Source organism: Aquarana catesbeiana, linkage group LG08 (genome assembly GCF_042186555.1).
Source record: "Aquarana catesbeiana isolate 2022-GZ linkage group LG08, ASM4218655v1, whole genome shotgun sequence".
Classification (NCBI taxonomy): Eukaryota; Metazoa; Chordata; class Amphibia; order Anura; family Ranidae; genus Aquarana; species Aquarana catesbeiana.
Window position 1 is genome coordinate 49,241,872 of NC_133331.1, and position 121,580 is coordinate 49,363,451.

Genomic DNA, 121,580 nt, shown 5'->3' on the forward strand with positions numbered 1-121,580 from the left:
TTACCGAATGACACACTAGCTCCCCCCACGTGGCGCCGACTGTTCCCTGGTGGTCCCGGCCTTCAGGCTCCCCCGGACCTTTCACGTTCTCCTCCTTGGTGCTGTGTAAACAGGAGGAGGCAAACTTCTTCCTCCTCCGAGTGAGAGTCCTGGCACTGACACAGCAGCAGTCAGCGTGACACAGCGGTGCGCACCTCCTCCCCCATCCATGTGCTCCGACTGCGAAGTAGCCACGCCCCTGCTTGCCATACTTGGCAAATCAAGGCAGGCAGAAGGAGCAGGTGTCCTTGTCCAATAGAGGACAAAAATGAGCTAGGGGGGGAGGATACCGAAGCTGCGGCGATAGTACTAATTAACTCAATAATGCCAAAAAAAAAAAAAAAAAAAAAAAAAAAAAAAAAAAAAAAAAAAGGGGGGGGGGTTTACGATCTCGGGACAAGCAAGGAAATTCGGACAAATCCCAGGAAATAAAAAAAATTGGGTCGAGGCTCCCGAATTCGTGCATGTCCCGGGAAATTCGGGACTATTGGCAAGTATGCCATACCTGTACACAGGCTGGTGACCTCTGCAGCACAAGTTCACATTGCTATGGGAGGCAGACGGCTCACAAAAAGAGTACTGAAAACACTCCTGCTAGAGACCATCCCACTCGCCCCAGGCACACGCTCAGGCTACCTAGGGTAACAGGAGTTCACCAAGAAACCACTAGCATTTTCACACTGAACAACTCTTGTTATGAGGTCTTCATACGCCAAAGTACCTCAGTGACCTGGACTGTAGAAATGTGCCAGTTACTTGGATCAAACCCCTTTAGCAATTTCAGACAAGGTGGGAACAAGGTTTCAAAGCTTATTCGAAAAGTGCAACCTCGGTCTGGACTGTTGACTAAAGCTTTTGCATAATCATTCTGTACCTTGTCTTCATGTTGCCAACCTCTGACCTTGATCCTGCTTGTTGTGGCTTGGTGCCTTCCTGCCCTACTTACCAAGCACTGCTTGTAAGTTAGCTCTCTCCTGGTCTGGACAGAGTTGGGGCACCATCATTTTACTTCTGCTTACCCGACACCAGAACCCCCCAAGTTGCAAACCCTGGCACAACTTCCAGGGATACTTGGGAGGGGAACGGTGCAAAAGGCTACCTTCATAAAGTTACAAGATACCACGTATGGCCATCCCCATTTGACAGAAGTCAAACCTAAGATCAATTTATGTTGAACAGGAATGTTGGAAAACTTGTCCAAAATACTCACCGTCACAATACAATGGGCAGATCAACAAACCGGAGTGACAAAGTGTGGAAGCTGACCGTTTTTGCACAAAGCCTAAAGTACATATATACACACACTTTTCTGAAGCTGATCTAGTTCAGTCTCCAGCAGCAGAGGTTGTGTGCAGGAGAAAACAGACAATGGCTGAAAAATGCCTGCAAAAGGGATGTCACCCATAGGGTTACTATGGGGATTCCATTGATGGCCGTTTCCCCTGCACACATTGAAGCCACCAATGCCAGCTCAGCGTGGAACCGGAGCAGCAGAACAGTCAAGTATAGCACTTTCTTCTTTACAGGGTTAGATAGATGTGGCCGAGAGTAGGTTTAGCTGAACTCCCACTTTTAATTGAACAAGCTCAAGTTAGAAGCCAGTTAGATTCCATCCACAGCTACATCAGATTCTGAGCGCTCCAGTTTTAGTACATCAACCCCAATGTCTGTTGGGCAGGGTTTGAATTCCTCCATCTACCTTGCTTGGGTAGATGGGAGAATTAGGTTTGTCAGCCAGTGGGCTGAATGGAAAAACTGAACATATTTTATGGCCAGCTTAAAGGATCACTAAAGATTTTTTATTAACAAACTAACATGTTATACTTACCTCCACTGTGCAGCTCGTTTTGCACAGAGTGGCCCCGAACCTGGTCTTCTGAAGTCTCTCGGCGGCTGTCTCGGCCCCCCCACCCGCAAGGACTCAACACCTTCATGCGAGCTCCCTCACATGGTGTTGAGTGCTTGCAGGCGTGCTCCCGTGATACAGCCGGCGGCCATAGCCGCTCACTGTATCGATTGGCCCCGCACGCCACGTCATTGGATGTGTTGGACAGCAGCGCAAGCCAATCGCTGCTTTCAATCCATCCACTGTAACCAATAAACAGCCAGACTGAGCGGAAAAGGGGATGTCGGGGGCAAGCACGGGACTTACGAGGGGTCAGGTAAGTAAAACGGGGGGGCCGGTATTGTCTTTTTTTACCTTAATGCATCAAGGTGAAAACTTTTACAACCCCCTTTAAATTGTATCAGTACAGTGAGCTTTCATGGTCAAAATACAAAACCCAATACCTCATGGCTGTGGGTTTTAGTCTTCTTGGGAATGTTAAAGCAGCAATTATGTTACATACCGAAGTGTTAGAGACATTACAATGTTTGCAGCAAGCATTTTAGCATCTCTCAGACTAAAAAGAGTGTCAAGTTTTAATATAGTGACACTAGCAAGCAAAGGCATACCATTATGGTCATACCCATGTAAATGGAGTATTACAACCAACCGTTTTGTAGAGCTTGGATGGAATTATTTGGCAGGTTTTATCTGTGACCCCATTGGAGAGGCGATGTCCCCCAGAAACCCTTGTCATTGTCACAAGACAGCAACATTTCTGGGGGTTCTCTGCATATCTGTATACAGATGCCTCCAGCTTGTGATAATGCATAAAGAAATATAAATACACAAGGGGAATACAAAGACACTGAATTTCAAAAGCCAACTTCCCTAAACTGCGAACCTTGCTAGAAGATATAAAATCGTAATAAAATCTTGGGAACAAAGAACATGGAGGAGAGATGGCTTTGCTTTAAGAGCATTAGCCAGTGCATCCTATTGGGAAATAAATTTAAAAGAGCAAACAAAAAAGTCCTGGGTGGCTTAACTCAAATGTAAAAAATGTATATATATTATATTCTTTAGGAGTATATAAACAGTAGGGAGTACAGACCATATTAGGGGAAGGGAATCTGGTTACAAAGGATAGGGAGATGGCAGAGGTATGGAATTTATTCTTAGTCTTTGAGGGAATCGGGGGGGGGTGTTCACAATACATCTCTGGGAATTACAGACCAGTTAGCCTAACATCAATAGTATGCAAGCTCTTGGAGGGGATAAGGACACACAAAGATTTTAGTAATGAAAACAGTATCATTAGCAGTAATCAGCATGGATTCATGAAGAATCGTTCTTGCCAAACCAATCTATTAACCTATGAGGAGGTGGGCTGCCATCTAGATAAAGGAAGGCCCGTAGACGTGGTGTATCTGGATTTTGCAAAAGCGTTTGACACAGTTCCCCATAATCATTTACTGTACAAAGTAAGGTCCGTTGACATGGACTGTAAGGCGAGTACATGGATTGAAAACTGGCTACAAGGGCGAGTTCAGAGGGTAGCGATAAATGGGGAGTACTTGGAATGGTTAGGCAGTGGAAAGTGCAGTCCACCAGGGTTCTGTCCTGGGACCAATCCCATTTAATTTGTTCATAAATGAGCTGGAGGATGGGATAAACAGCTCAATCTCCATTTGCAGACAATACCAAGCTAAGCAGGGCAAAACTTCTCCGCAGGATGTGGAACTACATGGCAAATTAGGTTTAATGTGCAAAAATATGAATGCAGTCTACTCACTGGGGTGGGGTGGGGTTCTGGGAACCAGTCCTCAGGAAGGATGTGCTGGAAATGGAGAGTCTGGTAACCCCACAATAGGGATAAAACTTCCATGGAAGGGAGTTTAATAAAACATGTGGCCACTCATTAAAAGAGGTTTAACCCTAAACTGCATAGATGGTTCTTTACTGTAAGAACGACAAGGATGTGGAATTCCCTTCCACAAGTGGTGGTTTCAGCAGGGAGCACCAATGGTTACAAAAAAACGATTAGACAAGCACCTGAATGACTACAACACACAGGATTATACAAAGTAATAATGACAAAAAATAAATAAATCACAAAGGTTGGACTTGAGTCTTTCAACCTCACCTACTATGCAACTTGTGTGGCAATGGTATATTCTATATTAATTTGCTTCTACCCCATGAAAATGGAGTTACCCTTTAAGCTACTGCCCTGATACTCAGACAGCAACTCCCCAGTATTGACACAGATGGCAATAAAACCCAAACAGAATAATCCTTTCCTGCTCTGTCCAAAAGGAGAGGTTTGGCTGGCATTAAGCGTATGGCAATTAAAAGTACCAAAACCTAAATTAATGTGTTCCTTCCCCAAATCTGACCATAGCCCTTTTCAGATAATACAGAATCTCTATAGAATGAGTAATAACACATACCTTCAATAGCAGCTGCTATGGACAGCACCAGGACCAGTTTGATAAACATCTGGAAAAACAAAAAACCCTACACATTAAAGAGGAGATCTCTGCAAACATAAATGCTAATCGCCTGGCTGTCACACCGATGCCCCAATATCACTGAGCTGAAATATCAGCTAGGGACGCACCCACACACTTGTAGTTAAGCAACTACTGAACATCTAGCATTTCAGACATGTGCAATTTGTTTCAGTCCGAATACAAATTTTTGATGTATCCGAATGAAATAGTAAATGAATAACGGCATTTGTTCATTTATTCATTGTCTAACAAATTCCAACTTTTCAGAACCTGGATCGGTGGAAAAATTATCGACCAATTCAAAGTCTCGGTGACCCCACCTAGGCTCAGGGGGAAGGAGAGCTTCTATCCAGCCTCCTCCGGTGGAGGAAACAAAGACTGCAGGAAGAGGGACAGAAGCCACCCTTTATGGATTTGAATTTTGTGTTTCTGGAGGTGGAGCTCATCTCTCTAGTGCTGTCCTGGACAGACCCAAAGGGCCTGGTATGGACCCTACACCTTTATTTTTTTTTGCTTGAATGCTTTTTCTTTACATTCATCTGTCAGTGGGGGAAGCTCGCTGACAGATGACCCATGGTTGTTAAGGACGCAAATGGCCGCTGCTTAATTTCACATGCTCCAGGGGAGATCGGGCTCCACACTTCAATCACATCTTGGAGCCAACTGCTCGTCACCATCCAAGTGACACACACGCTTTAATAAAAGATCATTATTTTGCATCTCAGTGTGCAGCATTCCTGTTGCTAGTATAGCTAATTGAAGCCAGTGGACTAGAATGATAATAGAGCAAATAGCAAGTGCAGATGTCCCTACTGAGGAATGACGCTTACCAGCTCTCAGATTAGTGCAACTTAGGCCCCTTTCACACTGGGGCAGGTTCAGCAGTAAAGCTCCCCTATTTTTAGCAGTGCTTTACGCCATATTTGCAGGGGTATTCCGCTGCAAGCAGGGCGCTTTTAACCCCCACTAGCTAAAAAAAAAAAAAAAAAAAAAAAAAAAAAAAAATAAAAAAAAAAAAGGGGGGTTAAAACCACCCACAAAATGCTGGTGCAGCACTATGCCGGCGGTATAGCCGCGCTGCCCATTGATTTCAATGGGCAGGAGCAGTATACACAGCTTCAAAGATGCTGCTAGCAGGACATTTTTTACCATCCTGCCAGCTCACCGCTCCAGTGTAAAAGCCTTCAGGGCTTTCACACTGAAGAGACAGGAGCAGCTCTTTCAGGGTGCTTTGCAGGCGCCTTTTTTAGCGCTGTTGCACCTGCAAAGCACCCCAGTGTGAAAGGGGTCTTACAGTTGCAGCAATGTTAAGAAGGTGCCTGCCATGCTTAGACACAACAGTGCCAGAAAGTATAGATCAAAGTCTCATGCCAAAGTCACACAAGTGTGAATGGAGCCTAACAGATGCAGGACTGTGCCAACACTCTCAGGGTATACCATGTCCAACAGATCAGGCTCCAGAAGAGCCCCCACATAGGGCACTATTCATACCAGGCACCCATCAATGCCATTTGTCCCACCAACATCCTATAGAAACACTACACCCAATAACAGCAGGCTTATTGGAGTGGATTTATACAATTTACACACTGATGGTTACCTCAACAAGATTGACAGTGATATCAGGATCATGAAGTACTCATAGCTCAAACATACTCTAGAGACCTAAAAGCTGGGTCAGGGGAAAGACAATTCAACATTTACTCAGCACATTGACCTTATAGCATATAGACTATGGAGATTTCAGATCAGTGCAATTACTAATAAGGACCAATCAATATGACCCCATACCCAACACAGCAGATATCACTAAGCTGGACTCATACAAAATTACTAAAGAAAATAATAATAATATACAACACAGGACTCCATACATTATTACCACCCCCACCAGCGGCACACTCACCTTACACCCTCTCCAAGGTGCACATGAAGAACATTACACCACCTGGGGAAGTTGTATTTAAAGCACCAACAGCTGAGACTGATTAGCCCTGTTAGGTGACCAGCTAAGATATTCACCATCCTGTTTTCACTTCTTATAATTTACCAGTTCTTTGCCCCAACTCAAGCTATTTTCAAAGTGGAACTGTTGTTTTTAGGGCCAGTTCCAGTGTGTTTTTGATGCGTTTTTCATGCAGTCCAGTGCCCCCCCCCTCTTTTTTCTTAATCTTAAATAAGGATAAGCGTGTTGCAGTGCATTTTTGGTGCATTTAGGTGCGTTCCGATGCATTCCAGTGTGTTTTTGATGCGTTTTACAGCGTTCCAGTACAGTCCAGTGCAGAAAAAATGCAGCATGTTCTACTTTTTTTTCTGCAACTGGAACGCACTGGAACTGCAAGCAATGGTGTGAACTATGCCATTGAAAACCATATAACCTACATTCCATGCGTTTTTGATGCAGAAAAAAAATGCACTGGACTGCATGTGGTGTGAACTGGCCCTAACTTTAAATAAGAACATGGGTGTTCCAGTGCATTTTTGGTACGTTTATGTGCATTCCGGGGCGTTCCCGTGAGTTTTTGATGCTTTTTACAGCGTTCCAGTACAGACCAGTGAAGGAAAAATGCAGCATGTTCTACTGGAACTGGAACGCACTGGAACTGGAACCCACTGGAACTGCAAGCACTGGTGTGAATTATGCCATTGAAAACCATATAACCTACTTTCTATGCGTTTTTGATGCAGAAAAAAAACGCACTGGACTTCATGTGGTGTGAACTGGCCCATAAGGCTACTTTCGCACTGAGGCCTGTAAAGAGCCTCTCCTGTCTCTCCAGTGTGAAAGCCCTCTCACACTGGAATGGTGCGCTTGCAGGACGGTAAAAAAAGTCCTGCAAGCAGTATCTTTGGAGCACTGTAGGAGTCGGCCTTTCGTCTGTTGCCGGTTCATCCGGATAGCGTGCGTTTATTGGGCTGTTGTTGGGAGGGGGAGTTTTTCGTGGATAGATGCCTCCCTATGGGTTGTGCCATCTCCTGTTCTTGCTTTGAAGTGTTCAGTTCCTTTCTGGAATGGGTAGTCAAGGATTTTTCGGGCCTTCATTCGATTTTGCACTATTTAGATGATTTTGTTGGTGATAGGCCCTCCAGACAATCGTTCCTGTCTGATTTTGCTGGCCACCATCCAGCACGTTTTTCAGGTTTTTGGGGTACCGTTGGCTCAGGACAAGACAGAAGGTCCTGTACCAGTGTTGAAGTTCTTGGGTATCATGATCGATATCGAGCGTATGGAGTGCCGGCTTCCAGGAGATAAGCTGGAGGATCTTAAACAGTCAGTGGCGGCGGTGGCAATGGGGAGGGTGTCCTGCCAGCGGCTGGCAGCTGCTACGGCTGGGGTCAAGGCCCTGCATCATTTTGTTCCTTTGGGTCGGGACCATAGGGACGATTTAAAGGTTTGGGGGGAATTTTCGGAGCAGTATAATGGTAGGTCTTTTTGGCTTGAGCCTGCGGTGCAGGCGCAGGAACTGGAGTTGTTCACGGACGCAGCAGGGTCTGGGGGTTTTGCAGCTTACTTTCAGGGGCGGTGGTGTGTGCGGAGCGGTGGCCGGAGGCATTGGTCCTCGTTGATAAGGAATTTGATGTTGTTGGAATTGTCCCCTATTGTGTTGGCAGTGGAGCTTTGGGGGGCGGAGTTTAGGGACCGGAGGGTCCGTTTTCATTGTGATAACCTGAGGGTGGTTCATGCAATCAATTCACTGTCGACATCATCTTTGCCGGTGGTGCATTTGTTGCGTCATTTGGTGTTACATTGTCTTATTTTGAACATTGTTGTATGTGCTGTGCATATCCCAGGAGTCGAGAATGAAGTGGCTGATGCACTTTCTCGTTTACAGTGGGACAGGTTCCGGCAGTTGGCACTGGAGGCGGAGTGGCTCGGGGTCTCGTGTCCCAGTTGTTTATGGGATCTTGTGCTGGTACCATGATGGCGTTGGTTCGGTAGTCGGTCGCGGAATCCACTTGGAGGTCGTACGAGCGGGTTTGGTGGGAGTGGTACGAGTTAGCATTGGTGGTTGTCCTGGCACTGAGGACAGGCTCCATGCGTTGCTTTATTTTCTTGGTCGGAATTGCGAGGAGGGAGTGTCGGTAGCTTCTTTGAATTGTAAGATGGCTGGTTTGACTTTCTTGTTTAAATTGGGAGGTGTAGAAGATGTTACTAAGACTTTCATTGTAAGGCGTTTCGGGGTTACAGGAAGGGGCGGGCGAGGCCTGATTTGAGGCAACCAGTGTCATTGGGGATGTTCCTTTGAAGTTCAGCTGTTTAAAACGGCTTTTGTGGAATAGATATGTGGTTCCTGGGGCTCCAGGAAGGTCTCCAACAGGCCTTACGGCTGGGGCGGATCGCCCACACGTAAGGAGTCACTGGTGGGCGTCTGTGGCAGGGGTCTCTGGTTCCTGAAGGTCGGAATGGTGGTGGTATATATATATATATATATATATATATATATATATATATAATCTATATCTATAGATAGATATATATATATAATATATTGGCACCTATCTTGGTATGGGTACCTTCCCTATATGGTAATATGGACTATCGGTCATCGAGCTGAAGGTGCAAGAAGGTGGTAAGCATTTGTCACTGAGCCGTATCTTTCGCGGCTAGGGGCCAGGATGCTGTGGTGGTCAGCCGATGAGATAGTGGTACCTTCTTTCAGGAACCTCAGACATAGCAGTAACATGTTTTTGGTTAAAATATGTTTTTATATATATATATAATATATATATATATATATATATATATATATATATTCAAATAAAAAAGTTATTTTTATATAATGTTTTTGTTTAGAATTAATAAAGGGGCTTTTGTTGGCCATTTAATCCAGACAGTGTTTCGTGTTTCATTGGTAAAATAAGAGTAATTAAGGAGGTTGGTAAGTGGGGGGTTAAGGGTCAGGGCAACTAACTTATCAGCCTTACACCAGTCATGTGTGGTCACCAGAAAAGAGAGAGAAAACATCTTGGAGACACAGGCAGCAACATGTTTTTCTGGCTTTAACATCTTTTGAGTCCTTCAGTTGGGATTAAGAATGCAGATTATATGAATACTGTTTCCAGGTGTCCTAGATTTAGGGCTCTTTCATAATATTCTGTTCCTTTGCTGTGCATTATAGGATTTTAGTAAATTATTTTAAATAGCTGCCAATGTACTGCAATTGATGAAAATTGCTTGTGATTTGTGTTGCACCTCAAGCTACTGTGCTTGTGCATTGAAGTGCAATTCCCAATGATTAGCAGGGCAACAGACTAGACAATGGGGGAGATTTACTAAAACTGGTGTGTAAGCGGGGGGAATTAGTGTGGCTGTAATATAAGGGGAAACACACTGTGTGGTATTGTAAATGAAGTAACTTTAATTGCCAGATAAGCAACAGTGGAAAATTATATTTACAAAAGTGGAGTAAACAGTTCTCTTGTTAGCATATAAGGCACAGATTCATAGTCTATTCACCAAAGACATAGAATGCAGCTCAGTAAACTGGCACTGTAGTTATTATTCCACTTTTCCGGCACATCAGTAGTATGGCATATTTTGATTACTTGCCATAGGCTGCTGTCCATAAGCAGGTTCCACCAATGCAGCAGAGATGATTTAACAGGAAAATACACTGTCTTAGATAAGCTTCTATCACAAGCACAGCAGCAGCACTGATAGGCAGGACCCCTGAGGATCCCTGTTCTGTCACTACAGGCTGGAACACTCTCTCTGAACACTCTCCTCTCTCTGAACACTCTCCCTGAGTGAGGTCAAGCTTTCCCTCACAGACAGTATACCTTCTCCTCACTCATTCCACACACGTCTCCTCAAAATGGTAGCTGGGCCCTCTTTTTATATGGAAGCTAACAGAAAACAATGGACAAAATCTCGAGATAACTTGGTACCAATCAGAACATGAGGCTTCTCCAAGATGGCTGCTGGAGACAAATTCAGAGACTTTACAGCCTCAACAGGATTTCACAAAACAGCAGGAAAACACAAACACATTCTGAATATAATATGACATTTCTGCATGAGGAAGTAAGTATGATACAATTGTAGTCCCACTTCTCCTCTCAGCCAGCAAGACTGTCCTGTCACAGTTAACTGTATGTAAAGGAGGCTACCTACAAGTGCACACAGAATCTGGTGCAGCTGTACATAGTAACCACAAACAAAAAAAAAAGCATCAAAGAGATGCTGGAACGTTGATAAGTTTATACAAAGTAATGAAAGTGCAAAAACATTTGAAGAGCCCACTGACTCAGGTTAGGCTGCTCACAACAGACATGGCTACCCTCCAATGGGTATCCCAGCAGGTTACCAGAAAAAAATGTGCATATATAAAATGAGCACCAGAACAAAATATAAAACAGTCCTAATTAATTTATTTATATTGTGCTAAAAGACTACCAATGTGGTTACTTCTGTAGCGCAGGGGTTTTGCTACCCAAGTTATCATGCTAAATAATGTATTGTTCCTTAAGTAAGAGTTTGGCTCCCTCTAGTGTCCCTTTAATGCTATTATGACTTTTGTTTAGTTTCTATGAAGCAGCGTTACAAAGCATTGTGGGAGATGTAGTTTAATGAGGAAATGACTCATGTGTTAACTTTGTTTTAAAACTACTAAACCCACAAAGCAAAGTTACTGCACTGCATGCTGGGAGCAGAAATAAAAAGGACAGAGCGGCCATCTTTCAGTCTCTTGAGATGCCATTCAATACTTGCCTGGAGTGAGGTCTGTGTGTGTGACCGGGAGACTGTGGTCTATAAGGCGTGGAGCGGAATCGATTGGCCTGTGAGGAGTTCCAGAGCACAGCCAGCTGGACCAGTGTGCGGATGGACATGAGGACCCAAGATTTCTGAAGGTTCCCTGCATTTCAGTCATCAGCCATCCTTAGGAGTGGTGCAGTGTGACAACGCCAGCTTTTGATCAGACTGAGATATCAGGAAAGAAGTTCAGAGGAAGTTCTACGGTACCTGGACCTATTGTGGTGAGCGGGCACTTGCCCAGATCAATAGAGTGTACTGTTTGCTGAGCGAGCTGGTTGCAAATTGTTGGTGAGGCTTGTAGTTCCACGGAGTTATTAGTGCATTACCCTTACAGTTAAGAAGGAAGAGTTACAGGAGTGCTGTTTCTTCATTACAACTAAAGAAATAGTCATCAGCACAACCATCACTCTACAGTTTGTTTCTTTATATTCCCCACTTGGATTACAAATAACTGCAGTTCAAATCAACAGGCTAGCTGAAGAAAAGAACTGAAGATAAGGAACTTTTGTCACCCTTCGCAAAGCATCAGGGTTTCACTTTACAACCTGAACATTGAATTGCAGATTAGGGGGAGCTCTTGAGCATAAGATACACGAGTGATGAGAGAATCCCGGACACCGAGTAGAGAACCGACCGAGACATGAGCCGCCCGCCCACTTCTCCTGTGTATGAGGGTGCATCCCTTCCATTGGTTTCACTGGTGTGGCTGACGGTGAGATGACCCCTGGTGGATATCGATAGAAGCTCCCAATCTCTGTGTTTAAGATTGCCTGCTTGCTGTGACCCTCTGTAGTGGGGGGTCGTGGCCATCTGGTAAGGAGCAACCCCCTCTATCCCTGGTGGTGGACTCTCCTTTGCTGTCACTGATTGAATCACCATTTGGATTTTTTGTACCTTTCTGGGCGAATTGAACTTTTTAATCATATTGATTTTTCACTTATTGGATATTAAGGTGGATTATTATCAATTGTTATTCACATACATTTTTATTTTTTATTTACACTCAATATCATAAACAAAAAAGTTTTTTTCACTGAGGACTTTTACGGTAATTTGTACATGTATTAGCGCAATTCTTTTTATTTTTCATATTTACTCCACAATTGATGTTTATTGTTGGGATTGCAGCTTTTCAACGATTTATTGTTTACTTTGGTTTATAGCGCGTTTTTTTTCTTCTTTTTTTCATGCTACTGTAATGCCCCGTACATACGGTCGGACTTTGTTCGGACATTCCGACAACAAAATCCTAGGATTTTTTCCAACGGATGTTGGCTCAAACTTGTCTTGCATACACACGGTCACACAAAGTTGTCGGAAAATCCGATCATTCTGAGCGCGGTGACGTAAAACACGTACGTCGGGACTATAAACGGGGCAGTCTTTATTTATTCTGAACATGCGTGGCACTTTGTCCGTTGGATTTGCGTACACACGATCGGAATTTCAGACAACGGATTTTGTTGTCGGAAAATTTTATAGCCTGCTCTCAAACTTTGTGTGTCGGAAAATCCGATGGAAAATGTGTGACGGAGCCTACACACGGTCGGAAATTTCCGACAACAAGGTCCTATCACACATTTTTTGTCGGAAAATCCGACCGTGTGTACAGGGCATATGTGTTTTGACAGTGTATGACAGCTTGTGGGGTAGTATCCCCTTTGTAGTCCGAGTGGATCTTCTGACTACAGGCAGCTCAACAGGATCTGGTGGGGAACTTGATTTGGGCATTATGAGTTCCACCTCTTGTTCTGACACCTGCACAGGTTTGCTTTGGTCGACGTTTTCTTCTGGTTTGTTGTGCATATTCACTTCACAGCTTTCAGAGATTGGTGTTTCTGATGATGGGCTCTCATCAAAATAAACACTATGGCTTATTGTCACTTTGTCAGTCTTTGGGTGTAGGATTCTGTAACCCTTAGTTTTCTTGGATTTCAATTTCACTCTTCACTGAGGACACACACAGCTGTGGAGGTTGCCTGCTGTGATTCATTACTCTTATGCCCCGTACACACGGTCGGACATTGATCGGACATTCCGACAGCAAAATCCATGGATTTTTTCCGACTGATGTTGGCTCAAACTTGTCTTGCATACACACGGTCACACAAAGTTGTCGGAAAATCCGATCGTTCTAAACGCGGTGACGTAAAACACGTATGTCGGGACTATAAACGGGGCAGTAGCCAATAGCTTTCGTCTCTTAATTTATTCTGAGTATGCGTGGCACTTTGTGCGTTGGATTTTGTTGTCGGAAAATTTTATAGCAAGCTCTCAAACTTTGTGTGTTGGAAATTCCGATGAAAAATGTGTGATGGAGCCCACACACAGTCGGAATTTCCGACAACAAGGTCCTATAACACATTTTCCGTCGGAAAATCCGACTGTGTGTACAGGGCGTTATACTTAAGATATTCAACATACTCAGGTACTTACTATAGCCACCTTTTGATACTTACTATATTTAGGCATACTTACATAACTCATACACAGTTCATTTTTTGAGCACTTATTTTAATTTATTTTTGTTTTCTGATATCACAGATTCCACCACACAATCACAGTCCACCTCTCTCTCTTTCTCATCTTGTCACTTGCTAGTATCCCTCTGCTATCCTATGTTTTCCACCATCTTCATGTCCCTACCATCCTTGGCCCAGGCCTTTTACTTATGTATACATATCTTTATGCCAATACTCATTGATTTTACTTTACTACTTTAGATGCCTAACAAACATACTCATGTTTATAGCCTATACTCTACTAACGAGGTTTCTAGGGATATATCACTACACTACTATTACACAATCACAGTCCACCTCTCTCTTCTCTCTCTCCTTTCCTATCTTGTCACCTGTTAGTATCCCTCTGCTATCCTATGTTTCTAGCCATCTCCATGTCACTACCATCTTTGGCCCAGGCCTTTCATTCTCAAATCTACCGCTTATAGGTAAATTTAGTGGTTCATCTGTGCTGTACATTGTTTAGATTAAATCTAGTGTTAATTTGGCCTCTGTTCCAGCTTGGCTGTGTTGCGTGCAGTTCCACACTGTGCCTGTGGGTGTCGTTGTCATCATGGGTCAGTGTTGGAAAGCAACAAGCTGAAGTGTATGGGTGCTCTTCTGTCCCGCAGATAACTCGGCGGAGGTGGTCCTCCGAGTTGCATTTATGGGACAGACGCCATATTTCGGAGAGCTTTTTGCCTCGTGGCCCTCCTGGTCCAGAGGTATCTGTCAGTGAGTGCTATCTTGCGGCCCTCCGGCTTGGAGGGTTGCGTTGCTGCAGCCGGGCGGGTAGACCCAGAAGCCTGTCTGGGGCCTGCTAAGGCTGGGATGGTCCTGTGCTGTCTGTCCTGCGGGAAGAAGCCGGACAATCGGGAAGATCCAGGGGAGGACCCATCTTGGAAGAGATCATGCAAGGCTGGTCTTAAGAAGGGCCTGGTGACTCGATTGGAGGACATATCCTAAACTACACTACCGCACAATTACTGCCGGGTTGGCTTAAAGGTTCTGGTACTGTGTGTGTGCTATTCATCGAAAACTACTACATCCTGTGGCAGAGGATCGTATGAGTTTGTTCCACCCAAGTCTGTGGCAGAGACTTTTTCTTCGTGCTGCGTTCCGGCTGCTAGGTTAGTGAGAGAAACCTATCCAGGCGGGCAAAGATTTAATCCTAAGCTGAGGATACATCCATCCTCAAGATTTAAATTCCTTGACGCTACGCCAAGAAAAGGTATTTGAACATCCCTGCAACTTTCCTTCTACCTCTTTCCTGCTACTTCTTACAGTTATCCCCATTAAAGCATTGGAAAAGTACTTAAGTGACTGGTGCCTACATTGCTTCAAAGTAAACTCAACGGGAACCCCTAGACCCGGTATTGGTGAAAGAACAGGTAACAAGGTGACGGTAACAGCCCGCTTTAAATAAGCAGCTCCACTGTGAGTAAGTGCTACACTACTTTAGATGCCTGACAAACATAATTATGTTCACAGCCTATACTCTTTATGGACTAACAAGGTCTCTAGGGATACATCATTACACCCATGCCATGCCTGCTCTCCGTTTGGCCCCTGGCGGGTCCCATCTGACTCTACCCCCTCAACTCCCTGGTGAGGCACCTGCTGCTGCCGTCTTGGAGCCGCACACCTGTAGCCATGGTCAAGCTCAGTGGTGAGTATGGGAACCCATAACCCCTCCTACCCTGTGCCTTTATAATTAATACTGTGCCATATTGCCAAATATATACTTTTTCATCCTAGGTACATTGTTACACACATCCACCCCTGAAGAGCGAGCTGGATCTCACAAAACACGTAGGGTAGTATGATGCCCGTGTACTATGGCTGCTATTACATTTATGTACCAATATTCCTTGTTTATGTATCATTTTTAAAATGGCAACTGTTGGTGATATCTATGCATGTAAACAATTTTGCTTGAATAAACCATATACTGTATTTACTACTGTTATGTTTACTGGCGGAAACGGTACCCACTTCATTTAAAGTCCCGGGGCGAATCCTTCGTTTTTTTATTATTAGTTTGCTTGCTGTAGCCTACTAGAGTGCCCTCTATGGCTCTGTTCTCCAGCTTGGATCGCTTCGCACTTGGAATATAGGCATATGCTTTAGATCCAAACACTCTGATGTGCCCTATGCTAGGCTTTGAACCATGCCACATTTCAAATGGGGTACTTTTTTTGGCTCATGACTGCTTCTCCCCAGTACTTGTGAGGTAGGTTGGCATCCGACAACATGCATCTGGCCATTTCTATAAGAGTGCGATTTTTCCTTTTTGCTACACCATTTTGTTCAGGAGTGTATAGTGCAGTTGTCTGGTGTACTACGTGGTAGTAGAGCCTATGTGGTAGTAGACAGTAGGCTATGATCCTGGGATTGTTATGGGTCTGGTGGTCCTTATAAATGGTGGCCTGGGCCTCTTATTTCTTAAATTGACCCTGGGTGGTGTGGTGACTAAAGATGAGAAGTTGCTGTGTAGTTCATGTTTAGAGTTCTCCACCACAAGGAAATATGCGTAGCCAGGTGCTGCACTACAGAAACACGAAGAAGGAGACATTTCCCTCTTTACAATCAGTTTACTTTTAAGGAGAAGTCCAGCCTGAGCTTTTTAGGCTGGGCTTCTCCTAAGGGTGACAGGAGTGCAATTTGTTTTGCACTTCTGTGAACCGTTTTCAGCTGAAAGCAGTCTGAAGTCTGCTCTCCGCTGATGTCACCGCCATCAGTCGAGGTAGCGCGTCCTCCCGACTTCCCAAGTCTGGATCCGCCAGCTGCCTTGACTGATGGCAGTCTCAGCGGCTCAGCGAGCCGCTGAGACGACCTCTCCCCACCTCTTCACAGCTCATCGCTCCAATGAGCGTGGAGAAGCAGACCAGGAGCGATTCTGACAGTCAGCTTCGCTCTGCTCGGGGAGGAGTGAGAACCGAGCCATCGGCGGTGTTCGGTGGCTCGGTTCTCAGTGCAGAGACGCCGGGGGACAGCTGCAGCATCGGTCTGATGCTCCATCCACCGAGGTAGGTATGATTAGCAAAAAAAAAACATACTTCTCTTTTAAGTTTCTACTATTATGCTGAATGTTGTGTTGCATTATCACCCTGTAAAAATGTAGAGAGAGTGTAAAAACCTTCTCTTCTCACAGACACGTGTTATGTCAACAGTGTCTTAGGCGTTTTGTTCAAAAGTTCAGTAGCCAGACTGTCTTTAAACAAAGTGTGAATTTATTTGGTCACACTTGGCAACAACTTGAAAATATATACAAAGTTAAATTCCTCTTACAGCTTGATGTAGTAAAACAAAAGATAATAGGAACAAAAACTTGTATCAAGAAAGTTCAAGAGATGTTTCAGCTCCGTTTGTGCTTCTCTATGTCAGAGAGATGTCTGCTCTAGCAGCTATTTGTGAGATAGGCTGTGTATAGGCCTAATGTAAACAAAATGTCTTCTGTAGAGTAAGAATGCGTGTGTCCTTCCTTGTGTGTGTGAAAAAGTAGTGAAGTCCTTCTGTGTGTGAGTGAAGGACATGTGTTGTGTTGTGTCGTGTTGTGTAGTGAAGTGTGTGTCTAGCCTAGTGTCACACTGGTTTTTATACAGTTCCAAATCTACTAGTCAGCAAGCTACAGCCATAACCATATATAGCTAGAACTAAATATGAAATGATCATATTCGTGATTATTCTAAATATTCTCTTTGCCAACAGCTGACACATCTCTTAAGCTTCTTTGATTGTCAGTAACACACAGCAGATTCTTATAAAAAACTCAAGGTGAATGACCTTTCCAAATGGCCGAATTCTTGTAATGGATATACTTTAAGCTACAGAAATGCAATTCTGTACCAAACCTTACAAATGCATATTAAACTATAATTGGATACATATAAATATATATATTACTTCACACAAACTCAATCTAACTAACTAATTAAATAACTATATGAAATAACTAACTATATTATAGATATTATATGTTTTTACTTTTAAAAAGATCTTTACAATAAAGTCTATGAAAGATACTCTGAGTATATTCTTATCTGTGAAACCACTGACCTACTGACCTTTAGTCATTAACTCTGTACACGGAGAACAACTGGTACAAAAATGACAAGCACACAACCTAGCTATTTCAAGATTCGTCTTATGCTGAGCTGAGTGAGCTTTTTCAATGTCAAAGCATAAAAGGGAACTCAGACTGCATACTTACAGATCTTGATTATAAAGCCAAATTAATATAATTATTCTACACACCCCCAGTCAGCAGAGAGAGAACTATAGCCAAAATAGCCTATGGAATCCTATGCAGATAGCTGAGGATCATGGGATTTGAAGTCCAGGAAGTAAGCCATATTGTGGAGCTTACAGTATGGACCCTTTGCACTGTAATTCCCAAGAGACACATGGGATTGTGAAAGGGGTCTGGTCAGTGGCGGAGCTACAGCCATAGCGACCCACGCGGTCGCTATGGGGCCCGCGGTCACTATGGGGCCCTCAGCCGGGGCCTGCTCCCAAGTGGCTCGGGGTTCGGCATCGGCAAGCTCCTGTCCTGCACGTTAGACAGAACAGCAGCGCCATCCCCTTCCCAGCGGCGTCATTTGGCCAGAGGCGCGATGGGAGGAGCGTCGCAAGCTACTGTACTGCAGCCCGCAAAGAAGAGGAGCCAGGCAGCGCCACCGAGGAGGAACCTCAATGCACTGTCCGTGACCCACTTTATTGCAGACACAGAGAGACAGAATCCAGATTCACATTTTTTCCCAGGTAAGTAAGCAAGCAAGCACAAGCTAAATTAAGATGATGCCATACAGCCGGACTGCAGTCTGAAGATTATGAACTGTCTGTGATGTGACTGTCTGATTTTTCTAATATGCAGCATGGCAGGGGGAGGGGGGGTAAATGTCCTGCACTGGTCAGAGTAACTGCTGTATTAACCACTTCAGCCCCGGAAGGATTTACCCCCTTCCTGACCCAAGCACTTTTTGCAATTCGGCACTGCGTCGCTTTAACTGACAATTGCGCGGTCGTGCGACGTGGATCCCAAACAAAATTGACATCCTTTTTTCCCCACAAATAGAGCTTTTTTTTGTTGGTATTTGATCACCTCTGCGATTTGTATTTTTTGCGCTATAAACAAAAAAATAGTGCCAATTTTGAAAAACACGTAATATTTTTTACATTTTGCTATAATAAATATCCCCGAAAAATATATAAAAAACATTTTTTTTTCTCAGTTTAGGCCAATATGTATTCTTCTACGTATTTTTGGTAAATTCGTTTTTTTTTTTTTTGTGTGGGGGGGGCCCATACAATATTTTGCTATGAAGCCCTGTGATTTCTAGTTACGCCCCTGGGTCTGGTGGTCTTTTAACTGGTTGCTCCACTTATAGGATATTTGCCTGGGCTTCTCATTTCTTAAGATGGTCCTGTGGTATGGTGATCGAAGATGAGAAGTTGCCTTGAAGTTCATGTTTAGAGTTCCCCATCACAAGGAAATACAGCATCGTTAGCCAATATCCTTCTAATGCCCCGTACACACGGTCGGATTTTCTGACGGAAAATGTGTGATAGGACCTTGTTGTCAGAAATTCCGACCGTGTGTGGGCTCCATCACACATTTTCCATCGGAATTTCCAACACACAAAGTTTGAGAGCTTGCTATAAAATTTTCCGACAACAAAATCCGTTGTTGGAAATTTCGATCGTGTGTACACAAATCCGACGCACAATGTGCCACGCATGCTCAGAATGAATTAAGAGACAAAAGCTATTGGCTACTGCCTGGTTTATAGTCCCGATGTACATGTTTTATGTCAAAGCGTTCAGAATCGGATTTTCCGACAACTTTGTGTGACCGTGTGTATCGTCCTCTAGGAAATTGAAACTAGAAGGGAAACTTACTGGTCTTCCATGCAGAGTAAATGGCTGCTATTGCCACTGCTATTAATGTGAGACCATCATCTGAATTATGATTTGACAGTTTCTGAAGTTCATTTTATTCAGAAAAAAGTTTCCAGTAGAAGTTTTTACTTCACAAGTAATGACAATTGTGTGGTTTTCTTTACACACCATAAAGATGACCTATCTGAATGTAAAGTATACTGCTCTGGCGCTTACCCCCGAAAGGGCCGCTGATTTGTGTTCTGGGTTCTTTTCCTTTTTGTGTCCATTTGGCAGCCAGGCAATTAGCAACATTCACTCCTCTGGCTCAATAAACAGTCTACGGGTTGCCTTTTTAAAGTTTATTGCATAGTAACTTGGATGGTGCTTAAGGAAGTTGAACAGTCCCTTAAGCAGTAGGACATGAGGTGGACAGCACTGAGACACCATAAGCAATTTTTGATACCAGTGCACCAGGGGTAAACAGCAACAACAGTCACTGTGATCCCTCTCTCAGGTCTGTACTTACAGTGTCCCTGGGACTTGGATGTCTCCCTCCAGACTCAGGCAGACAATCTCCTCAGTGAAGCCTCCAGACCGGATTCTCAGTGAAATCCCTCTTTCAGCACCCAAAGAAATTGCAACAGAATAGCCCCCCACCCCCCCCCCCCACCCCGCTATGCACAGCTGGGACCTCGATAATTCTAGCAGAACCTTCAGCTGGACTGCCTGGAAAGGCAGCAGCCCTTCTGGCTAGGAACCTCTCCTCCAGGGAAAAGAACCCTGTTCTCTGAGGCTCTATTTATGCACTCCACAACCACCGTCTGAGCAGGGATTGGCTGAAGCTGCATAAATATTCAGGCTGCTTATTTGACTCTCCCTCCCACTACATTCTGGAAATTTTCAGAAGCTAGGAGGAAGCAATCAAACCTGCAGCCTGCAGAGCCCAGAGCAGCCCAAAGAAATCACATGCTGCTCTGCTGATTACAGGAGAGCCATAGAACTAAACTTGCCTAACCTAACTTAGCAGCCTATCTGGAAGGGTGCTACACTACTATCAGGAGAAGGGGTTCAAAATAACTAAATATTCATTTAATACTGGAGCGACTTTATTCTAATTGGTTGCTTTTGGTTACTTCTAATAAACTCACCCTCTTATAGAAAAAGGTTAGTGGTCTCAAAGTAAGCAGGGGGCATGAGCTTTGTCTGTGGGATTGCTGGGCTTACTTCCCAGCAGTGTGACAGTTTGTCAAAAGGAACAATCAATTATTGGTTGATATATTATCATAGTGTCAATAGCAATGTTATAGCGCAAAATGCTTTATCCAATAGCAACTAGTTGCATAGCTTTCAAGTATTCCTCCCATATCTATGTATGCCCACAGACTGCCCAACAGAATATTGTGGAGAGTGACAGCAGGTGCTGCAGCATTGCAGATTAAAGCACTGGATCTAGGCCAACACTGTTGCGAGAAGTGATCTCATGCCCAAAGGTGCCTGTATAATTTGCCACCGGCGCCAAAGATCAGGCATAGTTTACTCTCACTGAAACCAATGATGGGGCATTTTTCACCCTTTGACATCAACACTGGGGCATTCTTCCACCCAATGACCACCAACATAGAGACATTTTCTCCTCCCATTGACCACTAAAGTCATCTTCTTCCAACTGACCACTAATGCTGGAGAATTTTCCATGCACCATCATGTGAGATGTAACATACTTCTGACCCCGGCGCTCTGTCTGCTGAACTGTACATGACATAATTTACACCCTGCCGGGCTGTACATTACATACTGCTTATTGATGCCCTCTCTATGCTGTGCAGGGATGAGTGAATTAACCAGGTTTTATTTTTGTGGAGTTCAGCGAATCCAGTTTTAAATTCGAGAAACATAAATTTAGCATTGAATCCCATTTAGGTGACGAACCTTGTTTGTCAATTGTGGCCACTTTTAGGGCTAATTGTTATTAAGTAAAGAATGGAAAACCAGGCACCATCATGGGAGATGTGTACCAATGTAAAAAAAGTTTATAAAAATACTGAATAGCTTAAAGCGGAGTTCCACCCAAAAATGGAACTTCTGCTTTAAGGGAAGGTGACCCCCTGACATGCCACATTTGGCATCTAATTTTTTTTTGGGGGGGTCCTAGCTCCCACTTCCTCCCGGTGCACCGCAAGGGGGATCACCGCCCCCTCCCTCTCGCCAATCATCTGGGACACGTCACAGGTCCCAGATGATTGCCCGACCAGTCACGCCGTGCCGAGCGGCTCGCGCATGTGCAGTGCATGCACGGCTGTGAAGCCACAGCCGGCCGCCCACAGTGACTATGCCGGCGTCGCAGAGAGGAGGGGGAGACGAGTGGGGCTTCATTCCCCCGCATCGCTGGACCCTGGGACAGGTAAGTGTCCAATTAATAAAAGTCAGCAGATGCAGTATTTGTAGCTGCTGACTTTTCTTTTTTTTTTTAAGTGGAACTCCGCTTTAAACAGGGTCCTTTAAATGCTACTTTGAGGGCAATATGGAAAATACACACTTTTTTCAATAACAGTTGTGGAGATGCATTACACCTTTATGTGGTGTTTCAGAACCAGCAAGTTTTTAAGGGAAATTTCAGTCAGCCTAATTAGGAAACGTATTTTTGACTAAGGAATTACAGACAGCAACAGCAGCACCCCAATCTACTTTCATTTCATTGATATCAGCTAAAAAAAAGGCTTTTTTCGGATGGCTTGGCTGGTAGAAGAATTAGCCCCACAATACTGTAATAGCTTATTAGGACTGTGTTTATGGTTTTGTGCAGTAAATTATATAGAAGTTATTCACATGTAGCACCCTCCTAGTTATACTGCTAGCTAGGCTAGCTAAATTTAGTCCTGTAGCTCTTCTGTAATCAGTTGAGAAGCTTGTGATTATTTTGGGCTGCTCTGTGTCTCATTGGTTGCAGGTTTGATCGCTTCTCCCTGCCTTCTGGTGAGTTCTGGAATCTAGTGGGCTGGGAGAGTCAAATAGGCAACTTGAATATGTATGTGATCCCAGCCAATCCCTGGGAGTGGGTGCCCAGTAGGTGGTTGGGGAGTGCATAAATTGTTTGAGACCTGGAGCAGTGACTGTGTGCTGCTGCTATTACTCTGGAATCAGTATCAGCCTATACTTAAAAGTGGACATTCCTTATGGTGTCCCTGTGCAGCTCAGTTCATCATTTGTTGCTGCAAGAACTGTGCTAGGAAGTTTGAGGAAGTGAGAGGTGTCCACAAGTTGTGACATTTTGTCCTACAGGAGTATCTCACAGTTACCCTGCACCTATCCAAGTTCAAGTTTAATAAAGCATCAGAAAAAGCATACCCTTAGACTGTTTAATGAGTCAGAAGGTGACTGCGACTGTGCCTAGCTGCTAGTACACTAACTGGGGAAAGAAGAGCTATGCACATTTCCAAGTAATATAAAATTTGAGGGGTTAAAAGTGAGCTTTAGCGTAGGTTCACACTAGCCAATACTCTGAAAAGCGATTCCCAGTGGATTGCTTTTCAAAGCATTACTAAGCAGCCGCTGTCAGGCATTCTTTATTTTCTAGAATTGGGCTAATATGCCACAACTGTACGTTAAGTGTTTTTGACAGTTGCAGCAAGGGCCCCTTGAATTGAATGTCCAGGTTTAACAGACAGTGTTGCCTGTGAACTTGGCATGTTGAGTTAAATTTGCTGTGGAGAAAGCAAAGCATCACAGCCGCAATATGCGAACACCTCCTCTGGGTGTTGCTTAGCCTTTATTGTGAGTTGGCGGGACAGTAAAACTGCAGCTCAGCTTCCTGTATTTACCGCCCTACCCTCAGCTGCCAGTGTGAAAGCAGTCTTATTGATAGACATTGTTTGCTCTTTTCACTGAGAACAGACACATACACTGCAGAACGACACAGGAGGGCACAAACACCTGGTGCATTATCACCAACACCATTTTTTTGGGGTCTTTTTAATAAAAACACCCAAGAATATACTTACAAATGCAAGAAGATACAAGCTTTTTTCAAATCACAACTACAGCGTTCCAACCACATCGTTTTTGGACATCACCTATGCTGGAGTTGTGATTTGATAAGCTTGTATCTTCTCATGTTTGTGAGCATGTTTTTTTTTTTGTTTTTATTAATAAAAATGGTGATGGTAATGTAATGGATGTGGTTGGTGTTCTGTCCCAAACAGAACTAAAACAGAACTAAAGTTGGAATATCATGATGAAATGTCTATTCCAATATATATAAGTACATGCTTTATATGCCTGACATATATCAGCTTCTGCTTATCAGCCTTAAAACCTATTCAGTAGATATCTGCACAGCTCATCCCTCCCTTACTGTGGAACTGAACTGCAAGAGTTAAAAGAAGTTCGCACCTGCATCCCATAATACACTCAAGAGATAACACCAACATTTTGGAAGCAAGATATGATTGGCTGCTACTCCCTTATATGGACACGGGCTAGCTAAAGCCTATACTTTGTCACAATATATATATGTTTTGTGCTTGTTTTGTGGTTTGCATACCCAGCCTTATCTGATAACTAAATGTCCGGCTGATAGTATATAAGCTGCAATGACAGGAAACAATAAAAGAGAAGTATTTTTTTCACTGAACACTGAGGTTTGCAGCCACCTGTATATTTCTGCAGCGTATGTCAAGTTTCCTCACTTGAGGAGAGCAGCATCGCTCTGGGCAGTGAGTGCATGTGCACCGACCGTTGGTTGTGGCATACAGCAAGCGCTGAGGCTTTGTTGTGGTTTTGAGAACAGAGACAGTTTGCAGAACAAATCTTTATTGTAGAAACAAATTATATTTTAACAGGGGTTCAGAGTCTGGAGGACCTCTTCTCTCACTGTTCCACTGCCACAGAAACGGTACCTGGAAAGCAAAAGAAAGCTTTAATATTTTTTTTTATTATAATGGAGTATATGAGGTGTATGACAGCATGCCATCTCCCAGAATCCTCACTGAACCAACAAACCATCTACAATATGTGCTCTACAAACCAAATTTTTCAAGATTTATATGCATCTGTACACCAAAGGTAAAGACAACCAGATAAACACCAACAATTCAGATTATATTCCATTTGAAGGGTTTCCACAGCTCAGGAATATCTGTAGACAGATTGACTAATTTTTGTTTCAGCATTTAAAATGGAGATTTTGACCGAATATTGGTTTTGGTTTGCAGCCAATAGTCGAGAAAGAGAATAAAGCATGACTGCTGAAGTGCAATAAACCCAGGTCCATACCATGATCCATCCAAACTTAGACCTTACCCCTTCTTCCCATCCAATAAAGACCACTTACCACCATTCATGTTGGAAAGGGCAAGGCCACAGCTTTATTAAATTGAACTCTTTAACAACTTAAACATAACAGTTAAACATTCCACAGTGCCAGTCACAGTAGCACTGTGAGCACTCAATTCCGACTGGTGAAAAGGGAGATAACTGAGGGGCCTGTCCTTGCCATAAGTGCCGGACTGCCGTCTATCTCCCAATTAGCATGAAGGGAGCACCTCTTACCGCCGTGTTTTGCTGGCAAGGTCACCAAAAACCGCAGCAAGATGTGACGTACCAACCATAAATAGGGCGGGAGGGTGGGCAGCTCTTACCACTCTTCTTCACCAAAAGGCCCAGAATCCCCTGGGGCAATCACCTTAGTGAGCTCAGGCCCAACCCCATCCCGTCCCCCCACCAATCCACAGTGACCCCTAGTCACCATACTCCGCCCTGGTTATGCCCCCATCAGTCAGGGCTCTCTTTCCCAATGGGTTCAAGAGGCCTGCAGATTCCTTGTTTAATTTTTATTATTCAATCCAATTAGTTGCTATGTGCAGCTGCCCTGTGTGGTGTGTGTTATTATAAATCAGCTTGTTTTAGAGGTTGTATATGCCTGGTTATATAGGTATAGAGGTTGTATAGGTCTGGTTGTATAAATCTAGTTGTATAGGTCTGGATGTATAGGTATAGGTTGTATAGGCCTAGTTGTATATGTATATGTTGTATAGGTCTGTTTATATGGGTATAGATTTTTTAGGTCTAGTTGTATAGGTATAGGTCTGGATGTATAGGTATATGTTGTATAGGCCTAGTTGTATAGGTATATGTTGTATATTTTTGGTAGTATAGGTCTAGTTGTATAGTTATATTTTGTATAAATCTGGTTAAATGGTTATAGATTTTTTTAGGTCTAGTTGTATAGGTCGAGTTGCATAGGTATAGCTTGTATAAATTAGGTCGTATATGTATAGGCTGTATAGGTATAGGTTGTATACTTATAGATCTAGTTGTGCATGTTGTATAGGTCTGGTTGAAAAAGTATAGGTTGTATAGGTCTATGTGTATAAGCATAGGTTGTATAGATGTGGTTGTGTTGGTATAGGTTGTATAGCTCTAATTGTACAGTTAAAAGAAGTATAGGTTGTATACAGTGGGGCTGGTTGTATACGTATAGGTTGTATTTGGTTGAATAGGTCTAGTTGTATAGGTCTGGTTGTATAAGTAGGTATAGGTTGTATAGGTCTAGTTGTATAGGTATATGTTGTATAGATTGTATAGCTCTCGTTGTATAGGTATAGATTGTATAGCTCTAGTTGTTGTATAGGTATGTATTGTATAGATTGTATAGCTCTAGTTGTATAGGTATAGATTGTATAGCTCTAGTTGTATAGGTATAGATTGTATAGCTCTAGTTGTATAGGTTTAGATTGTATAGCTCTAGTTGTATAGGTATAGATTGTATAGCTCTAGTTGTATAGGTATAGATTGTATAGCTCTAGTTGTATAGGTATAGATCGTATAGATTGTATTGCTCTAGTTGTATAGGTATAGATTGTACAGATTGTATAGCTGTAGTTGTATAGGTATAGATTGTATTGCTCTAGTTGTATAGGTATAGATTGTATAGATTTTATAGCTCTAATTGTATAGTTATAGATTGTATAGCTCTAGTTGTATATGTATGTATTGTATAGATTGTATAGCTCTAGAGGTATAGGTATAGATTGTATAGGTCTGTATCTCTACAGTCCATCATACTCACGATTTGCCATTTCTGCCATCCAGTACCGTTATAGAGGAGGCTCCAATTGTGGGAAATAGAGGATTAACAACATTGTTGTTCCAGACAAACTTTACTCTGTTCAGAGCTCCCGGATCCATCTCCACGTCAATGAAACCTGAGTAGGTATTGGATGAGCTAATGCTTCCCCTATGGATAATAAAAGAAAGATGAGCTGTCTGTTTTAGGTCAGTTGCTGAATAGTAACGTCTTGGCAACATGGTAACGCATATACAGTATGCAATGGCAAGAAAGGTGAACTTTAACGCCCAACCCCCACACATATGCATCCATGATCAATAGAGGTTGTTTGCTGAGAGCCCTATGCAGTCAGGGATGAATGCACAAAAGACAGAAGCCCTACAATCCATGCATCCATAAGGCCATAAAGGCAGGTACCACTCAATACAGCATTCAGCCCAGTCCAGCCACAGCCTACCATAGACTTTGACAGGCTGTAGGCAGTGGGGACTGACACATAGCAGTTAGGCAGAGATATACATATATACATATACATATATATATATATACACTTGCTTTTTTTACCACCACTATATCTTTATATTGGCTTTTAGATTTTACAATTGCAGCAATTTAGAAATTGGAAGAAAGTCCCTCAAAATCAGGGACAGTTGGGAGGTATGTAATAGTTGTCCCTCGTTCCCATCTCAAAAGTTGGGAGGTATGGAGATTGCATCTCCATTAGTTTGGTGAAAGTCACATTTGCTGCTTTATACATAGACCCCTAAGGCTAGGGAGAAAGAGCTAGATAATTCGGGGGTCTCAAACTGGTGGCCCTCCAGCTGTTGCGAAACTACAGGCCCCATCATGCCTCTGCCTGTGGGAGTCATGCTTGTAACTGTCAGCCTTGCAATGCCTCATGGAGGGATGCCAGTTTGATACACCTGAGCTAGATGATGCAGTGAAATCAAAGTAAGCAATTTCAAGACAGGAGAGGAGCCTGTACAACTGTGCAAGACTGAAAGGGAAGGCTGGAGTTCAGCTTTAAATTCATTGTCAAATGTCTGTGCCAAATGTGTACTTACTTGTAGACCTGATACTGACGAGTGTTTCCATTGGGGCCAAAGAGAGAAACCTGAAAGTATCCCGTCACGCTAGCTCCGGTGGTCTGCACGCTCACCTTGTAACGCCAGCCTATGGGAATGACATTAATTCAACTGAAATTACTGCAAGATAGTGTACAGCAGAACAAACAGACAGAATATAATAAAAAAAAATATATAATATAATACAAATATATTATAATATAATACACATGTAGCTAAGTGCTGGCAATATCGCTTTTGCCATTATTCTTTAACAAAGATTGCATTGAGCTTTATTCCCTCTAGTGCTCAGCCTGGGGATTGTGACATAATTTCCTTACTGCAGAGAGAGAGAGAGAGAGAGAGGCCAATACTGAAAGCAGGGGATCATGGGACATGTAGTCCAGAAATCTGGAATTTCAATGGATCTAATACAAACTACAAGTTCCATAAAAAAACACAAATAGTATCTGCTTTGGCTAAATATAAGCCAGATATCAAACCCGCGGCAGCCAGCACTAAAGGTTTGATCATAGAACCACTAAAATAGATATATATAAAAGGTGCAGCGCCAATTATTAAGAAAATTGCAATAAAAAACTCTGTAATGAACAGTCCTGACATAAATCACCACCAGCGATAGATGATAAGTTGGTGAAAAGTCCCAGCACCAGCAATGTGAAAAGGTATTGAATGCACTTGTCACCACCAGTGTGTAGAGGCAATCCCGCTTACTAGAAAAAGTTGACTCTCAGATTATAAAGAGTCAGGGAATGCGTATAATAAGAAAGGAGATAAATGATTATCTAGACATCTGTAACAGCATCACTTCAGCTCTTGCCAGTTACGGAAGACACGATCCCAGCGCAAGGAAGCACTTTCTCCAGGTAAGGGGATGTATATGTATTTTTCCCTTAAAAATGTAAGGGCACCACAATAGTGTAATGTTGTTTAAAAAAAACACTGCTTTATTAAAAGGTAAAATGATAAACTCACATTTTTGTAGATAAACAACAGGCATAACTCTTATGAATAATCCATAGATGGAGGCGTGCTTACGTCGTCCGGTACCGCCTTACATTTCGTAATCATAATACGTCTTCAGAGGTGTGACGGCTGAATGCAAGCACGTCTAATATGCTAGTCTCATCGGAAGTGACCCACCGGAAACTGTCAGTCAGGTCTCATGCGGTTCACTATGCGTTCCACAGACCGGAAAAAGTTATAAGCCAATCCTGCGGCTCTCAAATCGCATAGGTAATAAGTTACTATAAAAAAGTTCTCTCCTTTATAAAAAGAAGCCAAATCATTGCAAAGGTTGTATTTAACTGCTCTTTGGACCGAATCAACAGTCACATAGAAATCCACTAATGAAAAGTTTAAAAAAGGGCAGGTAAAGTGAACACGCCATCTAGTGGACATGATATATACAATATTTAAACAACCTACACTGATGCATTTAGATTCATAGAAATTCATAACATTAAATTTCATCAAGAGAAAAGAGGATAAACAGTAAAAAAATATACGTAGCACTGACCCCCGTAGGAGCTGCTGATGAATGTTTAATCCTGTACTCTGCCTATCAACCCCAAGAACAGCCTGTACTCTGCCTATCAACCCCAAGAACAACCCCTCTTGCACACCTGTGTGATAATGTTAGCGTGAGACCCAGCGGTAAAGAGAAACACAGCAATGGTACACTATATAGTATATTTACCGTAGCCTTGGAACTCGTCACTTTGCCAGCTGTAGTAAGAGATGGAGTCTCACACAAGTTGTCAATTAGCCACTTAAGAAGTTTACTGAGAAAATACTTAGCACAATAAACACTGTGGTAACTTAAGCGGAGTTTCACTAAAAAAAAAAAAATGTAGATGTCAGCAGCTGCAAATACTGCAGCTGCTGACTTTTAAAATAAGGACACTTACCTGTCCCGGGGGCCAGCGATGTCGGCACCCAAGACCGAGCCGTCCCTCGATCCTCGGGTGCTGCCGCCGCCATTCTCACTGAGGGAATCGGGAAGTAAAACGTTGCGGCTTCACTGCCCGATTCCCTACTGCGCATGCGCGAGTCGCGCTGCGCGTCTACACTGGTCCCCGTTGTGTTGTGGGAACTGTGTATTTCCCACAACACAACGGGGGTGGGCGGGGAGTCTGCGGCTAGCTGCGGCTAGCTATACCCGGAAGTGGGTGCAGATACCTGTATTATACAGGTATCTGCACCCCCCTCCCCCCTGAAAGGTGCCAATTGTGACACCGGAGGGGGGGAGGAATCCGATGAGCGGAAGTTCCACTTTAGGGTGGAACTCCGCTTTAGGAATAAAGGATGACAATAGATAACAGCCAATGTGTACATGAAACTTCAAAATTCAATGACCACCATAAGGATGTACATGCAGACAGGCGCACAGTAAGACAGACACTCAGTATCCTCAAATACTTGTATTGAGTGCCTTACCACCGACCTCCAAGCATGCACACCCAGTCTGCAATAACTGTTATGAACACACAGTAATACAACACAATAAATATATCCTGTGCTCAAGGGGTCCATCTAGATGATAATGCAATGTTCCAACTGTAGAGTAAATGTGATAAAAGTTCTTTGTCTTCAGAATCTTCTCTAGCGTAATGGTATAAGACTGCAGTATTTGTAAATCCAAATGGGGGAAACAAGTAGAGAACAAACTGTAGAATAAAGAGGTGCTGATAATTGAGTACTTGTAAATATAAAGCCCTTATATCACATCCTTCTTAGCAGTGAGTGTAATTCTGCACAGACTTTATAGCATAGAGAAACAAGTGTCAATGTTTCACTGCATGCGGCCTGTGAATAAGTGAGATCACTTCTGTGGGAGTACAGGTCTCACCAGCAGTCTGTAACCAAATCACACAATAACAGTGCACTCTACTGATTTGGGCAAGTGTCCGCTCACCACACAGGTCCCGATGCTTGCAAGGCTCCTTTCCTGATATCTCAGTCCCGATCCAAGCTGGCGCCGTCACACCGCACCGCTCCTTCTGATGTCCGGTGACTGTAATGCAGGAAACCTCTAGAAATCTTGGATCCTCCAGTCCATCCGCACGCTGGTCCAGCGGACTGTGCTCTTGAGCTCCTCAGAGGCCAAACGATTCCGCTCCACACCTTCCAGGCCGCAGTCTGTCAGTCACACACACAGACCTCCCTGCAGGCAGGCTTTGAATGGCATCCCAAGAGGCCATGCCTGTCTCTTTTATCTGCTTACCCAGCAGGCTGTTCTGGGACTTGGCATTGTGGGTCGGTGAACTGGGCATTGTGGGTCAGTAGTTCACAGACTGAGTTTACGCACATGAGTCACTTCCTCATTCACTACATCTCCCACAATGCTTTGGAGCGTGGCTTTAATAAAACTAAAGTCTTAATAGCATTAAATAGAAAGGACACTGGAGCGAGCCAAACTCTCACTTAAAGTGGAGTTCCACACCAAAAAAAAAGTAATGTTCTTTTTTACTCACATCTAAATGCCTGTTGCTAGGGGGTCTCTCGTAGTCTGCTTCCTTCTGTGCCTCTCCACCCTCCTTCTTGTCAATCATCTGGGACACGTGACCGGTCCCAGATGATAGTGGGGCCAGTGACGGCACGCAAAGCCACAGCCAGGTGCCCACAGTTGAAATGCCAGCACCGCCGAGTGGAGGGGGGGACGAGCGGGGCTTCCATCCCCTGCATTGCTGGACCCTGGGACAGGTAAGTGTCCGATTAAAAGTCAGCAGCTGCAGTATTTGTAGCTGCTGACTTTGAATTTTTTTTTTTATAAATGGGAACCCCGCTTTAAAGAATATCATATTATTTACATAGTAACTTAGGTGGCAAAAACCCCTGCGTTACATATATATATATATATATATATATATATATATATATATATATATATATATATATCAATAGTCAATGTACTGCAAATAAAAAATATAAAAAAATATTTTTGTTGTTATATCATATAAATAAATAAAAATTTAAATGATAAAGATAATACAAAAAACTCCAAAATTCTACAACCATTATTTATAAAGCAGTTAACATCCCACTCTATATTCATTCCAAATGGTGAAGTACTCTTGAGGTCATAAATCCAACGGGTCTCTATTCTGGAGATTTTCCGCCGGACATTACTATTAGGGATGAGCTTCGAGTTCGAGTCGAACATGAGTTTGACTCAAACAACGGCTGTTCGATCGTTCAACGAAGATTGAACATTATAGGGCGTTCTCGCCAAATTTGAGCGACGCGTCACGCCCCATAATGCATTGTGCCTTGCTGTCTGATGATTGGCCAAGCATGCACTATGACCCGCATGCTTTGGCCAATCTCAGCGCTTTCAGCAAAGAGAGCCATAATTGGCCAAAGGCAGGGTGCCTTTGGCCAATTATGGCTCAGGAGGTTAAGTCCACCCCCCACACTATATAAGGCCGCCTGCACGTCGGCCTTGTTTAAGTGTGTTGTTGGCGGAGATAGAGAGAGAGAGAGAGAGAGTGTAATTTCATTTACTTTGAGCAGGCAGTTTATTCAGTTAGCTAGATCTCACTGCAGACCGTTCCTGCTGCACTGTTTCTAATATACTTCAGGCAGGCAGTTGATTCAGTTAGTTGCAGTGTATTTAGTATATATATATATACATCCCGGCTTTGTATATATACAGTATATATATATATATATATATATATATATATATATATATATATATATATATATATACACTGTATCCAGTTTAACTAGATCTATACTTCAGACAGGCAGTTGATTCAGTTAGCTGCAGTGTATTTTATATATATATATATATATATATATATATATATATATATATATATATATACAGTCAGACTGGTATAAATATATAAATATATATATATATATATATATATATATATATATATATATATATATATATATATATATATCCACTGCTTACAGTTCAGCTAGATCTCACTGCAGACCGTTCCTGCTGTACTGTTTCTAATATACTTCAGGCAGGCAGTTGATTCAGTTAGCTGCAGTGTATTTAATATATATATATATATATATATATATATATATATATATATATATATATATATATATATATATATATATTTATATATATACAGTCAGACTGCACTTAAGGTTCCTAAGAGCACAGTGGCCTCCATAATCCTTAAATGGAAGACGTTTGGGATGACCAGAACCCTTCCTAGAGCTGGCCGTCCGGCCAAACTGAGCTATCGGGAGAGAAGAGCCTTGGTGAGAGAGGTAAAGAAAAACCCAAAGATCACTGTGGCTGAGATCCAGAGATGCAGTCGGGAGATAGGAGAAAGTTGTAGAAAGTCAACCTGACTATAGGCCATTCCTGGTGTACGTATTCAAAGACACTTTCAGGCAGGCAGGCCAGGCAGGTGATTCAGTGATCTGCAGTGCATAAAGATATATATACAGTCTCCTACATATATATCCACTGCATTCTAATCTAGCCAAGCCTATACCTGACTGCAGGCCATTCCTGGTGTAATTTTTCTAGTAAACTTCAGGCGGTGTTTTGCTAATCCAATTTTACAGCATGTCTGGAAGGCCACCAAAGAAAGGCAAACGCTCACAGGCCACTAAAAGAGGGCAAGCAGGCTCTGTGTCTACAGCCAACAGTGCTGGTCATGGACACAGTGCATCCTCAGTATGTGGCCGTGGGGCACGCTTGTCCTTTTTTTCGACAGCTGGCCATGTTGAGCCACAACATGCAGAAGAGTTGGTAGAGTGGATCACAAAGCCGTCCTCATCCTCCTCATCCTCTGTCACCCAGGTTAAGACAAGTTTGGCTGCCAATGCAGCTGCCAAAGTGGCCTATTCCATTGGCTCAATGGCATCAGTCACTCCTTCCCTAGAACCACCATCATGTCCTGAGGAGTCCCCAAAACTGTTCGACCATAGTGTAGGGTACATGCTGCAGGAGGATGCGCAGCAATTTGAAGGCTCCGATAATGGTACCCAAGTTGAGGATGAAGACAGTAACGTGAGCCCAGAGAGAGGGGGTGCCCAAGAAGGACAAGAAACTGGCAATCATGTTCCCCCAGCTGCAGCATACTGCCAGGTTTCCTCCAGTGGCAAAGAGGGAGGGGATGATGAGGTCACTGACTCTATGTGGGTGCCTGATAGAAGAGAGGAGGAGGCACATCTCCAATGAGGCAGGATGCCCTCCAGGGGCCAGCTTAAGGACAGATATCCAACTGCATCACACCGCAGAGCTCCGCATGTGCAGGGCGCTGCTGACTCTGTGCGTTTTTTCAAAAGTTTTTTGGTGAGGGCCTTTTTTGAGATGTGTGCAGCAGATCGCACCGTTGCTGTTTGCAACACATGTCTGAAGCGTATCAAGTGTGGCTAAAACAGCAGCCGCTTTGGAACCACATGCTTGACCAGACATATGTCGAGCTCCCATGCAGTCCGTTAGCAACAGTACTTAAAAGACCCACACCAAAGAACAAAGCGGACCTCTCCTTGCTCCTCATCAGCTGGGATCTCTAACCCCACTATACCTTCAGTCCTCTCAGAGACCTGCACTGAGGGGAATGAAGGTGTAGAATTAGGTGTCCCAAGCACTTGCGGGCAATCTGCTAGCGGTGCACCTAAATCCGATTGTAGCAGGCAAATTTCCCTACCCCAGTTGCTAAACCGTCAAAAGAAATTCGGTCCCAGCCATGCACATGCTCAGCGGTTGAATGATAGCTTGGCTAAATTGCTAGCACTCCAACTGCTGCCTTTTCAGCTGGTAGACTCTGCCCCCTTTCGAGAATTTGTGGAATGTGCGGTACCTCAGCGGCAGGTTCCCAAACGCCATTTTTTTCTCGGAAGACCATTCCGGCTCTCTACCGGCATGTGGAAGGCAATGTCTTGCCTCGCTGGACAGGGTGGTCAGTGGTAAGGTGCATATTACTGCTGACTCATGGTCCAGCAGGCATGGACAGCGACGTTAACTTTCTTTCATGGTGCACTGGATAACCCTGCTGGCAGCTGGGAAGGATGCAGGACAGGGTGCAGTAATGTTGGAGCTTGTTCCGCCACCACGCCTCCAAAATGCTGGTAGTGGTGATTCTGCCACACCTCTCTTCCACCCCCTCCTCTTCTTCTTCCTCTATGGCCTCTTCCTGTGCAGATTTGTCCTCGGAACCAGCGGTGCTCCGTAGGCGTTCTAGGGGCTATGCAAGCACTCAGGCAAAAAGATGCCATGCGGTGCTTGAATTAGTCTGCTTAGGGGACAGAAGCCACACTGGGGCAGAGATTCTGGCAGCTCTGCAGGGGCAGGTTCAGAGAAGGTTGACGCCACGTCAGCTTCAGCCAGGAATGGCGGTTTGCGACAATGGCACCAACCTCCTCTAGGCCCTCCGACATGGACACTTGACCCATGTTCCCTGTTTGGCTTACGTCCTTAATTTGGTGGTGCAGTGGTTCTTGTGCAGGTACCCGGGCTTACAGGATCTCCTGAGGCAGGCCAGGAAAGTCTGTGGGCATTTTCGCCGGTCATATAATACCAGTGCTCGGCTGGCTGACCTTCAAAGGGAATGCAACCTGCCCAAGAACCGCCTCATCTGTGACATGCCCACCAGGTGGAACTCAACATTGGCAATGCTGCAGCAGCTGCACACGCAGCAGAGGGTCATCAATGAGTACCTGTGCGGGTATGGCACCAGGACAGGGTCAGGGGAGCTTGACTTTTTTTCGCCACACCAGTGGCTAATGATCAAGGATGCATGCACTGTCCTGTCACCATTTGAGGAGGCCACGAGGTTGGTGAGCAGTGACAGTGCATGCATCAGCGATACTGTCCCTCTTGTCTTCCTGTTGGAGCACACGCTGCGTGGAATAATGGACAGGGCACTTGAGGCAGAACAGAGGGAGTAAGAGGAGGGCTTCCTTACCTCTCAAGGCCCCCTTTATCCAGACAGTATTCCTGCAGGCCCGCCTATCACACAGGAAGAGGAGGAATAGGATTGTGTCAGCATGGAGGTGGAGCCTAGCACTCAGCATCAGCAGCAGTCTTCAAGGGATTGTTTTCAGTCCCCAGAAAACCATGGACTTGTAGGTGGCTGGGAGGAGGTGGCTGTCGTCTTTAGTGATCCAGAGGACTGTGGACTGAATGCCTCAGCAAACCTACGCTGCATGGCCTCCCTGATCCTGCAAAGCCTGCGAAAGGACATTCGGATTCGTCGTATCAAGTAGAGGGATCAGTACTGGCTGGCAACCCTTCTTGATCCACGTTACAAGGGTAAGGTTGTGGAACTTATTCAGCCTTCGCAGAGGGAGCAGAGGATGAAACGTCTTCGGGAGGCCTTGTAGAAAAGTTTGTGCAATGCGTTTCCGGAGCCTAGGAGGTTGCAATTTCCTGGTCCTCCTGGGCAACGTGTTGCTGAGGCTTCGGTCAGTCACAGAAGGAGTGGTGGAGAAGGTGGCTGCCTGACCGATGCATTCAGACAATTTTTTAATTCGCAGCCCCAAGGTCTGATCGGTTCCAGCAACCATCGCCAACGTCTGATTTACATAGTGCAGGAATACCTTAGGGCAAGATCAGACTTGTAGACCTTTCCAACCGAATCCACTGGGTTACTGGGTCTTGAGGATGAATCACTGACCAGAGCTTGTACAGCATGAGCTATTGAGCTACTGGCCTGTCCTGCATCCAGCGTTCTATCTGAACACACATTCAGTCCTGCTGGAGGCTTTGTAATCAGCTCACCTTCATAAAAATGAATCAGTCTTGGATCACCAGCTACCAAGCACCTGATGCTGATGTAACTGATTAATTTTTTATGAATGTGAGATCCCTTGAAGACTGCCTATGCTGATGCTGAGTGACTATCCTGTTATGCTGAGTGACTATCCTATTCCTCCTCAATGTTCATGTTGATAGCTTCAAAGAACATTTTTGGTTCCAGGCACCACCACCAGTGCCTAAAACTAGAGTATCTGTGAGGGGTTGCAGTGTTATGGCACAAGCACCAGTGCCTAAAGCCCAATTTTTCTGCCCCTGTTTAACAGGGGCGTGTAATTACAATTTTTACTAAAATATTTTGCAGCAGGTCTCGTTCCTGCATGCAACTAGAGTATCTGTGAGGGGCTGCAGTGTTGTGGCACCAGCACCAATGCCTAAAGCCCAATTTTTCTACCCCTGTTTAACAGGGCGTGTAATTACAATTTTTGCTGTAATATTTTGCAGCAGGGCTCCTTCCTGCACTCAACTAGAGTATCTGTGAGGGGTTGCAGTGTTGTGCCACCAGCACCAGTGCCTAAAGCCCAATATTTCTGCCCCTGTTTAACAGGGGCATGTAATTACAATTTTTGATCTAATATTTCACAGCAGGGCCCGTTCTTGCACCCACTAAGAGTAACTGTGAGGGCTTACAGTGTTGTGGCAACACCACCACACCACCATCAAAGGCCCACCTTTTCTGACCCTGTTCAACAGGGGCATGTAATTACAATTCTTGATATAATATTTCACAGCAGGGCCCGTTCCAGCGCCCACCAAGAGTAACTGTGAGGGTTTACAGTGTTCTGGTACCACCAACACCTAAGGCCCAAATTTCTACAGAGTATATAGGGCAGGCCATATAGCGGTCCCCTACTTTCAAACATCTGACTTACAAACGACTCCTACTTACAAATGGAGGGAGACAACAGGAAGTGAGAGGAAATCTACCCCTAGGAAGGGAAATTCTCTCCTGTAAGAGTTAATATGGGAAAAATGTGTCTCCACTAATGCTTTATTATCACCAATCCTTGTTTCCCTAAAAACCCCAAATTTTCAAAATCCAATTGTCATTGGGACAAAAAGTGAGGTGAAATCTTCTGTAAGGGGCACAGACAGCAAAACAAATGTTACAGGGGCGATGATAACTCTTCCCTATGTTATCCAAAAAGCTTAAAAATAGATTTTTGGGCTGGAGCTACACTTAAAAAATGTACTTGTTCCAAATTACAAACAGACTCAATTTAAGAAGAAACCTACAATCACTGTCTTGTTTGTACCGCCTGCATTCTGCTGTTCAGAGTATATAGGGCCTGGGGGCCCCGCGCCTTTTCTTTTTTTAATTTGGGTGCGGGGTTCCCCTTTTAATCCATACAAGACCCAAAGGGCCTGGTAATGGGTTGGGGGGTCACCCATGCCGTTTTTCTCAATAATTTTCATCCATACTGCCGGGACCCGACATTACATTACAGCCGCAAGCAGTTTTAAATTACTTTTATTCCTTTAGAAATGTCATTTTGTGCAGGGACTGTTCTAAACACGGGAAACATGCGCCACTTTACAGGCATACTATACACACCCCCCAGGTATGATATTTAAAGGAATATTTCACTTTAAGCATCATTAAAATCACTGCTCCTGAAAAAACGACCATTTTTAAAACTTTCTTTTGCATTGATACATGTCCCCTGGGGCAGGACCTGGGTCCCCAAACCCTTTTTAGGACAATAACTTGTATATTAGCCTTTAAAATTCACACTTTTGATTTCTCATGTTCGAGTCCCATAGACTTTAACGGTGTTCGAATGTTCGCGCAAACTTTCGGTCTGTTCGCATTTTCTGGATGCGAACTGAACCAGGGACGTTCAGCTCATCCCTAATTACTACCCCTCCAATGTGGAGAAAATCTGTCAATACCCAAAATCAGTGTCCCCTTTGGTTCCTTCACATGACAAAGTGTATAATGCTTAGACACACTGTGTTTGGGAAAACCACGCTGTATATTACCTAGATGCTCATTAACTCTAATTTGCATGGTCCTAATTGTCCGGCCCACATATTGTAGGCACTGCAAAAGGTAAACAATATTTTTTGAAGAGCAGGTAATAAATAATTTAATATCGTATGTTCTGGATGTTACCGTAGAGCGAAAGTTACATACCCTTCTATCTGTTAAAGAATTAATGCGGCACACAGCGGATTTTGTATATGGAAAAAAACATTTAAATCCTGAAAAAAATTTTTTTTTTAGGATTATCCACAACATTAGGGGCTACATATAGCCGTAAAGGTTGTACACCTCAGTACACAACCTGAGGTTTATCACCTAGCCTAGGGCCCAACACACTATCATTTTTGAGAACCTTCCAATGACAGGCAATTATTTGTTTAATATCTCTGTATTGGTTAGAATAAGTCGTAATAAAAGAAAAAACAATTTGATTCAAATGTTCTCTATTCTGGGTTTGTCCTCTAATAGCTGTGTCCTATCCAGTGTAGCAATCTCAGAGATAACATTATCCAATTCATTAGGACTGTAGCCTCTATCAATGAATCTAGTTTGCAACGTGGAGGCCTGCTGATGATAATCATTAAGGACGGTACAATTCCAACGTACTCTAAGGAACTGACTCTTAGGGACAGACCTAAGCCATGATGGGTGATGACAACTGCCCTGGCCAATAAAGCTATTACGGTCTGTCTCCTTAAAGTAAGTGGTGGTAACCAAAGCACCATTCCTGACCTCCACGCTGAGATCCAGAAAATGAATCATTTCATGACTGGCTTCATGTTGTAGGACAATACCCAAAGAATTATCATTCAAATGGTAAATATAGTTATTGAGGGACTGCATATCACCCTCCCACAGGAGGAGGATATCGTAAATATACCTCCGCCATAGGAGGAGTTTAGATCTCCGATTACTATAGATGACATCCTCCTCCCACTTGGCCATAAACAAATTCGCTATGCTGGGCGCAAATTTTGCACCCCATGGCTACTCCCCTACTCTGCAGGTAGAAGGTGCCGCCAAACCAGAAGTAGTTATGGTTCATGGCGAATGTCAAAAGCTTCAGGATGAATCACGCTGTGTGGGTAACAAGCTAGGGTCACGTCCCAAAAAGGAGTCCACAGCATCAAACCCATCAATAGTGTACAGAGAGCACATGCCAAAATGTACCCCTCCTTCCGCTGAATACCACCAAGTAGATTCAGGACTTGTGTAGAGTCCTTCAAAAAAGTCGGGGTCTGCACTACCAAAGGTTGCAAAAATCCATCAATGTATCTACCTATACTAGAAGTCACAAAATCTATCCCACTGATGATTGGCCTACCGGGGGGGATTAGCCGGGTCCTTGTGAACCTTCGGAAGGTAGTACATCACTGGAACACATGTAGCCATAGGAACCAAATGGTCCTTCTTCTTAGATAGAATTTTAGTCTGAAAGTCCTCATCTATCAATCTAACAAGCTCCTTTTTAAAGCCATTAGTGGGATTAGATGGCAAAGAGCTATAAGTCTCATGATCAGACAATATCCTTTCCATTTCCAATAGATATGTGGATTTTTCTAAAACAACAATACCCCCGCCCTTGTCTGCAGGGCAGACAATAATGTAATTTCTCTGTTTTAAGGACTCTAAACCTTGTTTGAATCTAATATCTGACCTTACCCTCTTGGCGTTCAAAGAATCTAGATCCTTCATTACCAGATCCTTGAAAATCCCCAATGAATGGGGCCAAAATACCAGGGGGGTTGAATAAAGAAGCATTAGCCAGCCCAGAATGTCTAATACCATCGTCTTCACTCCTACATGTGACAATAGGATTAGAGATCAGGTGGCATTTGCTGTTCAATTTACGGATGTATTTCTGTATATCCATGAATACACCAAACTTGTTTAATGGTTTTGGGGGAGCAAATTTCAGACCATGATTAAGAACCAGTTTTTCCTGATCCGTAAGGGTGGTCTGACTCAGGTTAAAAATGCCTACATCATTCATACCCTTTTTCTTTTCCTTTCTGCTCCTCCTCCTCCCTCTGGTCCCTCTCTTTGATCCATATTTGATTTGTTTCTCTGTCCGCCCTCCCGAAAAAAAGGGGGTTTAATTTGATTATTAGGATTCCGAGGTGGACCAAGCCAACCCTCTTGTTGCTGATTCCTATTCCTATCCCTGCCCGGAGTGTTCATAGGGTTCATAGTGTTCATAGGGTGAATCATGATGTATCTATCTACGGACCTATGGATTATTCATAAGAGTTATGCCTGTTGTTTGTCTACAGAAATGTGAGTGTATAATTTTACCTTTTAATAAAGCAGTGTTTTTTTTAAACAATATTACACTATTGTGGTGCCCTTAAATTTTTTGAGGGAAAAACGGATGCTGTTTACATATACATCCCCTTACCTGGAGAAAGTGCTTCCTGCACTGGGATCGCGTCTTCCATAGCTGGCAAGAGCTGGAGTGATGCTGCTACGGATGTCTAGATGATCATTCATTACTTATAATACGCATTCCCTGACTCCCTGACAGAGTTGTGGATGGTTTTGTAACCTAATATTAGTATTTTGAATTTAATTCGTTGGGCAAGTGGCAGCCAATGGAGGGATTGGCAAAGAGGGGTAGCAGACATTGTGTGGTTTGTAAGGTGGGTGAGTCTGGCAGCAGCATTCATGATTCATATGTAAATAGTGGTGGACCTGCAGCATTCTATGTAAACAGAGGCGGTATATCATGCCCCCCTGAGGTCATATCGACCACCACCTATACTGAATGCTGCCCACTGGGGAGATAAAGGGGCATGCTTGAAAGTCCTGCCTACAATTGTGGTCATTAAACCTACCATCAGCCTGTTCTGCAAAGGGAAACACATTAGTGGGGGGGGGGGTAGTGTGGGGTGTGCAGAGGTAGGCAGAGAAGGAATTACAGTTTGGGGTGCACAGGTGAGCAAGGAAGGGATGCATAGAGGTAAGGAAGGTGGGTGCAAAGATGAGCAGAATCGGCAGGTAGAGTTAAAGGGGAGAGGGATTTGAGTGGAGAGTATGGGGGAGGTTTGGGGTGCAGAGGTTACCATGAGTTTTAGGATGCAAAGGTGTACCGACAGGGTAAAGACGTAGGTCACATGTAGGGCAGCCCATTTATTTCAATGGGCTGCTCTATGCGCTACAAATGTGGAAGAAAGTTCCAAACCCCTTTTTCAAAATCACAGGGCGCCAAGGCACATGTCAGCAGATGCGTGAGGGTGTCATTAACAATTAATGGCACTGCTGTATATCTGCTAAAGGGCAGCATGTTTCTGTGGTGTCAGGAAAGCGATTTTACATGTGTTTCCAACACACACTGTAAATTCTAGCAACCAGTCAGTGAGCGGTAATGATACACTGTAACCTCTGGCAACCAATCACAATCGCAGTCCAAGGATCTGATTCAGTAAACTGATTTTGAGTCTAGCTGCTATTTATTGTATGTCTCAGAGCAAGTGGAGAGCAAAACTGCATGGGGGGGGGGCCCAAGAAAATTTTTGCCCAGGGTCCAATCAATATTAAAGACAGCCCTGGCTACATGAGTGAGAGGCTAGGCTCCCCTGGTTGGTGTGAGCGAGCGCCAGGCCTGGAAGGCACATAGGGTTTTCTGCAAGTGAGCCCTATTCCTGGAAGCAGATCCTCAGTCATCGACTTCTCATTAGCAGAATAGCTATCTGGGGCCACTCTCACCTACACCCACACAGATGCTGATGAATCCCTGGGTCGTCAGGTGGACAGCCAGACATCTCCATCTGATTGCAGACCCTTCAAGAGCCTGTTCTGGGACACCCTATCTCCACACAAGCTTTGGTATACTCAGGATTGGTGAGTGGGCAGAAGCCCACCCTAAGTACTACATTCAGAGACACTGCATGCAGACACCTTTACCCTACCCTGTCTACATTAAATGCCCTCTGCTGGGGAACCCCTTGATTATGCTATTCACCTTTGCTGGTCGCCTTTGCACAGCAACATCTTTGGGCCCCGTCATAGCTAGCTGAGGATTCTGGATACCCTTACTTCAAGGACTTTCCCACACAAAGAAATCAGCCCACAACACCTGTTAAAGCACCTTAAAGGGTAACCATAAAGGGGAACTCTCACTCAGGCTATCCATTTTGTTTTTTGTTATTTCTTTCTGCCTGTGGCATCAGGGCATAGAGGGAGCCGACTGACAAAAAGTTTTTCTTCCTCCTCTTGTACCTGGGGTCATAGGTTTCCCTTGAAATCGGTTTCTACTGCCAGGTTCACTGTTATTGCCATTTCAGTGTATATTTCTGTAATTCTGTTTATGCCAAAGTTGCAACTTGGAAGAAACCAACATTCTAAATTCTCTTTCTCTTGTTAACTCTATAATATTCAGTAAATATCCATTTGATATCTCGGTTATTTCTTTGGTGTCTTTTGCATTCGTAATCTCCCTTTGAATACTGTCAGAACCCATGGTGTCAGAGGTGTCGGGAGGCTTGCAAGGTCAGGGCAACCTTTAGGGACAGTCATCTTCCAGCGGCCCCTATGGGGGTACCGCTACACACATATATTTCAATGTATACAAACCGAATAAATTCATCATCACCAGATGAGATTTGGGGTGGTATGCTAAAGTCACCATCAACCCATTTCACTACATGCTAACCAGAAAATACAGTACTAAACAGGTATTATCATATGACATACATGATATACCAGAAACCAAGTCCATTCTATTGTAATCCAATTGGACCAGATATTATTAAGTTCCTCTTCAATTCTAAAGGGTCAGTTTATCCAAAGTTGTTATTTAAGCCCGGGTTCACACCTATGCGAATTAGAGGTGCGTTTCCGCACCTCTAATTCGCATAGCAGGAGAATGTGACTGGCTCCCTATGGAGCCAGTTCACATATCTCCGGGCGGCTGCGGTGCGCACTGCACAAAAACGCTGTGCGTCTTTGGCTGCGTTTCAGGGCCGAATTCAGGCATAGAATCGGCCCTGATTCGTCCCTGAAACGGTGAACAGGGACGCACAGCGCTCCTGTGCGATCCGCAGCCCGTTGTGGTGTGAACCCGGGCTTAGTGTTTGATGCTGGAGAAAAATCCCCTGACACTTTGTTCTTTCTCTAGGGGACTACTGGTAAGATCTGTCTCTGCACCTCTGCTGTGCCCATTTTAAGGCATTCCCACCATTTCTGTACATCTACTGAGCCCGTTATGTGGGGTTCACACCATCCCTGGGGTGAGTGCTAAGGTCTGCATATCTGCTGTGCCTACTATGAGGGGTTCCTACCAACCCTGTACTGAGTATCTAGGTCTGCACACCTGCTGTACCCATTAAGAGGGGTTCCCACTATTCTTGAGATGAGTTTTATAGGAGTTTAATAGGCTGTACACCGGCTGTGCCCATATTTAGGGTTTCCCACCATCCCTGTGCTGAGATCCCTGGCTTTTAATGGGCCATCCCAATTTTTTAGAATGTTTGAGTTCTGCTATAATGATTTCAGCAACTCATAATTGTCAACCACTATCCAACGTTTCCAGAGTTCAGCATTTAGACCCAAGCCCCTTTGTAAGTGTGATCTTTAGAGATACAAACTAATACAAAATATATCAGAATAAAATGACAATACTTATCAATGAAGCCAGCAATTATATGCAGCTACAATCCAACAAGGGTGCAACAATCTGTGCATCCCGATACTGGTCGTTAGTTTGCTATATTGTAATGTGAATGTATGAGCACTGGTAGTTAGTTGCATTGTCTCCCAACTGAATAAGGAACACATGTTCATCCACCAAGCATCACCATCCACACAAAGGACATTTGATGTGTTGTGGTCCCAGGACCACGAATATAGGGGGATATAAACAATACTCCTGTGCCAGGTCCAGGTCCTATTTGGAAAGGCAGAAATGGTCTAGGCCCGGCAGGGGCCTGCGCCGTTGGTTTATTTTTGGTGTCAAGTAGGTCAAGCCTCATGATTTTTAATGGTAGCCCTGTCTGATCTTCTCACTATACGCCTTTCAGGTTGCTGCATTTGGAAATCACATCAACTCTACAGTGTTGGCTATGTTGAATCCTGTCCTCCTAGTTCATTAGCTCAAAGACTTTTAGGTCATCCATTAAAGTAAAACTTTTTTTTTAGTTTTGGATAGAGTGGAGATGGATTAGAACACTTGTCAGTTTTATAGCTGTCTGTGTCCCCCTTAGGGAGATTTAACCTCTCTATTTATACTGTTTACCATTATTGAAAGGGAAAGTAAAAGAAAACCCCAAATTTTGGGTTGTCCGCAGAAAAGTAATGGAGGGGAAATCGTCTAATGACACTAGTTCTGGTGACTTGGGGGGCCCCAATAGATTTCCTTAATTTTCAGGGATTTCTTCTCCCTTCCTGTTTTGGCTATGGGTCATGAAGTAAGGGTAAATCATCCCAATGAGACACAGATGGCGAAAAATACACTTACAGGGGTATAACCCTCCCTTGCTTTTTATAAACTTTACATAGTTTGTTTGGGCCAGTGTGGCTCAAATGAACTATGTCCCTTACTAACATATGAGGCTGTTGGATGTGCGATATAAACTGTATATTGCTGAGGCTACATACAGCATACTGCACTGTGTTCCGGGTTGGAGCCAAGACTTCCTGTCTCATACCCAGAACACAGTAGAGTCTATCTGATCAATGCTCAGCCATTCAGAGAAAGTGATGTATTCTACCAATGAATACAAAGCTTCCTCTGATTGGCTGAGTCAGAGAGGCGGGCTGATGATGTCACAACCAGTGTTAATTTTGTCGACTAAAACGACTAAAACATTTTAGTCGATTAAATGAATACTATTTTAGTTGACTAAAATACGACTAAAACAACTGAGATGACTAAAATACGGCTAAAACTAAAATGTCATTTTAGTCAAAAGACTAAGACTAAAACTAAATTGAAATTTGACTTCAAAATTAACACTGGTCTGGTCTGTTCATATCTCAATACCATAAATAATAACATATGCGATTTTTCACTCCAGCAGTATATAATGAGTTTGGAAACTGTAGAGAAATGTTAACTAATGCATTACAATTTAATTACACCCATTATATTTTAGACCACTAAAATGAGTTTTAGTTGACTAAAATGTACTGGAGATTTAGTCGACTAAATAGGACTAAAACTAAAACAATTGCAGAAGACTAAAATGGGACTAAAACTAAAATGCCATTTTAGTCCTAAGACTAAGACTAAAACTAAATTGAAATTTGCTGCCAAAATTAACACTGGTCACAACCTCTGGCTCAGCCATTGAGAGAAACCTTTGTGTTCATTGTTAGAATACATTGCTTACTCTGAATGCCTGAATGCCAATTAGATAGAATAAGGCCTGGAGCTAGATGAGCAGCATAGGAGGAAAGGCCTGACACGACTAGGTTTGCAGGACAGCCTGAATTAAAGGGTTAAAGTTAGCTTCTTGTAAATTTAAAGCAGGGGTTCACCCACACCGCCAAAAAAAAAAATATTAAAAGCCAGCAGCTACAAATACTGCAGCTGCTGACTTTTAATACATGGCCACTTACCTGTCCCAGGGTCCAGCGATGTCGGCAGGGGACGCCGAGAACCCGCTCAGTTCTCGGCAGCTGCCGCCGCCATCCTAGGTGAGGGAATCAGGAAGTGAAGCGTTGCGGCTTCACTTCCCGGTTCCCTACTGCGCATGCACTAGTCGCGCTGCGCGTCCCAAGTGGTCCCCGCTCTCTCCTGGGAGCTGTGTGTTCCCAGCAGACAGCGTGGTGGGGACGGGAAGTGGCGTAGACTCCCATGGGAGTCTATGCCGGAAGTGGGTGCAAATACCTGTCTTAGACAGGTATCTGCACCCCCCTCCCCCCTGAAAGGTGCCAAATGTGACACCGGAGGGGGGGAGGGTTCCGAAAAGCGGAAGTTCCATTTTTGTGTGGAACTCCGCTTTAAATGATCCTGCCTGACTGGAGTAAGCAAGGGTGGGACAGAGGGGTCCTTCATGGGGTGATGTTGGATGGGGTCTTCTCAAGGTTAGTCAGAGCTTGTACAGCAAAGAAGAAGCTTCTCCCACCATTCACCCCCTAGAACTTTTCCTTGGTCATCCTGTCTTTTTTTTTTTGGTTGTTTTTCAGTCCATTTTGTTGCTTTGGAGATTTTACTTTCTGGGAGTGGCACATTAGTAGGCATTCGATCTGCATTCCTGGGGATTGCCTAATTTTGTTCTGGGATGTGTCATAGTGACTAGCAAGGGTCCTAGGGCCTTTGAATTCAGTTGTGGTTAACAGTTTTAGTGAATGATGGGTTGGGCCCATCTTCGGTATGGGTGTCTTTTCTAGATATAAAGTGATTGTAAAGTCATTTTTTTTCCTATAAAAATAACAAACATGGTATACTTACCTGCTCTGCTGCAGTGGATTTGCACAGAGCAGCCTGGATCCTCCTCTTCTTGGGTCCCTCCTCTGTGCTCCTGGCTCTTCCCTCCTGTTCAGTGCCCCCACAGCAAGCAGCTTGCTATGGGGGCACCCGAGCCGAGTCACAGATCCCTGTGTCCATTCAGACACAGAGCCCCGACCTGGCCCCGCCCCCTCTTCCCAGATTGGCTAGCTGACTTTGACAGCAGCGGGAGGCGATGGCACCGCTGCTTTGTCACAGCCAATCAGGAAGGAGAATCTGGATAGCCGAGAAACTCATGGACATCCCTGGAGAGAGATAGGGCTCAGGTAAGTGTTAGGGGGGTGAGGGGGAGCTGCTGCACACAGAAGGCTTTTTATCATAATGCATAGAATGCATTAAGATAAAAAACCTTCTGCCTTTACAACCCCTTTAAGTTAAAGCGGTAACAAATTCAGAGTTATTTGGCTGTATCGAGAGTATCTTGATTGTAAATTGTCCCCAAGTCAGTGTATTTGTGGCTGGGGGACTTGAAGTTGATTTGGGTGGTAAATACAGCCGGTTGGTTTAATAGTGGTGCCTTCAAGGACCCTAGACTTTTCTGGAGATCTGTTACTATACTGTTATTGTATGTATAAAGTTGTATATTATTGTTATATTTGTGTTATTTCACAAATGGCTGCTATTGCCTTTAAACTCCATAAAGGAAGTCTCAAGTGACTTTTGTTGTGGGGGGCACAATTAAGTGGGGTGGAGTTTTTGGGTTTAGGGCAGCCATAATACAGTGTCTTGAAAAAGTTTTCACACCCCTTGAAATTTTCCACATTTTGTCATGTTACAACCAAAAACGTAAATGTATTTTATTAGGAATTTATGTGATAGATCAACACAAAGTGGCACATAATTGTGAAGTGGAAGGAAAATGATAAATGGTTTTAATTTTTCTTTTAACAAATTAATATGTGAAAAGTGTGGCGTGCATTTGTATGCAGCCCCCAGTCAATAATTTGAAGAACCACATTTCGCTGCAATTACAGCTGCAAGACTTTTTGGGTATGTCTCTACCAGCTTTGCATATCTAGAGAGTAACATATTTGCCCATGCTTCTTTGCAAAATAACTCAAGCTCTGTCAGATTGGATGGAGAGCGTCTGTGAACAGCAATTTTCAAGTCTTGCCACAGATTCTCAATTGGATTTAGGTCTGGATTTTGGGACAATATGCTTTGATCTAAACCATTCCATTGTAGCTTTGGCTGTATGTTTAGGGTCATTGTCCTGCTGGAAGGTGAACCTCTGCCCCAGTCTCAAGTCTTTTGCAGACTCTAACAGGTTTTTTAAGAATGCTTTATATTTGGCTCCATCCATCTTCCCATCAACTCTGACCAGCTTTGCTGTCCCTGCTGAAGAAAAGCATCCCCACAACATGATGCTGCCACCACCATGTTTCACGGTGGGGATGGTGTGTTTAGGGTGATGTGCAGTGTTAATTTTCAGCCATACATAGCATTTTGCTTTTAGACAAAAAAGTTAAATTCCGGTCTCATCTGACCAGAGCACCGTCTTCCACATGTTTGCTGTGTCCCCTACATGGCTTCTTGCAAACTGCAAATAGGAATTCTTATGGCTTTCTTTCCACAATGGCTTTTTTCTTGTCACTCTTCCATAAAGGCCAGATTTGAGGAGTGCACAACTAATAGTTGTCCTGTGGACAGATTTTCCCACCTGAGCTATGGATCTCTGCAGCTTCTCCAGAGTTACCATGGGCCTCTTGGCTGCTTCTCTGATTAATGCTCTCCTTGCCTGGCCTGTCAGTTTAGGTGGATGGCCATGTCTTGTTAGGTTTGCAGTTGTTCAAAGCTTGGGATATGACCTAACCCTGCTTTAAACTTCTCCACAACTTTATCCCTGACCTGTCTGGTGTGTTCTTTGGCCTTCCTGATGCTGTTTGTTCACTAAGGTTCTCAGGGCTTCACAGAACAACTGTATTTATACTGAGATTAGATTACACATAGGTGGACTCTATTTACTAATTAGGTGACTTCTGAAGACAGTTGGTTCCACTAGATTTTAGTTAGGGGTATCAGAGTAAAGGGGCTGAATACAAATGCACACCACACTTTTGAGATATTTATTTGCAAAAAATTTTGAAAACCATTTATCATTTTCCTTCCACTTCACAGCTATTTGCCACTTTGTGTTGGTCTAACAATATAATTTAACATGACAAAGTGTGGAAAATTTCAAGGGGAATGAATACTTTTTCAAGGCACTATATCTGGCTTAAGTCATGACTCTGCTGTGTTCCAGGTATGAGACAGGAAGTCTCAACTCAAACCCCGAACACAGTGCAGTATGCTGTATGTAGTCTTAGCTACATACAGTTTATACCGCACATCCAGTGGCCTCACATGTTAGTGAGGGACATAGTTGGTTTGGGTCCAAATGTAAGTATATCAAAAGCTGGAGTTCACCTTTAAGCCAGTATTTGGAATTCTTTTCCTCAGCAGAAGAAGCACGGAAATAGAGGAACTATTGTAGAACTTTGTCTATATTTAACCCCATATCCAAAAAGAAATGGTGGGCCATGTCCACTGCAGGGACAATGTTTTTCTTCCCATTGTGTGCATATTACAAAAAAAAAATTCATATAACTAATAAGCTCTGTTATGTTCTCTATGAAGGAACCACTTACGTGCAAATGAATTAATCTGGTCTCCAGTGTTGAAGTAGAACTTCTGGCTTGAAGAAGTGACCCCGGAGTAGGAATCAGCATAGTGACCCATCAAGGGGCATCCACTACTAGAACATGGAAACCCGGTGCCCTGAGGAAAAAGACACAGCCATATCATTGACATTAAAATACAGTCCTGAACTATATCTGTACAGTAACACAAAGAAGTCCCATCATTGTGCAGCTTTTGATTTTTTTGAGGGGAGAACTTTAAATACTGAGTTCCTTGCCCCCTGAAAAATATTAAGAACTGGGGGACATTTGATGAGACTCAGAAAATGATTGACTGTTGAGCAGACCTCACCACTGTCCCTCTTTTGGAACAAATCGATCTATCCCTCTTTCTTTCTTTGCTGTCATTCCTTTTGGTCTCATGTAAGGATCTTAAAAAAAACACTTTTTTTGCGTGCTCCCATGCGTTGCAATTAGGGCAACCTTAGTCATTTCAGTGGGCTGTCCTATGGGTGAGATATGCACAAAAAAGGTTTCTGCACAATTTTTAAAATTGTATCACACCAAACCACATAGTATTGGGGTACAATGCATGTTAGCAAGTGCAAACACGTGCATTTGCACAGTGCATATGGGTGCCATTATGAATTACTGGCACTGCCACATGCCTGCAAAGGGGCAGTGCATTTTTGTATATTGCAGGAAAGCTTGCGTTTTTGCAATCGTTCCCGCAACACACTGGTGTGAACAAGCCCTCAGGGCAAAACAAAATGCTTACAATAAAACACTGTGAACAGGCAGGCTCTATATTGCAGATGAGACATGAATCAACTTACCTGCCTGTGCGCAATCTTCCCCAGAACGTACATTTCAGGCACAGTGCCAGTGTGACGGGTGACCCTTCCCCCCTCTGACACCACAGGGGCTTCCCTGTGGCGTCAGAGGGGGCGAGGTCACCCTTTTGCGTCACCGGGTGGCCCCGCCCTCAGCTATATAAGAACTGTCACAGAGAAGAAGCGTCAGTCGACGGGAGCCTCCCATTAAGGCAGAACAGTTGCGGCTTTTTTTCTTTTTTTTTCGGGCCGTCGGGCGGCATGATGGAAGATGAATGGACATCGCTGGATATTTTTTTTTTTTATTTTTTAATAGAGGACTTGTCTCAAGCTGTCTCTTGTCTTTTTTACCATTTTTGACACTTTTTTTGTGAAATGGTACGGGTACAATGTACCTCATTACCAATTCACATGGGGGGGAGGCCAGGATCTGGGGGTCCCCTTGTCAAAGGGGGCTTCCAGATTCCGATAATCCCCCCGCCCGCATACCCCCACAACCACCGGGCAAGGGTTGTGGGGATGAGGCCCAAGTGCTTTGGGGTCAGACCCCAAAGCAACCTTCCCATGTTGAGGGCATGTGGCCTGGTACAGTTCAGGAGGGGGGGCGCTCTCTCGTCTCCCCCTCTTTTCCTATGGCCTGTCAAGTTGAGTGCACGGATAAGGGTCTGGTATGGATTTTGGGGTTGACCCCTACTCCATTTTTTTTTAATATTGGCGCAGGGTTCCCCTTAATTTCTATATCAGACCTGAAGGGCCTGGTATGGATTTTAGGGGGACCCCCACGCAATTTTTTTTAAATTTTGGTTCGGGGTTCCCCTTAATATTCATACCAGTCCCAAAGGGCCTGGTAATGGACTGGGGGGGGACCCCATGCTCTTTTTTTCAATGAGTTTTATCTATATTGCCGAGACCCGACAATTCATTACAGACGCGATCAGTTTTAAATGACAATTTTTCCTTTAGAAATGTCATTTTGCTGTGGTACTGTTCTAAACGTGGGAAAACTGCGCCACTTTACAGGCATACTATAGACATCCCCCAGACACGATATTTAAAGGAATATTTCATTTTTATTGTTTCACTTTAAGCATTAAAAAAATCACTGCTCCTGAAAAAACGGACGTTTAAAAAAAAAAAAAAATTGGCATTGATCCATGTCCCCTGGGGCAGGACCTGGGTCCCCAAACAATTTTTATGACAATAACTTGCATATAAGCCTTTAAAATTAGCACTTTTGATTTTTCATGTTCGTGTCCCATAGACTTTAATGGTGTTCAAGTGTTCTTCCGAATGTTTTGCCGTTTCGGTATGTTCTGGTGCTAACCGAACCGGGGGTGTTCGGCTCATCCCTAAATGGTAACATCAGGGGCTTTTAAGTTGGTTGTATCTGGTAGTAAGTAAGTGGTAATTGTCCCTGACCCAGTGTAAGTTGCGGTTGGGGGCCTTTCATGGGTGACAGAAACAACCGGTTGGTAAAAAGAAAATAGGCCTTCAAAGATCTTTAGACCAGGTAGGATTAGGCTGAGGTTTTTGTTAATACGTTATGTATTGTATGTATTTATGCATTTCGACTGTTTATGGAATTTTTGCATTTCCATTGTTTAAAAGAATAAAACAAAGATTGCTATGGCCATTAGACTCCAAAATTACTGTGTCGTTTGGTCAATTTGGGAGGGGAAGGAAGAGGGCAATTGTTTAATTTCATGGGTAGCTGGAGCCTCAACAATCTGCACATCTATCAGTCATGTGTCCCTCTTCCCATCTCAAGTTGGGAGGTATGCTGTCGGGACCCCCATGGTTAAAAATTAAATTAGCTTGCAAGATTTGGTAGGAATACATTGTGTCATCACGTGAACAAAAGGCCATTGTGTCAATGACTCACAGAGGAGAAAGTGCTATAGGTGGAGGCGGAGTATCCTGCGAAGCCGTCACGTTTCAGAATGCTCTCTGTGTAGTATTTATAGCTTCTTAGGTGATTGCAAGCTACGAAATCCCGGGTACCTGGAGGGGAACAAATCTGGATAATGTCATCTGAAAAAATCACATACATGGGGCAATGTATCAAGTGACACATAATTGTGAAGTGGAAGGAAAATGTTAAATGGTTTTCAACATTTTTTACATATAAATTTCTGATAAGTGTGGCGTGCATTTGTATTTAGTCCCCTGTACTCTGATACACCTAATAAAATAGTGGAACCAATTGCCTTAAGAAGTCACCTAATTCATAAATAGAGTCCACCTGTGTGTAATTTAATGTCAGTATTAATACAGCTGTTCTGTGAAGCCCTCATAGGGTTTGTTAGAGAACCTTAGTGAACAAACAGCATCAGGAAGGCCAAGGAACACTCCGGACAGGTCAGGAATAAAAGTGTGGAGAAGTGTAAAGCAGGGTTAGGTTATAAAAAAGCTTTGAATATCTCATGGAGCACTGTTCAATCCATCATGGAAAGAGTATAGTACAACTGTAAACCTACCAAGACATGGCCGTCCACCTAAACTGACAGGCCGGGCAAGAAGAGCATTAATCAGAGAAGCAGCCAAGAGGCCCATGGTAACTCTGGAGGAGCTGAAGAGATCCACAGCTCATGTGGGAGAATCTGTCCACAGGACAACTATTAGTCGTGTTCTCCACAAATCTGACCTTTATGGAAGAGTGGCAAGAAGAAAGCCATTGTTGAAAAAAAGCCATAAGAAGTCCTGTTTGCAGTTTGCAAGAAGCCATGTGGGGGACACAGCAAACATGTGGAAGAAGGTGATCTGGTCAGATGAGACCAAAATTGAACTATTTGGCCTAAAAGCAAAATGCTATGTGTGGCGGAAAACTAACACTGCACATCACCCTGAATACACCATCCCCACCGTGAAACATGGTGGTGGCAGCATCATGTTGTGGGGATGCTTTTCTTCAGCAGGGACAGGGAAGCTGGTCACAGTTGATGGGAAGATGGATGGAGCCAAATACAGGGCAATCTTAGAAGAAAACCTGTTAGAGTCTGCAAAAGACTTGAGACTGGGGCGGAGGTTCACCTTCCAGCAGGACAACGACCCTAAACATACAGCCAGAGCTACAATGGAATGGTTTAGATCAAAGCATATTTGTGTTAGAATGGCCCAGACAAAGTCCAGACCTAAATCCCATTGAAAATCTGTGACAAGACTTGAAAATTGCTGTCGATTCGAACTGACAAAGCTTGAGCTATTTTACAAAAAAGAATGGGCAAAATGTCACTCTCTAGATGTGCAAAGCTGGTAAAGACATACCCAAAAAGATTTGCAACTGTAATTGCAGTGAAAGGTGATTCTAAAAAGTATTGATTCAGGGGGGCTGAATACAAATGCATGCCACACTTTTCACATATTGATTTGTATAAAAAAATTGAAAGCCATGTATCATTTTCCTTCTACTTCACAATTATGTAACACTTTGTATTGGTCTATCACATAAAATCCCCCCCCCAACAAAACATGACTATGGTATTAACTATGGCTTGTTACCTGCTATATCAATAACCCCACCCTTCCCTCTAATGACTACACAACACTGAAATGGAGTAAATTGGCCATAGCAGCCATTTTATTAACCAAATATAAATCTCAAATAAATTACCATAATAATTAACATAGTAATCTTTTCAAACATAACATCCAGTTTATTCATTAAAATGGAGCACAAGGTCCCAATAGGCATAAAACCAGAACTTTACCTGCTAGTCACTTCTCTGGCCTCCAGTCGCGAAACTACCGTCTAGGAGACAACTAGCAGGTACCCATATACCAACTGGGAGCCGTACCTCAGATGGGTCCCCCTACACCATAGCCTTTTGATGTGCTCATATGACCTAAAAGGACCTTGGCTATTCAAAAATCCAGCCCTGCTTTCAGTGTGTATTAAGTATTCAGTGTGCAGAGGACCATCTACATTACCTTGCCAGATACCATCGAGGTCAACAATCTGAGAGAGAGCGTTCTTGGAACATCCAGGCATTTGCTCTCCTCCATTTGGGAAAAAGTCTAAATGTCCGGCTACCTGACTCATCCCAAGACCTGCAAAACAAAGACACAGCAAACATCATTATTGCTACAAATGATGGCGATAACCTTGCTAGGTGTCGCTTACATCATTTTATATTACAGAGAATCAACAGGCTTACAGTTAATACAGATGTGAATGTATTCATTTGTAAAAAAACTTTGAGGTTGATTTACTAAAGGCAAACAGACTGTGCACTCTGCAAGTGGAGTTGCTCCAGAGCTTAGTAAATGAGCAGAAGCTCTGCTGACTTCCATCATCCAATCATGTCCAGGCAAAAATGCTGTTTTTTTAATTTTCCTTGCATGTGATTGGGTATTTTTTGCTCAGTGAAGCCTTACCTCATTTACTAAGCTCTGGAGCAACTGCACCTGCAGAGGGCAACTGCACTATGCAAAGTGTACAGTCTATTTGCCTTTAGTAAATCAACCCCTTTCTCTTTCTGTAGCATGGCTTTAATGAGATATGGACATGGGGGGGCTCAGTATGTGGCATGCTTAACCACATGCTGACCAGCCGCCGCAGTTGTACTGCAGCAGAATGACGCGGCTGGGAGCAACAACGTCGCTTCTCCCTGTGGCCACTAGGGGGCGCGTGCGCAACCCCCCATCCCCCCCCCCCGCTCGTCCCCCGAGCCGATGCGAGTGCCCGGCGGTCTTGATCACGGCCGGGCTCCCGCGATCGCCACTGAGACACGGAGAACCCGGAACTGTGTGTGTAAACACACAGTTTCCGGTTCTCTGAGGGGAGAACAGACAGATCGTCTGTTCATACAGAGTATGAACAGCGATCTGTTACCTATCCCTGCACAGTCCCCTCCCCCTTCAGTTAGAACACAAACTGGGACACACTTAACCCCTTCACTGCCCCCTAGTGTTAACCCCTTCACTGCCAGTGACATTTTTACAGTAATTAATCGCACTGATTGCTGTAATAATGCCAATGGTCCCAAAAATGTGTCAAAATTGTCCAACGTGTCCGCCATAATGTCGCAGTCATGATAAAAATCACAGATCGCCGCCGTTACTAGTAAAAAAAATAATAATAATAATAAAAATGCTATGAATCTATCCCCTATTTTGTAGACACTATAACTTTTGAGCAAACCAATCAATATACGCTTATTGCAATTTTTTTTACCAAAAATATGTAGAAGAATACATATCGGCCTAAACTGAGGAACAAAAATAATATTTTTATATATTTTTGGGGGATACTTATTATACCAAAAAGTAAAAAAGAATGCGCTTTTTTCAAAATTTTTTTGTTTATAGTGCAAAAAATTAAAACTCGAGAGGTGATCAAATACCACCAAAAGGAAGCTCTATTTGTGTGGAGAAAAGGACGTCGATTTTGTTTGGGAACCACGTCGCACGACCACGCAATTGTCAGCTAAATTGACGCAGTGCCGAATCGCAAAAAGTGCTCTGGTCAGGAAGAGGGTAAAATCTTCTGGGGCTGAAGCGGTTAACCACTTAACCACTTAAAGCGGAGTTCCACACAAAAATGGAACTTCCGCTTTTCGGAACCCTCCCCCCCTCCGGTGTCACATTTGGCACCTTTCAGGGGGGAGGGGGGTGCAGATACCTGTCTAAGACAGGTATTTGCACCCACTTCCGGCATAGACTCCCATGGGAGTCTACGCCTCTTCCCGTCCCCACCGCGTTGTCTCCTGGGAACACACAGCTCCCAGGAGAGAGCGGGGACCATTTGGGACGTGCAGCGCAACTCGCGCATGCGCAGTAGGGAACCGGGAAGTGAAACCGCTACGCTTCACTTCCTGATTCCCTCACCTAGGATGGCGGCGGCAGCTGCCGAGAACCGAGCGGGTTCTCGGCCTCCCCTGCCGACATCGCTGGACCCCGGGACAGGTAAGTGGCCATGTATTAAAAGTCAGCAGCTGCAGTATTTGTAGCTGCTGGCTTTTAATATTTTTTTTTTTTGGCAGTGTGGGTGAACCCCCGCTTTAAGGACCACGCGCTGAAGAAGAGGATACCGGGGTTATGGTAGCTAGCTGCTGCCATAACAACAATAATTTTCTTCAAAGTGCCAACGTATAACGATGGCGGGCAGTTGGCAAGTGGTTAACCTCTTGCCAGCCCACCGCAGCATATGTACGATGGCTCGTACAGGCACATTAACGTACTTGTATGCCGGGACTTTCTTCCATGTCTTTTCCTGCATGCACCCAGAAACTGCTGATCGGCTGAGCGAATGACAGGAGAGAATCCTGTGTTGGTAAAACAACACAGAGCTCTCTACTGACAGCTGGGTTGTGACATTTTTTTCTCTCCCTGCACAGCAGGGAATAAAAACCAGCACGTTTCTTAGTAAAAACAGCACATAATACACACTTTATACATAGTTAACCTCTTGATTACACCTAAATGTTAACCCCTTCTCAGCCAGTGTCATTAGTACAGTGACAGTGTATATTATTAGCAGTGATCAGGGTATTAGTGTCACTGGTGATATCACTGTCAGTTAGTCCCCTCCAGTGTCAGTTAGTGTTAGATTTCCCGCCACAGTATAAAAGCCCCACTATAAGTCCCTGATCACAGCCATTACTAGTATAAAATAAATAAATAAAAATTCCAATATATACTTTATATACCAGTGATGGCAAACCTTGGCACCCCAGATGTTTTGGAATTACATTTCCCATGATGCTCATGCACTTTGCAGTGTAGTTGAGTATCGTGGGAAATGTAGTTCCAAAACATCTGGGGTGCCAAGGTTCGCCATCACTGGTATATAAAGTACCATAGTTTATAGATACAATAACTTTCACATAAACCAATCAATATATATTTTTGGGGATTTTTTTTTTTTTACCCAAAACATGTAGCAGAATATATTTGGGCCAAAATTCATGAAGAAATTAGATTTAAAAAAAAAATTAATTATTGGATATAGTTTGTTAGCAGAAAGTAAAAAAAATGTTTTTTTTTTGTTTTTTTTTCAGAATGTTCTGTCTTTTTTAGTTTATGTCGCAAAAAATAAAAACCCCCAGTGGTTACCAAATAGCACCAAAAGAAAACTATTTGTGTGAAAAAAAAATTATAAGTTTAATTTGTGTACAATGTTGCATGACTGCGTGATTACTAGTTAAAGTAGCGCAGTGCTAAATAGAAAAAAATGGCCTGGTCATGAAGGGGGTTAATATCTTCCGGCGCTCAAGTGGTAGTGGTGGTAAACTATCACCTAAAACTTGTACCTACTTGTCCTACCGCTAGGTACCCCAAATATCTCCTAAACTTGCGCTGTTTAGGAGATATTCACGTCGGCTGCAGTCAATGATGTCAATGACTGAGCGTGCTTTGAATGCAGAGAGTGCGGTGCTGCGATTGTGACTCCCATGGGTGACATCATCACAGCCTAGCCATTCAAACAGCTGGAAAGCAAACCCAAAAGAAAGAAAATGGAAGCGCAGGAAGCCGTGACATTGGAGCACTGCGTTTCACAGGGAAGTCTGCCATGAAGTGTTAGTATGCATACTAGTACGTTATTGCATAACACTGCATGGGGACCCTTTTAAAAAATATCCTGAGTTTACTGTTACATTAAAAGGACAAAATGACCCCTGTATGTTAATGTACCTCTTGTCTCACTGCAAGTCTATGATCCTTGTCTTAGAATAAGAGGGAGGTGAAGCTTCCATCAATCTACATGTAATATCCCACCCCCATTGTGTTTAGCTGGTTAGTGGGCATGGAGGAGGAGGAGGGAGGGAGGGAGTGGGCTGTCAATTAGCACTGTGTATACACCCACATGTGTGACTCTATAGTCAGATGGACTGCTCAAATGTGATATGGAGGAAACGCTCAGCATAGAAACGCACTGAAAACTGAGCATGTGCAGAGCTGCCAACGCTGCTCTACAAAATCCCCAACTGCATTGGGGACATGAACAGAAGGGGGAGATAGAGAGCAGCAGGATCAACCAATTTTTTTGCAGAATACAGAAAACTAATCTCATAGTGACTGAGTGAGTATGAACAGCATGTAATACATCATTTATTCATAGTTTTTTATGATGTGGGTTTAGTGAAACTTTAAAGCAGTACACTCTCTGGACAGCAAAATTATTGCATCTCAGCAGTTGTCCAGCAAGGGTAATATTGAAATTCTTGGATATTTATCATAATTTGTTAAAAAAAGGAAAACACAAACATTGTACAGGCAGTCCCTGAGTTACGAACGGGTTAGGTACTGACGGTTTGTTCTTAAGTCGAATATGTTCGTAGTCGGAAGCTCATGCGCAGAGACGTCATTTTCCCATGTTTTCCTATGTTCTATCAAGTAACTGCAGATGCGCAGACGTCGTTTTCCGATGTGCCCGCTGTCGAAAAGTGGCTGCGCATGCGCAGACGTCGCGCCGCCTCCCGTTCATAAGTAGGAGTCGTTTGCAAGTCAGATGTTCGTAACTCGGGGACTGTCTGTATAACACAACTAGAATGAATAATATACAAACCGAGATTGGGGATCATCGGAGCAGCATCTGTGTGGATTACATCAACAAAATTTGCATCTGTAATGTCCAGTCTGACCTCATTTGGGGTTCCCTGGAAATAGGGTTCAGCTGGATCCAGACCTGTATGAACACATCATTTTGTTAGAAATAATACTAAGAGAGGAAATTGTCTACTTACTAGCACATTATATCTTATATATCCAAAAGTTTTATCTGTATCCTTTACTATTGCATCTATATGAGCTGGTTAGACATCCCATTTCAAAACCATGACCAATAATACGGAGTTGCCCCTCTTTGAGGCTATAACAGCCTCCACTCTTCTAAGAAGACTTTTGGAGGGTGTCTGTGGAAATTTTAGCCCATTTGTGTGGTCAGGTAGTGATGTGGAATGAGGAGACCTGGCTCACCATTGGAGATCCAATTGATCCTGAAGGTGTTCAGTAGGGTTGAGGTCAGGGCTCTGTGCAGGCCACTTGAGTTCCTCCACACAAACCATGTTATTATGGAGCTGGTGTTGTCCACAGGGAAAAGGTCATGGTGGAACAATAAAGAGCCTTCCCCAAGCCGGTAGTAAGATAGAAGCACACAATTGTCTTGTATGATGTAGTGTTAACCGTACTTTCACTGGAAACCCCTGAATTCAGTCATTTGGAAAGGGGAGTCCACATACTTTTGATCACATAGGACATATTTAGTAACTACACTATATTGCCAAATGTATTGGGACACCTGCCTTTACACGCACATTAACTTTAATGGCATCCCAATCTTGATTCCTAGAATTCAATATTGAGTTGGCCCACCCTTTGCATCTATAACAGCTTCAACTCTTCTGGGAAGGCTGTCCACATGGTTTAGGAGTGTGTCTATGGGAATGTTTGACCATTCTTCCTGAAGCACAGTTGTGAGATCAGTCACTGATGTTGGACGAGAAGGCCTGGCTCACAGTCTCCGCTCTAATTCATCCCAAAGGTGTTCTATCAGGTTGAGGTTAGGACTCTGTGCAGGCCAGTCAAGTTCCTCCACCCCAAACTCGCTCATCCATGTCTTTATGGACCTTGCTTTGTGCATTGGTCCAAATCATTTGGTGGAGGGGGGATTACGGTGTGGGGTTGTTTTTCAGGGGTTGGGCTTGGCCCCTTAGTTCCAGTGAAGGGAACTCTTAAGGCATCAGCATACCAAGACATTTTGGACAATATCATGCTCCCAACTTTGTGGGAACAATTTGGGGATGGCCCCTTCCTGTTCCAACATGACTGCGCACCAGTGCACAAAGCAAGGTCCATAAAGACATGGATGAACAAATTTGGGGTGCAGGAATTTGACTGGCAGACATAAAGACTGGCCTGCACAGAGTCCCAAACTCAACCTGATAGAACACCTTTGGGATGAATTAGAGCGGAGACTGCGAGCCAGGCCTTCTTGTCCAACATCAATACCTGACCTCACAAATGCGCTTCTGAAAAAATGGTCAAACACTCCCATAGACACACTCCTAAACCTTGTGGACAGCCTTCCCAGAAGAGTTGAAGCTGTTATAGCTGTAAAGTGTGGGCCAAATTAATATTGAACCCTATGGACTAAGACTGGGATGACATTAAAGTTCCTGTGCATGTAAAGGCAGGTGTCCCAATACTTTTGTTAATATAGTGTATGTCTCGGTGTTAGTTCTGTTACACCCTAAAGAGGGGGGTCACACTTTATAGAGGTGCCTTAGAGCAGTTTAGGGGTACCACATGTTGCCATAATGGGTGTAATTTAGAGCCCCCCCCCCCTGCTGGCATGGGTGCTGGGATTGTATGGCACTTGGTCATTCAACTGCACTAAATCGAAGGTCTTCCATTGGTTGACACCCACCAGTAATCCTGCCGATTCCTCTCTTCCTCTTGCCAGCTTCTCCTGCAGCATGGGAGCCCAAACTGTGTCCGATGACGTGCACATTTGCGGGAGAGTAGCCAAAGTTTTTCTATAGACCAATCACACAATGTCAACAATACTTTAGAAATCAATATGGCAACACATTGGCAAGAATTATACACTTGACCATATGAGAGGTAAAAAAAAAAGAAGATCAGATATGTCTTTGTAATGGAACATGTGCATGAGGCCATAGACTGTTGCTCAAGAACTCTTTGAGCCTTAATCCTTTCCAAACTTTAATATGCAAATCTTATACAGAACATACAACTTTGGGCTCTGACCCACCTCCTATCACCTCCTCTTCCTTGCTATTCTTCAATGAAACTTGACACAGCTAGCGCAAGGAAATCTCACAATTGTGGGAGGGGCAGAGACACAAACTACTGCAGGGAAGTCTCACTATTGTGGGAGGGGCAGAGACACAAACTACTGCAGGGAAGTCTCACTATTGTGGGAGGGGCAGAGACACAAACTACTGCAGGGAAGTCTCACTATTGTGGGAGGGGCAGAGACACAAACTACTGCAGGGAAGTCTCACTATTGTGGGAGGGGCAGAGACACAAATGTAGCGCTTACCCCCGCAGGAGCAGCTGAATATTTGCTATATCAGTAATTCACGTTTACTACTCAACCCTCGCAGCCAATAGATTTAAAAGTCACAGTCCTTAGTGCTTTTTCTTAATGCTTTATTCATCAACATAAACTGGGATGGGAGAAGGACTTCCTTTGAGATGCTCTTTTGTTACATTGTCATCTTTCAATGGCTCTTACAGGAAAATCTATGAACAATTGCGGATAGTCAGGAAATCATTTTAAACAATCTCTTCGATCAGGGAAGATGGAAGTAGATTTGATAGAGAATGAGTTGATAAAGAGTCACTCTGAATAACTTCTTCATCTGGATGACTTTAAAAGGAACGATCCATACTGCATCTCTATATCTATATACTGTATATTACTTCCCATCGACGTGGTACTTCCAAATGAAGCTAAAGGAGAACCACTCTGAATAACTCCTCCCGCTTGACTGATTGGAATCCCGGGGCATTGCTGAACTCAAAGTCATTGGCCATTACTGCCCATCTCACTGACTTGTGCACCAACAACCCTCAGTCTCTGGTAGTACCCTTCCCTTGGGCTTTCACTCACTTGATCAATAGTCCATGTGCCACTCATAAACGATCGATCGCCCAGTTTCCTTCCGTTTTGTTGCTACTTCATCCACGTTTCTTAGTTCCTCTTTGTGGCCCGCTTCCCTCCCCGCAGGGGCGGCCTACGACATCCACGGCTACATGCTGTAAGATGTCGTCTGTTCCTCCATGAGGATCGGACCTCCACCCTTCTGCTAAGGTGAAGCTCCGTTGGCTCCCCGGAGGGGAAAACCTCCAACCTCCCCTCCGGAAGCCAGGCTGGCTCTCCCGCTCCTCAGAGCAGGACTATACTTGAACTCCCCCGGGCACCATGTGACCCCACTTTTATATGAGAGTCCCGGGATTACCAAGCAAATTAATGATTGGCCGAGACCAACATATAAACTACCTGTCACTCAAATATGGAAATCGACAAAACAGGCCTGCTGTAATAGCATCAGCCTGTTTAAATTTACCTGTCATAGAAAGCTAGCAAGAAAGGTCAACTACCTAAAAGTAGGTGCCCGCAACTACTGCAAGGAAATCTCACCATTGTAGGAGGGGCAGAGACACAAACTACTGCAGGGAACCCTTAGCTGTGTGGGAGGGGCAGAGACACAAACTACTGGGGGAAATCTTCCAATTGTGGGAGGGGCAGAGACAAAAACTACTGCAGGCAAATCTCACCATTGTGGGAGGGGCAGAGACACAAACTACTGGGGGAAATCTCCCCATTATGGGAGGGGCAGAGACACAAACTACTGCAGGGAACCCTTAGCTTTGTGGAAGGGTCAGAGACACACACTATTGCAAGAAATCTTAACATGGTGAGAGGGACAGAGACACAAAATACTTCTGGAAAATCTCTGCATTGTGGGAGGGGCAGATACATAAACTTCTATGGGAAAATTACAGCACTGTAATAATCTGCGATATGTGAAATCATTTAAATCAGCATTATGTAAACAATGTGTTAACATTCATGAGATGTATTCATCTTTCTATTTTAATACTTATTTGCAGCCATGTCTTAAATTTTCCTACCTGGAGAATGTCCACAAAATAGGCCACTTCGGCCCCCACAACTCGGATATTATTAGCCGCTATGCTGTAGAGGGTGCGGGATCCTCCGACCCAATCCACACAGATACAATTTACATCTTCCACTTGCAGCATTGTCTGAAGACAATAATGATAAGAGACGTCATATTGTCATTGATAAATGGGAAGATAACAGTAGTTACTATAAAATCATGTTACATTTTTATTAGTTTGGAATTTATGTGTACTTTATTGCAATGTTATTAGTGGAGGAATGTTGTTCGTAGACAGTGGAAATTAATTGAAAGAACTGGAATCCAATGTATGAAAGGGGTGGGCCAGGGACAGTCAGGCTGGGGAGGAAAATGTTAATCAGGGATCTCCAAACTATGGCCCTCCAGCTGTTGACGAACTACATGTCCCATGAGGCATTGTAAAACTCTGACATTCGCAGGCATGACTAGGCATGATGGGAATTGTAGTTCCTGAAAAACTGGAGGGCCATAGTTTGGAGACCCTTGGGCTAGATTATGCTAGTTAGGTGGGCTCAGAAGTAGGGATGAGCTTCGTGTTCGAGTCGAACCCATGTTCGACTCGAACATCGGCTGTTCGCCCGTTCGCCGAATTGCGAACGATATGGGCCGTTCGCGCCAAATTCGTGTGGCGCGTCACGGCCCATAATTCACTGCGGCATGGCAGTGCATTGCTTGCTGATGATTGGCCAAGCATGCACTATGACCCGCATGCTTGGCCAATCACAGCGCCGCCTGAACAAAGAGCCATAATTGGCCAAAGCCAAGGAGGCTTTGGCCAATTATGGCTCAGGGGATTTAGTACACGCCCCACACTATATAAGGCCGCCTGCACGGCGGCCCTGTGTAGTGTGTGTTCCGGCGTTCATTGAGAGAGAGAGAGAGACAGACAGTGTCATTTGATTTGAGTTAGATAGATTAGGCAGAACAGTCAGTCAGTTAGCTGCACTTACAGTGTATTGTGTATATATATGCATCCCAGGTGTTGCATATATATATATACACTGTATTCAGTTTAGCTAGATCCGTTCCTGTTATCTTCTAGACTATTTACATTTAGTGCAGTGCGTCCTGCTCACAGTGTTCAGCTAGATCCGTTCCTGTTATCTTCCTACTGACAGGCAGGCTTGTCTGGTTACAGTATATAAAGCTACCTGAAGAAAATTACTGGTGTTCTATTTGATCCTATTAGTACCACGGTCAGGCAGCTAGACTATTTACATTTAGTACAGTGCGTCCTGCTCACAGTGTTCAGCTAGATCCGTTCCTGTTATCTTCCTACTGACAGGCAGGCTTGTCTGGTTACAGTATATAAAGCTACCTGAAGAAAATTACTGGTGTTCTATTTGATCCTATTAGTACCACGGTCAGGCAGCTAGACTATTTACATTTAGTACAGTGCGTCCTGCTCACAGTGTTCAGCTAGATCCGTTCCTGTTATCTTCCTACTGACAGGCAGGCTTGTCTGGTTACAGTATATAAAGGTACCTGAAGAAAATTACTGGTGTTCTATCCCAGCTTAGTGCAGCTACAGGCCATTAGTATGTCTGGAAGGCCAAGAAGGAGAGGCAGACAGTCACAAGCCAATAAGAGAGGGCAAGCAGGCTCTGTGTCTAGTGCTGGTCGTGGAGACAGTGCATCCTCATCAGCACGTGGCCATGGGACACGCTGGGCCTTTTTTTCGGCAGCTGGCTGTGTTGAGCCGCAACATGCGGAAGACTTGGTCGAGTGGATGACCAAGCCGTCCTCATCCTCCTCATCCTCTCTCACCCATGCCCAGGGTGCTTTGTCTGGCAAAGCAGCGGCCTCTTCCCTCAGCTCAATGTCATCAGTGACTCCTTCCCTAGCTCCACCATGTCCTCATGAGGATTCCCTCGAACTGTTTGACCACAGTGTTGGGTACATGCTCCAGGAGGATGCCCAGCGTTTGGAAGGCTCTGATGATGATACTGAGCTCGATGAAGGCAGTAACATGAGCACGGACAGAGGGGGTGCCCAAGAAGGACAGCAATCTGGCAGTCATGCTCCCCCTGCTGCAGCATACTGCCAGGTTTGCTCCAGTGATGAGGAGGGAGGGGATGATGAGGTCACTGACTCAACGTGGGTGCCTGATAGGAGAGAGGAGGAGGAGGAGGAGGAGGAGGCGGCACATCACCAACGAGGCAGGATGCCCTCCAGGGGCCAGCCTAAGGGCAGCACATTGACTGCATCACACCCCAAAGCTCCACATGTGCAGGGCGCTGCAGTCTCTGCGCGTTATTCAAAAAGTTCTTTGGTGTGGGCCTTTTTTGAGACGAGTGCATCAGATCGCACCGCTGCTATTTGCAACATATGTCTCAAGCGTATCTCACGTGGCCAAAACATCTCCCGCTTGGGTACCACATGCTTGACCAGACATATGTTGACCTGCCATGCAGTTCGTTGGCAAGCGTATCTAAAAGACCCACACCAAAGAACAAAGAGGATCTCTCCTTGCTCCTCATCAGCTGAGATTTCCAACCCCACTAGACCTCCAGTCCTCTCTGAGACCTGCAGTGAGAGGAATGAAGGTGTAGAATTAGGTGTGTCACAGCCAAGTACTTGTGGGCAATCTGCTTTTGGTACACCGACGTCAGATTGTACCAGGCAAATTTCCCTGCCCCAGCTGCTGCACTGCCGAAAGAAGTTTGCTCCCAGCCATCCACATGCCCAGCGGTTGAATGCTAGCTTGGCAAAATTGCTAGCACTTCAACTGCTGCCTTTTCAGTTGGTAGACTCTGCCCCCTTCCGTGAGTTTGTGGAATGTGCGGTTCCTCAGTGGCAGGTACCCAAACGCCACTTTTTCTCACGGAAGGCGATTCCGGCTCTCTACCGGCATGTGGAAGGCAATGTCCATGCCTCGCTGGACAGGGCGGTCAGCGGTAAGGTGCATATTACCGCTGACTCATGGTCCAGCAGGCATGGACAGGGACGTTACCAAAGTTTCACGGCACATTGGGTGACTCTGCTGGCAGCTGGGAAGGATGCAGGACAAGGTGCAGTAGTGTTGGAGGTTGTTCCGCCACCACGCCTCCAAAATGCTGATTGTGACACACCTCTCTCCTCCACCCCCTCCTCTTCTTCTTCCTCCATGGCCTCTTCCTCGGAACCAGCGGTGCTCCGTAGTCGTTCAAGGGGCTACGCAAGTACGCAGGCCAAAAGATGCCATGCGGTGCTTGAGCTGGTGTGCTTGGGGGACAGGAGCCACACTGGGGCAGAGGTTCTGTCAGCTCTGCAGGGGCAGGTTCAGAGGTGGTTGACGCCACGCCAACTTAAGGCAGGAATGGTGGTTTGCGACAATGGCACCAACCTCCTCTCTGCCCTCCGACAGGGACAAATGACCCATGTGCCCTGTTTGGCTCACGTCCTTAACTTGGTGGTGCAGCGGTTCTTGGGCAGGTACCCGGGCTTACAGGATGTCCTGAGGCAGGCCAGGAAAGTCTGTGTGCATTTCCGCCGGTCATATAATGCCAGTGCTCGGCTGACGGACCTCCAAAAGGAGTTTAACCTGCCCAAGAACCGCCTAATCTGTGACATGCCCACCAGGTGGAACTCAACGTTGGCCATGCTGCAGCGGCTGCACACGCAGCAGAGGGCCATCAATGAGTACCTGTGCGACTATGGCACCAGGACAGGGTCAGGGGAGCTTGGTTTTTTTTCCCCACGCCAGTGGGCCATGATCAGGGATGCATGCACTGTCCTGTCACCATTCGAGGAGGCCACAAGGATGGTGAGCAGTGACAGTGCATGCATCAGTGACACTGTCCCCCTTGTCCACCTGTTGGAGCACACGCTGCGTGGAATAATGGACAGGGCACTTGAGGCAGAACAGAGGCAGGAAGAGGAGGACTTCCTTAGCTCTCAAGGCCCCCTTTATCCAGACAGTGTTCCTGCGTGCCCGCCGATCACACAGGAAGAGGACGAGGAGGAGGAGGAGGAGGAGGAAGATTGTGTCAGTATGGAGGTGGAGCCTGGCACTCAGCATCAGCAGCAGTCTTTAAGGGATCAGTCCCAAGAAACACATGGACTTGTACGTGGATGGGAGGAGGTGGCTGCAGACGTTGTCGTCCTTAGTGACCCAGAGGACTCCGGACCGAATGCCTCAGCAAACCTACGCTGCATGGCCTCCCTGATCCTGCAAAGCCTGCGTAAGGATCCTCGTATTCGTGGTATCAAGGAGAAGGACCAATACTGGCTGGCAACCCTCCTTGATCCACGTTACAAGGGTAAGGTTGCGGACCTTATCTTGCCATCGCAGAGGGAGCAGAGGATGAAACATCTTCGGGAGGCCTTGCAGAAAGGTCTGTGCAATGCGTTCCCAGAGACTGGGAGGTTACAAACTCCTGTTTCTGGACAACGTGTTGCTGAGGCTTCGGTCAGTCAAAGAAGGAGCGGTGGAGAAGGTGGCCGTCTGACCGATGCGTTCAGACAATTTTTTGGTCCGCAGCCCCAAGGTATGATCGGTTCCAGCAACCATCGCCAGTGTCTGTTTTACATGGTGCAGGAATACCTAGGGGCAAGATCAGACTTGGACACCTTTCCCACCGAAAATCCTCTGGGTTACTGGGTCTTGAGGATGGATCACTGGCCAGAGCTTGCACAGTATGCAATTGAGCTACTGGCCTGTCCTGCATCCAGCGTTCTTTCGGAACGCACATTCAGTGCTGCTGGAGGCGTGGTAACCGATCACAGGGTGCGTCTGTCCACCGACTCGGTCGATCGGCTGACCTTCATAAAAATGAATGAGTCTTGGATCACCACCAGCTACCAAGCACCTGATGCTGATGTAACCGAATAATTTTTTTTGAAATCTCAGATCCCTTCAAAGACTGCCTATGCTGATGCTGAGTGACTATCCCTGAGTAATTATCCTCTTCCTCCTCAATCATCACGCTGATAGCTTGTAAGAACATTTTTGGTTCTGGGCGCCACCACCAGTGCCTAAGGCACAATTTTTCAGCCCCTGTTTAACAGGGGCGTGTTAATTACAATTTTTGATGTAATACTTTGCAGCAGGGCTCGTTCCTGCATTCCAACTAGAGTGTCTGTGAGGGGTTGCAGTGTTGTGGCACCAGCACCAGTGCCTAAGGCCCAATTTTTCTGCCCCTGTCTAACAGGGGCGTGTAATTACAATTTTTGATGCAATACTTTGCAGCAGGGCTCGTTCCTGCGTTCCAACTAGAGTGTCTGTGAGGGGTTGCAGTGTTGTGGCACCAGCACCAGTGCCTAAGGCCCAATTTTTCTGCCCCTGTCTAACAGGGGCGTGTAATAACAATTTTTGATGCAATACTTTGCAGCAGGGCTCGTTCCTGCGTTCCAACTAGAGTGTCTGTGAGGGGTTGCAGTGTTGTGGCACCAGTGCCTAAGGCCCAATTTTTCTGCCCCTGTCTAACAGGGGCGTGTAATTACAATTTTTGATGCAATACTTTGCAGCAGGGCTCGTTCCTGCGTTCCAACTAGAGTGTCTGTAAGGGGTTGCAGTGTTGTGGCACCAGCACCAGTGCCTAAGGCCTAATTTTTCAGCTCCTGTTCAACAGGGGCATGTAATTACAATTCTTGATCTAATATTTCACAGCAGGGCCCTGTGAGGGCTTACAGTGTTGTGGCCACAGCAACACCTAAGGCCCAAATTTCTGCTGAGTATATAGGGCAGGACCCTACTTTCAAACATCTAACTTACAAACGACTCCTACTTGCAAACGGAAGGAGACAACAGGAAGTGAGATGAAATCTACCCCTAGGAAGGGAAATTCTCTCCTGTAAGAGTTAATATGGGAAAACAATTTCTCCTTTCCACTGATGCTTTCCAATCCTTGTTCCACAAAAAAAACAAATTTTCAAAAAACATTTTTCATTGGGACAAAAAGTGAGGTGAAATCTTCTGAAGAGGAGGAAAGACAGCAAAACAAATGTCACAGGGGTGATAACCCTTCCCTATGTTTTCCAAAAAGCTTAAAAAAGATTTTTTGGCTGGAGCTAAACGCTTTAAAAATTTACCCGTTCAAAATTACAAAGAGATTCTACTTAACAACAAACCTACAGTCCCTGTCTTGTTTGCACCGCCTGTATACTGCTGTTCAGAGTATATAGGGCCTTTCCTTATTTTAATTTGGGTGCGGGGTTCCCCTTAATATCCATACAAGACCCAAAGGGCCTGGTAATGGACTGGGGGGTACCCATGCCGTTTGTCTCACTGATTTTCATCCATATTGCCATGACCCGACATGACATTAAACCCGCAAGCAGTTTTAAATGAGATTTTTTCCTTTAAAAATGACATTTGGTGCAGGGACTGTTCTAAACACGGGAAACACGAGCCACTTTACAGGCCTACTATAGACACACCCCAGGTACGATATTTAAAGGAATATTTCACTTTTTTTTTTTTTACTTTAAGCATCATTAAAATCACTGCTCCCGAAAAAACGGCCGTTTTTAAAAGTTTTTTTTGCATTGATACATGTCCCCTGGGGTAGGACCCGGGTCCCCAAAACCTTTTTAGGACAATACCATGCAAATTAGCCTTTAAAATTAGCACTTTTGATTTCGAACGTTCGAGTCCCATAGACGTCAATGGGGTTCTAACGTTCGTGCGAACTTTCGGTCCGTTCGCAGGTTCTGGTGCGAACCGAACCGGGGGGTGTTCGGCTCATCCCTACTCAGAAGGAAGCTAATCATTCTGCTAAGTTTTATGTGCTTTGTATTTTTGCCAATATGCTCAGAAATGTTTTAATCTGATTTTGTCTCTTAATCATTGACGTGTGCACAGGGTGTGCCAGATGTGCCTAGGCACACCCTAATCACCCTGTGCGATGCAGATTCCCCCTGCTGAACGCCCCTACCCCATGGCAGCTGAGGCTACAGAGAATGGGTCGCCTAACAAATTGTAAAACAAAATAAATAATATTATAAAAAAAAAAAAAAATTTTAAAAATAATATCAAAATAAAATAATAACAAAAAACTACTGACACCAATTTCAACCCTACGGACACCATCCACTGCTCTACTGATACCATCCACTGCTCTACTGATACCATCCACTGCTCTACTGATACCATCCACTGCTCTACTGCATATGTGTGTTTGAGCTTTGGGGTGCATGCCCTAATGCAATAGGCTGCGCACACCTATGCTCTCAATAAAATGTTTGATGATGAAAACATAAAGAAGAGGTCACTTGCCAATCATTTCACCATGATGTTGGCACACTCACCTTGCACATGTCACTCAGCCAGCTCTCTTCTCCTTTATCGATGAAGCCATGAATGATGAATCTGGTCTTCCTGCTTGTCCTAAAGTTTGAGGCAGAAATAGTGGAAGGGTTCACTGCGCTAATTTCCTGTTAATAAAAAAACACTGACAGTGAATATCTCGCTATTAGGGACAGATTTTATCAGGAGTTTTTAACTGTTTAGAAGCAGAATTTCTTTAATTCTAGCATTGCAGATGGGATATAGAGCAGGTCCACCAATACTGGTAGGTGCACACTGCTAAGTGAGGACCCATGTGATATGCAACTGAGCCATGAGCAGTTCTTTCTAAAGACCACAAACATTTTGGGCACAGTTAGATTCCAATACTTTGTATGAAGTAAATAATTGTGTGCATTATGTTTATGTATGTGTTATATTATTTTATACTTGCACTCTTTAACAGTGTGATGTGTTGACATACTGATAGCTGGAGGTTGCTTCTCATGATGCTGGTAGGTGCACACTGCTAAGTGAGGACCCATGTGATATGCAACTGAGCCATGAGCAGTTCTTTCTAAAGACCACAAACATTTTGGGCACAGTTAGATTCCAATACTTTGTATGAAGTAAATAATTGTGTGCATTATGTTTATGTATGTGTTATATTATTTTATACTTGCACTCTTTAACAGTGTGATGTGTTGACATACTGATAGCCTAGGATCCCCGGACCAGCTACCCAGGGAGTGCTGTGACCCACACTACTGAGGGCTAACCAGGCTTCCCTTGTGGAGGAGCGCCGTCCACCCGGCCACCTGCAGTGGACTTTTATCTGTCTTCACAATCTCTATCTACCTTACTTTTGTGAGTTGCAAATTTGTTGTTGCCATTAAAGTTTCAAATCTATTACGCTTAGATGGCACTGCTCTTTCCCTTTCTTTTCGTGGACTTTTGCTTACATGACTGTCTTCAATATTTATCAGCCCTACCATGCTCTGGGAATTTTTGCTTGCAGTGCGCTAGATCCCTCCTCCTCTTGTACTTGAAGTTACTGGCAGCCCAGTCTGGAACTGCCAAGTATGCATGTTCATGTGAACTGAGTAGTCTGGAAGGCAGCCAGAAACAACTTATTGAGAGGAAACAGCAATGATTGGCAAGGCCGCCGATAGGGGGGGTAGAACCGGCCCTGCTGTACCGGACCCAGGCCCCATCAGTTCAGCAGAGGGCCTGAGGGCAGAGAGGTTGACTTTAAATACCTTTCGGCACATGCACAGTAATCTCATAGGTTGTGGTTGTTAATGAATAGTTGATGGAACTGTCCTTCGTATGCGTACTCCATCTTGGTGCAGTGCGTAACTAGTGTGCACCAAAAGCACCACATTCACTCCCTATTGTGATAATTTCAGTAAATGATAGACATTCCATTCACCTCCAAAAAAGTACTACAAAGAGATACAGGACTAAAGTGAAAAGTAGAAGTGCTGCACTTTAAGTTTGTAAGGGATGAGCAGGACTTGCAGGACACAGAGATGGTAGGGCCAGACAAACTAGAGGTAAGGCACATCCGACTTTTTTCTCCAAAGTTGCCAACCAGCACACATCTACAGCACACCAGTATACAATCCATGCTAATCCCAAATGTGACCTGGCTGTCCTCACCTGAAAGTTGTTGTTGTTGGCCTTGGTATAAAGCAAAAATCGGGGATTAATCTTCTCTGGAGCCCAGGGTAACTGGGCAGACAATCTCTCCAATGTGCCAGACCAGGGGACAGCGTCTGTAAAACATCCGATTCTGGAGAAACAGACTTCTCCACCTGCAAACAGCACAAGGAAAGTCATCACCAAAGAGCCAAAGAAGTCTAATGTCTAGAGCATCATACAGGATTATTATGTAAAGCAATGTCTAATTTCTAGATTTCATTGCCCTGACAGTGCTCACAATTGGTTGCTGTCCACCACATAAAGTAGGGCTAAAGTCATAAAGTGAATATTTGCTATGGTAGAGGCGCAGAGACCTGCAAACTACGGCCCTCCAGCTGTTGCGGAACTACACATCCCATGAGGCATTGTAAAACTCTGGTTTTCACAGACATCACTGGGCACGATGGGAATTGTAGTTTCTGAACAACAGAAGGGCCATAGTTTGGAGACCCCTGTGGAACATCTAGAAATGTAGTCTTGCCGCTAAGCAGTGCCTTGAAAAATGTACCTTTGTAGGGTATTCCCCCTGAAAAATAGCAGAGTTCATCCTGATATGTGCGGGTGCCTGGGCACTCCTGTGTGTACAGTCTTATAGTTTGCATCTGCTGTATAAGATCTAAGGCAATGCTGCCTCTGACTGCTATCCTCAGGAGACTTGGAGTGGTGATATCACTACGGTGCTGATCAGTGCTCTCTTTGCTGGAGGCTCTGACATGAAGAAGCAAAAACCTGCCTCTACCAAGATGGCCGCCTCCACACAGAGACACAGTGCATGGTGAGCTGGTAATGGGGCAAGGTCAGGTGCTTGTAGACCCCGGGCAATACTGGTTAATTGGTCATTTTGTCCCCTGCTTGCCTTTTTTTCTGGGCTCAGCGTCCAGAGTTCAATTTGACTTTACCTGTACATGTCATAATTTATCTTTACATTGCTTTAACCACATGCAGACCGCCCCGTGTACATATACTGCTGCAGGGTGGTCGCTCTGTGCCAGATCACATGGCTAGTACGTGACCTGACACTTCCGGTTCTTTGGCGAATGCGCACTAGGGTTGCCACCTGTCCAGGATACAGCCAGATAGTCGAGGTTTTGAATCATGTGTCCGAGTTTCAGTCTGCCTGAGACCCAGGTACATTATTCAGACCAAGCTATGGCTCCCCAAGTAACCAAGATAGTCACAATAAAATCTGTTGCCATCCAGGGCTGTGGGCAGCTGTCTGGGGGCAGGTTCGACATCACTAGGGGGAGGGGGTGATGATGTCAGCAAAAGCAATTTGGCCACATCCAAAGGTGTCATTTATAATCCTATAGTCAAGTGTAAACAACGGGAAAAAAATGGCCATGTGCCACTAAACTGTTCAGGTTTGGCTTGAAGAAAAGATGGCAACCCTAACACGCACAACGCCGGCGACCCGCTACCGCTGTGGTCAGACACGGAGGGAGCCAATCAACGGGTCCGGCAGTAACGATGTCCACCGGGACCCACCGATCATTCGGGAGACAGGCAGAATGGCGGTCTGTGAGAGGGGAATGTACTGATCCTGTGTTCCTGCTAAGCGGTACCTCCCCCCACAGTTAGCAAGCACTCCATAGGAGCACATTTAACCCTTTGATCGCCCCTGATGTTAACCCCCTTTTTCAGCCAGTGTCATTAGTACCGTTACAGTGAATATTTTTAGCACTGATTACTGTATTAATGTCATTGGTTACCAAAAAGTGTCAAAAGTGTCAGTAAGGGGTCTGATTTGTACGCCACAATATCGCAGTCCCGCTAAAAGTTGCTGATCACTGCCATTACTAGTAAAAAGAAAAGAAAAAAAAGAAAAATATCTCATAGTTTGTAGGTGCTATAACTTTTGCGCAAACCAATCAATATACACTTATTGGGATTTGTTTACCAAAAATATGTAGCAAAATACATATTGGCCTAAATTGATGAAGAAAGTATATTTTTTACATTTTTTGATTGGATGTTTCTTTTTATAGCAGAAAGTAAAAAATATTGTTTTGTTTTCAAAATTGTAGGTCTTTGTTTATAGTGCAAAAAAAATAAAATGCAGAGGTGATCAAATACCACCAAAGGAAGGCTCTATTTGTGGGAAAAAAGGACACAGATATTATTTGGGTACATCGTCGCACGACCGCGCAATTGTCAGTTAAAGTGCCATATCGCAAAAAATGGCCTGGTCATGAAGGGGGGTAAATCTTCCGGAGCTGAAGTGGCTAATAGCTGTTCACATGGTCCATATTGCAGATTAATACCTTCACTTTCTAATAATTTAATTCAAGTATGCAATATACTTTTAATAATAAATACTACTAATCTTTACTTATGACTGCAGAATACTGTCCTTCAAGGTGCTTATTGAAGGGCAACATTCTGCATTCATAAGTAAAATTACATTTTATGACACTTTGTACAGAAAATGTCATTTGCAGCACAGGTCCTGGTTACTCCGGCTACATGGAGTTTGCAGGTTTTAACCTTTCTTGTGTGGCGCTTCATCTTCAGTATATATAACAGTATATACAAAAAACATACTGGTATGTTAAAGTGATTGTAAACGATCACCTTGTAAAACAACCCATTATGTTTAAAATAGAAATTAAAGGCAAACCATTTTTGTATAGATATAAAAAAACCATTATAAATACCTTTTTATAAGTGATCACATTCCCTCTGATCTCAGGTGCATAAGAGCTGGGAGGAGGAGAAGCAGCAGCACACCTAGCTTTCCAGTGAATGGATGTGCAAGGGGCGCGTCAGGACAAGTCTGATCATTGGACGAGAGTACACTGAGTTCTCAGCATAGCTAGAGAACTGATCATGATGTGTTCTCCTGCTTAGTGTGGTCAGTTTTAAATAGGAAAGCAGAGGGACTGGCAGGAACACCAGGGATTTCACACAAAGGAAGCCATACAAAGAGAACAGGAGTCTTTCTCCTACAAGTACAGCAGGCACATATCAGGAATATGAAGTGACATAGTAGGTGAGGTTGAAAAAAGACACAAGTCTATCAAGTCCAACCTGTGGACTTGATGGACTAATAAGTTAAGATTAGTAGTATTTATTATTAAAAAGTATATCGCATACTTGAATAAAATTATTAGAAAGTGAAGGTATTAATCTGCATATACTATCAGTATATGCATCATCAGTGCCTGACCTCACAAATGCGCTTCTGGAAGAATGGTCAAACATTCCCATAGACACACTCCTAAACCTTGTAGACAGCCTTCCCAGAAGAGTTAAAGCTGCAAAGAGTGGGGCCAACTCAATATTGAACCCTACGGAAGCCCTGGAAGAATGGTCAAACATTCCCATAGACACACTTCTAAACCTTGTGGACAGCCTTCCCAGAAGAGTTGAAGCTGTTATAGCTGCCAAGGGTGGGCCAACTCAATATTGAACCGTACGGACTAATGCCGCGTACACACAAGCGTACTTTTCGACTGGACTGGTCCGACGGACCGAGTCCAGCAGACAATTGGACCGTGTGTGGGCTTCATCGGACCTGCAGCGGGCTTTTTCGGTCGAAAATCTGCTGGACTTTAGATTTGGAACATGTTTCAAATCTTTCCGACTGACTCGAGTCCGGTCGAAAAGTCCGCTCGTCTGTATGCTAGTCCGACGGACGAAAACTGACGCTAGGGCAGCTATTGGCTACTGGCTATCAACTTCCTTATTTTAGTCCAGTGTACGTCATCACGTACGATTCCATCGGACTTTGGTGTGATCATGTGTAGGCAACTCTGTTCGTTGGGAAAGTCTGTCGGAAGTCTGCCGAAAGGATAGACTGTCGGACCAGTCCGGACGAAAAGTCCGCTCGTGTGTACGCGGCATAAGACTGGAATGCCATTAAAGTTCATGTGCGTGTAAAGGCAGGCATCCCAATACTTTTTGACAATATAGTGTATATTGTGTATAATAATGATAGGGTGTGACACCTTTGGTAAAGAGGGTGACGTGACTGGCTCAGTATTCTCTGTGCTGCACAAATATGTCAGGGCTATAGTAATAAATGAACACTCCAGTGATAGATATATTTTCAAGTATCTCCTCTCACTGCCCACCAGCATTTCTTACCTTTGACTGCTCCCACCAGGAACAGGACGGGAAGTATACCGATCATCTAAAAGTAAATACAAAATAAAAATATAGAGTTACTTGTTGCTGTAAAACCCAAGCAAAAACATACATAAATAAATGAAATATATGCAGGTAGAATAGTCCAGGTAGTATTAAAACGTATTTCTTTAAGAGCAGCAAAATGATGATCAGGAGTTTTCTTGGGTGGGAGAGAATGGGGTCTTGATGGAAGCGTGGAGCAGTTTTCTTGAGGAGGAGTCTGTTTGAGAGGGCTAAGATTTGGGCTTTGGGGGAGAGATATATACTTCTGACCCCTGTACCCTGTGTATTACATACTTCTGATCCCTACACTCTTTATTGTACATACCACTGACCCCAGCACTTGTGCATTACTTACTACTGACCCCTGCACTCTGTACATTACACACTCCTGACCTCTGCACTCTGTACATTACACACTACTGACCTATGCACTCTGTACATTACATACTACTGACTCTTTCACTCAGTGAATTTCTGTCACAGTCAGGGGTCAGTCTCACAGACCAGTAGCTGTAGCAATAAAGAGGCTCCTACTGACTAGCTGGATAAATTCACGAGCAGGTCACCCTGGCGGATGTCGCGGACTTACCAGAGGTGGGGGTCTAAATACTAACCGGTGAGCAAGCCGGGATCCAGTATCAGACATACCAGGTAGGAATCAAACAGAAGCGTATTCAGTAAACAAGTCGGTAACAAATGGTTGCAGGTTAAGATCAAGCAGAAGTACTAAATACTATACCCCGGAACTGTAGAATTTGAACTTATCTTTGTTGAGGTTTACTAACTTTCTGGCTGCAATTGTTCACTTCTTTACAAAAATGACACAAAAAGGCTTGTACTTCTTCAGCTGCGCCTGTATAACACCAGACGGTGTTGCACCCCTGCTTGGCTGAACCCGTACATTTCAGACTGTACTTTTCTCTAGTAACAAGTCCCAAAGAATCTCCCAGCTGCCTGTGATCCTGTCTTCTTCTCAAGACTGAAGCACTAAATAGTCACGCTTGCAGCACTGGGGTTTTGTCCCACAGGATATTCAGTTTGCCTCCTTCCGATATCCAGCTGGCTCTTTCCTTGTGAAGGAGATGCAGACTCACTCAGCCTTCTGGACAACACGGGCTCTTTCCCACAGCTTCCTTACCAGCTTTCCTCCTGTGAGCTCTCGCCTCACTCCCTGGATTCCTGGGATTCTTTTTTTTTCAGGTTCCTTAGCTAGGCCTAGCTGGGACCCTCTTTGCCTTTTGCTGGCTTCTTCCCTGCCTTCTGCCCAGGAGAGCAAGGCCCCTCAACAGGGGTCTCCTCCTGGCTGGACCCTGGAATGCTTCCTTACACCAGCATGCTGCAGACTCCCCTTGTTGCTCAGGCTCAGACTATTTAAGGGCTCCTCTCCCTCCTTCTGGGCACACCTCCCCAGGGATTGGTGGAGGTCCTATAAATATTCAGGCTGCAGCCATTGCCCTCCACCCCTTTATGTTCTGGAAAATCCCCAGATAGTTCCAGATTACAGGGTGAAGTAGCAAAGAAGCAGCCTATGAAACCCTGAGCAGCCCTAACCTATCAATCCATTTTTTACAGTGGGACCAAACTAAATTAAACAGCCTTACCTAACCCAGGAGGGTGCTACACAAGCCAAGGTCACTAGTGAGTAGTAGTGAAGATACAGGTGGCAGGAGGAGAGACAAAAGCAAGATATTGGCTGGAGAAGAGCACAATAATCTGGCAAACAGGAAGTACGTATGCATGGCTTAAAGTAATTGTAAACCTTAGACATGAAATATGAACAAAGCATATCTCTCTATAGTGTGTACTTGTATCAATCCAGAGTACTAAGTGTCAGATCTGTCTGCTGCCTTGTTTCTCTGCTATCAGCATGAATCACTTCTGACAAGTTTTCTTGTCACCAAGGAAAAAAAGGTCACATGGGAAGGCACAGCCTGTGATTGACAGCCTCAGCCTTGCTCCTGTGTGCTGTGTGAAGGGGGGGGGGTGTGCCTTCCCTCCAATCAGCTCCCAGAGCTCGCCTTACTGATCTAACTTCAGCTCTCCACCCCCTGCTTTTCAGGGCTGAGAGATCACAAGTAAATTCTGTACTTTGACTCGTTGTAGAGAAGAAAAGACAGCAGATAAACAGGTACAACTTTTGTAGGAGGGTTTGTTTCATCTCTGTGTATCACCTGAGGCCAGTCACTTCACTATATGTAAGAGTTTACAACATTAAATAGAAAGTTAATGGGAGGAGAAAGGAGTTCAAGGTTTACCAGAAACAAGAATTATACAAAGGATCAGAGGAGGTGCTGTCCAGCATCTCAGGTGGCTCAACAAGAAGAGCTATTGCTGGATGCAGTTGAGGTTGTGGGTTCAGATCCTGGTCCCGACAATTGCAAACTACCAACTCCTGTACTCTGTGTACTACTGACCTCTGCGCTCTGTGCAGTAGTCCTCCTGCAAGCTGTGGGTTAAATACCTCCTGACCCTACAACTCTGTACAGTACATTTTACTATGTGTGCTGGGAGTGAGGTACAGTCGAGAGACTAATATGTGTTCTACACATAAACTCTATACCAACACACACCACTGTTAAGCCTGCCAATGTGAGCAGCCGGTGCAGGGCCGTCTTTAATATTGATTGGACCCTGGTCAAACATTTTCTTTGGCCCCCCAAGACATGCAATTTCGCTCTCCACCAGCTAGGAAAAATACAATAAATAGCAGCTAGACTCAAAATCAGTTTACTGAATCAGATCAGGCAGCGATTGCGATTGGATGCCAGAGGTTACAGTACAGTGTTTAATTACCGCTCACTGACTGGCTGCTAGAGGTTATAGCACACATTATGGCTCACTGATTATTTGCTACTAGAGGTTACAGTAAATGACGTCTGCTTGTTGATTGGTCGCTAGAGAGTACTGTACATTAGGGATGAGCCCGATGTTCGTGTCGAATGTAAGTTCAACGCAAACATCGGGTGTTCGCCTGTTCGCCGAACAGCGAACATTATGCGGTGTTCGCGGCAAATTCGAAAGCCGCGGAACACCGTTAAAGTCTATGGGACACTAACATGAAAAACAAAAGTGCTAATTTTAAAGGCTTATATGCAAGTTATTGCCATAAAAAGGGTTTGGGGACCCGGGTCCTGCCCCAGGGGACATGTATCAATGCAAAAAAAGTTTTGAAAACTGCCTTTTTTCAGGAGCAGTGATTTAATAAGGCTTAAAGTGAAACAATAAAAATGAAATATTCCTTTAAATATCATGCCTGGGGGCTGTCCTTAGTATGCCTGTAAAGTAGGGCATCTTTCCCATGTTTAGAACAATACCACAGCAAAATGACATTTCTAAAGGAAAAAAAGTCATTTAAAACTGCCCACGGCTGTAATGAATTGTCAGATCCCGGCAATATAGATAAAAATCATTTTAAAAAATGGTATGGGTTCCCCCCTAGTCGATTACCAGGCCCTACAGGTCTGGTATGGATATTAAGGGCAACCCTGCGCAATTTTTTTTTTAAATTGCGTAGGGGTTCCCCCAAAATACATACAAGGCCCTAAAGGTCTGGTATGGATTTTAAGTGGAACCTTGTGCCAAATTTTTTTTTAAATGGGGTAGAGGTCCCCCCCAAAATCCATACTAGACCCTTATCTGAGCACGCAATCTGGCAGGCCGCAGGGAAAGGGGGGAGAGCACCCCCCTCCTGAACCGTATGAGGCCACATGCCCTCAACATGGGGAGGGGGCTTTGGGGTCCCCCCAAAGCACCTTGTCCCCATGTTGATGGGGACAAGGGCCTCATCTCCACAACCCCTGCCCGGTGGTTGTGGGGGTCTGCGGGCAGGGGCTTATTGAAATCTGGAAGCCCCCTTTAACAGGGGGGAACCTCAGATTCCCCCCCCCCCTATGTGAATGGGTATCGGGTACATTGTACCCCTACACATTCACCAAAAAAGGTGCCAAAATTGTAAAAATTACAGTAGACAATTTGGGACAAGTCCTTTATTTAAAAAAAAAAATTCCTGCGATGTCCATTCATCTTCGATCACAGCATCCAGCGACCCGAGAAAGAAAAAAAAAACAGAAAAAACTCTGCCTCCATGGGAGGCTCCCGCTGACTGAAGTCTCTTCACGATGACAGCTGTTATATAGCTGAGGTGATGTAAACGGGTGACCCCTCCCCCTCTGATGCCATGTGACGTCAGAGAAAGGCGGGGTCATCCGTTTACGTCACCACATGGTCCTGCCCTCAACTGCGTTTTTTTTCTCGGGTCGTCGAACGCTGTAAACGAAGATGAATTGACATTGCGGGACAGTTTTTTTTTTTTAAATAAAGGACTTGTCCCAAATTGTCTACTGTCATTTTTACCATTCTGACACTTTTTTTGGTGAATGTGTAGGGGTACAATGTACCCGATACCCATTCACATAGGGGAGGCAGAATCTGGGGGTCCCATTGTTAAAAGGGGCTTCCAGATTCTGATAAGCCCCCCACCCGCAGACCTCCACAACCACCGGGCAAAGGTTGTGGGGATGAGGCCCTTGTCCCCATCAACATGGGGACAAGGTGCTTTGGGAGGGACCCCAAAGCACCCTCCCCATGTTGAGGGCATGTGGCCTGGTATGGTTCAGGAGGGGGGTGCTCTCCCCCCCTTTTCCTGCCACCTGCCAGATTGCGTGCTTGGATAAGGGTCTGGTATGGATTTTGTTGGGACCCCTACGCCAATTTTTTAAAAATTTTGGCGCAGGGTTCCCCTTATTATCCATACCAGACCTGAAGAGCCTGGTATGGATTTTAAGGGGGACCCCCGCGCATTTTGTTTTTAAATTGTGGTGCGGGGTTTCCCTTAATATTCATACCAGACCCAAAGGGCCTGGTAATGGACTTGGGGGGAACCCATGTCGTTTTTTTTTAATGATTTTTATCTATATTGCCGGGATCCGACAATTCATTACAGCCGCGAGCAGTTTTAAATGACTTTTTTTCCTTTATAAATGTCATTTTGCTGTGGTATTGTTCTAAACATGGGAAAGATGCGCTACTTTACAGGCATACTAAGGACACCCCCAAGCACGATATTTAAAGGAATATTTCATTTTTATTGTTTCACTTTAAGCATTATTAAAATCACTGCTCCTGAAAAAACGGCCATTTTTAAACCTTTTTTTGCATTGATACATGTCCCCTGGGGCAGGACCCAGGTCCCCATACACTTTTTAAGGAAATTACTTGCATATAAGCCTTTAAAATTAGCACTTTTTATTTTTCATGTTAGTGTCCTATAGACTTTAACGGTGTTCGCTTGTTCGTACGTTTTTTGAACTGTACATCAATACTGCTCACTGATTGGTTGGTAGAGGTTACTGGTCATCCTTACCACTCACTAATTGGTTGCTAGAGGTTACTGCACAATATTACTGCTCACTGATTGGTTGCTAGAGGTTACTGCATATCCTTTCCTGCTCATTGATTGGTTGCAAGAGATTAGTGCACATTATTACTGCTCACTGGTCGGTTGCTAAAGGTTACAGCACAGTCTCCTCACTGCCTGCACACCATGGACTGGGGAGGTGAGGGGACCCATCAATACACAGAAAACTCCTAGGAATTCTAGGACTCCTGGTATCAGTGGCAATGCTGGGGGAGTGGGAGGGGGGAGGTGATCAGTGACAATGCTGGGGGGTTGATGGGATCAGTGGCAGTGGTGGGGGGATGATATTGGTTATGAGGAAGTACACTGTGGCAAATTCTGAATTATGTAGAGCAAAGCTGGAAATCTTTGGCAAGTATATGGTGGGGGATGCCACACTGACCACCAATGTGTGGGGGGGATTTACACTGACCACCAATGTGAGGGGGAATTTACAATGACCATCAATGTGAGGGGGGATTTACAATGACCACCAATGTAAGAGGGGATTTACACTGACCATCAATGTGAGGGGGAATTTACACTGACCACCAATGTGAGGGGGAATTTGCAATGACCACCAATGTGAGGGCGGATTTGCACTGACCACCATGTAATGGGGAATTTTACGCCACCCACCAATATAAAGAGGGATTTCTACACTGACACCAATGTAATAGGAGCATTTACACCAACCACCACCGTAAGGGGGAATATACAGTGACCTCCATGTAAGGGGGAATTTACACTGACTAACATTGTCGAGGAGATTTTGTACTGACTACCAATGTAAGGTGACACTTCTACACTGACCACCAATTTTAGGGGGGATTTACACTGACCACCAGTGTGAGGGGGAATTTACAATGACCACCAATGTGAGGGGGGATTTACACTGACCACCAATGTGAGTGGGGATTTGCACTGACCAACATGTAATGGGGGATTTTACACCACCCACCAATATAAAGAGGGATTTCTACACTGACACCAACGTAATAGGAGCATTTACACCAACCACCAGTGTAAGGGGAATATACAATGGCCTCCATGTAGGGGGGAATTTACGCTGACTACCATTGTCGAGGATATTTGTACTGACTACCAATGTAAGGTGACACTTCTACACCGACCACCAATGTTAAGGGGGATTTACACTGACCACCAGTGTAAAGGAGGATTCACACTGACCACCATTGTAAGGGCAATTTTGCACTTACCACCAACGTAAAGGGAAATGTACACTGATCACCAATGTAATGAAGAATTTACACTGATAACCAATGTAATGGGGGATTTTACATCAACAACCAATAAAGGGGGATTTCTACACTGGCCACCAATGAAAGGGGGGATTTACACTTACCTCCAATTGAAAGGGGCTTCTACATGAACCACCAATGTAAGGGAGGATTTTCTTTTTTTTACAGATTACCAATATAAAGAGGATTTTCTACACTGGCCACCCATGTAATGGGGATTTACACTAACCACTAATGTAATGGGGATGTTCACTGACCACTAATGTAACAAGAGCACTCACAGTAACCACCAATGTAAGGAGGGATTTACACTGACCACCAATATAACTAAGATATTTAGCATGCGTTCACATTTGTGTGTGTCGGAAACGCATGCAAAATCGATTTCCTGACACCACAGAAACGTGCTGCCCTAGTAGATACATAGCAGTACCATTAAGTGTTAATAACACCCACACACATCTGCTGAGATGTGTGTTTTCACATGCACCACAATTCAGGGTGCTGTGGCATCCAATTCTTCCAAAAGACGCAGAATTCCCTGGGGCACACGTTCCCTGAGCTCAGGCCCATCCCCCATGTTTCCACCAATCAACAGCCCACCAGATTCTTGCACCAATTACAACAACCCATGCAGACATCTTACTACATCTTGAATTTCTGAGTAATTTTAGCAATAAAGTGAGCGTATATAAATAAATATAGTATATTGACATCAGTAATGCTGTTTGGATATTACATTTTGAAAGAAACTGGATGCCAGCAGTAGGAAGGTGGCGGAGGCCATGTTGGTACACCCCATACTGCTCAGTGCTAAACCTTTAGCCCTTCAAAATTTAACATCCAAACGGCATCACAGATGTCAATATACTATATTTATTAATATACGCTCACTTTTTTGCTAAAATTACTCAGAAATTCAAGACGTAGCTGGGTGTAGTAAGATGTCCGCATGGGTTGTTGTAATTGGTGCAATAATCTGATGGGCTCTATAACAATCTGATCTATAATTGTCATTGGTCCGCGCTCCTGCCCCGGCCCGCTTGCACATGCGCATTTGTCCAAATCTGCTGGTTGTTCTATCAGAATACTGCTACCTGTCAGATCATGAAGTGTGTGGAACGCATGACTGCTGAGGCGCAATGGGCCTAGGTACAAATGAATGTAACACAATGGGATCAAATCCCCCACCACCCTTGCCCTTTTACCCCAATAAATAAAACACTTACAACCATTAGGTTGGAAAAGAGCAAGGCCACAGCTTTATAAAATTCCAACATGTAACATGTGAACACATTTAACCAGTGCCAGTCACAGTCACTGTGAGCACTCAATTTCAAAAGGGGGAAGTGGGACCTGTCCTTACCAAAAGTTCTGGACAGACAGCCTACTTCCAATTTTTTCATCAAGGGCATAGCCCATTACAGCAACTTTAAATGCTGGCAAGGTCAAGAAACTGCAGCAAGCTGTGACATACCATAACAGAGGAAAAAGGGGGCGGGAGGGTGGGTAGTTCTTTCATCCAATTCTTCCGATAGACCCAGAATTCCCTGGGGCACACGTTCCCTGAGCTCAGGCCCATCCCATCCCCCATGTTTCCACCAATCATCACCATCCACCCCTTTGTCCGGCACCTGGCCATGCCCCCAGTCAAGGCTCTTTTTCCCTAGGGGGGCTAAAGAGGCCTTCATTGCGCCGTGAAGTGCATGGTCAGGACATCACTTCCGTTGCACAACCTGATGGGTAGCAGTAATCTGATAGAAGAAGGGCATGTTTACCACTCTAGACACACCTCCTTCATCACTATATAACTATATATTAGGAGAATACACCTAACTATACAATCACTCTGTATCCAATCAGACAGACCCTTGCACTACATAGTTGATGGCAGATCTAAAGGAGATTGTACAATCAGGTTGCATAGTGTATGGTGACCTTTACAAACTTCTAGGGACACAATTCTCCTGTTTTTAGTACTACAGCTCTGCTCCACATAGGCTGTTATGTGATCGCTCAGCTTCTATACAGTCTTATGTCACGTACACACGATTGCGCATTCCGACAACACAAAAAAACCCAAAAACGAGTAGTCCATTGAGTCTGCCCATTTTTTTTGCTTGTTTGTTTGTTTGTTTTTTCATTAACTTTTTTGCCTGAGTATAGATCTATGTTTGTGCCAAGCATGTTTGAAGCCACTTACTGTTGACTGTCTCACTACTTCTGCTGGATGTTTATTCCAAGCATCAATCACCTTTTCAGTAAAATGATACTATCTAAACTTAGTTTTGAGCTTTCCTTCAGTTAGTTTGAGGTTATGTCCCCGTGTTCTTGATTTTGTTTTCATATTGAAAAAACTGAACCTTATTCACCCCCTTGATGTATTTAAAGGTTTCAATCATGTCTCCCATTTCCCTTCTTTCCTCCAGACTGTACATATTATGTTTCTGAAGTCGCTATCAATATGTTTTATCCCCCAGACCTACCACCATTTTTGTTATCCGTCAATGGACTCGTTCTAACATATCAATATCTTTCTGTAAGTGAGGTCTCCAGAACTGGACACAGTGGGGGTTATTTACGAAAGGCAAATCCACTCTGCACTGAAAGTGCACTTGGAAGTGCAGTCACTCTAAATCTAAGGGGTAGATCTGAAATGAGGGGAAGCACTGCTGATTTTATCATCCAATCATTTGCAAGCTAAAATGCTGTTTTTTATTTTCCTTGCATGTCCCCCTCGGATCTACAGCGACTTTACTTCCAAGTGCACTTCCAGTGCACTTTCAAGTGTACTTGCAGCGCAAAGTGGATTTTCCTTTAGTAAATAACCCCCAGTATTCTAAATGAGGTCTCACTAAAGATCTCTATAGAGGAATCAGAACCTCCTTCCTCCTTCTGGTGATCCCTCTAGTGATGAATCCTAGAATTCTATTTGCTTTTCCCACTGCCTGGTCACACTGTTTGCTCATTTTGCAATCATCTGAAATAAGTACCCCCACAATTTTTTCCTCTGTAGTTACATAGTTACATAGTTACATAGTAGGTGAGGTTGAAAAAAGACACAAGTCCATCAAGTCCAACCTATGTGAGTGATTATGTGTCAGTATTACATTACATATCCCTGTATATTGCGGTCATTCAGGTGATTATCTAATAGTTTCTTGAAGCTATCAATGCTCCCCGCTGAGACCACCGCCTGTGGAAGGGAATTCCACATCCTTACCGCTCTTACAGTAATGAACCCTCTACGTAGTTTAAGGTTAAACCTCTTTTCTTCTAATTGTAATGAGTGGCCACGAGTCTTATTAAACTCTCTTCTGCGAAAAAGTTTTATCCCTATTGTGGGGTCACCAGTACAGTATTTGTAAATTGAAATCATATCCCCTCTCAAGCGTCTCTTCTCCAGAGAGAATAAGTTCAGTGCTTGCAACCTTTCCTCATAACTAAGATCCTCCAGACCCTTTATTAGCTTTGTTGCCCTTCTTTGTACTCGCTCCATTTCCAGTACGTCCCTCCTGAGGACTGGTGCCCAGAACTGGACAGCATACTCCAGGTGCGGCCGGACCAGAGTCTTGTAGAGCGGGAGAATTATCCTTTTATCTCTGCAGTTGATCCCCCTTTTAATGCATGCCAATATTCTGTTTGCTTTATTAGCAGCAGCTTGGCATTGCATGCCATTGCTGAGCCTATCATCCACTAGGACCCCCAGGTCCTTTTCCATCCTAGATTCCCCCAGAGGTTCTCCCCCCAGTGTATAGATTGCATTCATATTTTTGCCACCCAAATGCATTATTTTACATACCAATACTGTACCCCACTGTAACTACAACAGTGGGTGAGAGCAATCTCCTGGAGGAGGAGGACAGGTGCAGGTCATGTTTTAACGAGGTTAGCTGCTGAATTACTACCTTCCCATCCCGAATACCAGGACAAATACCAGGAAGTAATGGAGGAGTTTTCTATAGGAGACACTGGAGGCTGAGGTAAGGCCTGCCATAGAATATAGAGAAAGCTTTTTCTTTTCTGCAGCAGGGGCACATAAATGTGGTAGTAAAGTCATTTTTTTAAGTTGTACCTACAGGTAAGTCTATAATAAGGCTTACCTGTAGGTACAGTGAATATCTCTTAAACTTTCACCATTTATGAGATATTCACACTGCATGCAGTCAGTGACATCACTTGGGCATGCACTCGGAAGGGATAGCATATCATGCTTGACCTTTAGAGCTCCTTGCCGCAGCCATGGGCCCCCGCGCACATGTGAGGGGTGATGTCATCGTGGCCCCGGACACTCATACAGCTGGAGCTTGTGAATCTGGAAGGAAGACCAGGAGAAGATGGAAGCCCTGTCAGCAGTGACAGCATGCCGCTGGAGGTTCTAAGGTAAGTATTTAATAATGTGCAAGTATGCGATGCATACTAGCAAATAATGTCATTGCCTTGCAGCATTTTTTTTTTTTTTTAATGCTGCAGTTTACTACCACTTTAATGGTATATTGGTACATAGGGAAGCTGGATTTTATAGAAAAAAAACTGTACTGTACAAAAGTTTCATTATTTTTAAAAAGTTAAAGAGTTTTCAAATTGGCATGCAGAAAAAAAATAAAAAATTAGGAATGTGAAATGTTTGTGTGGCAAATATTTTGGTATATCTTATTTCTCCTAAAGTGGATATTTCTTTTAAAGCTGCATTCACATCATAAAAAAAATGTTTGCTGCTTTCGTGGCACAGTATCCACATCTTTCATACAAGTGAATGATAACACATGTAAAATGCAATTGGAAAGCATCTGGAATGCATAACATAATATTTTTGTGAAATAAATTGGGGTAAATGAGAAAGGTGAAACAGAGGTGATTTTTGGTGGGTTTTAAAGGTACAGTGGGCTTTAAATGTCTTCTGAGTAGGACAAAAGATCATTTCACCTATCCCAGACAAATTCTTGTGCCAAAAAAAAATGTTCCTCATTAGCATAACTAGTTTGCTTTTTGCAGAAAGGGAAAAAACAGACAGCTCATAAAAGTCAAATAAATAAACAAACAAATAAATAAGATAATGAATCAAAGTGGCCATACGAAAATAATAATAAAATACACACAAAAATACAAAAACAAATGACATTAAACGAAATATGATAAACTATCCTTAATATCCTCCCCCCATGAACCACATCCAATAAAAAAAACAGCTTTTTTAGTGTTGTGTGTATAACAAACACACAAATTAAGGTAAAAAAACACAAATTGCACCAATATAATAAACTACCCTAAATACTCTCCCTACCCTCATGAAACACATCCTTTAATTTTATTTTTTATTAAACAATTTTTTCCTAAGCAGTTCAATGAGTGAAATTAGGGGATGCTAATTTGGCTACATTTTGACAACAGAAACATTGTAAACTTTGCAGCTAAATCAATTTCGCCAAATTTGGTGCTCATCCCTATCAATCTGCCATGGGCACATTTGTGCTACAGTACAGAGAATCACAATTGATCCTGAAATTTCAGCTTCTCTCAGAGGTAATTGTACATCTACACTGTCGTTATTCGGATATTGGTGATCAGCACTTACCTTGTACAATTCCACAGCTGCCGCACTGGAAATGGCACTCACTAGATGTCTCTGAAACTATAAATACGTCTCTGGGGGGAGGAGAAATGTTACATCAGAGAGATAAAAACTTAAAAAAAAAACAGAACACCAAATGTTTGACTACAAAAGACCTTGGTATACTTTTAAAAAATATGTGAAAAGAGAAGGCAGCACTTTACATTAAAGCCAATTTTTCCAAATTTTTCAATATTGTTTGCAGAACTACGCAAATTTGTCAAATATTTAAATCCTTTTCTCAAAATCATTTAAAAACAATGTGTCTCACACCATTCATGGATAGTTGCAACCCTACTGATGCTCATTTAAAAAATGTTCAGTTTATGCATGCACAAATATAGTCCCATTTAAAGGCCAAGTCCACCTTTAAAAAAATAATAAATGCACATATTTTTGCATGGATGCCATTCCTGGTCCGTTAACCTCCTCCTATTCCTGCACAGGGCACTCAGCAGATCCTGTCCCCCCCACACAGCTAATACTGTAATTGAGATTGAAGAGAAGGGTTTTTGGGACTTTGTGTGAGGTGGGTATGTGTGGCCAAAAGATCAGTCAATTTGAGCAAAAACATTTATTATGAGGATGTTTACACAGTATCATAATATATGCCCAAATTAATGGGTTGAACAGTCTCATAATTAACAAACAATGATGAACACATTGATGGCAAAATAGCAACCCATAATATGATTAAAAGCAATGATCATACATAAGTACACAGCACTCTAAAATGCACATGGTCTACTGACCTCTGTATGTAAAAATCTTCTATAAAAAAAGTAGGTGCATAGCGTTTCGTGTGAAAAACACTCTTCAGGGGCAGGTGCAAAGTCTACAAACAAAATATATGAATAAATCAATAAAATTCAATGTACATTAATTAAAGAAGGTATATATAAAAATGAGGGAGGAGGGATGGCCACTTGTCCCAAATATATACATGCCGGTGGAGCATAGACCACATGGGACCAGAAACTGCAGGCTGCCAAATATGTCAGTTCCGGGAGCTGAGGTAAGAGCCCACTGGGGAAGACCGGACGCATAACCTGGTCCCCATAGGAAGAAGGGATGTGTCCACACTAGTGATGTGTGGGGGTTCAAGTTCTAAAATATTGGATAAAATATAAAATATGTGATAGTATAGATGAAAAATGAATAATGTGTTACAAAATATATGGTAAAAAATAATAATAATGATGACTTGAACCCACCCCAAAAAAAGTGAAAGGATTATGTGCAAATGTTGTATGATGTCTGGTGTTGAGACGGAAAAAAAAAACATGTCCATTGTGGGTAAAAAGAAAAACTAAAAAGACTGATAGCATAAAAAAAGTGAAAATCTGAAAACATAAGCTATGGCCATGTGAAAAACTACGGTACCTTGTGATGTGATAGAGAATGACCCATTTGATATGCGCTGTGAAGTGAATGTGTTGCCTAGAGACAGGCTAGCACAGAATGGGGGCATTACATGAGTCTACCCCGCAGGCTCCTCCCAGCGTCATGTGGTACAATCAAAGAGGAAAAGAAGCATCACCCCAATGAGCGGCAACAAACGCCCACAGCGGCTGAAGACGCCGAAATCCTTATGCTGGATTGGATGGAAAGCACAGCGCCAGCGCTGGAACGTCACCTAAGACGTCACACGCAAGACGAGGAGGAATGGCGCTGAGTGGGTTGCCAACCGCCAGTAAATTTACTGTCAGTTTGTAAAAAATATCAGGGGCTGATAAGTTAATGCTGTGTTGACTTTTTAAGTGTAAATCAAGCAAATTACTTTGTTATAGGAATTGTTAGTGTTTCCATATCATGTTTATACTGTTTAAATATTCACTGTGTTAGTTTTCAATTGGAGTTCTGTAATTTCTCAGGTTGCCAGTAAAAAATGTGCTCCTCCAGTACATTTTCCATGTTTTGTCAGTAAAAAATGCTGCAGGAGGTTAGCAACCGCCGTCGACGAATGGAGGGACCAGCCCGCCCAATCCCCCGCACCTGCTGAAGCAGATGAGGGGGGAGATGGAGGTTGTCCTCACATGCCTCGCAGCTCCCGGGTGATAGACAACAAGGATAGCCAAACAACCCAGAGTCACAAGGAATAGCCCAAACTCCACCACATATAAGGGAATGCCAATTGCAAGGAAAAATATATAAAAAAATGTTATATATCAATGAATCCGCATAAGGGGTAAATTACTACAGGCAAACCTGCCCTGTATTGTTTGTTAATTATGAGACTGTTCAGCCCATTCATTTGGGCATATATTATGATATGGTGCCAACATCCTCATAATACATTTTTTTGCTCAAATTGACTGATCTTTTGGCCACACATACCCACTTTACGCAAAGTCCCAAAAACCCTTTTCTTTTATATACATAGGGATGGAGACTCGCATGTCTCATTTAAAGTTCCAAATCTTTCTTTATTCATTGTAGTTGAGATTACATGCTCCTACAAATATAGCCTCTATCTGCACAGTGTGTAGCTGCCTGCTATGTTGCTGTTCTAACCTGTGAAATCCCCAGATTGAAACAGCAGCACAGCTGCAGCAGCCAGCTACATATGGTACAGATCTGGGTTGTGTCTGTAAAAGAATATTATCTCAGATATGTGCTGTGTATGGAGGAGCAGCTCTGCTGAGTGTCCTGCCAGCAGTGCCCCTCTCCCCTATCCTGCTGACCCCTGTACACTGCCCTGCTGGCCCCATCTTCTGCCCTGCTGACTCCTGTTCTATCCCCTGCTGATCTCAGTCCTATGCCCTGTTGATCCCTGTACACTGTCCTACTGACCCCTGTCCTCTGCTTTGCTGACCACTCTCCTCTGCCCTGCTGACCCCCTGTCTTCTTCCCTACTTACTTCTGTACACTCCCCTGCTGACCTCCGATCCTCTGCCCTGCTCACCCCTGTACACTGCCCTACAAACTGTTGACCCTATCCTCTGTCTTGGTGACAGTTTTACTGTACCTTCACAACAGACAGTCTAGATTCTGTCCTGGTGTTGTGTCAGAGGCTTGAAGGTGCAGGAATTGGGGTTATATGATGTGTAGGTGAAGGAATTGGTGCCTATCTGAGGTGTGAAGGTGCAGGAATCAGGGTAATCTGAGGTGTGAAGGTTCAGGACTTGGGGTGATCTGAGGTGTGAAGGTTCAGGAATTGGGGTGATCTGAGTTGTGAAGGTGCAGGAATCGGGGTGATCTGAGGTTTGAAGGTTCAGGAATTGGGGTGATCTGAGGTGTGAAGGTGCCGAAATTTGGCTTATCTGAGGTGTGAAGGTGCAGGCATTGGATCGGATGTGTGAAGGTGCAGGAATTGGGGCTGATCTTAAGTGTGAAGTTGCAGGAATTGAGGCTTATCTGAGGTGTGAAGGTGCAGGAAATTGGGCTGATCTGAGGTGTGAAGGTGCAGGAATTGGGGTGATCTGAGGTGTAAAGGTTCAGGAATTGGGGCTGATCTAAGGTGTGAAGGTTCAGGACTTGGTTTGATCTAAGGTGTGAAGGTGCAGGAATTGGGGCTGATCTGAAGTGTGAAAGTGCAGGAACTTGGGTGATATGAGTAGCAATGGGAAGGCTTGAAAAAAAAACAGAAAAATTGTGGAAAAAAAGAAGTGTAGAATATGTTCTTTTACAATGATAAATAATATATTTATGACATGCTATTTAAACTATATAACATAAAGACCTTAATGAAAGATTTCAGAGACTTTATGTGAAGTCTTAAATTATTGCTAATTCTCTCAGCTGATGACAATGCCCGCACACCACCTCAATGCAGTGATGAGAACCGGGCACATAGTAGGCAAGGCATTTTGCCTTGTCTTGCGATGGGACTGCACTGGAATAGCCGCCCAATGCAATCCCACTGCATTTGGTGGGAATCTACCCTTAAGTGGAGTTGCAGGCAAAACCTAACTAATCTTAAAAATGCCCCCCCAGCTAACACCTATGCTGACTAACCTGTGTAAAGAAAAAACCCTGTATACTTACCTATTTTCAGCCCACTCCAGTTTGGTCACATGATCTGGCTCCCATGTGTCAATCAATGGTGGCTGAAGGGGAGAGGAGGGAGTACTGAGAATAGTTGGGACATGGGAGTCCATGGATTATATCACTGATCCCTTAATTTCCAGCTGTTATCGAGCGCTCTATCCTCTGCCCTGCAGCAGCCACTGGCTGACACAGGGGATCATGTGACTGGACTGGAGGGGGCTGAAAATAGGTAAGTATATACATCTTTCTTACAAAGATTAGTCAGCATAGGTTTTAAGAGAGGGAGGGATCATTTTTAAAATTAGTTAGATTTATCCTGAAGTTCTACTTTAATGTTATATGAATATTTTAACGATATCTGCTGCACATATTTACTAATGTTGCAATATTTACTGCTAATTTGATATTTTAATTTCATGAATTGGTTTGTTAATTATTGCATTCAATATTTAAAAATAATAATGTGATACAAATATTGCACATAATAACCATTAGTGAATTGACCCCTCAGTCCTAAAAAAAGGATGAAAGTCTCATGTTCAAGCTGGTTCCAATTTCAAAGTCATTGACTGTGTCACTCCTTTTATACACTGAACACTGGATATTGTACAGATCATCCAATACTAATAGAATTGTTCCTAAATCAAGCAGAAATAACATTACCTAAGAGACCGATGTGTCGCCTCGGATCCTGGACTCTCTGCACATTAGCAGAAACGCAATCTTCTCCACCATAGACTTTGTCGTCTTCTTCTGACTGCTGACACTATTTTTCAGATCTGAAATCAGACAGCGACAAGATGATTCAGATAGAAAGATTAGAGCAAAGGTAATTTACCATATCAGATCTGAACAAATAATAAACTGCGAGCTGTATACATTTATTGCAACATGAAATAACAGATAATAAAATTTTGTGGCTCCATTTTTTATATTACTGTGTTTTGCTAACAGCTTACAAAACTTGGAAATGGGTCCCACTGTATGTTTGTGCACTCAGTAGTGGTTTTCCAGTATCTTGCAATGTAACTTTGTGCACTAACTTGCTTTAGGGTAATAATTGCCATAGCAGCCCAAACGGCTGCTATGTGGTTTGGGGATGGAAGGGGACCCCATTACGGGACCTGTTGACAGGTTTTAAACAAAGAAGATCTGTGTGCATGTAGAGATAAAACATCCAGTACTGTACTACTAAAGATTGCAGAGGATGCTGTTGACCCTGACCGTGTACCTACCCTGACATTTCTAATCAATAATGGCTGACATCGGACGTACAGGAGGAGACTTTAGAATGGTTGTTGCTAGTCACAGATACCCTTTTTAGGCTGTGCGGTGAGGAAAATTAACTTAGCTGTCTAAGGCCTCATGTATAAGGGTGTAAAAAAAAACTCTGCTTTATGGGATGTCTGGCATTTTTTTTTTTCTACACAGATGCATGTTAGCTAATGTGCTTATGCTCATGCAGGTGTTTATGCATGTATTTGCATGCAGTGTTCAGGTGCATAAAAGCAAAATGCCCAAAATGCATGTTGCCAGAGAAGCGCATTTGCAACAAGGGTGCAAACAAGAACTTCCCCTTTTGGGTGGAGCTCCACTTTAAGTATGCATACATGCACGTAAATGCATATAAACGAGCACAAACAAGCATTAATTCATTGTAAAGGCTGAATTTATAAATATATGATACATAAGGGGGATTTACTAAAACTAGAACACTCAGATTCTGGTGCAGCTGTACATGGTAGCCAATCAACTTCTATCTTCAGCATGTTCATTAAAGCTTTCACAATAAAACCTGAAAGCTGATTGGTTTCTGCACCAGATTTTGCACTCTCCAGTTTCAGTAGATCTTCCTCGTAGATATGTGAAATATCTAGCCAATATAATGAATTTACATGCATATACCTCTACACACTAGGCTGATATAAATGTGCATAAATGATTGTAATCATGAGTCAAAATGAGTATTTTTTAAGCTGGAATTTTCCGGCAACTCCTGGCAGTAAGATCTGACACGTGGAGAAATTTTCAATACACCTGGGTGCATGAGATCAGAAGTCGATCATTAGATGGACTTCTGTTGAATGGGAATGTTGGAAAAACTTTTCTTGATCAGCAGCTGCAGCCAGTGAGCCGGTGAGTTCCGCTGTCAGAATATAATGTCCTGGGGAGAATCCTTCATGTGGATAGAGAAATAAGTTTTTTTTTTTTTATTGTTCAGCACGCTTGTAAGCAGGTGCAGCTAACTAGTCTTCTACTAGGTGATATTGCCAGAATAGTGTCTGGTTACAGCAAACAGTGTCATCAGGTGATAGACCCCTTTTAGTTAGAGCCCTCCTGTAGTGATGTCATGGGTGAGTCAGCGCCCAGTTATAAGCCAGATTGGGAGGAGCTCTAGTGCACTTGGGGCATGGGAGTCAAGCAATCCACACGAGCACAGATGTAAGCAGCAGGTGGAGGCCCTGTACAGGCAGCAGGTCAGGGAAGAGTAGACCAGTTGCCATGAGAGCCAGCTGTAGACTTTTTGCCCCCTATGGAGGTGGGAGCCATGGCAGGCCAAGATGAGGCTATTCCCCTGGAGTGTTCTGGGCAAGGTGTACCTATGGAGGAGGTGTCTACTGAGAACATAGTCCTGTGAGTACTAATGTCCCCGGGTGAAAGGAGAGACTGTTAGAGAGGATATGGATGCTTAAAATGTGGCATATGCTTTCACATGTGATTGCTGCAGACCGTCCACTAAATGTGATTGACTACGTATTGTCAAGCGCCTCTGGAATGTATGTCAGTGTAATGTGCCTCTTATGCCATCCCCTGAATTACATCAGTAAAGTGCAGCAAATCTACTAATTTCTGTGGACTTTTTTCCATGGGATATAAAGATCAATGGCCGGGAAAATCCTGTGGAGATGTCAGGCATGGAGAGGGCACAATGTGGCAGATGGTTTAGCCTCAACAAGGACAGCAAAAGGACAGGATTGGTGCTTTGGCACCAACATCCAGCTAATTACAGAGCCCTTCTTACATACTGGCTGATTGAAAATGTATTGCCCTTAAAGCTTCTGATCATCCCAGCCAGCACTGAAATTAACCCTGTGTGCCTTAAGTTGACCATACAGTGCCTTGAAAAAGTATTCATACCCCTTTGAAATGTTCCACATTTTGTCATGTTACAACCAAAAATGTAAATGTATTTTATTGGGATTTTATGTGATAGGCCAACACAAAGTGGCACATAATTGTGAAGTGGAAGGAAAATGATAAATGGTTTTCAAATTTCTTTACAATAAATATGTGAAAAGTGTGGGGTGCATTTGTATTCATCCCCCTTTGCTCTGATACTCCTAACTAAAATCTAGTGGAACCAGTTGCCTTCAGAAGTCACCTAATCAGTAAATAGAATAGACCTGTGTAATTTAATCTCAGTACATATACAGCTGTTCTGTGAAGCCCTCAGAGGTTTGTTAGAGAATCTTGGTGAGCAAACAGCATCATGAAAGCCAAGGAACAAACCAGACAGGTCAGGGATAAAGTTGTGGAGAAGTTTAAAGTAGGGTTAGGTTATAAAGAAATATTCCAAGCTTTGAACATCTCACGGAGCATTGTTCAATCCATCAACCGAAAATGGAAAGAGTATGGCACAACAGCAAACCCACTAAGACATGCCCGTCCACCTAAACTGACAGGCAAGGAGAGCATTCATCAGAGAAGCAGCCAAGAGGCCCATGGTAACTCTGGAGGAGCTGAAGAGATCCACAGCTCAGGTGGGAGAATCTGTCCACAGGACAACTATTAGTCGTGCACTCCACAAATCTGACCTTTATGGAAGAGTGGCAAGAAGAAAGCCATTGTTGAAAGAAAGCCATAAGAAGTCCTGCTTGCAGTTTGTGAGAAGCCATGTGGGGGACACAGCAGAAGGTGCTCTGGTCAGATAAGACCAAAATTTAACTTTTTGGTCCAAAAGCAAAATGCTGTGTGGCGGAAAACTACACTGCACATCACCCTAAACACACCATCCCCACTGTGAAACATGGTGGTGGCAGCATCATGTTCCCTTGGTAGCAGCTTCCAACTGATGTAGGTCACTGGGTGCTCAATGCCATCAGGTCCTACTTGGCTCAGTACTGCCCCCAGCCCGAATGTAGAGGCATCTGTGTGGACACAAAAACGTTTGGTTGGGTCAGGGGCAGCTAGAACAGGAGCTGAAGTTAGTGCATTCTTTAATCTTTGGAAGGCAGCTTCACACGCTGGGGACCACAGTACGTGCCGGGGAAGGTGCTTCTTAGTCAGGTCTGGCAGAGGTTTAGCGATGGAACTATATTGTGGGACAAACTTCCTATAGTACCCAGCTGTGCAGAGAAACGCCAGGACCTGGGTTTTAGTACAGGGGGTCGGCCACTTGGCAACTGCCTCAAGTAGGCTCGGGTCGTTGTTGTCCACTGCCTACTCAATGTCCAAGGTACTGTACCTCGGACATCCCTATGCTGTATTTTTTTGGCTTAAGGGTCAGTCCTGCAGCCTTGATGCAGTCTAACACGACACCCAGGTGAACCAGATGGTCCTCCCAGGTATCACTGTAGATCGCAATGTCATCCAGATATGCACAAGCATAGTCCTGGAGGCCATCGAGGAGTTGGTCTACCATCCTCTGGAAAGTCGTCGGTGCATTCTTCATCCCAAATGGCAATACTTTAGACTGGTATAGGCCAAATGGTGTAATGAACGCCGATTTCGGAATAGATTCCGCATCCAGAGGAATTTGCCAGTACCCTTTGCATAGGTCAAGGGTTGTCAGGAAATTTCCCCGAGCAATGCGATCTAACAGATCATCCACCCGGGGCATAGGGTAAGCGTCAGTGGTGGTGCACTCTTTTAATCTGCTGTAGTCTACACAGAAGCGAGTCATGCCATCCCGCTTCAGTACAAGGACCACCGGGGAAGCCCAGGGGCTGCTGGATGGCTCAATGACTCCCAACTCAAGCATCTCCTTAATCTCATGACGCATTCCCTCTCTCACTGCGTCAGGTATCCGGTAAGCCGCCTGTCTTAGTGGCAGTTGTCCCGGGGTCTCCACTCGGTGCACTGCCATAGTAGTGTACCCAGAGACTGTGGAGAGCATTTCCCTTCTCTGACTAAGGACCTGTCTAGCTTGTTCTCTCTGCATCGGCCCCAGCTGGTCATCAAGCTTTATCGTCTCTATCCCTGCAGTAATTCTGTTTAGCTCCGGGAGCACCAGCAGGTGAAGGTTCTCAGAATCTTCCACAGCTGGAGCACATATAGTGGCTACCTCTCCTGTTCTTTGCCAGTATGCTTTCAACATGTTCACATGAAAGGTCCATCGGACTCTTTCATCCGAACATTTAGCCACTAGGTAGGTTGTGTCACAGAGCTTTGCCACAACCCAGTAAGGTCCCTGCCAAGTGGCCTGTAATTTGTCCTGCTTGGTTAGCCTGAGGGCAAGAACCTTCTGCCCAACCTCCAGAGTAGGGATGAGCCAAACACCCCCCTGTTCGGTTCGCACCAGAACATGCGAACAGGCAAAAAATTTGTTCGAACACACGAACACTGTTAAAGTCTATGGGACACGAACATGAATAATCATAAGTGCTAATTTTAAAGGCTTATATGCAAGTTATTGTCATAAAAAGTGATTGGGGACCTGGGTCCTGCCCCAGGGGACATGGATCAATGCAAAAAGAAGTTTTAAAAACGGACGTTTTTTCGGGAGCAGTGATTTTAATAATGCTTAAAGTGAATAATAAAAGTGTAATATTCCTTTAAATTTCGTACCTGGGGTGTGTTTATAGTATGCCTGTAAAGGGATGCATGTTTCCCATGTTTAGAACAGTCTGACAGCAAAATTACATTTCTAAAGGAAAAAAAGTCATGTAAAACTACTCGCGGCTATTAATGAATTGCCAGTCCGACCATACACATAAAAGTTCATTGATAGAAACGGCATGGGAATTCCCCACAGGGGAACCAAAATTTTTAAAAAATGAAGTGGGGGGGTCCCCCCAAATTCCATACCAGGCCCTTCAGGTCTGGTATGGATATTAAGGGGAACCCCGGCCAAAATTTTTTTAAAAATGGCGTGGGGTCCCCCTCAAAATCTATACCAGACCCTTCAGGTCTGGTATGGATTTTAAGGGGAACCCCGCGCCAAAATTAAAAAAAAAAAATTTACGTGGGGTCTCCCCAAAAATCCATACCAAACCCTTATCCGAGCACTCAACCTGGCAGGCCGCAGAAAAAGAGGGGGGACAAGAGAGCGCCCTCCCCTCCTGAACCGTACCAGGCCACATGCCCTCAACATTGGGAGGGTGCTTTGGGGTAGCCCCCAAAACACCTTGTCCCCACCTTGATGGGGGCAAGGGCCTCATCCCCACAACCCTTGCCTGGTGGTTGTGGGGGTCTGCGGGCGGGGGGCTTATCAGAATCTGGAAGCCCCCTTTAACAAGGGGACCCCCAGATCCCGGCCCTCCCCCCTGTGTGAAATGGTAAGGGGATACAAAAGTACCCCTACCATTTCACAAAAAAAGTGTCAAAAATGTTACAAATGACAAGAGACAGTTTTTGACAATTCCTTTATTTAAATGCTTCTTCTTTCTTCTTTCTTCTATCTTCTATCTTCTTTCTTCTATCTTCTATCTTCCTTCGGTCTCTTCCTCCATCTTCTTCTTCTTCTGGTTCTTCTGGTTCTTCCTCCGGTGTTCTCATCTGGTGACCCTGCCCCCCTGTGACGCACGGTGACTTCCCTGTCCGCCCCCTCTGACGTCACAGAGAATGCCACAGGGAAGTCCCCGTCAAGTCCCCGTGCGTCAGAGGAGGGTGGGGTCACCGGGTGGCCCCGCCCTCCGCTATTTAAGAACTGTCAGAAGTGGAGAAGCGTCACACAGCAGGAGCCTCCCACCATGCTGGATGCGGAGCGGCCCGGGAAGATGAAAGAAAGAAGACGCCGGCGCCGCGGAGGAAGATGCCGGACGAGAACACCGGAGGAAGAACCAGAAGAAGAAGATGGATGAAGAAACCGAAGAAAGATAGAAGATAGAAGAAAGAAGATAGAAGAAAGAAGAGAGATAGAAGATAGATAGAAGATAGAAGACGCCGCGGAGGAGATGCTGGACGAGAAGGCCGGAGGAAGAACCAGAAGAGCCAGAAGAAGAAGATGAAGGAAGATAGAAGAAAGAAGAAGCATTTAAATAAAGGAATTGTCAAAAACTATCTCTTGTCATTTTTAACATTTTTGACACTTTTTTTGTGAAATGGTAGGGATACTTTTGTACCCCCTTACCATTTCACACAGGGGGGAGGGCCGGGATCTGGGGGTCCCCTTGTTAAAGTGAGCTTCCAGATTCCGATAAGCCCCCCGCCCGCAGACCCCCACAACCACTGGGCAAGGGTTGTGGGGATGAGGCCATTGTCCCCATCAACATGGGGACAAGGTGTTTTGGGGGGCTACCCCAAAGCACCCTCCCAATGTTGAGGGCATGTGGCCTTGTATGGTTCAGGAGGGGGGCGCTCTCTCGTCCCCCCCTCTTTTCCTGCGGCCTGCCAGGTTGCGTGCTCGGATAAGGGTCTGGTATGGATTTTTGGGGAGACTCCACGCCATTTTTAAAAAAAAATTGGCGCGGGGTTCCCCTTAAAATCCATACCAGACCTGCAGGGTCTGGTATAGATTTGAGGGGGACCCCACGCCATTTTTAAAAAAAATTTTGGCCTGGGGTTCCCCTTAATATCCATACCAGACCTGAAGGGCCTGGTATGGAATTTAGGGGGACACCCCACGTCATTTTTTTTTTTTAATTTTGGTTCGGGGTTCCCATGCCGTTTTATCAATGAACTTTTATGTGTATTGTCGGACCGGCAATTCATTAATAGCTGCGAGTAGTTTTAAATGACTTTTTTCCTTTGAAATGTCATTTTGCTGTCAGACTGTTCTAAACGCGCGAAACATGCGCCCCTTTACAGGCATACTATAGACACCCCCCAGGTACGAAATTTAAAGGAATATTACACTTTTATTGTTTCACTTTAAGCATTATTAAAATCACTGCTCCTGAAAAAACGGACGTTTTTAAAACTTTTTTTTGCATTGATCCATGTCCCCTGGGGCAGGACCCAGGTCCCCAAACACTTTTTATGACAATAACTTGCATATAAGCCTTTAAAATTAGCACTTTTGATTTCTCCCATAGACTTTAAAAGGGTGTTCCGCGTCTTTCGAATTTGCCGCGAACACACCAAATTGTTCGCTGTTCAGCGAACTGGCGAACAGCCGATGATCAAATCGAACATGAGTTTGACTCGAACTCGAAGCTCATCCTTACTCCAGAGTGCGGTTCCGAGCAGTACAATCGTACCATCGTTTCTGCCACCTTTGGGCAGCCCGAAAGTTCTCTTGGACAGTGTTTCCTTGAGCTCCTTCAGTCTGTCCCTAAACTCAAGAACGTATGCTACGATAGAGGACCCTTGGCAATCAATTCCCCCTTCCCAGTGGGCTCTGACTAGATCTAGGGGCCCCCTCACCTGCCTCCCATACAGTAACTCAAACGGGGAGAACCCGGTAGATTCCTGTGGCACCTCCCGATAAGCAAAGAGAAGGTGCAGCAGATATCTCTCCCAATCCCTGTGAGAGGTTGCGAATGTCCTAAGCAGCTGTTTCAGTGTTCCATTGAACCTCTCACACAGTCCGTTGGTCTGGGGGTGATAAGGAGAGCTCTGTAGGGGCTTTATCCCACAGAGCTTCCATAATTGTTGAGTGAGCTCAGCAATGAACTGGGTCCCCTGGTCAGAGATGATTTCCCGAGGGAAACACACCCTGGCAAAGATCCGGAGCAAGGCATCAGCCACGGTTTCTGCGTGGATATTTGCCGGGGGAATGGCCACCGGGTACCGGGTGGCATAACCCACCACAGGATAGATCTCTTCCCAGAAGGACTAGTTCGGGGCAATGGTCCAACCAGGTCTACGGCAATGCAGCTGAAGGGTTCATCAATGATCGGTAAAGGGTGTAGGGGAGCTTTCAGTGGGCCCCCATGCTTACCCACCCGCTGGCATGTGTCACAGGTCCGACAATACTGTTGGACATCCCCTGTAATCCCTGGCCAAAAAGATGACTGAGTCAGACGGTTTAGGGTCCAGGACATACCCAAGTGTCCGGCTAAGGGTATGTCATGCCCAATGCGCAGCAGGTCATGCTGATATTTCTGCGGCACAACCAGCTGCTGCTTGGGTGGATGGGAGGCTGTCTTTCCCTCAGTAACCCGATAGAGTAATCCCTGGACCCACTCTACCAGCTCCCCCTCCAACCCCCGGGGTCCAATTCTGCTCTTTCCCTATAGCTAGCTAGGTAAGAGTCGCTGAGAGTTGCCTGTGCAAAGTCTTGGGGAGAAGCCCAGGTTGGGGTAGGAATAGCTGGGGTAGTACAGTCTAGGTCAGGGGTGACAGGTCTTACCTGGGTCCCGTCTTCGAGGGAGCGCACCTCCACTTGGGCTTGCTGGCGGGTGGTAACAGGGCAGGCTTCCAGGGATACATCCAGGGAGAAGGCTGAATTTAAACATCCCAAATTGTTGCCCAACAAAACCTCTGCAGGTAAGTTCTGCATTATTCCAACTTCCACTTCTTTGGCCCCGGAACCCCAATCAAGGTAAACCCTGGCAGTAGAGACCCGCATAACATTTCCCCCTGGCCACCCGCACAACCACAGACCATCCCGTTTGCTCTGCCGGGGTTATCCATGTGGTAAGCCATGTGGGGGACACAGCAAACATGTGGAAGAAGGTGCTCAGGTCAGATGAGACCAAAATTGAATTTTTTAACCTAAAAGCAAAACACTATAGGGTTGATATACTAAAGGCAAATAGACTGTGCACTTTGCAAAGTGCAGTTGCACTCTGCAAGAGCAGTTGCTCGAGAGCTTATTAAGTGAGCAGAAGCTCTGCTGACTTCCATCATCCAATCATGTGCAGGCAAAAAAACTTTTATTTAAATTTTCCTTGCATGTGATTGGTTATTCTTTGCAAAGTGAAGCTTTACCTAATATACTAAGCTCTGGAGCAACTGCTCTTGCAGAGTGCAACTGCACTTTGCAAAGTGCACGGCTTATTTGCCTTTCAATCAACCCCTATGTGTGGTAGGAAACAAACACTGCACATCACCCTGAACACGTGGGGATGCTTTTCTTCAGCGGGCACAGGGAAGCTGGTCAGAGTTGATGGGAAGATGGATGGAGCCAAATACAGGGCAATCTTAGAAGAAAGAAAACCTGTTAGAGTCTGCAAAAGATGTGAGACTGGGGCAGAGGTTCAACTTCCAGCAGGACCCTAAACATAGATACAGCAAGAACTACAATGGAATAGTTTAAATCAAAGCATATTCACGTGTTAGAATGATCCAGTCAAAGTCCAGACCTAAATCCAAATGAGAATCTGTGGCAAGACTTGAAAATTGCTGTTCACAGATGCTCTCCATCCAATCTGACAGAGCTTGAGCTATTTTGCAAGGAAGAATGGGCAAAAATGTCACTCTCTAGATGTGCAAAGCTGGTAGAGACATCCCCAAAAAAACTTGCAGCTGTAATTGCTGTGAAAGGTGGTTCTACAAAGTATTGACTCAGGGGGGCTGAATACAAATGCATGCCACACTTTTCACATATTTATTTGTAAAACGTTTTGACAAACCATTTATCATTTTCCTTCCACTATACAATTATGTGCCACTTTGTGTTGGTCTATCCCATAAAATCCCAATAAAATACATTTACGTTTTTGGTTGTAACATGACAAAATGTGAAAAATTTCAAGGGGTATGAATACTTTTTCAAGACACTGTATACTGGTAGATTGTGGAACAAAGGTTCAAACAAACATTCTCATGAACATTCATTTGAAAATAATCATCCGTATAGTCAATGACTTGATGAATGTTGTTTAAAAGCACTTCAAAAGCCATTTGGGTGGCACAGTGGTGTAGTGGATAGCACTTTCACCTAGCAGTAAGAAGGGTTGCTGGTTCAAATCCCAACCACACCACAACACTACCTGCCTGGAGTTTGCATGTTCTCCCTGTGACTGTGTGGGTTTCCTCCCACACTCCAAAGACATGCTGGTAGGTTAATTGGATCCTGTCTAAATTGTCCCTAGTATGTATGAATGTGAGTTAGGGAACTTAGAGTATAAGTTCCTTGAGGGTAGGGACTGATGTGAATGTACAATGTATATGTAAAGCGCTGCATAAATTGATGGCGCTATATAAGTACCTGAAATAAATAAATTTACTTTTAACTTTTACTTTTGGAATGAATGGACTTTCCCAAACGAAAATGTTAAAATTGTATTTGTTTGAAAAATTTTTCCATTCTGCACCTTTGAATCTCATCACTGGGGTCATAAACAAACATTGATTTCAACCCACTAACCATTAAAAAATCAAACGTTCTTAAAATTAACATTTTACTACTGTATAGCCAGCCTAAAGTGATATTAACCACTTAAGCCCCGGACCATTTGGCTGACAAAAGACCAGAGCACTTTTTTGCGATTCGGCACTGCTTCACTTAAACTGACAATTGCGCAGTCGTGCGACAAAATTGATGTCCTTTTTTCCCCACAAATAGAGCTTTCTTTTGGTGGTATTTGATCACCTCTGCAGTTTTTATTTTTTGCGCTATAAACAAAAAAACAGACAATTTTGAAAAAAAACACATTATTTTTTATTTTTTGCTATAACAAATATCCCCCAAAAATATATAAAAAACATTTTTTTTCCTCAGTTTAGGGCGATACGTATTCTCTTACATATTTGTGGTAAAAAAAATCGCAATAAGCGTTTATTGATTGGTTTGCGCAAAAGTTAGAGTGTCTACAAAATAGGGGATAGTTTTATGGCATTTTTATTAATAATTTCTTTTTTTACTAGTAATGGTGGCGATCAGCGATTTTTATCATGACTGCAACATTATGACGGACAGATCGAACACTTTTGGCGCTATTTTGGGACCATTCACATTCATACAGCGATCAGTGCGATTAAAAATGCATTGATTACTGTGTAAATGTGACTGACAGTGAACAGGTTAACCACTAGGGGGCAGTGAAGGGGTTAAGTGTGTCCTAGGTAGGGATGAGCCGAACACCCCCCCCCCCAGTTCGGTTTGCGGCAGAACATGCAAACAGGCAAAAAATTTGAACATGTTAACATCGTTAAAGTCTTTGGGACTCAAATGTGAAAAATCTAAAGTGCTAATTTTAAAGGCTAATATGCAAGTTATTGCCATAAAAAGTGTTTGGGGACCCGAGTCCTGCCCCAGGGGACATGTATCAATTCAAAAAAAAGTTTAAAAACGCCAGTTTTTTCGGGAGCAGTGATTTTAATAATGCTTAAAGTGAAACAATAAAAGTGAAATATTCCTTTAAATATTGTGCCTGGGGGTGACTATAGTATGCCTGTAAAGTGCCGTATTTTTCCCGTGTTTAGAACAGTCCCTGCACAAAATGACATTTCTAAAGGAATAAGAGTCATTTAAAACTGCTTGCGGCTGTAATGTAATGTTGCCCCCCCCCCCCCAGCTCATTACCAGGCCCTTTGGGTCTGGTATGGATATTAAGGGGAGACACCTTTTTCCCATATTAACTCTTACAGGAGAGAATTTCCCTTCCTAGGGGTAGATTTCCTCTCACTTCCCGTTGTCTCCTTCCGTTTGTAAGTAGGAGTTGTTTGTAAGTCGGATGTTTAAAAATAGGGGACCGCCTGTATATACTATACGGCCTGCCCTATACAATCAGAGGAAAATTGGGCCTTAGGTGTTGGTGGCACCAGAACACTGTAAGCCCTTACAGTTACTCTTGGTGGGCACTGGAACAGGTACTGCTGTGAAAGCTTAGATCAAAAATTGTAATTACGCGCCCCTATTAAATGGGCATAAAAATTGGGCCTTAGGCGGTGGTGGTGGCACAACACTGTAAAGCCTCGCTACTTTTGTTGAGCGCAGGAACAGGCCTTGCTGTGAAATATTAGATCAAAAATTGTAATTACGCTCCCCTGTTAAACAGGGGCATAAAAATTGGGCCTTAGGCGGTGGTGGTGGCACAACACTGTAAAGCCTCACAGATACTTTTGTTGAGCGCAGGAACAGGCCCTGCTGTGAAATATTAGATAAGAAAATTGTAATTACACACCCCTGTTAAACAGGGGCAGAAAAATCGGGCCTTAGGCATTGGTGGTGGTGCCACAACACTGCAACCCCTCACAGATACTCTAGCTGAGCGCAGGAACGAGCCCTGCTGTTATTTGATATTTGATCAAAAATTGTAATTACACGCAGGTGCTTGGTAGCTGGTGATCCAAGACTGATTCATTTTTATGAATGTGAGCCGATCAACAGAGTCTGTGGACAGGTGCACTCTGTGATCAGTTACAAAGCCTCCAGCAGCACTGAATGTGCATTCAGAAAGAATGCAGGACAGGCCAGTAGCTCAATTGCATATTGAGCAAGCTCTGGCCAGTGGTCCATCCTCAAGACCCAGTAACCCAGTGGATTTTCTGGTGGAAAGGTCTCCAAGTCTGATCTTGCCCCTAGATATTCCTGCACCATGTAATTCAAATGCTGGCGATGGTTGCTGGAACCGATCAGACCTTGGCGCTGAGGACTGCTGAAGAATTGTCTGAAGGCATCGGTCAGCCGGCCACCTTCTCCACCGCTCTTTCTGTGACTGAACTAAGCCCCAGCAACACGTTGTCCAGCACCAGGAAATTGTAATCTCCCAGGCTCTGGAAACGTATTGCACAAACCTTTCTGCAAGGCCTCCCGAAGATGTTTCATCCTCTGTTCCCTCTGTGAAGGCTGGATAAGTTCTGGAACCTTACCCTTGTAATGTGGATCAAGAAGGGTTGCCAGCCAGTAATGATCCCTCTCCTTGATACCACGAATCCTAGGGTCCTTTTGCAGGCTTTGCAGGATCAGGGAGCTCATGCAGCGTAAGTTTGCAGAGGCATTCGATCCTGAGTCCTCTGGGCCACTAAGGATCACATGATCTTCAACCACCTCCTCCCAGCCACTTACAACTCCATGGGTTTCTGGGGACTGCAAACGATCCCTTGAAGACTGATGCTGATTGTTATCCTCCACCTCCATGCTGACACAATCCTCCTCCTCTTCTTTTCCTGTGTGATCGTCGTGCCGGCAGGAATACTAGTATCTGGATAAAGGGGGCCTTGAGAGGTAAGGAAGTCCTCCTCTTCCTCCCGCTGTTCTGCCTCAAGTGCCCTGTCCATTATTCCACAAAGCGTGTGCTCTAACAGGAAGACAAGAGGGACAGTATCACTGATGCATGCACTGTCACTGCTCACCATCCTCGTGGCCTCCTCAAATGGTGACAGGACAGTGCATCCATCCTTGATCAGTAGCCACTGGCATGGCGAAAAAAAGCCAAGCTCCCCTGAGCCTGTCCTAGTGCCATACTCACACAGGTACTCATTGATGGCCCTCTGCTGCAAGTGCAGCCGCTGCAGCATTGCCAATGTTGAGTTCCACCTGGTGGGCATGTCACAAATGAGGCGGTTCTTGGGCAGGTTGCATTCTCTTTGAATGTCAGCCAGCCGAGCACTGGCATTATATGAAATGACCACAGACTTTCCTGGCCTGCCTCAGGAGATCCTGTAAGCAAGGGTACCTGCTCAAGAACCGCTGCACCACCAAATTCAGGACGTGAGACAAATAGGGAACATGGGTCAAGTGTCCCTGTCGGAGGGCGAAGAGGAGGTTGGTGCCATTGTCACATACAACCATTCCTGGCTGAAGCTGGCATGGCGTCAACCATGTCTGAGCCTGCCCCTGCAGAGCTGACAGAATCTCTGCCCCAGTGTGGCTCCTGTCCCCTAAGCAGACCAACTCAAGCACCGCATGGCATCTTTTTGCCTGAGAGCTTGTGTAGCCCCTTGAACACCTACGGAGCACCGCTGGTTCAGAGGAGAAATCTGCAGAGGAAGAGGCCATAGAGGAAGAAGAAGAGGAGGGGGTGGAAGAAAGAGCTGTGGCAGAATCACCACTAGCATTTTCGAGGTGTGGTGGCGGAACAAGCTCCAACAATACTGAACCCTGTCCTGCATCCTTCCCAGCTGCCAGCAGAGTTACCCAGTGCGCAGTGAAAGAAAGGTAACGTCACTGTCCAAGCCTGCTGGACCATGAGTCAGCAGTAATATGCACCTTACTGATGACCGCCCTGTCCAACGCGGCCAAGACATTGCCTTCCACATGCTGGTAGAGAATGGCCTTCCGTGAAAAGAAATGGCGTTTGGGAACCTGCCACTGAGGTACCGCACATTCCACAAATTCACGAAAGGGGGCAGAGTCTACCAGCTGAAATGCCAGCAGTTGCAGTGCTAGCAATTTGGCCAAGCTAGCATTCAGACGCTGAACATGTGGATGGCTGGGACCGAATTTCTTTCGATGGTTTAGCAACTGGGGTAGGGAAATTTGCCTGCTTAAATCCGATGTTGGTGTACCGCTAGCAGATTGGCCGCAAGTACTCGGGACACCTATTTCTATACCTTCATTCCTCTCAGTGCAGGTTTCTGAGAGGACTGGAGGTATAGTGGGGTTGGAGAAACCCTAGCTGATGAGGAGCAAGGAGAGGTCCGCCTTGTTCTTTGATGTGGGTCTTTTAAGTGCTGTTGCCAATGGACTGCATGGGAGGTCGTCATATGTCTGGTCAAGCATGTGGTGCCCAAGCGGCTGCTGTTTTGGCCACGCTTGATACACTTCAGACATATGTTGCAAACAGCAATAGTGCAATCTGCTGTACATGTGTCAAAAAAGGCCCACACCAAAGAACTTTTCAAAATATGTGGGGAGTCAGCAGCGCCCTGCACCTGCTTAGCTCTGCAGTGTGATGCAATAGTGTGGCTGCCCTTAAGCTGCCCCTTGGAGGGCATCCTGCCTCATTGGAGATGTGCCTCCTCCTCTCTTCTATCAGGCACCCAAGTAGAGTCAGTAACCTCATCATCCCCTTCCTGCTCGTCACTGGAGCAAACTTGGCAGTATGCTGCAGCTCGGGGAACATGACAAGTTTCTTGACCTTCTTTGGCACCCCCTCTATCTAGGCTCACGTTACTCCCTTCCTCAACCTGGGTACCATCATCGGAGCCTTCAAATCAATGCACATCGTCCTGCAGCATGTACCCGACACTGTGTTCAAATAGTTTGGGGGACTCTTCCGTGCATGATGGTGGGGCTAGGAAAGGAGTGACTGTTGAAATGGAGCCCATGGAATAGGCCGCTGGCAGCTGCATTGGCAGGAAAACTACTCTGAGCCTGGGTGACAGAGTATGAGGAGGGCTTTGTTATCCATTCCACCAACTCTTCTGCATGTTGTGGCTCAATAACACGGCCAGCTGCAGAAAAAAAGGACAAGTGTGCCCCACGGCCACGTCTGAGGATGCACCGTGTCCACGACCAGCACTGTCGACTGTAGATACAGAGCCTGCTTGCCCTTTTAGTGGCCTGTGAGTGTCTGCCTCTCCTTGGTGGCCTTCCGGACATGCTGTAAATTTTGTTTAGCAAAACCACACTACACTGTATTGTGTACTGTGTACACCACCAGAAAAGTAGTAGCAAGTGCACTAGGGGTGCACGGTACTGTGTACACCAACAGAAGTGTAATAACAACTATGGGTGTACTGTATGTATTGTGTACTGTGTACACCACCAGAAAAGTAGTAGCAACTGCACTAGGGGTGCACGGTACTGTGTACACCAACAGAAGTGTAATAACAACTATGGGTGCACTGTATGTATTGTGTACTGTGTACACCACCATAAAAGTAGTAGCAACTGCACTAGGGGTGCACGGTACAGTGTACACTAACAGAAATGTAATAACAACTATGGGTGCACTGTATGTATTGTGTACTGTGTACACCACCAGAAAAGTAGTAGCAACTGCACTAGGGGTGCACGGTACAGTGTACACTAACAGAAGTGTAATAACAACTATGGGTGTAGTGTATTGTGTACACCACCAGAAAAGTAGTAGCAACTGCACTATGGGTGCACAGTACTGTGTACACCAACAGAAGTGTAATAACAACAATGGGTGTACTGTGTACACCACCAGAAAAGTTGTAGCAACTGCTCTATGGGTGCACAACTAACTGAATAACCTGCCTGCCTGAAGTATATTAGAAAAAGTACACCAGGAACGGCCTGCAGTCAAATATAGATAAACTTTATGCAGATATATATATATATATATATATATATATATATATATATATATATATATACGAGACTGTCTATATATATATATATATTAAAGAGGAGTTCCACCCGAGCTCCAGTCAAAAAAAAAAAAAAATTAAAAGTCAGCAGCTACAAATACTGCAGCTGCTGACTTTTAATTGGACACTTACCTGTCCCTGGGTCCAGCGATGCGGGGGATCGAAGCCCCGCTTGTCTCCCCCTCCGTTCAGCGGCACCAGCATTGCAACTGTGGGCACCGGGCTGTGGCTTCACAGCCTGGCACCCACTGCGCATGCCTGAGCGGCGCCGCACGCCGTGATTGGCTGCTCAGTCACCTGGGACCTATAATGGGTCCCAGATGATTGACGGGAGGGAGCAGAGCTGAGCCCTTCCTGTGCCGAAGGGGATGTGATGTCACCAGCCCAGGCACTGGAAGAGGCAGACTACGAGGGACCACCTAGCAACAGGCATTTAGAGGTAAGTAAAAAAAAAAATATATATCCAAATTTTTTTTGTATTTTTTTTTTTTAGGATTTTTCATGTAGTTTTTTTTTTTGGGTGGAACCCCACTTTAAATACATTGCAGCTAACAGAATAACCTGCCTGCCTGAAGTATATTAGAAAAAGTACACCAGGAACGGCCTGCAGTCAGATATAGCTAAACTGGATACAGTGGATATATATATATATATATATATATATATATATATATATATATATATATATATATATATATATATATGAGACTGTCTGTATATATATATATATATTAAATACACTGCAGCTAACTGAATAACCTGCCTGCCTGCTCAATCTAAATGGCACTCTCTCTCCATCCACGCCAACAACACACTACATGGGGCCGTCGTGCAGGCAGCCTTATATAGTGTGTGGTGTGGACTTAGTCCCCCTGAGCCATGATTGGCCAAAGGCACCCTGCCTTTGGCCAATTATGGCTCTCTTAGCTAAGGGCGCTGGGATTGGCCAAAGCATGCAGGTTGATGTTCGACCCAAACTGAAAGCTCATCCCTAGTCCTAGGGAGTGATTCTAACTGTGGGGGGGGAGGGGCTACGTATGACACGACACTGATCACTGCTCCCGATTACAGGGAGCTGTGATCAGTGTCCTGTCACTAGGCAGAATGGGGAAATGCTTGTTTACATCAACATTTCCCCGTTCTTCCTCTCCGTGAGACGATCCCGGGTATCCCCGCGGACATTGAGTCCACGGGATCCGCGATCACACTAACGGAGCTCACGGCGGGCACACGTGCTTGCAAACCGCTTCTTAAAGGGCAACGTACAGATACGTTAGTATGTCTTTACGTGCCCTCCTGCCGACATATATATCGGCGTGAGCCAGATGGCAAGTAGTTGAAGTTTTTTTATTATTTTAAAAATAACAAACATATCATACTTACCTGCTTTGTGTAGTGGTTTTGCGCAGAGCAGCCTTGATCCTCCTTATCTCGGGTCCCTTGTCAGCACTCCTGGCCCCTCCCTCCTGCCAAGTGCCCCCACAGCAAGCAGCTTGCAATGGAGGCCCCTGCGTAGACTCGCGCCTGAGCCTCAGCTCTGCATGTTTATTCACACACAGAGCCATGGTTTGGCCCTGCCCTCTTTCTCCTTATTGGCTCACTGGCTGTGATTGACAGCAGCGGGAGCCGATGACTGTCTCAGCTAATGAGGAAGGAGAGTCCCCGAAGAGCTAAGGCTATTGTGCACATCGCTGGGGGCTCAGGTAAGTATTGGTGTGTGTGGGGGGGAGGGTGCTGCACAGAGAAGGTTTTTTACCTTCATGCATAGGATGCATGAAGGTAAAAAACCTTAAGCCTTTAGAACTGACCTTGAGGAACTTTGCATTGTATAGGCATTGCTGCCCACTTCAGAGTTGGGGTAGATAATTGGACAAAAGGCTGAAACAAAGACAAGAGGGGGCGCACTATCAAAGTCTTCGTAATGTCCATCCGTATTGTAGTCTTCATAGTTTTAGCCTATGATCAGGAAGGGTTAAATTACACCAAATTAAATGGGACTTACAGTTCAATGTCACACAGATATGAATTTTCAAAGGCTAAGAAGTAGCTTTGGGTTATTTATATCGGTTCAACATACAGGATAAAGAAAGTTCAGTTTGGTTCAACCTCTGGTAAATATAAATTACTCTCACAAGATTGGCTGACCAGTTTGCACACCCTCTAAATATACAGAAAGCTCTGTTTAGCCACTGAGGAATATACAGCTGGAACACATGGCCCGTGAAGGTTGTAGTTATTTAAATATCACAAAAAAGAAAAAAAAAATCAACTGCCTGATACAGCCAAGGCCATCACATATCTACCTCAGAAAGTTGAAAACACATTATATAAGAACTTTCCTCGAACACATTATATAAGAATTTTTCTCAAAAAATATGTCAGGTGATACATATAACAACAATACTGCCTGGTCATGTTCACAGGCCATGTGTTGGCTACAAACACAATCAGTGCACAAAGACAAATAAAAGTCCATACTCCTTATATTGCTTATAATCATAGAAAAAAATCAGACTGGGGATCTTTCTGTCTGTGGTGCGCTTACTCTCCCTACCACTTCTCACTAGCCCCTTCTGCTGTACACCAATCCCCAACTGCTCTCAGCAACCCCCCCTCCCCCACAGCTTCCTGACCACCACCCGCTCTGCCAATCAGCACTGTCTCAAGCAGGCTGATGGGGGGGGGGGCAACATGGGAAGAATGGGTCATTCCCTTGGTCGACTCTGTTACTGAGAGCACTGAGCCTTCTTCACTGCCCACAGACTTGCAGGAAACTCAGGGTGAGAAGGAAGGTGGGAGGGTTGATGAGCAGCATACCTACAACAGCTGTGCAACCCCTCCCCCATCATTAAGGGGGTGGATTGGTGGTTGTATGGTCAACCCTTCTAAGTGGTAGGGATCCTGAATTAGTCCTGCTGAATAGAGGAACTCTCCTATGGATAGAGCCTGAACTACAAGCATAAAGTGTGATGTGTGTAAAAGAACTGGTGGAATAAAATCTATTTTTTAATGCTATTTCTCAGAAAAGGGCTTTGTAGTCAGTGCCAGGACCGGTGTCACCGGCAGGTAAAAGGACATTATCCTTCTGGAGTGGGGTCCGTTGTAGTACTATGGCTTCCAGCCACAAGGAGCGTAGACTCACACAAGAGAGAGCAATGCCATCAAGCTTACACTTGGTGAAAATAAATAAGTTAATGGCAAGTGTTTCCCCCATGTACTCCCATCAACATACAAACCCAGGAACTCAGCACAGGAATGGTGGGAACCCCTCAAAATGGGCAGAGCAGGTTTGCAAACCTGGGAACTCAGCACGGGAATGGTGGGAACCCCTCGTAATTGGCACAGCAGGTGTACTGACCCTTGAATTCAGCAAATAAATCCCACTAATATAGTCCTCAAGTGATAGAAATGATTGTTATGTCAGTGTTGGCTGAAGAGTCAAATCCCTTATCAGTTCCAGTTGGAGCGAACTTCTGATAAATATCTGTTTGATAAACTCCATAGTGTGTTCTAGGCATAAATGTTGCGTAACTCATTATTAAGATGCACCTGATTCATGTTTTTCAAGGTAATAGGAAATTGGCACGCATTCCAAGTATTAATCTATAAAGAGCAATATGCAGTGCCAGCAGGTGAAGCTATGCCTGTGCCGAGCTCATTGACACTGAGGTCAGTTGTGAGATAATTACAGAGCCAGTAGTAAAGCAACAGATATCTCTGGGCACATGGCACCAGGCCAGGCTCAGCCTCATTGGCAGATCGCCCACTGTCACGATAAATATTACAAACTGAGAAGGTGGATATGGTATTGGCACATTTAGTTTAGTTTCCTACATACAGTGCATTCATAAAGTATTCAGACCCCCTTCACTTTTTTTCAATTTTGTTATGTTGCAGCCTGATACTAAAGTTATTTAAAATATTATTTTTCTCATTATTCTACACTGTAGCAGTACCCCATAATAATTTTAGAAATATTTGCAAATATATGAAAAAGGAATAATTGAAATATCACATTGGCATAAGTATTCAGCCCCTTTGAAACAACACTTGACATTTAGCTCAGTTGCCTCCCATTTCTCTTGATCGGTGCTGAGATGTTTTTACCACTTGATTGGAGTCCACTGTGGTAAATTAGGAAAATTTATTAGACATGATTTGGAAAGGCACACACCTCTCTAAAAAAAAAGCCTCATAGCTGACAATGCATACTGTATCATAGCAAAAGCCATGAGGTCAAAGGATCTGCCTGCAGAGCTCAGAGACAGGATTATTGCAAGGCACAGATCTGGGGAAGGCTACAGAACAATTTCTGCTGCACTGAAGATTCCCAAGAGCACAGTATGATCTGCATGATCCTCAAATGGAAGAAGTTTGGCACAACCAGGACTCTTCCAAGAGCTGATTGCCTGGCCAAACTGAGCAATTGGGGGAGAATGACCTTAGTAAGAAAGGTGACCAAAAACCAGATGGTCACTCTGACTGAGTTCCAGAGATCCTGTGTGTAGATGGGACAATTTTACGAGAAGGAGAACCATCACTGCAGCCCTCTACTGATCTGGGCTTTAACGCAGAGTGGATAGATGGAAGCCTTCAGGTTGGTGTTTCCAAAAAAGCACCTGAAGGACTCCCAGACTGTGCGGAACAAGATTCTCTGGTCAGATGAAACCAAGATTGAACTGTTTGGCCTCAATTCCAAAATATTATGTCTGGAGGAAACCGGGCACAGCTCATCACCTGCCAAATACCATCCTAACAGTGAAGCATGGTGGTGGCAGCATCATGCTGTGGAGGTGTTTTTCTGCAGCAGAGACTGGGAGATTGGTCAGGGTCGGGGGAAGGCTAAATGGAGAAAAGTTCAGAGATTGCCTCAATGAAAACCTATTCAACAACATTCAGAACCTCAGACTGGGCCAAAGGTTCACCTTGCAACATGACAACCAACCCAAGCACACAGACAGGACAACACAGGAGTGTCTAATGGACAACTCTGTGAATGTCCTAGAGTGGCCCAGACAGAGCCCTGACTTGAGCCATATTGAACATCTCTGGAGAGACCTAAAAATGTCTGTCAACCAATGGTCCCCATCCAACTTGACTGTGCTCGAGGAGATTTGCAAAAAAGAATGGCAGAAAGATCTACCAATCTATCGGTCAACTTGACTTTAATCAGCCCATTGGGTTTTTCCCGAGCCACTTGATGGATTGACTTGTGTACAACCAGCTAGTCCATACATGGATTGAAATCTGGCCAGTCCCTGCTGAACTTGTTGAATTTTGACCCATGTATTACTGGCTTAAGGCCTTTGGATCGACCTTAAAATGAGCCAAAGATGTGCTAAATGTGGACCAGGTCACTGCCTTGCAGATTAGTTCTGAGGATAAACCTCTAAACTCTGCACTAGAGGCTGCCGTACCCCTGGGGAATGAGCCCTCAGATAATTAGGTGGCTCCATCTCCTTTGCCAGATAAGCCCCCTGAGTTACATTAACCAGCCCCAAAGGTCAATGTTCTAGTAGACGCAGCAAGCCCTTTCCTAATACCACCAGGGACGATAAACTGATTTTTCATCTTCCTGTAAGAATAAGTTATTTCAGTGTATACTTTTAAAACATCCTTCCAGCTCATTTAGTGAAGTAGTTGTCTCAATCTTGAATGTTGAAAGGACTTGTTTTACATAAAGTGGCTTATTTACTTTTTGGACAATCTTGCTGAGGAGTCCACAGCAGTACTCTGTCTGGATTTGCAAAAAAGAATGGTAGAAAGATCTACCAATCTATCTATCGGCTGACTTGACTTTAATAAGCCCGTTGGGTTTTTCCCGAGCCACTTGATGGATTCACTTGTGTACAACCAGCTAGCCCATACATGGATTGAAATCTGGCCGGTCCCTGCTGAACTGGCTGAATTTTGATCCATGTATTACTGACTTAAGGCCTTTGGATCAACCTTATAATGTGTCAAAGATGTGCTCAATGTGGACCACGTCACTGCCTTGCAGTTTAGTTCTGAGGATAAACCTCTAAACTCTGCACTAGAGGCTGCCGTACCCCTGGAGGAGTGAGCCCTCAGATAATTAGGTGGCTCCATCACCTTTGCCAGAAAAGCCCCCTGAGTTACTTTAACCAGCCCCAAGGCCAATGTTCTAGTAGACGCAGCAAGCCCTTTCCTAATACCACCAGGGACGATAAACTGATTTTTTCATCTTCCTGTAAGAATAAGTTATTTCAGTGTATACTTTTAAAACATCCTTCCAGCTCATTTAGTGAAGTAGTTGTCTCAATCTTGAATGTTGAAAGGACTTGTTTTACATAAAGTGGCTTATTTACTTTTTTGACAATGTTGCTGAAGAGTCCACAGCAGTACTCTGTCTGGGAAATGATAGCAATATGGAGGCTTACAACCCTCCTTCCTGATGTTATGGCCTTGAGAAACATTGCTTTAAATGTCAACGTCCACACTGCAGATGACTAGTCTAGAGAGGAAAGGTGGATGTCGAGTACTTCCTGTAGATCCCATGGTGGGATGAATGACTGCTCTGGAGGGTGAATTCTAGTGCATGCCCTTAGCAATTGGTGTACCAGATTATGTGTAGCCCATCTCACCCCAGATAGTGAGGACAAGGCAGAAACTTGCACTCTGAGTATGCTTATGCATAGGCCCATCTTTAGGCTTGCTTGGAGAGAGTTCAGCACATCTGTATCTGCTGGTGCCATGGGGCGGAATCCTTGCAAACCTGCAAAGATAACAAACTTTTCCCAGACCCTGGCATATGTACAGATTGTAGTAGGGGGAGACCGGCTGTCATAAATCTAGCGGACGCTATCTTGCCCACGGGCAGCCGCCGAAAACTCATCGGGTGCCTTTTTGGATGAGGGTGCCCATTAGCACAGCATTTTGGGCGTCCTCGAACTCTGCAAGCTGTGACTCAGGCACCCAAAGCCAGGCCACAGACCAATTTCTCTGATTTGGAAATTATACAGTGGGATGTGGAAAAACACATGGCAATACAAATGCTATTTACATCAACCATATGGAAGCCTGCAGCCCCAACATCAGAGATGTACACAAAAACCAGCATTCTACAACCCCAGGATCCTGAATGGGGGAGGCTTTCTTCATAAAGGAGATTTATAACCTGTGCAGAAGGAGCTTTGCCATAGAAGAGGCTGAACCTACAGTATCTCACAAAAGTGAGTACACCCCTCATATTTTTGTAAATATTTTATTATATCTTTTCATGCGACAACACTGAAGAAATTACACTTTGCTATAATGTAAATTAGTGAGCGTACAGCTTGTATAACAGTGTAATTTTGCTGTCCCCTCAAAATAACTCAACACACAGCCATTAATGTCTAAGCCGCTGGCAACAAAAGTGAGTACACCCCTTAGCGAAAATGTCCAACTTGGGCCCAAAGTTATTTTGTGTGGCCACCATTATTTTCCAGCACTGCCTTAACCCTCTTGGGCATGGAGTTTACCAGAGCTTCACAAGTTGCCACTGGAGTCCTCTTTCACTCCTCCATGAGGACATTGCGGAGCTGGTGGATGTTAGAGGCCTTGTGCTCCTCCATCTTCCATTTGAGGATTCCCCACAGATGCTCAATAGGGTTTAGGTCTGGAGACATGCTCGGCCAGTCCATCACCTTTACTCTCAGCTTCTTTAGCAAGGCAGTGTCGTCTAGGAGGTATGTTTGGGGTCGTTATCATGTTGGAATACTGCCCTGTGGCCCAGTCTGGCATTCATGGTTCCCTCAATGAACTGTAGCTCCCCAGTGTCCGCAGCACTCATGCAGCCCCAGACCCTCCCACCAAAATGCTTAACTGTAGGCAAGGCACATTTGTCCTTGAACTCCTAACCTGGTTTCCGCCACACATGCTTGACACCATCTGAACCAAATAAGTTTATCCTGGTCTCATCAGACCACAGGACATGGTTCCAGTAATTCATGTCCTTTTTCTGCTTGTCTTCAGCAAACTGTTTGCGGGCTTTCTTGTGCATCATCTTTAGAAGAGGCTTCCTTCTGGAATGACAGCCATGCAGACCAATTTGATGCATTGTGCGGCGTATGGTCTGAGCACTGACAGGCTGACCCCCCACCCCTTCAACCTCTGCAGCAATGCACTCATACATCTATTTCCCAAAGACAACCTCTGGATATGACGCTGAGCACGTGCACTCAACTTCTTTGGTCGACCATGGCGAGGCCTGTTCTAAGTGAAACCTGTCCTGGTAAACTGCTGTATGATCTTAGCCACTGTGCTGAGCTCCGTGCAGCTGATCAATGTAAAACGCGATCGTGGGGAATTGGATATGTGAGTGTAACTGAGCAGCTTGATATTTATCATTCAACTGTTTTTGATCTCTGCGCAATGGATGCATATATTTTTTATCTTTTCATGTCCTGGATATGAGCGGATTAGCGGAGTATAATCAAACAAGAGAAGAAGTGAAAGTAAAATGTTTCTGTTGATTCTATCTATTTATTTATTTATAATTTTATCACAGTGGAACTGGCACTGATTGATGTCGTTTATACAAAAAAAATACTAGATGGTTTTGAGCACTATAGGTTGATGAGTCTTTAAACCTATTTTATTATTTATTGATACATTGAATTAATTTTTGTTACATTTTGGTACTGAATACATGCAAGCAAGAGATATAACTGTGATTACTTTGAGCACTTTACATCAATAATTTATTGATTTATTTATGAGTTTATTCACGCTCATGTTGATGGGGTAATTTATTAATATTTTTTAGGGAATTTTAGATCACTTTGAGGCACCTATATTATTTATAGGAGGATTGTTGTAGTTTAAATACTGATTTAATTATTCACAGGAATATAGTAATAAGAGGATAATATCAGCGCAATTAACCACTTCACACTTTTATTGATCCAATCACTTATTAAGTTGCAGCTATATTATTTGGTCATCTCTTGTTAACTAGTAATTACTCACGATTAGTTTTTTCCACGTCAGCGCTTGAGTATCTTGCAATTATAATTCTTTTTTTTTAGATCCTCAGAGAGTTCTTTCCCATGAGATGCCATGTTAAACTTTCAGTGACCAGTATGATAGAGTGAGAGCGATAACACCAAATTTAACACACCTGCTTCCCATTCACACCTGAGACCTTGTAACACTAACAAGTCACATGACACCGGGGAGGGAAAATGGCTAATTGGTCCCAATTTGGACATTTTCACTTAGGGGTGTACTCACATTTGTTGCCAGCAGTTTAGACATTAAGGGCTGTGTGTTGAGTTATTTTGAGGGTACAGTAAATATACGTTATACAAGCTGTACACTCACTACTTTACATTGTAGCAATGTGTCATTTCTTCAGTGTTGTCACATGAAAAGATAGAATAAAATATTTACAAAAATGTGAGGGGTGTACACTTTTGTGAGATACTGTATGTGGTTGGCAGATGAACCCAGCAAGGTGAGGGTGAAAAAAAAAATTCTTCTTAAAAACAGCATAACCGGCTGTGCAGTGAGGTAAACAAAAAGGGAGAATGTCACCTTGGTTGGGTGTCTCATTTATAGTACAACCGGTCCTGTGATTGGGAGGCGGGCAAAGCATATACCATGTGTGTATGTTGTCATGCTTGTGTCACGAAAGTTACTTTCTGTTGTCTCCAGGATTGGATAGGAAATGAACCAATGCACCATCAAAGGATCAAAATAAATAATAACGTGCCCATATTTTATCATACAACTACCATGTTTGATGTCTAATGCCGCGTACACATGATCGGAAATGTCACCAGCAAAACTCTGATGAGAGCTTTTTGTCGGAAAATGCGACCGTGTGTATGCTCCATCGGTCTTTTGCTGGCGGAATTCCAGCCAGCAAAAGATTGAGAGCATGTTCTCTATTTATCGGTCGGGAAAAGTTCCTATCCAAAAATGCGTTCGTCTGTATGCAATTCGGACAAGCAAAGAATCACGCATGCTCCAAAACAATTTGACGCATGCTCGGCAGCATTGAACTTCATTTTCTTGGCTCGTCGTAGTGTTGTACAGTACGTCACCGCGTTCTCGACAGTCGAAAGTTCAGAGAACTTTTGTGTGACCGTGTGTATGCAAGGCAAGCTTGAGCGGAATTCAGTCGGAAAAACCATCCAATTTTTTTCTGACGGAAATTCTGATTGTGTGTACGCGGCATAAGAACTTCTTTTTGCACCATCAGACTTTTGCAGAGTTTTATGATTGGGAGTTGTACATTTGTACCCTTTTTCAATTTTTTTTCCAAATTAAACCTATTAAATACAGTTTATAAGACCCCTTTCACACTGGGGTGTTTTTCAGGCGCTTTAGCGCTGGAAATAGCCTCTGCTAAGCGCCTGAAAACCGTCTCCCATTCATTCACATGTGAATTTTCACACTCGGGCGGTGCGCTTGCGGGACGTTCCAAAAAGTCCTGCAAGCAGCATCTTTGGGGCGGGTTGGAAGCACTGTATTTAGTGCTCCCAAAATGCCCTGCCCATTGGAATGAATAGGCAGCGCTTCCGAACTGCCTGAAAAGCTCTTTGGAAGCGCCGCAACATGGGAGTTTTTAGCCCCTTCTTTGTGGTTAAAAGTGCCCCGTTAGCGTCCTGAAAGCGACGCTTAAACAGCGGTAAAGCGCCGATATACCGCGAACATAGCCGTGGCCCCAGTGTGAAAGTGGTCTTATTAGAAAGCAGAAGGACTGGCAGGAACACCAGGGAATTCACACAAAGGAAGCAATACAAAGAGAACATGATCTGTTTTCATACAAGTACATGGTACAGCAGGCACATATCAATAATATGAAATGTTGGGGTTACAAATGTTTTTTTTTATTTTTTTTTCTACATTGGGTTAGGTTTCCTTTGATAATAAAAAAAATAATGGCCACTAAATGGTGACCCAAGGTTTAAGAGTGTGTCTATGGGAATGTTTTATCATTCTTCCAGAAGCGCATTTGTGCTAGTCAAGTTCCTCCACTCCAAACTCGCTCATCCATGTCTTTATAGACCTTGCTTTGTGCACTGGTCCAAGTCATTTGGTGGAGGGGGGATTATGGTGTGGGGTTGTTTTTCAGGGGTTGGGCTCGGCCCCTTAGTTCCAGTGAAGGGAACCCTAAGGCCCCTTTCACACGTGCGGACCGTATGTCCGTATTTCATCCATCTGTTTTTGGATGAAATACGGACATACATGCATCCCTATGGGATAGCGGGTGTCAGCGGATGAACATCCGCTGACACCCGATGTTGTCCGCCTCCGCTCTCGTCCGATTCTGCGGACGGAAGAAAATCCTATTTTTCTATCCGTCTGCAGAGCGGATCGGATGAACACGGACAGACAGTCCGTGTTCCTCCGATCCCCCATAGGGGAGAGCGGAGATCTGACAGGGCGGTCCCTGCACAGTGTGCGGGTCCCGCCCTGTCATCTGCCTGCTCAGCTGGGGAAAGCGGAGCGATCCCCGCTGAGCAGCGGATAAACACGGGGCGGATCAACACGGATCCGTCCCGTGTGAAAGGGGCCTTAAGGTGTCAGCATACCAAGACATTTTGGACAATTTCATGCTCCCAACTTTGTGGGAACAGCTTGGGGATGGAACTTTCCTGTTCCAACATGACTGCTCACCAGTGCACAAAGCAAGATCCATAAAGATATGGATGAGCGAACTTTGGGTGGAGGCTGGCCTGCACAGAATCCTGACCAAATAGAACACCTTTAGGATGAATTAAAGTGGTGACTGCCAGCCAGGCCTGACCTCACAAATGCGCTTCTGGAAGGATGGTCAAACATTCCCAAAGACACACTCCTAAACCTTGTGGACAGCCTTCCCAGAAGAGTTGAAGCTGTTATAGCTGCAAAGGGTGGGCCAACTCAATATTGAACCCTACGGACTAAGACTGGGATGTCATTAAAGTTCATGTGCGTGTAAAGGCAGATATCCCAATACTTTTGCTAATATAGTGTATGTACGGTGGTACAAACACATGCAAAGTTGCAAAACTCCTAAGGGCCCTTTATCACTGACCAGTTTTTGATGCACTTTTGGTGTAAAAAACA

The 121,580-nt window shown here is 44.3% G+C and overlaps 1 protein-coding gene across 1 annotated transcript; it reads right to left on the reverse strand.

The window, feature by feature from the left end:
• Positions 1–24,329: 24,329 nt before the first annotated feature.
• Positions 24,330–75,986, reverse strand: LOC141105741 (pancreatic triacylglycerol lipase-like). Its single transcript, XM_073595822.1, has 12 exons — positions 75,941–75,986; positions 71,813–71,967; positions 70,174–70,299; positions 62,912–63,046; positions 60,675–60,783; positions 58,815–58,934; positions 54,236–54,355; positions 52,191–52,309; positions 49,485–49,614; positions 27,652–27,760; positions 26,588–26,755; positions 24,330–24,416 (listed from the first exon to the last, which is right to left on the reverse strand). The coding sequence occupies exons 1-12, from the start codon at positions 75,984–75,986 to the stop codon at positions 24,353–24,355; spliced, it is 1,401 nt and encodes a 466-aa protein (XP_073451923.1). The 3' UTR covers positions 24,330–24,352.
• Between the last annotated feature and the right edge of the window lie 45,594 nt (positions 75,987–121,580).

What these genes read in the sequence shown, in the direction of transcription:
- LOC141105741 (XM_073595822.1), bottom strand. Translation starts at nt 75,986, where the DNA reads ATGATCGGTATACTTCCCGTCCTGTTCCTGGTGGGAGCAGTCAAAG. An exon ending in CCAACAACAACAACTTTCAG is followed by an intron (nt 70,300 to 71,812) that starts GTGAGGACAGCC and finishes TTTTATTAACAG; the next exon opens with GAAATTAGCGCAGTGAACCC. An exon ending in ATTTTGTGGACATTCTCCAG is followed by an intron (nt 60,784 to 62,911) that starts GTAGGAAAATTT and finishes ATTGGTCTATAG; the next exon opens with AAAAACTTTGGCTACTCTCC.